Source organism: Bos mutus, chromosome 17 (genome assembly GCF_027580195.1).
Source record: "Bos mutus isolate GX-2022 chromosome 17, NWIPB_WYAK_1.1, whole genome shotgun sequence".
Lineage (NCBI taxonomy): Eukaryota > Metazoa > Chordata > Mammalia > Artiodactyla > Bovidae > Bos > Bos mutus.
Window position 1 is genome coordinate 19,649,783 of NC_091633.1, and position 134,790 is coordinate 19,784,572.

Below are 134,790 nucleotides of genomic sequence, written 5' to 3' on the forward strand. Positions count from 1 at the left end.
TCTGAAATGTCTATGACCATGCTTCAAGCAAGGCATGGGTCAAGGCCTCAAACCATTTCAGAACATTCTAGCAAGCATCGTAGGAAAGCACTGAGTCATCCTAGACCCAAGAATACTGAAAACTAGCAAAGGTCTAGTTTTGATAGTCAAAAAAAAAAAAAAAAAAAAATCACATGGTAAGTTTTCACCATAATCAACAGGGAAAACTCAGCTCCCTGATTTTGGTAGCGAAATGGTGGTAGCAGTGACTTTTATTAGCGGCTGTCTATTGGGCTATTGGGGCTTCCCTGGTGACTCAGTGGTAAAGAATCCACCTGCTAATGCAGGAGCTGCAGGAGAGGCAGGTTCAATCCCTGGGTAGGAAGATCCCCTGGAGAAGGAAATGGCCACCCACTCCAGTATTCTTGCCTGGGAAACCCCATGGACTGAGGAACGTAGTGGGCTATAGTCAATGGGGTTGCAGAGTCAGACACCATTTAGTAACTGAACAACAACAACACTGGGCTCTTACAGGTGCTCATTCAGTTCCCTAAAAGGTGGTTACTACTAGTGTCCTGTTTCCCAGTAAGGAAACTGATATGCAGAGAGGGTCAGTGACCTCTCCAGGTTCACATATGTAGAAAGCAGAGTTCAAATTCAGGTTTATACGACTGCAAAAATAAGAGCCAAAATCTGGCTCTTATCATGATTCCATAAATTTTAAGTAAAAGAATACAGATGGTATAAATACAGATGAAAACAGCATATTTATACAAATACTGTATCATAAACACATTAGCTCGTAATATTTAGGAAAGAAAAAATTACTTACTTTGAAATAACATTGTTCATAAATAGAATCTGTAATAAAGGTCCATCTAACTTAGTATTGTTCACCAATATTCCACTAAAACAAAAGTTAAAACATATTCTTAGAAGACATTAAAGTAAAACTTGCATATGTATATATAAACACTGAACCTTTATCATTTCTACGTACCAAAGATCATATAATATTTTATGAATAAGATCAAGAACCACCAGGAACTCCGGTTTTCACCAATTTTACATACTTGAACAATTTTATAAAGATTATCTTTTACTTTACATATGTATTTTAAATATTTCATAAAAAATTAAAAGCTGCAGTTCAGTTTTCAACCAAAAAGTTTCTTTACCTAATGGCTGTTTGTTTATAAACTGAGGAGAAGGAGGAACTGAGTAAACCAGCAGGTTACAAAGAATATAGTTCTGAAAGAATCAGAATAAATTTGGCTTGGAAATATATAGGAAATGGAAACACTTTATAAATAAATGGGTAGACTCTTTTTGGAGGGCAGAGCACACTGCACTAAACATCTCAGATCCAAATTTTAAAGTAATGATGTAAAATTACACTATTCCTGGATGTGACTTTCAAAAACTGGAAAAAATAGAACTAGACTGCAGCCTTGAAACCTGCTATATATTCCTTCAGTAACCTGGGAGCAGCTGTATCTGATTTCTCCACACCTTCTTCAAATCCTTGTACCTGTACAGCATGTGAAATCAATCAATCTGTATGTGGAACTGCTCACATCAAGTAGAGAAATAAAATTAAAATATGAAGACATCCAGACACTTGTTTCAATTTGCACAAACGTCAGTTTAAAAAAAAAAATACATTGTGGGCTTCCCTGGTGGCTCAGTGGTAAAGAATCCGCCTGCTAATGCAGGAGGCACGGGTTCGATCCCTGGTCCAGGAAGATCCTACATGCCATAGAGCAACTAATCCCATGCACCACAACTGTTGAGCCTGTGCTCTACAGCCCAGGAACTGCAACTACTGAGCCCCTGTGCCACAACTACTGAAGGCCAAGTGCCCTAGAACCCGTGCTCCACAAGAGAAGCTGTCGCAATGAGAAGCCTGCACAGCACAACTAGAGTAGCCCACACAGCAACAAAGACCCAGCACAGCCAAAAATAAAGAAAGAAATAAAACTATCCAGCAGAACAAAACACCATGTTTTTAAAAACCACATGCAATTGTGTGACTCTTGATTGGAGCTCAGTTTGAGCAATCAGCGATAAAGACATTCAGTTGGGGAAATCTGAATATGGTTGAGAATATTATTAAGGAAATCATGCCAGTTATTAAGTGTGATAATGGTGTTGTTGTAGTATATGAAAGTTTTTAGAAAAAAGAATACATGCTGAAATATTTGGGGTAAAATATGTATATGGAATTAGAAGAAGGTGATATGTCAAAATATTGTTAAATCTAAGTGATAAAAACATGAGTATTAATTATACTATTCTTTCTACTTTCTGTACATTTAAAATTTTCATCATATAAAGAAGAAACAACAACAAAAACCAACTCACAATGTTTACTGGCTAAAAGAAAGAGGCACTTTGATATGCAAGTTCCAAAAATAAGGGGTAAATCAAGACAAATGGGGTACAAATTTTATCTAAATTTTTTTCTTCCTTGGTTTTCTGTAGAAAGTTCTGTCAGTCTCACAATGTGGAGAACCCTAATTCTAAATAAATAAATAAATATATAGATTACTCCTTTTTCAGGATACTAATGCTTCCTTCTCATGAATTGGCAAAGCCTATAATGCTCTAATCGTTTGAACTCAGGTGATTGTAACCCACTTATAAATATTTAATGTTCAAATGATCGACTCTATTACAAAGCATGCACCTGTCTAAATAAAATATCTCTACATATATAAAAATTATGATTTTTTTTTTTAGGAATCCTGTTCACATCCAATACATTTACTACCTAACTACAAACAACTGTAGATCCACAGAGTGTGCTCACGTAGATAGGAAGGAAGGTAGGGCATAGAGAAATTATTCTTTAGACATATTCTGAAATATGTTTAATTCTAAAATTTTAGTCACCAATGTAGCAGGTTACTTCAGCTGGTACAGGGACAAAAAATTCCATGTTAAACTGCATCATGGCACCCCAAAGTCTGAAAGCCTTAATATACCACTCTGTGTAATAAATCTGTTTCAACAAATATTTTAGATTTAGTGACTACTAAATAAATGCACACTAAGAAATATTGGGGCCTTCCTGGTGGCACCATGGTAAAGAATCCACCTACCAATGCAGGAGACATGGTTCGCTCGCTCGTTCGGGAAGATCACACTTGCTGTGGAGCAACTAAGCCTGTGCGATACAACTATTCAGCCTGTACCCTAGAGTCCGAGAACTGTAACTACTGAGCCCAACTGCCACAGCTACTGCAGCCTGAGCCCTAGAGGCTATGCTCTGCAAGAGAAGCCACGGCAACGAGAAGCCTGCGCACTGCAACTAGAGAGTAGTCCCTTCTCACTGCAACTAGGGAGAAGGCAATGGCACCCCACTCCAGTACTCTTGCCTGGAAAATCCCATGGGCGGAGGAGCCTGGTGGGCTGCAGTCCATGGGGTCGCTAAGAGTTGGACATGACTGAGCGACTTCACTTTCGCTTTTCACTTTCATGCATTGGAGAAGGAAATGGCAACCCACTCCAGTGTTCTTGCCTGGAGAATCCCAGGGACCAGGGAGCCTGGTAGGCTGCGGTCTATGGGGTTGCACAGAGTGGGACATGACTGAAGTGACTTAGCAGCAGCAGCTGCTGCAACTACAGCAAAGCTTGTGCAGCAATGAAGATCCAGCATAGCCAACAAACAAAATTACATAAAAAAGGAAATATCAACATGTGATTATCTATTAAAATTAGATGCCTGAAAGCAAATTTACTCACTGTACTTTTTTCAAAAGCAACTCCTTTCTCTTCTTCTAAAATTTATCTTGCATTGTTTCTACTTACAGACACATTTTAATTGTGTAAATAAATCTTCAGCTATATCAATACCGTAATTTGAATTCTGCTGCTGCTGCGAAGTCGCTTCTGTAGTGTCCAACTCTTTGCGACCCCATAGATGGCCTCCCACCAGGCTCCCCCCGTCCCTGGGATTCTCCAGGCAAGAACACTGGGGTGGGTTGCCATTGCCTTCTCCAATGCATGAAAGTAAAGTCGCTCAGTCGTGTCCCAACTCTTAGCGACCCCATGGACTGCAGCCTACCAGGCTCCTCCGTCCATGGGATTTTCCAGACAAGAGTACTGGAATGGGGTGCCACTCCCTTCTCCAAATTTGAATTCTAACTTCCCAGAAATGTTCATTGAATAGAAACAACGTGAACAGGTTGATAACTTGCCTGAAGATAACTTGTTCTGAAGATTAAGTAAAAAATTTCTGGTTTGTGTTTCACACGTATTTTCACCCAGTCAGTTTCAAAGTTTAACGCAGTTATGAGAATTCAAATTTTACCCTCACAAATTAAAGGATCATTACTCTGATTTCTTCAGAGTACATGGAACAAATAGAAGCAATACAGAAATCCCAAATACTTTTTAAAACAAAAACAAAAACCTGTGATTAAATATTAATATCAGGACAAAATAAAAAGTACATTACAGTGCAATTTCAAGATCTCATACCTTGGTCGAGTCAAAATATTCAATTTTCTTTTAAGTTCTTGATGTTATTACTTGTTAAGGACTATAGCCCTCATTAAACAGAAATAAGATCATAAAATTCAACTACTAACCTCACTTTTGATGTCAATGTTATAAACGTATGTTACAAAAGTTAAAAGACAAATGTTTTGAGGATGACACACTTATTGACCTTTTCTGTTGCAGGACTAGTATCTGGATCTAAAAAACTAAAATACATACCCTTCCAACATGGTATTTCTAAGACGGGGGTCATGTAATTCAAAATAGACTAACAGACTGAAACCAAAAATGCTATTCGGTCAACGGTGCACCGTCAGAAGTTAAACAGCCACTTAAAAAGACGTTCCAGGTCAAAAGCATCATGATAACTCAACAAGGTAAATGCAGCATAACAAACTGTTAAGAACTGAAAAATCTAGGATGGAATCTACGAATGTTCACTGCCAAATCCTTTCAACTTTACTGTCTTCAGAAATTTTCCACAATAAAATGTCCAGGAAAAAGGCATTATGAAAAAAAATGGCTTCGAAAACCTTACACTAGAAAAAAGTTCCTGAACCAAAATTGTAAGCTAAGTAAAAATAAACAAAAAATTTTAAAATAAGTTAAACCCCACCCGCAAACACCTTCTAAGAATGTATTAACATATTAACACATTTTGCTAGAAAGGCTGTGGACATGTAACTAAAGTCAAACGGAAACTTAAATGCACATTCCACACGGAAGCTGTTTCAAAGTGGAAGAACTTTCAAATGAATCCCCAGTGGTCATCAGCAATGAACCATTTCTCTGTGCATGCCTCGACTCCTTAGGAACCCCAACTCCACAGAATAGGGCCACTAACTTTGGCCCCGCCTTAAAGACACAGGCGCCCAGGTCAAAGTAGCCGGTATCTCCTAATACACCACATAGCGTGACTGCATCAACTTTACATTGGTTCCAAAAAAGGAGACCGGATAATGACTCAAAAGACGGGAACAGACGTGGTAAACAGTCTGCAACTGAACAGTTGAAAGAGTCCGGAACAACGCTAAAATCCCGCCCCAGACTCGCGGACGGGAGAAACGAATGAGGTCCAGGAGACGAATCCCACAAGGGGAGAGGTCTGCGCCGAGGCCTCGAGGACAGCTTACGCAACCCGAACCCTAGATTCTCAGGCTGAATTCTGGCCCTTGTGGAATTTCCGCCCGCGCCCTCCGGGCACGGGCCCCACCACACGGCCTGATGACAGGGCCCAGCGAGCGGGAAGGATATTCTCGGCGCGGAGCTGCTCGATGGTTTCCTCACACTGCCGAAGCCGTTCCCGCAGCTCCACGTCGCCAATCCCATTCTCGTCCTCCTCGTCGCCGTCGTCGTCCTTGAAGCGGGTATGAACGGGCTTCGGAGTCGACTCCTCTGGGTGGTCAAACGCCTCGAACAGCTCTAAGTCGCCAAAATCCACCTCCGCCGCCATTTTGGGCTGTGGGAAAGATACGAGAAGAGGCGGAGCTGGCCACCAGGCCGGAGGCGAAGGTTTTGTTGGGCGGAACCGCTCTCTATGGCCCGCACCGCGCTAAGCCACTCGAGCAGCGTTTCCTCCAAACGTAGGCCGCCGAAGTTGCACAAGGGGCGGACCAGTCCTGTGAGACTACAACTCCCAGAATGCAGTGGCGTCTCTTCTACCCACTTCCGAGATTGCTTGAGACCATGGCATTCTGGGATATGTGGTTTCTAGGCGACTGTTAACTCATTGTTTGCATTGCATACTGGGATTGGTTGGCTTTAACGTGAAGAAAGCCGAACCAGTTCAGAAAGTGTTACAATGCGAGTTGTTCCCGTTTTGCCTCAAAAGCAGGAAAAAAAAAAAAATCAGAGCACGATGCATGGCTTGACACAGATTCTGGTGTTCGTGCCAAACAGCAATAAAGAACTCCAGTTTTGCCACAGACTACCTTTTTTGTTCTTGGAGAAGGTACTTCAGTTGATTGGACTTGTTTCACTTTTTCATAAAAAGCTAGCTTGATTTTAGATTATTTTAGATTTGTCGCTAGAAGCTTTTGGTGGTATCTCTCCTTCAATCAACCCACTCCAGTACGCTTGCCTGGAAAATCCCATGGACGGAGGAGCCTGGTAGACTGCAGTCCATGGGGTCGCTAAGAGTCGGACACAACTGAGCGGCTTCACTTTCGCTTTTCACTTTCATGCATTGGAGAAGGAAATGGCAACCCACTCCAGTGTTATTGCCTGGAGAATTCCAGGGACGGGGGCGCCTGGTGGGCTGCCGTCTATGGGGTCGCACAGAGTTGGACACGACAGAAGCGACTTTGCAGCAGCAGCAGCAGCACTCATTCATTCAACATTTATTTACCGAGTTCCGTGTGCCAGGCACTGTTCTAGGAGCTGAGGATGCAAGAGGGAGCGAAATAGAGACGGCCCTGCTTTCATAGAGGGTGCAGTCTAGCAAAAGAAACAAAAGTGAAAGTCGCCAAGTAGTGTCCAACTTTGGGACCCCACGGACTGTAGCCTGCCAGGCTCCTCTGTCCATGGAATTCTCCCGGCCAGAATACTGAAGTGGATAGCATTCTCTTCTCCAGGGGATCTCCCAACCCAGGGATTGAACCCAGGCCTCTCACATTTCGAGCCAAGTCTTTACCAACTCAGTCACCAGGGAATCCCAATACTGGAGTGGGTAGCCTATCCCTTCTCCAGGGGATTTTCTGGACCCAGGAATCGAACTGGGGTCTCCTGCATTGCAGGCAGATTCTTTACCAGCTGAGCTACCAGGGAAGCCCAAGTTCAGTTCAGTAGCTCAGCCGTGTCTGACTCTTTGCAACCCCATGGACTGCAGCACACCAGGCCTCCCTGTCCATCACCAACTTCTGGAGTTTACTCAAACTCATGTCCGTTGAGTCGGTGATGCCATCCAACCATCTCATCCTCTGTCATCCCCTTCTCCTCCCGCCTTCAATCTTTCCCAGCATCAGGGTCTTTTCCAGTGAGTCAGCTCTTTGCATCAGGTGGCCAGAGTATTGGAGTTTCAGCTTCAACATCAGTCCTTCCAATGATTATTCAGGACTGATTTCCTTTAGGATGGATTTGTTGGACTCCTTGTTGTCCAAGGGACTCTCAAGAGTCTTCTCCAACACCACAGTTCAAAAGCATCAATTCTTCATGGCTCAGCTTTCTTTATGGTCCAACTCTCACATCCATACATAACTACCGAAAAAACCAAAGCCTTGACTAGACGGACATTTGTTGACAAAGTAATGTCTCTGCTTTTTAATATGCTGTCTAGGTTGGTCATAACTTTTCTTCCAATAGGCGTCTTTTAATTTCATGGCTGCAGTCACCATCTACAGTGATTTTGGAGCCCCCAAAATAAAGTCTGTCACTGTTTCCATATCTATTTGCCATGAAGTGAAGGGACCAGATGCCATGATCTTCGTTTTCTGAATGTTGAGCTTTAAGCCAACTTTTTCACTCTCCACTTTCATCAAAAGGCTTTTTAGTTCCTCTTCACTTTCTGCCATAAGGGTGGTGTCATCTGCATATCTGAGGTGATTGATATTTCTCCTGGCAATCTTGATTCCAGCTTGTGTTTCTTCCAGTCCAGCATTTCTCATGATGTACTCTGCATAGAAGTTAAATAAACAGGGTGACTATATACAGCCTTGACGAACTCCTTTTCCTATTTGGAACCAGTCTGTTGTTCCATGTCCAGATGTACTCTGTATATAAGTTAAATAAGCAGGGTGACAATATTCAGCCTTAACGTACTCCTTTCCCCATTGGGAACAAGTCTGTTTCATGTCCAGTTCTAACTGTTGCTTCCTGACCTGCATACAGATTTCTCAAGAGGCAGGTCAGGTGGTCTGGTATTCCCATCTTTTCAAGGATTTTCCACAGTTTGTAGTGATGCACACAGTCAAAGGCTTTGGCATAGTCAATAAAGCAGAAATAGATGTTTTTCTGGAACTCTCTTGCTTTTTCGATGATCCAGCAGTTGTTGGCAATTTGATCTCTGGTTCCTTTTGGGAAGCCCAAAAGAAACAAAAAGTAAACGTAAATGTTCCGGATCTTGGGTCAAAATGGATGTTGATGGGAATTCATTGTATTAAGAAATAAATATGCGTAATAAAAACATAGGAAATTATTGATATATAACAAATTTAAGATTTCTGTAGGAGTCTAAATTGAGGAATTGAGGTTTGAACTGAATTATGAAATGTTAAGAGGGCAAAGTTGGTGGTGAGCATGGGCGATGGTATTAAGAGTCTTAGGCTGGGACTTCCCTGGTGGTACAGTGGAAAAGAATCTGCCTGCCAGTGTAGGGGACACAGGTTTGATCCCTGGTCTATAAAGATTTCATATGCCTCAGAGCAACTGAGCTCGCGTGCCACAACTACTGATTGGCTCTGGAGCCCTTACGCCACAACTACTGAAGCCTGCTCACCCTAGAGCTTGTCTCTGCAATGAGAAGCCACCACCTGAGAAACCAGTGCACCACAATGAAAAGTAGCCCCCACTCTCTGCAACTAGAGAAAGCTTGCACAGCAATGAAGGCCGAGTACAACCAAAAATAGGTAAATGAGTATTAGGCTGAAGAAGTGGAGTCTTAGGCAGAGTGGAGCCAAATGTGGCTGGAACATTAGGCAAATACTCACAGACCACAGTAGGGATATTCTTTCCACTCCTAGAATTGGGAAGTCATTTCAACATTTTAAACAAGTGGTGTATCCATGACCCACAAATTTTCATTGTGATAAGATGATCCTGATTCCATGATTGGAAGAGGATTGGCATGGAGCAGTAACAACATTCTGATTGTAGTAGACAGATTGCTATTTTGTAATAAAATCAACAAATGTTTGCTTGGATTAGGGTAGTGTCAACAGTAACGTAAAGTTGATATTCAAATAGAGGATATTTAAGCGGCTTCCCTAGTGGCTCAGTGGTAAAGAATCTGCCTGCAATGCAGGAGACTGCGTTCGATCCCTGGGTCAGGAAGATCCCCTGGAAGAGTATTCTTGCCTAGAGAATCCCATGGACAGAGGAGCCTGGCAGGCTGTAGTCTTTAGGGTCACACAGACTGGAATGACTAAGCAGCAGCAGAGGATATTTATAAGATAAAGTAACAGAGATAACTGAAGGGTTGTATAAGGAGAATGAGAGAAGAGTGAATTAATTGCCCAGATTCTGACTTAAGAAACCGGCTGAATGACTGCTTGAAATAGAGAAAAATTGAGGTTGACTATGTTTGGGAGTAAAGAGCGAGTTCCATTTTCACTACGTGGTACCTTGAGGTAATTTTATCCTTAGAGATAAGAAACTATTAATAAACTAGTGGAAGAAATTCTTGAAGCACTGGTGTATTAGTATATTGAAGGTAGAATTTTAGGCCCCAATGGAGGCATGTATTAATCAGGTATTTGGGACTAAACTCCAGAAAGAGGTCTGAACTAAAGATTAGCATTTGGTTCAAATTTTTATGCAAAGTCAATACAAGGATGATAGGAGAATGAGACTGCATAATGTAGAATGGGAAGTCTGGGACTGAGTCCTAGAGGGCTGGGATTGAGAAGGATGAGACAACTGCAGAAATTGATGAATGGCCAATGGGAGAACTTGGATAGGGCTCCAGGGAAATTACGTACTTATTCTTAAAATCATCTTTTGGCCTATGAAATGTAACTTGGAATGATAACACTATTTGTTTCTACCTCCTTCTACCAACCTACTACTTAAAATGGAATTTACATTAAAAAAGAAACTGGGAGTATTTACATTATTTCTAATTTAAATCACAATCATAACCCAAATTGGAACCCTCATCTTTAAATTTACTTACCCTCCAAGCCAACTGCATTTACATAGTTTATCAGACCTTGCTTCCAACAGTGTGGTCTTATCTTCCTGCCTGCCTAGCTACCATGTCTTTACAGAACCTACTGGACAACTTATGTTCCTGTTGCATACAAAAGTAAAGCCAATATCCATCAGAAAGTACCAGGCTTTGAAAAAGCAAGCAGAGTAGTAGCCAGGGAAAAGGGGAAACAAAGTTTAAGCACATAAAAACTATGGAGTGAAAAAAAAAACAAAAACTATGGAGTGTATCTTCCTATGAAGTCATTTCCAACTGAGCCAAGCAGTTAACTGTCCCTTGCCTCCAGGACTCCAGTAATTGTTTCCTAAAGTTTAATCATGCAAATTACAATAATCTATATGCCTCCCTCTAAATTTACTGTCCAGGACAGTTGCCCCTGGCTGTATGTGGCTATTAATAGTCCAAGTCACTCGGTCATGTCCTACTCCTTGTGACCCAGTGGACTATAGCCCACCAGGCTCCTCTGTCTATGGGATTTTCCGGGCAAGAATACTGGAGTGGGTTGCCATTTCCTCCTCCAAGGGATCTTCGGATCAAATCCAGGTCTCCCGCATTGTGGGCAGGCTCTTTACCATTTGAGCTACAAGGGAAGCCCAAAACGGGGTTTTCACCACTGGACCACCGGGGAAGCCCCTACTGTTTATAAATGTAGCTAGTCCCAACTGGGTTAAAATACAAAATAGCCACTGGATTTCAAAAATAAACATGAAAATAACAAATGAAACCTCAATTAAAAGTACGTATTACCTATTCAATTATTTAGACATTATACTAAATGAATCAAAATTAGCTCCCTGTTTAAAACTGGCTACAAAAATTCTTAGAATGGACTGTTATTCATAATTTATGGCCAGCACCTAAAATACCAGAGAAAAATACAGGAAGTTTAATGTGTGCTCTCCATAACCACACTGCATTACAAGCCCACAGACTTTAACAAAACAGATTTCAGAAGGTACAGCTCAACAGCAAATGTGAATCTGGGATGACTTCCAAAATGAAAAACCAGTGTTTCTTTCCCCAGAAACTTAACTTTGTCACTTAAGAGGCATCTCTCCCTAGAATTACTGTGCTCTGGGAAAACTAAACATTTATCAGAATGCATTAAGTAGTCTTCCCTTGTTCTACTGTGCTGCTACATTGTGGAGATGTTTTTCAAAGGACTTTTCCAGGGAAAGCTAAAAATTATGAATTTGTTTTAATAGAAGTAAATGAAGTACAAGTTCTGTAGTCCCCTCCTGCAAATCTATGCCCTAAATTTATTCAATTTAGTGACAAAGTAGACGGTTGTCTCTTTTAGCACTTTAGTCTATGATAGAAGAATTCTAAATGGATAATGAGGAAAGGGCATACAAAGAACTTGTTATAAGGCACTTTATTAAAATAAAAGTGCTTACATCCCTTTAATGTATTAATCTATTTCCTGAATAACATATGGAATATTAACAAATACTGTACACCAATTCTGTCCCTTATAATAGTAGGAAAACAGTATTACTTTAGTAAGTTTTTTCACTGCTCCCAACTTCCTTTTTACATTTTTGCTCACCATGGTATTGCCTATAGCGTAGTTGTTCTTAAAAAAAGAAAAAAAGAAATTTCCAGCCAGTGTCTTCTAACAGAAATTGCAAAATGCCATAGAAACCATAAAACAAATTCAAATAAGAATTCCAGGTAACTTAAATTAACACCAGTCTTGAGAAAAACCAATTTTATTATCATTACCACCCAGCTTTATTTGTGCTGGATTATGTACCAAATGGCCAGATCTTCTAAAGAACATCTACATAACATTTCTTTCATGTTTCAGGAGATGAAAATAACTGTACAAGGTTAAGTACAAAAAGTACACAAGACAGCGGACACCAAAAATTCATGTATGAGATATTTATCCCACCTGCAGCTTTTATATATTTGAAAAGTAGAATTCATGAACTAAAAAATATTGTCCTTCTATAGTCCTGTCAAGTTTAATGGAAGTGGGTTTAACCTGATTACAACACTAACACCAGTATCACTGATCTGATATTTACAAAAAAATCATATTTTTCAATAAATTAAAGTCAATGCAACGCCCATGCACGCTAGAATGCCAGCTGTTCGGTGATCAAGGACCTGGCATCAGAACCAGTCTGTAAGAGTCCCCAGTATAGTGTGGTCTTCAAACCGTGTCCATTCCTCGCATTGATGAGGTGAACCCCAAACCCATTCCTCTCTGTGTGTGGGTTTGTGATCTTGCCATTTCATACTGAGCATCTAGATTTCTAAATACTTCTTCCTGCTGTTTCAGTGTCTTGTAACTTTCTTCATCAACAGAGCTACATCCAGCTTCATCTTCACTCTAAGCAACAGATACAAAAATATACTATTAAGATGAATTCACCTAGACTAGCAAGTACTTCTCTCACTTAAAAGTCCTGGTAGATCATATTTTTGCAGTATATATTTGATCTCACTTAGCTTCAATTCGTCATTCAAGGCAATGTTCCTTCTTGGTACTGGGATAGAAGATGTTAACAAAAATCAACTTCATTCAGTGGGAATGAGAAAGAACATTTAGGACATGAAAAACTATGTAAATAAATGTCTAGAAGAAAATGGGGATCAAGTTTCATCTTTTCAATGAAAAACCAACTCCCTTAGTACTGACCAATATTTGAACATTTGTGGACATTATCAGGTTACTGTATAAAACCTAAGACTGTATTTGTTTATCTATACATTACTCAACAAAAAAACACAACCTTCTACATCTCCTTTAAAGGAGATGGTCCACTGGTTGGGAAGCTGCCTTCCAACAGTGGACGCAGGTTCCATTCCTTGTCAGGAAACTAAGATACCACATGCCATGGGGCAATTAAGTCCATAAAAAAGACCCTGCATGCTACAACTAAGACATGATGCAGCCAAAAATAATAATATTAAAAAAAACTTTCTTGAAAAAAATAAAAGAAGGTCTGATGACAGTTAAATCTTAACAAATACTCTATCAACAAATATCAAATTTAACAACCTCTATTGTCAGCTAGTGATAATTTATTGGTCTAGTGTGTTTCATTTATGTTCTATTCTCAAAATTAACCTAGAAAACATAAATAAAAATGCACTAGATGTATAGCAAAGGGAACTATGCTTAATGTTATGTGGCAGCCTAATGGAAAGGGAAGGGGAGAATGAATACATGTGTATGTATGGCTCAGTTCCTTTGGTGCTCATCTGAAATTATCACAACATTCTTAATCAACTATACTCCAATATAAAATTTAAAAAAAAAGGCATTAGAAAGTATCCAGAGATGGCATATCACTAAAATAACACTGAGAACCAATGTCACCCTAAAGATATAAATTTACATGAGTTTTAATACAAAGTGTGTAACTCACCTTAATACCCATTAATTTCCTAAATTTGACATTTTGGTCCTTGTTTCCAAAATTCAATTTCTCCCATATTTCAGCAGATTGGGATTTGTCCTGTTAAGAAACAATGCACTTTTAAGACATGTAAAATTTAAATATCTTTTATTAGGATACTCAAATTTTCCATAATACAGCCTAAGTAAAAAAACCATTAATGACATTCTATCAATGGAGTTGGTAATTGTCTTATATAAAACATAAAAACTAAGGAACTCTTTCCCTTTAATAAATATATGGGCATACTGGTTTTCTCTGAAAGTCTGACTTAGATCATGCATTTTTCCCCCCAGTATTAATAATAGTAGCAAGAAAGAGAAACCCAAACTAAATTATTCCAATCCAAATGAATTTTTCTAACTTAGAAATCAAGAACAAAACAGGGGAATAAGAAAACTTACTCCTTCTTTCTTGCCTTGCCATAGCATTTTCCTTTTTTTCTCTTGTTCAGCAAATTTCATTGGATTCACAGCTGCTGGGTTGTAATAGCTAGGTACAGCTATTCCGGTCTCTGCCAAAGCTTTCGCCTGCAAGGCTGCCATCTGAGCTGCCATAGCTATCTGAGGAGTTACTTGTGTTCCTGACGCCAAGAGGGCAGCAACATTGAGAACAGAACCTCCAGTAGCGGCAGCTGCTGATGAGGAAGCAAGTATGAATTTTAATGAAAACAAGCATCTTAATTTACAGTAACATATTATTTATATGCAAGAGCTACTAAGGTGCAAAAGGCAGAGTATTTTCACCAAATATAAAAAAATGACTTGAGTGTTAAGCTTATAAAGCAATAATATTCTAGCAAACACTTAATGTATTCATCAATAGACATTGCTGTATGTAATTCCTTGTATGAACTAAAACTTCATTTTCTTCTCTGAGGATAAAGAGAATTCTGTAAACATGAAAAAGGTGTACGATTTCAATGGAAATGAACTATGGTGACTGTAGCTAAACTTTTAATAACTTTCATTTGAATGGTTCTTGATAGGTCACAATATGATTTCACTATATCATTTGAAACTCATATGAAATATTTAAAACTATTAAACAGGTTGTTGTTGAGTTGTTAAATTGTGTTTGACCCTTTGTGACCCCGTGGACTATAGCCTGCCAAGCTCCTCTGTTTATGAGATTTTCCAGGCAAGAAGACTGGAGTGGGTTGCCATTTCCTTCTCCAGGGGATCTTCTCGATCCAAGGATCAAACCCACATTTCCTGCACTAGCAGGCAGATTCTTATCACTGCGCTACCTGGGAAACCCAAACAGGTTATTACACTCACTTAACAGATAGATACCTGGCCCAAAATAAAAAGTATCAGGTCTGGTACTTCTACCTTCCAAATAACATTTCATACAAGCTCTCTTTGATCACCCTTAAGACATCCACAGGCAGTGCATTTATGTCATATATAAAAGCTTGGATTCCTTAAGCAGTGATGGCTAACATGCTACGTGAACAATAGTAGTCACTATTCACTTGTCAAAATTATCTACACTGACCAAGTCAGAAATACAGCACAAAAAAAGTTTTATGAGGTAGAAAATTAAAATAACATGTTCAGGACTTCCTCGTGTTACAGAGAATAGAAACCTGCCTGCCAACGTAGGGCAAATGGGTTCAATTTCTGGTCAAAGGAGATTCCACATGCCGTGGAGCAACTAAAGCTCGTGAACCACAACTAGTGAGCCTGTGTGCTGCCACTAATAAAGACTGTGCACCTGGAGCATGTGCTCTGTAACAAGAGAAGCCACCACAACGGGAAGCCTGAGCACCGCATCCAGACAAAGCCTGTGCGCAGCAACGAAGACCCAGTGCAACCAAAAATGATTAAAAAAAAAAAAGCTAAACACACACACACAAACAAAAATAACATGTTCACAAGTCAGTAATGGTTTTTAAAATGCCGTACATCCATAATAAAGAAGAAAGATTTACCTGCAGCTATTTCCTGTTGTTTTTGTTTTTCAACCATTTCCTTTTCTCTCTGTTCTTGTAATTTCTTTGCCCTTTCCAACCTGTCAAAGACAATTTAATAAAAAATAACAACATACAGCCAACATTTATCTTTATATGTATACATGTGTAGGCACAAAACACTATATAGAATTTTAAATAAATTTAGTATTTTCCACAAACTGACATCTGCATGTGAGAAAAAAAGCAATCATTCTTAAGCTGGTATCACAGTCACAATCCAATGTTATTTCAATACTGGTTTTAAACATTTTTAAATTTACTGAATAGCCAACAACTCTAACAGCTTTTATGTATAGTTCCCAGAGAACAGTTAAAATGGTTAAGAGATAAAAATTATTCAGTCTTCATCAGTGCTGGTTACAGGAGAAGGATAAAATTTAACCTTGCAAATTTGAAACACTGAAAAAATATATCCGAGTAAATTTTAGGTTATGTTCAATAATTTACAGAATTACCTAAAAGCTTCTTAAGTGAGGCTGATTGGGAGTAAGGCCAATCAAAACATGCAGATGATATTTATATTTAAATAGACTTTATTGTCTCTAAATTAAAGGAAATTAAAAAGGCAAAAATAAAATTTCTAAAAGGGCAAGCAAACCCTTCCTATAATCTAATAAAACAGGGGAAAAAACTATTAGAAAATTATTTTTAGGAGATGAAGAAATTAGTAAAGGAATTGGAAACATGAAACACAAACTCATCCCCAAGCAAAATAAAAACAAATTCTGGTTCACACTAAATTCACTAATGAATACACATACTAAACAAAATGTGCTGTCAAGTCAGCACCTGCTATATTACAAATCTTAAGTAATGTTATCTTCATAATGAGTTCCTGAAAGAGAAACCCCTTTTCTTCTCTGAAGACTCCTTGATTTACCAATCATAAGTTACACACTGTCCCCTCCCTCCTTTTAACATGGTATAAAGAGGCAAGGATTGGGGAAAGTTTTTTGGGGGAGGGGAGCAGTGGGCACGATGGGTAAAATATAGTGGTAGAAAACTGGCATTCCCTTTTTAACAATTACTGAAATTTACATAAAAGGAATATAGCAATCTTGCACACATAAAGGAAAGGCATGTAGTAAAGCCTCGAACTTGTCCTTGGAAACAAAAGTTTCTGATTAGAATTAATGTTAAAATATAGATTTATAAATACTTAAAAATATTTCAAACGTAGTTTTAGAATTCTGTTATTCAAAAACAAAAAACAAAAAGTCTACGTACTGTAGTTTAACAACAAATAACCACCCTTCAAATTTCAAGGTAGCCAAAGAATAATTTGGTATTCTGAAATTAGAGCATTTCATGTATTGTCATCTGAAAATCACTCAGGAGACTAAGTCAGTTTTAGAGGCTAGTCACAAACTCAACTTTAATAAAATCAAAAAATAAAACACAAAAAAATTCATGATCAAAGTTAATGAACTATTCTTCATACATTAGTTCAGATATTGTGGAAAATTATTTCCTAACTCCGTTGATTTTAGTTTCAGGAAGAAAGTGTTTGACAACTTTTTGTTTGCATATTTTAAATGGCCATTGCAGGTTTGGAATCAACACCATTCACTAAGGTGAATGGAATGAGGAAGGGGTGAGCTCACACCTTTGCTGCTGCTGTTCAGCTGGAGTTTCTGCCAGGCTGGGTTCGCAGGGCAGCAGCCCATCAGGTTACATTGTGATAACTGTATTTTTGTAATGAAAAAAAAAAATACAAACTCAATTTCATAGAGAAAAAAAATCAAAATCGAAAGATTTAGTTTTCAGAATATGGGAAAACCTGCAAACAAGGGCTTGTATTTTACTTTACTTCTTGCCTCTATCAGGTAGTTCAGTCAATGGTTTCGCAGATTTAGTTAGATAGCCCTGTTGTTTGTTGTGTGGTCCCACAGTCACCCATCTTTGAAATATTATAAAACTTAAAAATACAGTGATCTTTCTACGGTATTAGCAGTAAAAATTTTAAGATCAAATAAAGTGGTTCATTATTTGGCACCTTCAAAATAAGAAAATTACTGACAGAATTCTACTTATTGTTTCTGAGACTGTGTTCTTAGGAACAAAGAAAGTAATGACAAAGCAGTTTTAGAGACAAAATGGACAGAGTTCTTAGATCAGATTTAGGATTTTTAAAAACGTTTCCAATTGCAAACTGAAAATATTTATAAGTCTAGATTGGAGAAAAATGAATGAATTAATCGTGGAAGAGAAAAAGAGCAACTGCTGCAAAGTACCTTTTCCAGAATTAACAAACCACTTACATAGCTCTGTATCACAAAGCACCAAGTAGTCATGGCTACATTTAGTTGTTTGAATTCTTCTGACTGAAAGCATTCATTTGCCCTACACAATTGAGTATCCATTTCAAGATGAAAAGGAGAAAAAAAATCCATCAAACAAAAATATACACACCTCCGAGCTAAAGCTTCTTGTGCATCCATTGCTGTGTTTCTGCCTCTAAAGGGAGGTGGACTAGGAGTTCGGCTTAAACTTCTGCTAAATCTTCTTGGTTTTTCAATTCTCTTCTTCCTATCTCTTTAATAAGTCATATTTTACATGTCAGTATGGCCAAGTAATACTTTACTTAGTCAAAATCACAGTTACATAGTTCAAACTGTGTAAGACTAGTTTTCCATAAATTCAATGTAAGCACTCCTTTTTCAGATAACATTTAGGTTGTTTCCAATTTCTTGCTATTATGCCCAATGTTGCAAAAGTTAAAAGATATGTACATTAGTAATTTTACACATGTGTAGGTCAATATATGTGCTTCCCTGGTGGCTCTGCAGTCGAGAATAGGCCTGCCAATGTAGGAAGACACAGGTTTGAGCCCTGGGTCAGGAAGATCCCCCGGAGAAGGAAACAGCAACCCACTCCAGTATTCTTGCTTGCAAAATCCCATGGACAGAAGATCTTGGCAGGCTATAGTCCATGAGGTAGCAAAACAGTGGGACACGACTTAGCCACTAAACAGCAAGGTCAGTATGTAGAATAAATTTCTAGTAGTGGAATCAATAGGTTAATCATACAAGTGACAAACCCAAGTTCTTATAATAAGTTTAAGTGCACTTATACCCATATTTCAGCCTTTTATAGGCTGTTTGACTTAAGGAGCAATAAATTAACAAAGAAGCTTCCCCACTAACTTTATACCAGTACCTGTGAATACAGATATAATATACTATTAGTCCATGGGATCGCAAAGAGTCGAATACGTGTGGCCTAACTGAACACTATTAATAACTGCTTTGTAGGGAATAAACCTATTCTTTGAATACTTGAAGTGATCTTTATTGAACTTCCAGTTTCAACAAATTGAAGCCTCCTTCCAATCAAGACAAGTTTGAACTAATAAGCTCATCTTTTGAATATCTGAGAAAATAAACCAGTATGGTGGACAGAGCCCATGTACTGACTTTGCTTTCAGATACATCTGGGACCAAGTCCTAGCTTTACCATTTAAGAAGAGTATGATACTGAACTTCTTGGGCAAGTTACTTAACCTCTCTAAGTCTGACCTATCAGACCCTGTTCCTATCTGAGTTTATTCAAGATGATAAGTACCTACCGACTTCTACTCCTTGTCCTACTCCTGCTTCTACTCCTATGCCTGTGTCTTGATCTTGAGCGGGAACGAGATCGGATCCGACGTTTTCTTTCCCTGCTTCTGGATCGTGATTTCTTCCTCTCTCTGCTTCTGGATCTTGACTTCTTCCTATCCCTACTCCTGGATCTTGACTTCTTCCGCTCTCTGCTTCTACTACGATGACGCCTAAAATTAAAGCACACAAATTTTCAGTTATTTAAGAGTTCTGTGTTCAATTATAAACATTATGAATTATCTGCAGCATATGCAGCCAATACTCCTGTGTTGTATAACTGAAGTTTTTTAATGAAAGGAGTTACACAAAAAATAGACCTTTGTTCTTATTTGATGATGCTTCCTAGAGAATAACGTGATGATGTCAAAAATGGAATGTTTCCTACCCCAATTTAAGATTTAGTTTAATAGTTAGCAGCAAACAAATCCTATACCAGCAATGTAAGAGGACTGTTATATGGGCAAACTATATATAGTTTTCAGCAATACTTTTTTTTTCCACTGTAAAAGACAGACAAATCAAAAAGTTAAAAATTCCAAATTTTCTAACCAAGATTTTGTTGCATTGCTCTGTTAATGTAAACTTTTTATGTAATTTAGAAGTTCTGTAGAAGGCATTAACTTAGGAAAAACTACTTACCTTTCACGAGACCTAGACCTTGAGTGACTTCTGCCTCTTGATGATTTTCTTTCTTTGCGTTTGTGTCTGTCCTCACCATTTTCAGATGAATTCAGCCGCTCTCTTCCTTTATCAGAAGAATGTTCTTTGTCATTATGTTCCTCAGACTTGTGTTTCTTAGACGACTTATCTTTGGATTCATGTCTTCTTGCCTGTTTTAAGAAGAAGTTGGTTCTTTCAGGAAAATAGTGCAACAAAGAGAGTTAGTATGGGTATCAGAAGCAAAAATGTTGTGATGCAACATTAGTAACCTTAGGAGTGTGTGGCAAATTTAAAAAAGATCTAGTTTCACATCACCCAAATGTTGCAAATATATACTAATTTTACTTTTTCCTTATACATCCCCCAAATGCAGTTTTTACCCCAGAATATTTTCAATATCACAATTAAAACAATGACTTTCAATGTTAAAATAATATAAACCATTATTTCAGAAAAACAGAAATCCCTCTTGTTTCTTTTATCTAAAAGGGAAGTACACATGTATCAAATTTTTTTCAAATTCCCAACAAACCTTTTAGAGAAACAGACCATATATATATATATAAACACAACAACTTCTAAATCCAGAGTACATAGTAAGTTAACAATAGTGAAGATAAGGACACAGAAATGCAGCAGAAAATGCATTTCCAATTAGGCAGTTAAGTAAAATTAATCTAAGTATTAATATTTTCTGCAATTTCAAATTACTTTACGCAGAGTTAAGTGTCCTTTTTATATAGCTATACTGCCACATCCTTTCTTAAAGACGGCTCTTGATTTTTCTCCCAATGTCTACACTGTGAAGCAATCACTTTTCATCTTGCAATATCCCAACAGGCTTGGAGTTCTATTACATTTCATGTACCTAGGGTAGAAAATGGCAACCATATCTTTTAATTTTTATGAAATCAAACTAGGTATAACACAATTAATCCCTATACCATTATATAATACATACTTCCCCCATATTCTGAAGAATTATAAAAACTGAGGCTTTTCCTTTCACAACATATGCATTCAGAGACTGAGCTAAATCAATTGTATGATCAAGTCTCCATCCTACACTCACTGAATTACAAAGTGCTAAATGTTAGATTCCCCCACATTAGGATTTGTTAGATCCATCCTATAGCTAAAGCTTACAATCCTGGACATTTCAGAATCACAATTTTAAAGCTAGAAGGAAACTCAGATCCTCAATTCCCCTTACTTTATATAAGACTAAGACCTCAAGTCACAAAGCTACGTATTAGGAGAGTTGAAACCAGACCCCATATTTGATGCCCAGACTACGAGAGGACAGTTAGCTCATAGGTTCCAAACTAGACCTTAGCATATTTCCGAGATTAACTTTTCTTAAAAACAAAAAACTCAGTCAAACATTTTGGAACATGCACGATGATACGTTTGAAAAGGGTCATAGTAGGTAATTCATTATTTTGCAGAAAAATGAGAGACCTGGAGACACAGCTAAAGTTTAGTTTCAATGCCAGTTCTCTGTATGAGCTTATAAAACACTATTTTCTTGATTTTGCCATATGGCGGCAAAGTGGAAAAGCTTTAAGTGGTTAAGCTTGCAAAAGTTTTAGAGTTTATTTTAAACCAGTTTTCCAAACATAACATTACTATTATTTTAAAAAGAAAAAAAACCATTTAAAACCCTTAACTGATTTAAGATATACTTAAGGGAAATAGGAGTTTGAATGACTAATAGTTACCTTATCATGAAGTAGGCTTATTATTTTGCTATCTGAGTCTGCAGCGTCTTCAGTTCAGTCTCTTCGCGCATTAGCACGCTGAGTATGATTTATTATAGAAATGTTATCATGTGAGCTAAACAAAATAGTCATTTTCACAAAAACTCTCCTAAATTAAAAATGTAACAGAGCTTCCATTAGGGGAAGAGGTGAAGTCCCTGCCCACATTTGTTTAAGGAGTCCCTTGCCCAGCCCCCAGGAGACTCTCCTCCCTTTTGGCTTCTACTTCTGCTCTTCCTCTGTTGGCTCATTCCTTGTCTTCTCAGGTGGGCAAGTTATCTCTTCTGCAATACAGCTGCTGTCTGTATCCTCAAGTTTTGCTGTCACTGCCACCTTTCCAGCTGTCCCTCACTGACGCTTTTATTTCAAAATTCAGTATTACTATTAGGGAACTAGTTTACTAATGAAAAGGACTCTTGTTACCTTCCACAAAGAAAAAGTAGCCCATAGATATCCAGAGTACTGCTACTTAAGAATGATTGCTATTTAAAAATCCTGAGCAGTCGTAAGGCATAAGGAGACTCGGGACCTCAGATTAATGGAAGCTCTGTGCAACAGGCCTAAAAAACCAATTATATTCTTCATATGAAATTTTTATGGTGAATATTTTCACAACATAACATATTAATAGTTTCTGAATGAACTTTTCATATAAACAACTATCTTCTTGAAAAAAACGATGAATCCAAATCATGCTTATTTTATAACTCAATTAAACCTTTTAAATTTCAAGTTTTGGTACTTACCTTGGCAATATCATATATTCACACAAACATTTCTACCAAATACTTTACAAGTATTTTAAAGTGCCTATTCACTACAAAGTGTTAATTACCTCTTTGCTTCTGCTCCGGCTCCTGTGTTTTCTTCCTTCATTATCTGTGAACACACAAAAATTCACTATAAATAAACATATAAAGACATCTCAAACATAAATTCCAAAACTCACACAAAGAACGTTTCTGTCCATTTGCCTAACTAAAGAATTTATTAAATATTTACTAGTCAAGTAAAGCCTCTAAAGCCTATTTTTTATGGCAGGGGTGGGATATTTGAAACAAATCAAGCAATCTGAGTAAACCAGAATATAATCAAGTAAGTAAGTAAAGGAAGTTCCACAAAAAGTCCACGTTCTATGACACATGACCAAACAGAAACTTTTAGGTGGCCACAGATTCTTAGTATTTTACAAAACATTCTGTCCAGTCCATCTTGTTTCCTATTACACAGCAAGTCAAAAGGACAGAAGACTTCCTTTAAAAAGTAGTTGTGATGATACTGCACAGTTTCCAATATATAGATAAAAAATCACACTTAAAACCATTTTGTAGATGATTATCTGTGGGTACAAAAGATATATAACTAAATCCCGGGTCTTAAAACTTTTATTAAACTCATTTCTATTCTACTTCTCATTTAAGTATTGATTCATTAGCAATACAGCATGCTTTCTATGCCACATCAGTCTAGTTTTTAAAAAAAGAAGTTAAAGACCATTTCAAAACACAACTCTTGCTTTCAGAAATAATCTAACATTAAGTTAAAAAGAAAATCAAGGTTAAAAATATTCTTGTAACTTATGTCAGAGATGTGAAATAAATTCAGAATACGCCACTGCCCAGACTGCATCTTTCAAAATATTGTTTTGCCTGTGTTAAAACGACAAAATTTAAACCTCTAGGGCTAATATTAATGTGACACAAGTTTAATCATACAGTTTGAAAAATTATGAAACTTCTGTATTAGGACATTTTTAGTCCTCATAATTGAAAATTTCTCCACCAAATTACCAACGCACTTTTCACTATTCATTTCTCAATTCGAAGAACACATATAAACTGTATCAGTAAACTAATATCTTTTACATTTTCACATGGATTATAAAAATGCTGGTAGTGGTATCTTTTCTAGCAATTCTTACCTGACTTTCGTTTTCTTTCTCTTGACCTTGACCGTGATCTTGAATAATGATGTTTTGAGGCTCTAGGAGAAACAGATACATCGGACTGCTCTTTTTTCTTATCTGTATCTGGGGATGTTTTTTCTGGGGCTAGTCCATCTCGTTCTGTGTCACTAGCCTACAAGTTCAAAGAAAAATCTTTGTAAATTCTTAACTGCTTTAAAAATGTTTTCAATTTCTTAAAAGAGAGAGGAGGAAAGAAAGACACTTATCCTTGGGTTTTACACAATTAAAAACAGAAAATCAAGTAACCAGAACAGCTGATTTCCAAGTGGCTAAATATGCTTTGTACTTAGTAAGTCTGAGTAAACTGAAACGACTAACCCAATACCAAACAGACGTATGTAACTGGATGGATTTTTTTTATTCATTGTTTTTACATCTTTTAAAACAACGAGGAAAGGAAAAATAAGGGTCCAAGGATTTCCAATAAATACTTAAGCAGAGAAAAGAGTCCATTTTAGATCTCTGAATTCATTTAGTTGCTTTTACTACATGGGCATAACAAAAAGGCATTTTAAATGAGCTGTGAAAGGTTAAAAAGACTGAGGACTGTGAAATCTTAAAAAGCAGAATGCTTCTAGAATATTACACATGAAAAAAAAAAACTAACTTACCTATCCGAGAACCCAGTATTAATTTCATTAACCCTCTTTAATGAAAGCCCCTTGGCACAGTGCTTCTCCAAGTCTGCCTCTCCTCACATACGGAAAAATTGTTTCTGCTTTAAAGCATTTATAAGTTACACAATACAAACTTTAAAAATGGAAAGAAACAGTCAAGTGTACACTCACTCTGAGAGACCTGATTTACCTGAGACAGTAGGGTCCTTCATTTAACTATCAGCTCTTTGTTTCCCAGTTTACAAAAGGGAACATCTTTTTTTTTAAAAAAGGAAACTTCCTGTGCCTTGATCATGACATAGTACTCAGCACAGAGATCAACCAAAAAATGAAGAAACTAATTCCAGTTATTAGTTTTCCATTAAAAAATGTATTTCTGTAAGAAATTGATTTAAGTAAGTCATAGGAGAAACTAGAACCTTAATGTTCTTGAGTCAGATTCTGATAAAAGGCAGGGAAAACAGTTTCAGTATATGTGGAAGGTGGTGACCCATCTGACCAAAGAGGGAATATGAAAGAGTCAATACGCTAATATGCCTGAGGAGCTAATTACTTAGGGCATGAATTGGCAAAGTATGGCCCCTAAAAATGACTTTTACATTTTTAAAAGGGTTGTTAAAACAAGCAAGCAAGAAATGTGACAAGAGACTATATGTTGTATGTGGTCCACAATGCCTAAATCATTTACCAACTTGCTCTTTACAGAAACAAATTTCAATGGTGAATTACTATACATTTTCAGCAGAAGGAATAATCACATGATAATGAACTTCTTCTCTTAGGAAAATTAGTCCAGAAAACAAACACCAAGTAAACTAAATGGACAGTAATTTAACAAGTGAAGTTTGAGAGGCTGCATTATTTCACCAACTTTTTTCTGAGGGTCAAAAATGAACCCAACTCACTCAAAGCTGGACATTTCAGGAATAAACTAATACATTTAAAGGGAGGGATGTATTTACAGACTGGGTTAGGATAAAAGACATTATGTGTTAAGCGTCTAACAATATTACCAAAAAACAAGAAACAAGTGGAAGCACATAACTACTGGGGAGGCTCATTCGAGCATATTTGCTTCTTTATGTATGGGTCGTATCTAGAGTCAGAAAAACTTTTGTGCAGAAAGGCTCTCATCCCTTAGAATCAGACTCAACTTTCATTCCACAGATGGGATTCAGCAATATGAGCTGACTCACCACAGAAGATACTCTATCTGCTGTCTATTAATATATGATACTCTTATCACACAACAAAAGAGGATTCTGATTTTCACACTAATACTGGTTATTTTCTTTTATTCTTGCCCTCATCACTATTCTTAAGGATTGTTTATAACAAGTTTATGATATGTTGGTCAAGTTACACTGAATATAAAATAAAGCAACAGCAAAAACTTCAAGCACTGCTATCTCTTCTCTCAGTGCATGCCACTTTTCTGTCCAACTGAGACAGCATACCTGAAACCACTGGCACATCTCATTCACTTCTAAGACATCATGACTAGTTAAAAATCTTTCCATGGAAATGCCAGCATCTAGCCCAGGTCGTAAGTTTTCAGTCAATGGTTTATTTAACTACATGCTTAACATTAAGGAAGTCCGGCAACAGGGAAGCCCAATGTCCTTGACTTAAAGGAAGGCACTCTGTAATACGGGGTAATAACACATCAAACAGCCATTTTCATCTGTAAAATATATACAACAAGACGCCAACAAAAACCATCGTATCACTAAACAGATGAATAATAGGCGGCCACTTAGACCACCCTAAGCTTTTATGTCCTTTAGGATATTTTACAGTAATTAAGATCTCAATTTAATAAGTTCAGTTCTGTAAATCTTATATGCTAACTGCAAAAATGCCCTTCACTCTAGCATTTGCTCTATTAGAAAAACACCATGGTTTCTTAAAATTTACATCTTTACTCAATGACGCTCAAGACACAATATACCTATGTTTTCGCAGTGCAAAGAGAAGTACATTGGACTTAATACTAGGCTACATCTCCAGGGGATCGTGTCTTTCTATCGAACAAGGCACTGAAGAAACAAATGTTTTCTTAATATCTGAGCTCAGGTAAAACAATATTCTTCCAAGTCACTATTTAAACAAAAGAAAACACCAAATCGATTATTTGCACAAATACCAAATAGCCTGCCGACTGTTTGAAACTGGTTCGATTGTTATCAAAAAACCCAGTTCTAAATCAAATCGATTAGGAATGGGGTGACAGGGAGGGGCAGATTAACGATTTCTAATGCCAGATGGAGTACTCTATATGTAATAATCCTATTTATTTTCGAAAGCGAGAAAACAACTTTTTAATCAGTAGAAAAGGATGCAAAATGTTTGCAATTTTCTTTTAACCGGATAAAGTAAAACGAAATATTCCCACAATAATGCGACCCATCTGGACTGGGTATCATATCCAAAGTAGGTTTATTTTACACAAGAGGTAATTGAAAAATTATAATTTTCATTTAAAATTAAACGGGCCAATGAAGGACTCAAATTTAAAATAACAACGCCAATGATAGGGCTTGATTGTTTCTCAAAGACTTCAAAACGGAGCATCATCAGTCCGAATTCGTAGTTTCAAAGTCTTCTCCTAATTAAATCGAATTTCTACCCCCTTCCAGAAACTCGTTCCCTAGATGCTTACTAAGGAATAAACTAAGGTTTACGCAGACGCAACACTAATCGAAATTTTGCGATTAGAATTGTCTCATTGAGCGTAGGCAAAATGATCGCTCCTAGACTGCTCTTTTCGCGTTCTATCCCTTACAGATACCGCCTTTCTGACCCAATACTTTTCAGAGACGACCCCTGATCCCTTTTCTCTTTTCCCCAGCCCTCTCCCACTGCGAACATAAATGCCCAAGCCTTAACGAAATTCAATATAACCCACTAACTAGTGAGTAAGCTAAACTGCAGTCAGTCCTGTGAACCAAAAGGAACCAAAAACTGGGAAAGAGACAGGAAAGTTCTGGAAAAAAAAAAAAAGACACTCCCTGCTGCTCCCCACCCCCAACAACAGCGCCTTATTTCCCCCTCCCTACAGCAGCCAGCCATGATGGCGGGCGCAGAAGAAGGCCAAGGCGCCATTTTGTCCACACACAAGTGCGGACAACAGCCCTGGAAGCCGCTCATCCCTTCTTTGGAGAGTAACAGGAAACTATCCATGATTTTAAACTCAAGTTTGGCACCCACCGCCATAGTCCAGAGTCCTGGCCGCAACGGCGGCGCCTCCACTTGCCACTTTCCACAGTACTGGCCGCTTCGACGCTTCGCCACGGACTGAATCGCTCGCGCAAGAGACCCGGATGGCACAAAGGGGGAAAAGGCCCGGCGCACAGCACAGCTTGCTGGGAGGAAAAGGGGTGGGGATAAGAGTTTCTGTAGCAACGCGGTTAGACGGTGATTGGTTGTTCTTTTGAAGGAGCCGGTAAGGCGGGGAGAGGGCGGGGCCAAGGACGTACCACAGAAAGATCTGCCTGGATTTCAGAACTGGTGGAATTTAGGGTGGGGCGACTTCCTATTTCGCTTCTAGAGCAATCTTGGCCTCCCCTAGTCGCCGTAGAAGGGGTTGGGCTTGGTTTTCTCCCGCCAATTTAAACCTGTGGCAAAGACCCTAAAGACTCTAGTAGCGGTTGTGGGAACGTGGATGCGGGGGAGGTAAATTTGAGTGTTCTTTAATTTCTTCAATTGCAGGTGAGGAGGGGGAACCACGCTACTATAGGAGCTGGGGGGTGGGGTGGTTTTAGGTCGAAATAGGAGAAACCTCAGCTCAGTTTGGGGTGTTATCCTGTTAAGACGCCGGCGGGAGATTGGTTGGAGTTGTTTCTTGCTGGCCCATGTCTAGCTGAGAGCACTTAAGCAAGGAGGCCTATTTGAAACTTTCATTTCGTTTAATTCGTTTAGGGTTCACTCAGCACCCAGAGTAATCTCAGACTTAATCACATCACTCACAGGCCTACTTAGTATTTTTTCCACCCTAGCACTGAGGATGAAAGCCAATCTTGTAATCAAGGATTCATTGGTTCCACCTGTTGGTTTAGCCCCCGCACTATCCCATTCTTCATATGGCCCTACAGCAGCCACAAACTCATTCCACCCTCTGCATCTTTGATATTTGGCCTGCATCTTTGTCCCCCCTGAGCCTTGCATAGTTGCCTTGTCTTGTTATTCGGATCTCAGCTCAGTTGTCATCTCTTTCCCCTTCCAGATTTTTCTTATGCGCCACCCCCTGTTCACCTGAGCATTATTTGTAGTTGTGCATTTACTTATTTTTTCATAGGGAAGCAGTATAACAGTTAATAACTGGCATGAATTTGAATCTTCTCTAGCGACATCGTTAACTCATTTTAGGTGACCATGGCCATTTACTTAGTTCCTGATTCATGCTTCTCACCTGTAAAATGGATTGTGCAGATTAAATGAATAATACATTCAAACTATTTTGCCTGCTAAATACCGCATTTATTTTTGTCTGTCTTTCCTATGGGATATGAATTTCATAATGACAAAGACCTTTTCTGTCTTCTTCACAGATGTATTCCCAGCTCCTAGAACAGTGCCTGACACATAGTAAACTTTTGTCAAACGAGTGTGACATACCTGGGAGGCTGATAATATTTCTCTGTTCTTACAGATGTGGGACTCCGAAACTCATAGAAGTATTTACTTCAGCCTGTCTTAATCTCCCAATTCCCGCCCAAACACAGACACTAAAATTATTGTCTATTCTAATGTGCCTTGTTTTCGTGCCCTTGCTTACATTCCTAGTAAGAGCTCTTCCAATATTTAAAAAGCTCCTGTAAGTACTAGCTCAAATGTTACCTTCTTCCACCAATACAGTAGTGGATTAGCTGCACTTAAAAGTGAGTGCTTGCCGTGAAACCAAGCATTGTTTTGTGAACGTTTGAAACTGGTAATGACCTTTCTGGCTATGTACAACTGTATTCCTATTTTACAGAAGAGAATTGAGGAACAGAAAGGTTAAATTACTTGCTTGACCACAACAGATTATTAAACGTAAAACAGCTCCAAGTCAAAAATCATTTCTTTCCTGTACTGTTACTGTCGAAGATTTAAAAAAATATCTGAGCAGTTATCAAAACAACTGTAACTATTTGGTTATTTTCCCCTCCAGTCTTGATCCAAGCATTGCTTTTCATTTTAGTATTCTATGCCCTGGAGACCCAGTGAAATGAGTTATTTAAGTCCTTGCTGATGAAATAGTTAAGTGACTCCTAAGGTTACAGACACACTCTTTGGTCCAGTCAGAAGCCTGATCCGTTTTTTTCCACCTCTTGTTAAGATTTATGGCGTAACAATTCTGGAAACATGAATGGACATGGTTTTTTAAGTTCGTCTGGAACCGTAACCAACCTAAGGTATCCCAGACAATATGCATTCAGAAAGTTCACTGTTTTTTGCTATTCTGGTTAAAGATGTTTTTCAAATGAAAGCTTGTTATAATTTCACCTAGGTATACAAAATACTAGAAACTCTAGGACACATTGGTAAGATCGAAATTGCCCGTGTCCCTAAACCAGTATGTTCTTCTCTAGTGATAATCATAGTTCTAGTTCCATTTATCTTATTGATCCAAAGTGTCTAGTGACCACAGAAATAACACAGAGAAGTCTCTGTTTATTGGTGTGTATGTGTATATTTGTATACATATATATATATGTATTTAATAAAGCCTTTTTATTTCCCAAGGAGCTGGAGTCTATGCAACGATGTAATTTGGTCTGATTTTACAGTTGTCATAGGGAAGGCAGTGATTCCTGATCAGGAAAACAATCTCAGAAACATGTGGAATGATATTGAGCTGCTAACAAATGATGATACAGGAAGTGGGTACCTAAGTGTTGGTTCAGGAAAAGAACACGGAACTGCTTTATATCAAGTAGATTTACTAGCAAAGATCTCCTCTGAAAAGGTAATGGTTATGTTGCTGTTTTCATTCACAAAATTTTTACTGTGTTTACTAAGACTGGTAGCCACAAGGTAGTTGTTTATAAATGAGTATAGTCCTTTCTCGGGGATTCAAAGTTTAGTGTCAGATTACTGGAAATTTCCATCTGAATTCCCCATACATCATTTTAAGGTCAATATTCCAAACCTAACTTTTCATACATCCTCTTGACATTTTAGAAACACAGATGTATGCAAAAATGATACAAAGAATATCTACCACCAGCTTAGGAAGTAAAACATTACCTAGAATTGAAGCAAGCCCCTGGGGTCTCTCCCTGATGGTCCAGTGGCTAAGACTCCACGTTCCCAATGCAGGATTCAATCCCTGGTCAGGGAACTAAATCTTATATGCTGCAACTCAGAGTTCGCATGCCACAGCTAAAGACCCTGCATGCCACAAAAAGATCTAGGATCCTGTGTGCCACAACTAAGACACGGTGCAGCCAAATAAGTAAACATTAAAAAAAAAAGAAACACTTGACTAAGTTATATGGGCTCAAGAAAAGAGGCCTGTCAAGTGAAGTTTTAAACTTGGGTGCTTGGGTGATGACATCATTGATGACTATTGTTAAACATGTATGAAAATGCTTTATTTTCGTCCTACTTTTCCCTCCCCCAGGCCTCATTAAATCCAAAAATACAAGCATGCAGCTTAAGTGATGGGTTTATTATTATAGCAGACCAATCGGTGATACTGTTGGACAGTATTTGTAGATCTCTTCAGTTACATCTTACATTTGGTAAGTCTAACGTAATGCAGTAAACAAATTGGAAGTCAACTATATCTTGCTACCAATTTCTACAGCATTGCCTTTTCTTTACTCCATTATTTATAAGACTTGAAATTAAACTGATTTTAAGAAATGAATCTTGAGTACCAGATGGAGAGGATACTGAGATGATCCTTTCTGTCAATAAGTCTAGGGAAAAGCATACTAGGAGAGCAACAGTTGATTTGCAGGGTTTTTGTATTAGTAGAAAACGGCTTCCCTGGTGGCTCAGTGGTTAAGAATCTGCCTGTAATGCAGGAGACACAGGTTTGATCCCTGGATCAGGAAGATCCCCTGGAAAAGAGCATGGTAACCCATTCCAGTATTGCCTGGAGAATCCCATGGACAGAGGAGCCTGGTGGGCCACAGTCCATGAGGTCGCAGAGTCAGACACGACTGAAGCTACTTAGCACACACGCATGTTCAAGTTCCTGGATCTTATGCATAATTTCAATACCATCAGGAAATATTTGAATACTTCTAGCACTATATATATTTAAAATGTGCTTATGAATGAATTCCTATTGGATTAAAGAGCTTTAAGTATGTATATGCAAATATGGATTTAAGAGTAAACTAAGGGACAAACAAGTCAGTGGTTTTGTTGGAAAATAGGTGAAAATATTGTGAAAGTTTTTCTGAAATTTTTGAATGGTTCTATGAAGACCTACAAGACCTTTTAGAACTAACACCCCAAAAAGATGTCCTTTTCATTATAGGGGACTGGAATGCAAAAGTAGGAAGTCAGGAAACACCTGGAGTAACAGGCAAATTTGGCCTTGGAGTACGGAATGAAGCAGGGCAAAGGCTAATAGAGTTTTGCCAAGAAAATGCACTGGTCATAGCAAACACCCTCTTCCAACAACACAAGAGAAGACTCTAAACATGGACATCACCAGATGGTCAACACCGAAATCAGATTGATTATATTCTTTGCAGCCAAAGATGGAGAAGCTCTATACAGTCAGCAAAAACAAGACCAGGAGCTGACTGTGGCTCAGATCATGAACTCCTTATTGCCAAATTCAGACTGAAATTGAAGAAAGTAGGGAAAACCACTAGACCATTCAGATATGACCTAAATCAAATCCCTTATGATTATACAGTGGAAGTGAGAAATAGATTTAAGGGCTTAGATCTGATAGTAGAGTGCCTGATGAACTATGGACTGAGGTTCGTGACATTGTACAGGAGACAGGGATCAAGACCATCCCCATGGAAAAGAAATGCAAAAAAGCAAAATGGCTGTCTGGGGAGGTCTTACAAATAGCTGTGAAAAGAAGAGAAGAGAAAAGCAAAGGAGAAAGTATCTGAATGCAGAGTTCCAAAGAATAGCAAGAAGAGATAAGAAAGCCTTCCTCAGCGATCAATGCAAAGAAATAGAGGAAAACAACAGAATGAGAAAGACTAGAGATCTCTTCAAGAAAATTAGAGATACCAAGGGAACATTTCATGCAAAGATGGGCTCGATAAAGGACAGAAATGGTATGGACCTAACAGAAGCAGAAGATATCAAGAAAAGGTGGCAAGAATACACAGAAGAACTGTACAAAAAAGATCTTCACGACCCAGATAATTACGATGATGTGATCACTGACCTAGAGCCAGACATCCTGAATGTGAAGTCAAGTGGGCCTTAGAAAGCATCACTAGGAACAAAGCTAGAGGAGGTGATGGAATTCCAGTTGAGCTATTTCAAATCCTGAAAGATGCTGCTGTGAAAGTACTGCACTCAAGATGCCAGCAATTTTGGAAAACTCAACAGTGGCCACAGGACTGGAAAAGGTCAGTTTTCATTCCAGTCTCAAAGAAAGGCAATGCCAAAGAATGCTCAAACTACTGCACAATTGCACTCATCTCACACGCTGGTAAAGTAATACTCAAAATTCTCCAAGCCAGGCTTCAGCAATATGTAAACCGTGAACTTCCTGATGTTCAAGCTGGTTTTAGAAAAGGCAGAGGAACCAGAGATCAAATTGCCAACATCTGCTGGATCATGGAAAAACCCAGAGAGTTCCAGAAAAACATCTATTTCTGCTTTATTGACTATGCCAAAGCCTTTGACTGTGTGGATCACCATAAACTGTGGAAAATTCTTCAAGAGATGGGAATACCAGACCACCTGACCTGCCTCTTGAGAAATCTGTATGCAGGTCAGGAAGCAACAGTTAGAACTGGACATGGAACAACAGACTGGTTCCAAATAGGAAAAGGAGTACGTTAAGGCTGTATATTGTCACCCTGCTTATTTAACTTAAATGCAGAGTACATCATGAGAAACGCTGGGCTGGAAGAAGCACAAGCTGGAATCAAGATTGCCAGGAGAAATATCAATAACCTCAAATATGCAGATGACACCACCCTTATGGCAGAAAGTGAAGAGGAACTAAAAAGCCTCTTGATGAAAGTGAAAGAGGAGAGTGAAAAAGTTGGCTTAAAGCTCAACATTCAGAAAACGAAGATCATGGCATCTGGTCCCATCACTTCATGGTAAATAGGTGGGGAAACAGTGTCAGACTTTATTTTTCTGGGCTCCAAAATCACTGCAGATGGTGACTGCAGCCATGAAATTAAAAGACGCTTACTCCTTGGAAGGAAAGTTATGACCAACCTAGATAGCATATTCAAAAGCAGAGGCATTACTTTGCCAACAAAGTTTCGTCTAGTCAAGGCTACGGTTTTTCCTGTGGTCATGTATGGATGTGAGAGTTGGACTGTGAAGAAGGGTGAGCGCCGAAGAATTGATGATTTTGAACTGTGGTGTTGGAGAAGACTCTTGAGAGTCCCTTGGACTGCAAGGAGATCCAGTCCATTCTGAAGGAGATCAGCCCTGGGATTTCTTTGAAAGGAATGCTAAAGCTGAAACTCCAGTACTTTGGCCACCTCATGCAAAGAGTTGACTCACTGGAAAAGACTCTGATGCTGGGAGGGATTGGGGGCAAGAGGAGAAGGGGACAACAGAGGATGAGATGGCTGGATGGCATCACTGACTTGATGGACGTGAGTCTGAGTGAACTCCGGGAGATGGTGATGGACAGGGAGGCCTGGCGTGCTGCGATTCATGGGGTCGCAAAGAGTCGGACACGACTGAGCGACTAAACTGAACTGAATTGAGAGAAATTGAAGTGTTTTTGTGAGAAGAGCTGAAAAATTAATGAATTATTTTAAAACAAAACTTAGCTGAAAAGGAATTAGAAGGTATGCACGTGAGAACAAAATCTTGATCTCAACATGTAGGAGGAAAACCCATATTTTGTGTAATCTTAGCATATCTACCCTGATGGGGCCACAAGATTCAGTTTCACCAATGGAAAGTGAAACTCTGTCTACATATAGTACTCTGTGTACAGATATTGCTAGTGAATAATTTTAGTTATAAACAATTTACGTTCTACTGCCTTTTGTCTTAGTCTTCCCCTTGCAGTCTTCACTTCCCCCTGGCCTTCTTGCTTTTGTGCAAACAATAACTTTCTCACCTCCTTCAAATTTTTGTTCAGATCTGACAAAGGGAGCTGTCCTGAGCACACCAATTAATACCACATGGCTCTTCAGAGCTCTCTTTCCCTCCTCTGCATCACCTTTGTTTGTGTCATATAATTAGATTGTTATGCTGACTGTTTATCATCTATTTCTGCCTTAGCATTTGAGTTCCATGAAGATGGGACTCTTGGTAATATTCTCAGATGTATACAAAAGGCCTTGAGCAATGCTTAGCCTATCAGTGCTCAGCAAATATTTATTGACTAAGAGTCAGTAGCATTCCTTTTGCCATTAATCACTACTTTCCTGAAATATTTAAAAGAAGCTTCTTAAATCGTTGACTTTTAATAACAAAATTTGCAATTCTTTGTATTGAAAATAAGCATTTTTGGAGGAAGCTTGGCATAACTTTGATTTGAAATTTTCAGATACTGAAGTGGATGTAGTTGGCCTGTGTCAAGAAGGAAAGTTTCTTTTGGTTGGGGAGAGAAGTGGCAACCTACATCTTATTCATGTAACGTCAAAGCTAACATTACTCACCAATGTAAGAGCTTGTTACCTTGTTATGTTTTTCATCTTCATTATCTAAATTCTGAACTATCTCTTAGCTAAAAACTCTAGCAAAGCTTTGCTTGATTTGTGTTTTAAATTACAAGAATAATGCTTCTTAACGTTGAATTTAAGAATCATAGCTTAGAAACTGAAAAAAATGCATAACCTGAAAGTTGAGAATTACGTTTTTTTGGGTGGACTTTCTGAGAACTTTAAGCCCAGGGGCAGTCTCTCAAGATAGCTCTGAGGGACTGCTCTGAAGAAGTAAGAGAGGAGCTAGGATATATAGGAGTTTTGCAAGACAGACCATATAGTTGGAACATCAAAAGAGTACTGTTAACTAAAGAAAATCAGGTATCTCAGGTTAATGAATTTAGTGTTTTCTATGTATGGGAAGATGCAAGAGTGGGCTCACTGAAATCATTCCTTGATATGTGCACCTTTACCACCCAGGGCCAGTATCAGGCACTTCCCCATCCAGAGTCCCTTCCGTGTACACGTGGGAGTAGCTGCCGTGGCTGAGGGCTGGCCAGTGGGCAGCCTGTTCATCTCCATCCTGAGTTCCCTCATGGCTGGATGTGGCTGCAGCATCCTTTGTTTGCTGAAATGGCAGGCAACATTTTTTAATCCACAAAACATGACATAAGTGCAAAATGGAAAAATTACAGTTTGAAGACTGTATACTTGTCCATAACAGTTTTCCATTTCAAGACTAAAATGTTTGGGATATAGGTAAAATTATTGCTAATGATAATTGATAACCCTCGAGTTTAAAGAAAATAATCTTTGATTGTATTTTTCTGGGTTTAATCTTATCATTTGATATTAATTTGTAATTAGGCATTTGTTCAGAAAGCTAACGATGAAAATCAGTGTACTTACCGGAATCTTGTTATTGAGAAAGATAGTTCAAGCGAAGGTAAGTTTTTAAATTTCTTTTTTAATATCTTCTTAATAATGTTCAGTCAAAAAATCAGATTTGTACTTAATATATTAGGTAAATTAATTTGCACTAGGTGGCTCAGTTGGTAAAGAATCCGCCTGCAATGCAGGAGACCTGGGTTCGATCCCCTGGAGCAGGAAATCAACCCACTCCAGTATACTTGCCTGGAGAATCCCTGTGGACAGAGGAGCCTGGCGGGCTATAGTCCATGGGGTCACAAAGAGTGGGACACAACTGAGTGACTAGCACTTACACAAAGTTAAACTTTTGGGGTGCAATTAATATTGTTTTAAAAAAAGTTTATTTTAGATCTTTTCAGAGGCTTAAATGTTAACTCTTCTTAAATAATATATCCTAAACTTTTTTATAGTTTTAAGAGTTCTATAGATAATTAAGGATACATAATATTCTTTTAAAATGTTGTTATGGATTTTAGTATATTTATTATACTTCTTTTTTTTTAATTTTTTAAAATTAATTTTATTTTATTTTTAAACTTTACATAATTGTATTAGTTTTGCCAAATATCAAAATGAATCCACCACAGGTATACATGTGTTCCCCATCCTGAACCCTCCTCCCTCCTCCCTCCCCGTACCATCCCTCTGGGTCGTCCCAGTGCACCAGCCCCAAGCATCCAGTATCGTGCATTGAACCTGGACTGGCATCTCGTTTCATACATGATATTTTACATGTTTCAATGCCATTCTCCCAAATCTTCCCACCCTCTCCCTCTCCCACAGAGTCCATAAGACTGTTCTATACATCAGTGTCTCTTTTGCTGTCTCATACACAGGGTTATTGTTACCATCTTTCTAAATTCCATATATATGCGTTAGTATACTGTATTTATGTTTTTCCTTCTGGCTTACTTCACTCTGTATAATAGGCTCCAGTTTCATCCACCTCATTAGAACTGATTCAAATGTATTCTTTTTAATGGCTGAGTAATACTCCATTGTGTATATGTACCATAGCTTTCTTATCCATTCATCTGCTGATGGACATCCAGGTTGCTTCCAAGTCCTGGCTATTATAAACAGTGCTGCGATGAACATTGGGGTACACGTGTCTCTTTCCCTTCTGGTTTCCTCAGTGTGTATGCCCAGCAGTGGGATTAACAAACGTTAACTGGCCTTTATTTTGATGTAGCTGAGATTATTTTTTTCTGGTGAATGAAGTTGGGTTTATAAAAGTTTCTAAGAAGTAATTTTGCTTTTACAGATAATTTACCAACTCTCTATAAATAACTTTTATCTGTGTTGCTACTATATTATTTGGTTATTAGACTTTAAATGAGCAAATGGACATATTTTTAAGCTAGGTCCAGACTCTGATTTAAATTTTTTATTGATGTGCCTTTTAAAGAAGCTGGCTTGATTTTATTTTAATAGATACCTATTATATGCTGCTGCTTACAAACAATGGACTTTTTTGTATTACGAACCTTCAGCTTGTAAAAATTCAACAAGGTAAGTAATGTATTATTTTCTTATTACTGATTTGCAGCGAATTTTTTTTTGAGCAAAGGGCTCTTTTTTTATCAATAATTTTATTAATTTTTTGTTTTCACTGGGTCTTTGTTGGTGAGCGTGTGCTTTCTCTATTTACAGAGATCAGGAATTCTGCTCTCCTGTCGCGATGTGCAGGCTTTTCATTGTTGTGGCTTCTTTTCCTGTGGAACACGGGCTCTAAGGGGGCATGGGCTTCAGTAGTTGCAGTTCCTCAGCTGTAGAGCACAGGCCCAATGTTGTGGTGCACAGGCTTAGTTGCTTCTCAGCATGTGGGATCTTCCCAAACCAGGAATTGAACCTGTGTCTCCTGCATTGGCAGGCATAGTCTTTACCGCTGAGTCACCAAGGAAGCCCCACAGCAATATTTCTTATGTGTTTTCCAAGTAATTTTAACATAGTCTCTTCGAGAATATTTTAGTGTAACTCCATTCTTTGATACTGGGCATACTTTGAGTATTCGTAACATACTTATTCTCCAAGTTAGGGCTGCAACAGAATCTGAAGAACTATTTATTTATAGCCTTCAAGGACTTTACAACTTAGTCGGAGAGACGGGCGATATGCTAACATAGTAATAAATGCTTTTTGTTGAAATGAATGAACCTGTAAACTGAAATGATTGCATTAATAATTAATAATACAGAGCAGTAATCTCGAGTGTGTTAGTGAATTGTGTGGATCTTATATCCCTCTGAGCTGGCAGAGATTGAGGAATTGATTCTAGGCATGTATTCAACAATTTTTTTTTTTTTAAAGATCTACTATGTGCTAAGAAGGCTTCTCAGGTGGCACTAGTGGTAAGGAACCCGCCTGCCAATGCAGGAGACATAGGAGATAAGAATTCAATCCCTGGGTGGGAAGATCCCTGGGGAGGGCATGGAAACCCACTCCAGTATGTATGCCTGGAGAATCCCATGAACAGAGGAGCCTGATGGGCTACAGTGCCAGGGTCACAAAGGTCACAAAGAGTCGGACCCAACTGAAGCGATTGAGCATGCTTGCACACATGTGCTAAGGATGTGCCAGATGCTGGGGCTATGAGGAGATTTAAGGTACACAGTTCTCTAAAGTTTGATGAAGGAGCTGGACAAGTGAAACTGCTCTTCCAAAAGGGAGTGCAAAGTGTTGAGGACATCACAGGTAGCACTTCAGAGCTTGACTAGGAGAGTTGGGACAGGGAGAAGACGCTGAGTAGGAAGAACCGTGGTGCGTGAACGTGTGGAGAGGCCCTATAAGGATATAAGACACGCTGGCAGGTGCCCTGAGTACAACATGCCATCACAGTTTATTTCTTTGGTCAAGGGCAAAACTGAAAAGTCACCAGCACTTTATTAATTTCTGACCAGTTGTTCTTCTCACTAGATTGTATATAATTTCATCTTGACACAAAAGGGGAGACTTGTATGTATTTTATGTCATACTATAAATTTAGCCTACTTTGTCTTTTTCATGCAGCGATTGAAAAGGCAGACTTCGATACAGCTAAGAAGGTAAGAAGACAAGACCACACTGTCTTCTTAAAACTTAAATGCCAGTTTAGGAAAGTGTTTCTGCATAATTGTCTAATGGTTGATTTGGGGGAATTAGCATAATAAAACATTTTAATGACATTCCCATTAAAAGATACATTTGTAACTGTTGATTTAACTGATTTTTATCAATCTTTCCAAGGAGTTTGGACTATGGAGCATATATATAACATTCTTATTTTTTTAAATCTTGCAGTTACAAGGACAAATCAAGTCCAGCTGTATTTCTACTGAGAATTATCATACTCTCGGTTGTCTCAATCTTGTGGCTGGTGATTTAGCAAGCGAAATCCCTGTGATAATTGGGGTAATTCTTTTTTTTATAAAATTTCAAATTTCTTTTTCTGAAACATTTCTTCATTAAAACATAGTTTTGGTAAAATTGTGAATTTGTAGTGTATAGCAGAAACAGGGAAATTAGAAAATTTCATGAAATTAACTCAATAGAGTTAACTAAGTTTCTACATGGGAAAAACTATTGCATCTTTATTTTCACTAATCTCTACTTGACATTTAGCATGTCTTTAAGTTAGGGCTTCCCAGGTGGCTCAGATGGTAAAGAATCTGCCTGTAATACAGGAGACCTGGATTCGATCCCTGGGTCCAGAAGATCCGCACAAGAAGGGAATGACTTCCAGTATTCTTGCCTGGAGAATTTCATGGAGAGGAGCCTGATGGGCTATATAGTCCATGGGGTGGCAAAGAGTTGAGCAACTAACACTTTCACTTTTCACTTCAGCTATGAGTGCAACAGCAGCAAACAAAACATCTAATATCATATTCGTGGAGTAGGCAAAAATTCTATATTGAATTATATTATTACAGCATTTACAACATGTTTGCTTGCCAAATTTATATATTAAGCAGGTATTTTTCCCTATCTAGTGAGTGTATCCTGTTCAGTATTTCATCGGGCGTCAAATAATTTGAAATGAATATTTATGAATTTTTTTCAAATAGTAATTATTTTAATGACAGTACTTCATCAAGCACTGTATTTATCTCATAATTCTAGAGGAAGTCTTAAAGCTTATCTGGTGTCTCTAAGTTGCCTGAACGTGCCTGCTCCTTGTTAAATGTTCATGTGGTAGGAGTTCACTTTTCTTTTCATTCTGTTCTCTTGAAAACTAAGAGAGGAACAGGATGATAACAGCTAGCTGAGCTTGAATATATATAAATATATTTTGAAATTAGTCACATGTACAACTTTGATGTTTCTACCTGGAAGAGAACTTGGGTCTGAAACCAAGTTTGTAATTGACATACTGTTTTCACTTCTGTAGGGAACTGGCAATTGTGCACTCTCAAAATGGGAGCCAGATTCTTCCAGGAAAGGGATGACAGTTAAGAGTGTTATTGATTCAGAGATTATCAAAGGTAAAAATAAGTTAATGAAACTACTTTTGGTAATTGAAAGTGAGTTGTTATTTTCATGTCAATATGCTAAGTCTAGCATGTGGCCCATTTTAGCAAATAACTCTTGCAAACAAGCCAGCTTATTAGTCTGTGATTGTCTGCATATTTGACTTCTTGGAGCATTGCTGTTGTTACTCTTCATTTTGGGAGGTTTTTTGTTTTAGTAGTCATCCAGAAAAGTAGAGGGGAGGAAATAAATGGGAATGGAAACTTCTTGTTTAAGTGCACTTCTGCCTCTTCATAAGTATGTTAGTTTACTGTCTTAAATATGGCGATACATAACCCAGAAACGTAGTCCTTACACACCTTGCTTTCTCTTTTGTAGGTGCAAAGAAGTTCCAGCTAATAGACAACCTACTTTTTGTTCTTGATACTGATGTATGTTTCTGATATTTCGCCTTAAGTATTTTCACTTGGTTTTATATTTAACAGTGGAAATGTTGTTAAACTTTACCAAGACAAGGACTTTAGCTGGGGTGAATTACTGTCTTGTGTAATGTACTTTATTTCAGTTACATATCAAAAGATAGATTCCCAAATGTAAATTTTTAGCCATTAAGAGATTGTATCAATGAAATGTCTCTTTTGCAGAACGTGTTGAGCTTATGGGATATTTACACCCTAACTCCCATATGGAACTGGCCTGTCCTTCATGTAGAAGAGTTTCTTCTCACCACAGAAGCAGAGTCACCTTCATCAGTCACCTGGTACATTATGACACTCAACATTGATTTCCCTTCTGTTAGAACCAGGTTTCTTGCCTGGTTCTGATCAGATCTTTGCTACCCCGTGGTCTGTACAATCCATGGAATTCTCCAGACCAGAATACTGGAGTGGGTAGCCTTCCCCTCTCCAGGGAATCTTCCCAACCCAGGGATCAAACCTAGGTCTCCCTCATTGCAGGCAGATTCTTTACCAGCTGAGCCACCAGGGAAGCCCCATTATGTGTTACATTACAAATAACACTGTGAACAGACTGACAGGGTAAAGACCATTTCATTATTAGCCATTAAGAACAAATGGGTTACGCAAAAAGCTCCAAATGAATGTGTTAGAAAGAGTGTCAGTCTAGGCCATAAACACTGAGAAGTCAAATTCATTATCTTCTGTGTGAATAAATTTTTATACAAGGATATCACTTTGACTTAGCTTATATCTAGCAACTGGCTTATGTGATTCACTTAAACCTTCTTTTCTCTTTCAGGCAAGGGATTACAAATCTCAAATTAGTGGCTCTAACAACTACTACTAATAAGGTTTGGGAGAATTTATTTCACATTTGTCCATATTATGTGTTAGAAATAGCATTAATACAAAACTAGTTGTTAAGTAGTGCTTGAAATATATTAGCTCTTAGTTCACACAGGTACTTGACAGATCAGAAATAACCCTGCAGAGCTCTTTTTTCTCATCTAAAAAACAAAGTATAAATCTCTGTTCCATACTTTAATTGGAGCATTTCCATAAGAAAATGCTTATTATAGTGATACTTCATACTTCTGACACTGAGGAATTACATTTGCCTTACGTTTACATTTGTCTTCCAAATTACATTCGCCTTAGGTTCAAATTGTAAAATGGACTCCAGGTAGCAGATTTAGAAGATGGGATAGGATATAATTTTATATGTAACCTTTAAATGATACAGTAACAGATTTACTTATTTTTTCAATTACCTTTGTATCAAATGTTTTCATCTATGTCCTGGATTGTAAGTGCTATCTTGTGCTTAGAGGTTTATACTGACCTAAGAAATTCATAGCTGTCTTGTTTTTCTTAGATGAAAAACCTTGTGGTCTGTTCATTACCTGCGATGGAAATACTGTATTCTTTGGAAGTATCTGGTATTTCTTCTCTGGTGCAAACAGGAATTAGCACGGTAAACTGACATGTATTTTGAACTACTTTATAGCAACAACAGCAAAAACAATTAAGAATAACTGAGTCAAGAATGAGTGGAACCTAGTGGAATACCTGGATAGATCTCAGGTTTATAACCATATTTATTGTTATCATAGGTCTTGAGCTACATTTATTTGTAGGAGGTCGGTTTTCATTTAAAAAGACAAGAAAATTAATTGACTAAGACATCAGTCAATTGCATATTCAATTTTCTTGTCTGTTCACAGGGAATATAAATAATTGTTAATTTGGGAGAGGTTATCACTTTTTACTTATTTTTTAACTGTTATCCTAAAAAAGTTTTTTCTTACTATGTTTCATCTCTTTTTTATACATATGCCCTGTATTTTTTCCAAACCATTTGGAAATTACTTTCAGACATCATAACCTCTCATCTCTAATTTCAGCAGGTATCTCCTAAAGAGTCAAGCCATTCTTCTAAAACATAGTCATCACACTCACAACATTTAACATTAATGCAATATTATTGTGAAATATGCCATCCAAATTCAAATTTTACCAATAGTGCCAATTACTTGAGAACTTTTTTTTTTCCTGACCTAGGATTCAGTCAAGATCACAAATTGAATTTTGTTGTTGTGGTCACGTGGTGGTTTACTTTAATCTCTAAAACTTCCCTAGTCTTATTTTGGTCTTTTCCGACACATTTTCTTGAGTACTAGTAGAATGGTTGAATGTTCCTCCATTTGGATCTGTCAGCCTCGTCATGATTAGATTTGTGCTAAGCTTTTCTGGCCAGGATCCTGCATAGGTGATGTTGTGTCCTGACTGGATCACATTAAGGGACTCAAGTTTACTCATCTTGTTATTGGTGCTGTTAAATTTGATCACTTGGTTAAAGCAGATCTACCAGATTTCTTCCTTGTAAAGGTATACGTTCCCCCTGATAATTAGTAAGTAATTTCTGTGGTACTATTTTGAGACTGTGGGAATATTCTTTTCTTCAACAGTTTTTCCTGGTAATTTTAGAATCCATTGATGGATAATTTCTGCCTAAACCAGTTGTTACTGTAGTAACTATAAAGTGAATTGATACCATTTCTCAATTTTAAACATGTTTTTGCTCTTGTAGGATACCATATACCTTCTGGAAGGAATTTTCAAAAATGATCCAAGGTAGGTCACATTTTGTTTATCAGATGCATCATTAAATAACAGCATAGTTAAAACTTATTTACTAATATTAAATGGCAAATGTCAATATTAAAATGTTTTTTTCAGTTTGTCTGAAGACTCAGTCTCCGTTTTAGCACTCAGATGTCTTACAGAGGCTTTACCAGAAAACAGGTAACTTCTTTTTTTCTAAGCCTTACCTTAATGAAAGACTTGACTTCTCTGATTAATAAAAATTTTACTGAAATTTCTTTTCAATTTTTCAGATTGAGTCGGTTACTTCACAAACACAGATTTGCTGAAGCTGAGAGCTTTGCCATTCAGTTTGGACTAGATGTTGAGGTAATTATTCATGTATTCATTCATGCATTGAAAGCATTTCTTCATGTACTAGCGGCTGAGGAGACAAACAGGTAAAACATGATTGAGATTTAGTGTGATCAGACCTGTAATTAAGATATGACCAAATAGAGTAAGGGATTCAAAGGAGATACTGAACTTTTAAGTAGGGTGGAAAGACTTCCTGGAGGAGGTAATTTTATGTCCTATCTTGAAGATATTCCTGATAGTCCTGGGAGAGGAAGGGAATTCTAAGTATTAGGACACATGAAGAAAGTGAGGGATGGGACTTTCCTGGCAAACCAGTGGCTGGGGCTTCACCAACCAAAACAGGTGGGGTTGCAGGTTTGATTCCTGGTCAGGGAGCTAGGATCCCTCATGCCTAGAGGCTGGAACACCAAAGCATGGAGCAGAAACAACATTGTAACAAGTTCCGTGAAAACTTAAAAAAGAAAAATTCATCCCTTATTAAGAATTCACACAGATATTAAAAAGAAAGAAAGTGAGGGAGTCTTATGGTTTCCAGAAACTCCTAGTAATTAGTCAGGACTAGCATATAGGTTCACTGTGCATAGAAAGAAAAGGAGATGATGGAGAAGAAGGTCAGAGCCTAGAGGGCTTTGTGTGCACTGCAGAGGATTTAGGTTTTGTTCTGCAGGTGATAGGGAGCTACTAAGAATTTCACTGTATAAAGAGGGGAAATTGATAATGGGATTGAACCCGTATCTCAGTTGGAAGACTGAGCCAGTGCAGCGAGGTAGAGACATACAGGAGGGAAGGCCAAGAGAGGTGTGTAGAAGGTAGAAGCAGTGGGGCTCAGTGATCAAACAGGGTGATAATGTTGGGAAGGGACTTGCAGGACTCTGCTCAGTACACTAGTTGGAATGTGATGATATGACTTAAAATGAAGAGTGTTGTGGAAGAGTTAGGGATAACATATAAAGGGTTCTGCCTATGAACATTGCATGTGTGACTTCCCTAGTGGCTCAGTGGTAAAGAATCTGACTGCCAATGCAGGAGATATGGGTTCAATCCCTGGTCCGGGAAGATCCCACATGCCGGCGGGCACCTAAGCCCGTGTGCCACAACTATGGAGCCTGTGCTCTGGAACCGGGGAGCCGCAACTACTGAAGCCTTGTGTGCCCTAAGGCCCACACTCCCCAACAAGAGAATCCACTGCAGTTCCATGCAGAGAGTAGCCCCCACTCACCGCAACTAGAGAAAAGCCCTCACAGCAACAAAGACCTAGCACAGCCAAAAAATATAAATAAATAAATAAAATTATATGTTTAAAAAAACATTGCATGTAAGGGATCTTATAAAATGAGGCTCTCTGATAGGAACCTGGAGAGTGATCTGAGCTGAATCTGGAGGTGGATAACACAGGGGAATGGCTCAGACCTCTCAAGGAGAATGTGGAGAGTCAGAAGAGATCTGAGTATGAGGTACAGGGCACCACCACATGGGACATAGAGGAAGAAGGGCGATGAACACATTTGGGAAGAAACCCACACAAATGTGCAATTGAAGAAGCCAAGGAAGAAGAAACTTTGAAGTTTAGGGAGGAGAATCCCTGGCAGTCCAGTGGTTAGGGCTTCTTGCTTTCACTGCTGAGGGCCTAGGTTCAATCCTTGGTTGGGGAACTACGGTCCCATAAGCCATGAGACGTGGCCAGAAGACAAACAAAAAGTTGAGTGGAGAGTGATCAGCAGTTGCAAATATTACCGATAAAATCAAGCATAAAAACTGAAAGTTGTTGAATTTGGTGATTAGGAATTCATTGATAGCCCCTGAAAAGTCGTGGTAAGTAATGAAGGAGGGAGCTTAGTGGTAGTGAAGAACTAATATTTCCTTTGTGGGTGGTGAGTATCCACCTGTTTGTTGTTTAAAAAATGTAGCATATTGGGGACTTCCCCACTGATCCAGTGGCTAGGACTCCAGTAATCCCAATGCAGGGGCCGGGGTTTGATTGTGGTTAGGGAACCAGATCCCCACGTGCTGCAACTGAGAGCTTGTGTGCTGTAGCTAAAGATCCCGTGTGCCACAAAGACCTGGCGTAATCAAATTTTAAAAAAGGGAATGGAAAAATGTAGCCTTTTATATTACATAACAACCTAAATGGGAAAAGAACTTGAAAAAGAGTAGATGCAGTGCATATGTATAACTGAATCATTTTGCTGTACACCTGAAATCATCACATTGTTAATCAACTATACTCCAATAATTAAAACGTTTTTAAATATAGCATTTTAAAACACACAAAAGAATTAATTCCATTTATTGTTTAAAAGTGTATATGAGTAAAGAAGTAAGTAAGTTAATGGGATAAAAAGCACCAAAATTAAGATAACAGATACTTCTAGTTCAGGGAAGGAGGATGACATGTTTGGAAGAAGAGAATGGGATCTTAAACTATATTAGTAATTGCTGCGGCCAGCACAGCAGGTAGGGAATCGAAAGTGGTCAATGCACAGTTTGGGAAAAAGAAACTAGAGACAGAATTGAAGTCTTAAAGATGGGACTGGGAGACTGAAGACCTCTTGGGTCAAGAGCCCCGTTCCTTGGAGCCACATCACTTTTATTTAGTGTTTTGGCAAGCAGAAAGTATCTTATGTTACCATAAAGTCCGCCTTCTGTGTCCCTGGTCATGTCTCCCATTTTATTGATTACTTTAAACTATCTTTGTTATTTTCTTGTGCAAGGGCTATCACCTAGCTGGAGGTCATAGACCTGAATATGCCTTGGGAAAACATCTTAGTGTGTGTACAAGCAGTGTTCTGAGCTTGCGCTGACCCGGCACTCCAAGGTCCACACTATGTTTTTCCTTAGCTTAGCAGGGTGTGACAACCCCAACTGATCAACCCGATGTACTTTTATTTGGGTGATGCTGTATTGCTATATTTTGCTTTTATTCTTTTCCCATGGCTATTTTCTCATGGCTTAGCCAGAGCAACAGGCGGCTGACTATTAACCCTGCAAGTAATGTGCTTTATTTTTTTTTATTTGAGTGATAGATATACAAATATTTGTTATATTATTATCTTGTTAAACATCTGAGAGTTTCTAATTTTTAAAAAGGTAAATAGAGCAAAAAATCAAAACCAGTGAAAGGTGTTTTCAGGTACTGGAGACACAGAACTAGAGAAACTACTCTTTTATATCTTTTTATTTTATTTTTCTCTTTTAATAAAAAAATGGGTGTACATGTGTTCATATGTACATCATGTATACATATCATTTTTAGTTTTCGGAACCAGAAAGCCCACGTTAAAATTGGTATTTTGTTTATAAGAAAGGAACCTGAAGTACTTCCCTGGCAGTCCAGTGATTAAGACTCCATGCTTTCAAAGCAGGAGGCTCTAGTTTGATCCCTGTCGGGAAACAGATACCACATGCCACATGGCTAAAAGATAATTAAATAAAATTAAAAGAAAAAAGAAACCTGAAAATTTGGCTTTGTCTATATTCAAGTTGTATCTAGCAGCTAAAGAACCTTTGATGGAAAACTAGACATGAAACATAATTGTGTGGTCATCTTCTAAAAACCAGCTCCATTTATTAAAAAAATTTTTTTTAATTAATTAATTTGGCTGTGCTGGATCGTAGTTGCAGCACACGGGGTCTTCAGTCTTTAGTTGCAGTATGTGGGATCTTTGGTTGCAGTGTGCGAAGTCTTAGTTGTGGCATCTGGGATCTAGATCTTTGATCAGGATCAAACCTCGGCCCCCTTCATTGTCAGCACCGAATCTTAGCCACTAGATCACCAGGGAAGTCCCTCAATTAACTTCTGGACAGCATAATTTCAGACCTTCTCTTGAGTTTCAGGCTTTTTGGAAGGGGTTTTGAAATTTTTGTTCTGTTTATTTATTTACTTTTGGGTGTGCTGGGTCTTCACTGCAGCATACTGGTTTTCTCTAGTTGCAGCACATGGGGGCTGCTTGTAGAGCACAGGCTCTGGAGTGTGCAGGCTCAGTAGCTGTGGCTCATGGGCTTCTCTAGTTGTGCCGTGAAGGCTTAGTTGCCTCATGGCATAGGGATCTTAGTTCCCTGACCAGGCATTGAACTTGAGTCCCCTGCATTGGAAGGTGAATTCTTAACCACCGGAGCACTTGGGAAGTCCCAAGTTAAGTTTTCTCAGCCATACAATAGGGATCTTAGTATTTACCCATAGGATTATGATGAGGTTCAAATGCTTACTTAGGTTTTTATGAGAATTCACTGAGATAATTCACATAAAGCTCTTAGTACACTACTGGTCACATCTAGTGAGGACTCAGTAGAAATGATTTATGTAACTTTGCAATCTGGATTACCTTTCAGTTATCTAAGTGTTACCTTCTTTAATGCTTTTTTTTTTTTTTTTAATATTTATTTTTATTTATTTACTTGGCTATACCAGGTCTTAGTTTTGGCATTTGGGATCTTTAGTTGCAGTATGTGGAATCTAGTTCCCTGACCAGGGATTGAACCCAGGCCCCCTGCATTAGGAGCACGGAGTCTTACCCGGTGGACCACCAGGAAAGTCGCAATGCTTATTCTTGAACTGCATGAATACTCACTTTTTTCTTTTTTTAGTATACAGCATAAGGTTTCATCAACAAGTGTTATTTTGCTTCAGACTTCTTGATGTGGCATGTTTATATTACAGCTTGTTTACAAAGTAAAATCAAATGATATATTGGAGAAACTAGCTTTGAGTTCTCTGGACACCAATGAGCAGACTAAATGGCAAAAACTTGTAAATGAAGCCAAGGAAAATCTACATAAAATCCAGGTATGTTTTCCCTGTTGTATACTGGAATATTCAGATTGATGGACTGATCTGCATTGTGTTGCCTTACCATGTCTGGCATTCATGCAACAGGATGATGAGTTTGTGATGAATTACTGCTTGGAGGCTCAGTGGATAACCTATGAAACCACCCATGAAATGCTAAATTATGCCAAAACCAGGGTAAGTTTTTCTAATGTTTGTTCATGTTAGTTTGTCTTATACAAAAGAAATAATTTCCAGAAAGCTGAATTGTTTTTATATCAGTTTTTAAAGTGCATTTTTAATATACATATTTTTTCCAAATGATGCCATTTTTTGCTATAGATTGTTCTTCTCACTGATCTTTGAATGAATACTGTTGCTAGTTAAATTCCTTAAAATCAAGGTGTAACATGGGCAAAATGTGAGCTGTTTTCATGCAATGCATTATTTTTAAGATATATAATTTCTTTATTCATCTCAGTTCAGTGCAATTTAATTTTTAAAAATGATTTTTTTACTTTAATTCACAGAATGGAGAACCTGACATAGCCAATATTCTAACTATGTTTCTTATTCATCTTAGCTTTTGAAGAAAGAAGATAAAACTGTTCTTGTCTATTCTGATGGCTTAAAAGAGGTAATTGCATTAGATTTATAGGTTAATTTGGGGATGAATGTACTAATAGAATATGCTTTTGAATTCAAGATAGGTCTGTACTTTTTCAAGAGCAAGTTACTTTAATACATTTTTCCATATTGCAAAATGGGATTAATAATAGTACTTAAGGGTTATTTTGAAATCAAATGAAATATTTCCTCTTAGGTATTTTTTTAGTGATTGCTACCTCAAATAATTATAAATTATGATAGTTATGATGGTGTCAAAAAATATATGTGTGTGTACATGTACATACAGATCTTCCTAGACTTATGATGGGGTTATGTCCTGACCAACCCATCATTAAGCTGAAAATATCATAAGTGAAAAATACATTTAAGGGACTTTCCTGGCAGTCCAGTGGTTAAGACTCCGTGCTCCCAATGCAGGGGGCACAGCTTCCATCCCTGCTCGGGGAACTAAGATCCTGCATGCCGCATGCAAATAAAGAAAAGTACGTATAATACACCCAACCAACTGAACATCGTAGTTTGGCTTCGCCTACGTTAAATGTGCTCAGAGACTTACATTAGCTAGAGTTGAGCAAAATCATCTGACTTAAGGCCTACTTTGTAATAAAGTGTCAAATAGCTCATGTAATTTATTGAATACTGTACTGAAAGTGAAAACACAAAATGGTTGAAAGGGTATCAGTTGTTTGGGATTATGAGGCTGAAGGGGAGCTACAGCTTCTTAATTCTTCCCAGCATAAGAAAGTATTGTCTTGTATATTGTCATTAACACAGGAAGAGATCCAAATTTGAAGTGTGGTTTCTATTGAATGCATATTGGTTTTCCACCATCATAAAGTCAAAAAATCTTAAGTTGAACCATTGCATGTCAGGGACCATCTATATAATTTTTAACTCTTATCTTAAAGTAAATGTTTAGTATAATCCAGCTAGGTTTTACCAGAAGGTCATATTTATAAATCAGTGGGAAAACTAATTGATTTTGAAAGACACTTTCCCTGCTAAGCTTTAGGCACTTCCTACATCATCCATTGGGATTGAAACATTTGGAAGGCAGATTTAAAGGCACAGTTCATATACAAATACTTTCCTCTTTGCAGTTTTATTGCAATGACTGTGACTGGAAATGTTTCCATCAGTCCAAGTTTTATGTTTTGTGTTAAATAAAGGCAGTCATATTTAGGGGTATTGACCTGTAATGCAGGATAAAAGGAAAATATGCGCAAGATTTCTAAAACAGAATGCCTAATTTTGGGTGTTATTTATTTTAATGTTACTGCACACAATATTCAGACTGTTGGGTTTATTTTTAGGTACTAAGGGCTCATGCAAAATTGACTACTTTTTATGGAGCATTTGGACCAGAAAAATTCAGGTGTGTACATTTGGACTGTCATAAAAGATACAGCAATGCTTTGTATGAATTTGTGTTTCTAGGGAGTGAATGATGGAAAATGTTATCCTCCCTGCTAAACTTTAGGCACTTCCTACCTCATCCAGGTAAGGCAGACCACCTTACCTGCCTCCTGAGAAATCCGTATGCAGGTCAAGAAGCAACAGTTAGAACCAGACATGGAACAACAGACTGGTTTCAAATTGGGAAAGGCGTCCTCAAGGCTGTATATTGTTACCCTGCTTATTTAACTTATGTGCAGAGTACATCATGTGAAATGCTGGGCTGGATGAAGCACAAGCTGGAATCAAGATTGCTGGGAGAAACATCAATAACCTCAGATGTGCAGATGACACCACTCTTATGGCAGAAAGTGAAGAAGAACTGAAGAGCCTCTTGATGAAAGTGAAAGAGTTGAGTGAAAAAATTGGCCTAAAACTCAACATTGAGAAAACTAAGATCATGGCATCCGGTCCCATCACTTCATGGAAAATAGATGGGGAAACAATGGTAACAGTTAGAGACTATTTTTTGGGAGCTCCAAAATCACTGTAGCCATGAAATTAAAAGACGCTTGCTCCTTGGAAGAAAAGCTATGACCAACCTAGACAGCATATTAAAAAGCAGAGACATTACTTTTCTGACAAAGGTCCGTCCAATTAAAGCTAAGGTTTTTCCAGTAGTCATGTATAGATGTGAGAGCTGGACTATAAAGAAAGCTGAGTGCCGAAGAATTGATGCTTTTGAATTGTGTTGTTGTTGAAGACTCTTGAGAGTCCCTTGGGCTGCAGGGAGATCAAACCAGTCAATCCTAAAGGAAATCAGTCCTGAGTATTCACTGGAAAGACTGATGCTGAAGCTGAAACTCCAGTACTTTGGCCATCTAATGTGAAGAACTGACTCATTGAAAAAGACCCTGTTGCTGGGAAAGACTGAAGGCAGGAGGAGAAGGAAGATGGCAGAAGATGAGACGGTTGGATGGCATCACTGACTCGACGGACATGAGTTTGAGCAAGCTATGGGAGTTGGTGATGGATAGGGAAGCCTGGCGTGCTACAGTCCATGGGGTTGCAAAGAGTCAGACGTGACTGAGCGACTGAACTGACATCATCCATTGGGTTTGAAACGTTTGGAAGGCAGATTTAAAGGCACGTACCTTTGGCCTTAGCAATTCATTTCTGGAAATTAATTCTATTAGATATACTAACGTGCACCAAGAAAGCATTTATAAATATGCAGTATAGCTACTTCAAACATAAGTTTATTTATCGTGATAAACTAACAATGAAGGAAGCTTTATTTTTTTCCTTGTGGCTCTTCAGTTATTCCAGTACTTATTAAACATTCCACCTTTTCAGTGCTAACTGAAAATGTTACCTTAATTACATATTAAAATTCTCATGTGTGTTTAAGTTTCTGGAATATAATTGTGTTCACTTGATCTCATCTCTATTCATTCACCAGTATCCAATAGTTTTAATTAATGTAGCTTTAAAGTGTCCTATTAACTGATAGACTAGTCTCACTATGCTTATTTTCCAGAATTTGGGGGATTACTCTTTTCTGTATGAAAGAGTCAGAATCAGCTTATTCAGTTTTTTAAAAATCTTATTTTTGTTGGATTTTTTATTATTTTTTAAATGGGAATGTGCTGAACCTAAGATCAATTTGGGGAGAACCACTATCTGCAATATCAAATCTTGATATTTAACGACAGTATGTGTCTTCCTTGGAGGAGGAAATGGCAACCCACTCCAGTATTCTTGCCTGGGTAATCCCATGGAGAGAGGAGCCTGGTGGGCTGCAGTCCATGGGATCACAAGAGTCGGACACAGCTTAGCAACTGAGCCCACACGCACATGTCTTCCTACTCATTCTATTCTTTTCTTATATTCCTGAGTGGTAGCTACTCAGTTGTCTTCATGTAGATTTTGTATACTTTATGTGAATTTTGTTCTTTCTTCCTACTATTATAAATGGAACTGTATCATATTCTCAAAAGAATATAGAAGCTATTGTTTTTTTAAAATTACTTTTAAATCAGTTACCTTATTGAACTCCTTTTTTTTTTTGCTTATAGTAATATTTCAGTTAATCTTGCTTTTTCCAAGTATATTATTATATATGCAAATAATGATAATTTTGCTTCATTTTTTCATTTCTTGCCCAGTTTCATTGACTGATACTTGTAGGACATTATTAAATAATGGTGGTAAACAGACATCCTTCTGTTAGTCCTGATGTTAGTGAAAATGCTTATTTTGTCTTATTTAATCATGACACAGGCTTGTAGAGTATTGTCTTTTTGTCATTTTAAGGAAGTATTCATCTTGTATTTCTGAGCTTTAATTAAGACTGGGTAGTCACTACAGCATTATTGATTATAGCAAAAGACTGGAAATAACCCTAAGGTTCACCTGTGGGGGGTCTAGTTAGATTATAGTAAATCCATGCCATGGAATCATATGTAGTCCTTAAAAAGAATAATAACTATATTTGCTCATTTGGTACAAGTGCCAAAATAATATTAAATGAATTTTTTCAAGTATAAACAGTATATATTAAAAATTCATTGAAATCATTCATTTAAAATTTAAAATGGTTGCTTGAATATGTAGTGATTATTTCAGAAAGGGTCTATAAGAAGAGCTGTGCCTTCTGGGGAGGGAAATACAGGAATTCTATAGGTCTGGATAAGAAGGAGACTAATTGTGTAATCTTTGGTATTTTTTTTTAACTCTGAGGAAAAAAACTAGTTAAAATGCATAATGATATCCACTTGTATAACCTTAATATATATTTTTAAACTATTAGCTTCTTTCCTCTTTTTGACTTTGCAGTGGTAGTTCTTGGATTGAATTTCTGAATAATGAAGATGACCTTAAGGATATTTTTTTACAGCTAAGAGAAGGAAACCTTGTTTGTGCACAGTACCTCTGGCTGAGACATCGGGTAATTTCTTTTGCATTTTTTTCTGAATGGCTTTATAGTTCCCTAGAGATGTTATTGAATCACTGTTGGAAACAAATGAGGTGGGAGGAATGACTGGGCAATGAGGCGTTTTCAGACTGTTTGATAAAATAGAGAAAACCGTCCTCTGATGATATTAACTCAGAGGAAATATGATGATAAAATAGGAACTTACGTTGTCTCATTACTCAGAGTCTAGTTGGGTCCTAAACTTAGCTCAAGAGGTAACATTCTATTAAACAGTTTATTGCCACAGTTTATTCACACCTTCTTTGTTAATGGTGGGGAAGGTAGTCATATTGCAGCTCAGATAGTGGTAAAGGGTTGCCTGTTACAGTTGCTGCTCTAAATCACCTGAATAATGATATAGGATATTAGGTCTGAAGAGCAGGATCTGGGTGTGAGGCTGTTAAAGACACATGCTTGTTAGGGCTTATGCTGTCACCTTCAGTTAAGTTTTCCTTAGAAAGGCATCTCTGCCAGTTCCTCTGCCTCGATTTATTAACTCGTACTCACTGCCGTGAGGTTTCATGGAATTTGGCTACCAACATGAATCATTTGCTTTAAGGGTCAATTAAATCAGTAAAATATTTCTTGAGATGACTTCCTAATAAGTCTTTCCCTCTTGGGAGGCTCTCAGTTTAAATTTATCAGATAAATCTTAGTTTCTCACTCTATGATTTAGGCAAACTTTGAAAGCAGATTTGATGTGAAAATGCTTGAGAACTTGCTCAACTCAATTTCTACACCAATCTCTCTGCAAAAGCTTTGTCCATGGCTTAAAAATGATGTGATCCCATTTGTGAGAAAGACTGTACCTGAAGGACAGGTAAGTTGCTGTCAGTGTTTCCACTCTGGATGATTCAATTTTATTTTTTACTTTATATGGTTAAAGATTAAGTCATGCTAACACCAGGTAGTTCATTTTAGTATCTCTTTTGAAAGATTATCATGGAGGTTTTAAATTATTTCAGTGATTATCTATTTGTACTTTATATGATGTATCTATTTCAGAAAATTCTTGCAAAATGGTTGGAGCAAGCAGCCAGGAACCTTGAATTAACTGATAAGGTAATACCAGTATACTTAGTAGTAAAGAGACATTTCAAGTACTCCCCATTTTGTTTTAAAAATAAAAACATTATTTTTAATGGTCTCTAATATTTTTTTAAAGGCAAACTGGCCAGAAAATGGGCTTCAACTGGCAGAGGTATTTTTTACAGCAGAAAATGAGTTGGGATTGGCATCCTCTTGGAGTTGGAGTTCCTTGGTATGATACAAAAAAGAAATTTTTAGTAATAAAACATTTGATTCTTTACCATCTGAGCCTCCAGAGAAGCCCAGTTAAAAAGTATTTAATTTATATTAAAAAGTTTGTCTCTGTAGTTAGACATATGTGCCTATTACATTTTCTTTCTGTGTGTTCTTTTGTTGTGTACATTTACAATCCACAAAAAGGAAAATCCTAATGTTTCTGTCACAACTTCAACCTGTTCTAATGCATTGTTTTTCTTTATTGAACCAAAGGGAAACAATATATAAACATACTCCTAAGTAGTCTAATTGGGATTTTATGCATTAGTAGCATTTCATAGTCCTTTAAAAGGGCAAAACTTAATACTGCATTAGGATTAGTTTTTTTGGAGAAGGAAATGGCAACCCACTCCAGTGTTCTTGCCTGGAGAATCCCAGGGACGGGGGAGCCTGGTGGGCTGCCGTCTATGGGGTTGCACAGTTGGGCACGACTGAAGCGACTTAGCATAGCATATACTATTAAGAATAAAATAAAAATTTTTTCTGTAGGTTGCAAGCAGTATATTGATATCATATAATCTTTATGTTATAATCTATAAAGTATATTGATCATTATATGTTTTTTCCACAAGAGAGCTTTTCCTCTTTTTCTTTTCCCTAATTGCCTTTTATCAATTGAAAATTCTGTTTCTTGTATATAGCTTTAGGAAATGTCATAGCTTTATATCTGGTTTTAATCTATAGCTTTACATCTATATGATCAGAACATTGAGGACCATCTAAATGATGTTTGTGTACCTAAGTATATTTGGGGTTCTGAAAAAATATTACACTGTATTAATAGTTTTTTCTATTTTTTTTTAAGAAAGAAAAATTTCAGATTTCTATTGGATTCTGATCTGTTAATTTGTACTAGTTAATTTTAGTTAGACTTATACAAAATTTAAAGGCATAAGTTACAGGTTTCCTCTTATTTGTCTTTCCCTCATACTTTTATTTCATATCCGTAACAACTTCAACATTTTTGTTTTACAAGGATAATCAAAACATGGAGGAAGTATGTCAGTTAAGGACTTTGGTAAATAACCTTCGAGAGTTAATCACACTGCATAGGAAATACAACTGCAAATTAGCCCTCTCTGATTTTGAGAAGGTAGGTAAAAGTCTAGATTTATCAGAATTATTTTACCACAGTCAACATGACTAGAGTTTGCATTTATGCCATCTTTATTTTGATATCCAGGAGGATACAACCACCATTGTATTCCGAATGTTTGATAAAGTGCTGGCCCCCGAGCTTATTCCTTCCATCTTCCAGAAATTCATAAGAGTTTACATGCATGAACATGACTTACAGGAGGAGGAACTTCTGCTTTTGTACATAGAGGTAGCTTCTTTTTTCCTGGATCCGTGCAGTGTGTCATTGTATTGAATGTTTAACTCTTTGAGGAATGTGGATACTTAACATTAGGATTTGTGCAGCATATTGTTGTTAAGAATGTGAGTTAACTCTGCTACTCATTGGCTGGTAACCTCGACACAATGGGATAATATTAGGACTTTCTGCAAATGGCTGTTGTGAAATAACAGAAGTGTGAACAAAGTTTTCTGCGCCATGTAAAAGTGAAGACCAAGGTTTTGGCAATTTTGCACTGTTGACCGTAGTTCATCATTCATGGCTAAGTACAAGTTTTTGGTTTTTTAAATATCCATAAAAGCTGTTTATCTGTATTTATTTATGTGTGTGTGGGTTGGTTTTGTTTCTTTGTTTTCTAGTGAGTTTTAAATTTAAACAAAATGTTTGTCTCATTTTAGGATTTACTGAAGAGATGTAGCTCAAAGTTCACCTCACTCTTTGATACAGCCTGGGAAGCAAAAGCCATGGCAGTAATAGGATGTTTATCTGACACAGATGTAAGTGAATAGTGATCATATAGGTTTTTTTTTGAGCATTGCATCCTTTCTTAAAAGTTTCTTTTTTCTGGTCACAAAAGCAGCAGATATTTTTCGCTGTTCACCTGAAACTGCCACAACATTGTTAGTTGGCTATATTCCCCAGTACAGAACAAAAGCTTAAAGTTTGAAAAAAATAAATATTAAAAAGCAAAACCAAGAAAAAGCAATACATATTTGTTAGAAAGAATTTATATAATATGAAAAAATAATAAAAAGAAAATAAAATCACAATCACCCATGATTCTTTTTTCTTGTGAAAATAAAAAGTGAAAAGTCTTCTCATTCCCACCTGCAGAAATACCACGTGGACATTTGAATGCATGTATTTCCAGCATTTCTATGGTCTTACAAACATACAGTTTTTAATATTTTTATCATATGCCTTTATTTTGACTTCACACTGTTTTTAGTCATTACTGTAAAATGTGAATAAAATCATAAAAAACCTTTTTAAACACAGAGACTGTAGAAAATAATGACTTAATATGTGTGAATTTTGGAAGAAATACATGGTTTTGCTGTCAGAAGATGACGTATTCTCAAGTTTCCATACAGCAGATGCAGGGCCCCTGCTGTAGATTGGGCAGCATCGTTAATTAGCATGAAACGTAAATCCGAGGGCTAGTCACTGTTGGTGCGTGTGTGTCTTTGTAGCTCATATTTGATGCTGTGCTCAAGATAATGTATGCCGCAGTGGTCCCCTGGAGTGCAGCTGTGGAGCAGCTGGTGAAACAGCACCTGGAGATGGACCATCCCAAGTAAGACTACAGTCTCCTGATCTACTTTTTTGGTGTGGGATAAACTATGTTTTGAGTTGAAATTAACATTTTTTTCTGTCCTTTACTGTGTCTCTTAGTATTTCATAACAGAGACAGTCCATGTTAATATCAATAAATTTACTTTTAGGGTCAAGCTGTTACAGGAAAGTTACAAACTAATGGAGATGAAAAAACTTTTACGAGGCTATGGAATAAGGGAGGTGAATCTCTTAAACAAGGAAATAATGGTAAGACCAATAATTGAAGAATCTTTTAACACCTTTGTTCCACTTCTAGAACACCACGGGAAATGTGACCGGGTTTTACATTCTTAAAGATTCATATACCTAGGTTCTTCACTACTTTCCTTTTCTTAGATAAGATGTTAACAGAGTGTTTGATTGGTTATTAAAACAGTAAAGACAACAGATAATTAAGGAGCTAAAGAAGCAGATTACATCATAATTTGTGTACTTTAAATATATATAATTTTTACTTATCAATTAAATCTCAAAGCTAAGGGGAACCAAAAAAAGTGAAAGGATTGTCATTAAATTCAGAATACAAATTGTGTTTTAATTCTTCATACAGTTTAGTTTTTGACTCATTGTTTTAATTACATAAACATGATTTCTGGGTTCTCTGTGAGATTTCATAACAAAGAAATATGAATTATATCTATTTCAGAGGGTGGTCAGATACATTCTCAAACAAGATGTCCCATCTTCTTTAGAAGATGCTTTGAAGGTGGCTGAAGCATATATGTTGCCTAAAGATGAAATCTACAGTCTAAGGATTATTGACCTGATTGATAGAGAACAGGTGTGAAAGTTTTATATTATTCTTACTTTTATCCATATATGGTTTCTTTGTTTTGAGTTTTTAAAGATTTAACTATCAAATTATACAAATAGACAAGCATTAAAGCAAAGTTATACCAACATTAGGCATTAGATTGGCCTCTATCTATAGTTTTTTTTTCTTTTAAAGTATTTTGTGAGTACCTAAAGAGCTTTCATGGGAGAAGGCAATGGCACCCCACTCCAGTACTCTTGCCTGGAACATCCCATGGATGGAGGAGCCTGGTAGGCTGCAGTCCATGGGGTCGTGAAGAGTCAGACATGACCCAGCGACTTCACTTTCACTTTTCACTTTCAAGCATTGGAGAAGGCAATGGCAACCCACTCCAGTGTTCTTGCCTGGAGAATCCCAAGATGGGGGAGCCTGGTGGGCTCCCGTCTATGGGGTCGCACAGAGTAGGACACAACTGAAGCGACTTAGCAGCAGCAGCAGCAGCAGCAGAAGCAAAGAGCTTTCATAGTCTTTGGTAGTTAACAAAATTTAGCTCATGTTTTATATATGCTATAGGACCCTTTGTTCCAAGAATAGGATGTGGGTTTATTTTTGTATTTTTAAGTGTCTTTATATAATTCTAAAACTATTCAGTTCAGTTCAGTTCAGTCGCTCAGTCGTGTCCGACTCTTTGCGACCCCATGAATCGCAGCACGCCAGGCCTCCCTGTCCATCACCAACTCCCGGAGTTCACTCAGACTCACGTCCATCGAGTCAGTGATGGCATCCAGCCATCTCATCCTCTGGCGTCCCCTTCTCCTCCTGCCCCCAATCCCTCCCAGCATCAGAGTCTTTTCCAATGAATCAACTCTTCCCATGAGGTGGCCAAAGTACTGGAGTTTCAGCTTTAGCATCATTCCTTCCAAAGAAATCCCAGGGCTGATCTCCTTCAGAATGGACTGCTTGGATCTCCTTGCAGTCCAAGGGACTCTCAAGAGTCTTCTCCAACACCACAGTTCAAAAGCATCAATTCTTTGGCGCTCAGCCTTCTTCACAGTTCAACTCTCACATCCATAATGACCACAGGAAAAACCATAGCCTTGACTAGACGGACCTTTGTTGGCAAAGTAATGTCTCTGCTTTTGAATATGCTATCTAGGTTGGTCATAACTTTCCTTCCAAGGAGTAAGCGTCTTTTAATTTCATGGCTGCAGTCACCATCTGCAGTGATTTTGGAGCCCAAAAAAATAAAGCCTGCCACTGTTTCCACTGTTTCCCCATCTATTTCCCATGAAGTAATGGGACCAGTTACCATGACCTTAGTTTTCTGAATGTTGAGCTTTAAGCCAACTTTTTCACTCTCCACTTTCATCAAGAGGCTTTTTAGTTCCTAAACTATTAGGCATACCCAAGAATTACAAAGGGTAGTATTTTAATTTTTTTGTTTTCTGTCATATGAAACAATTTTCAGATTTTTAAACCATGGAATCATAATCTGTTTTTCAAAATGATATCATTTCATCTTTAAGTAATAAAGTTAGGAGGTAAATCCAAATCATTCCTTGCCAGTACCAGCTGTTTTTTTCTTCCTTTCAAACTCTGACTGTAGGGTGAAGATTGTGTCCTTCTGTTGAGGTCTTTGCCTCTTGCTGAAGCTAAGAAAACTGCAGAAAGAGTAATCATATGGGCACGACTGGCTTTACAGGAAGAACCAGATACTTCTAATGAGGTGAGATTTTGACTAAATAAAATGAAGATAAATCCAGTTTTTATGGCTATTTATCAATAGGATAGAAAAGACAGACTCACAGATAAGAGTATTTGTCCTTCTCACTGCTACAGTGGCCTAATATGAAAATTCCTGTTTACTATGTCAAAAATTTATCATATAGAAATACAAACAAATATGACTGCCTTGGAGCAGTGCCTCTGGGCCCACACTGAGTAATCTAGGATCTGCAGATCAGAAGGAATAATTGAAGCACCTGTTGGACATAGAGTTTTCCCTAATGCCTTAAAGTGTAAACAATGTTTTACATTGCATGGGGCATAATCATTACTCTCAAGTAACATCAGCTGCAGAAACAATGTATATCTAATCTGAGAACAGAATCTTGAAACTTAGCAGTTACCAGAAAGCCAATTCAGGATAGACAGATAAGGAACCTAAAACCTAATTTATCCAGGGGAGTTGAGTTTTTTAAACCTTTGAAGATACTTACTTCCCAGTCATTCTCAGTGATTCACTTCCCTTCAATCTTTTTCTTTTTTTCCCATTGCAGCCTTTTTTTTTTTTTTAGAGGTGGAGGCTGCTCCTGGTCTTAGTTGCTGCATGTGGGATTTAGTTCCCCGACCAGGGGTCAAACCCAAGCCCCCTGCATTGGGAGCATAGACCACCAGAGAAGTCTCCACTGCAGTCATTCTTTTACCTTTAGGGAAATGATTTTTTAAAACACCTAAAATTTATTATCCTCTTACTGTTCACAGAAAAGCAGTGAACATCGTTGTGAAGGAGGCCCTGTTGTTAGCTCCTTACTGATTGAGTTTAGAAACTAAAATTTTAAAATTAGTGGCTTTCCCAAGAGTATTTGGAAAGTGGCAGCGCCTCACATAAAACTCTGTCTTCTCAATTACCAGCTTCAACTGCAACCCATGATCAAAATGTTTGAGTACTTCATATGAACCCGACCCTGACTAAGCCTTTTACATACATCATCTCTTTAAATTAAAGCTTTTCCCTTGTTGGTTTTTCTTATCTTAAAAAAAGAAAGTTTTTTTTTCTTTTTTGGTCTTGAGAATAATGATTATTTCTTAGACTTCTGATTTCTATACTAAACAAGTTCAATTCTTTTTAACTTTTCCAGAGAGCTTTATCCCAATGTTTTCTCAAATAAGTATAAGCTATTAAACAAAATCCAAATGCTTGTTAATTATAGTGTAACTGAAAGGTGATGTGGGAGATTTACATATTCTGTGATATCCCTAAATCATACATGAGAGAGTCCGTTTGGTATTTTTCATATTTAGCTTATATAGTATTCGTATATCATCCTTTCCTTGAGTGCCCAACTCCCTATAACACAGACCTCTCGATTGTTCAGCCATTTCTATGATTTATTCTGATTCTGTGCTTTTTATGTATTTGTTTATATATGCACTACCTCTACAATGGCAGATACAAGAAATGGACTTCATTTTGCATTTCTCTTTTTAGGACAAGGCCTGGAGACTGTCTGTAGCGAAAACATCAGTAGACATTCTTAAAATACTTTGCAACAGTCAGAAAGGTAGTTTCCATTTCTATTCCCTCACTTTGATATAGTTCTAAAACCGATCCTTTTCAGGAGCAGGTATCAGTGACATCTGCCATACTGGTGCACAGGCTCTGGTCATGTCTTTTTGTTTGTTTGGCTCAGACTGTATGTTTTCATGTTTGTAATATTTATTAATTTGACTGCGCCAGCTCTTTTTGCAGCATGTGGGATCTAGTTTCCTGACTAGGGACTGAACCCGTGCTTCCTGCATTGGGAGTGTGGAATCTTAGCCACTGGACCACCAATGAAATCCCCTGGTTGTCTTGTTTGATCCCACACATTTTTCTTCAGGAAAAGCCTTCCTTGCCTTATTCTTTTGATTAGCAGTGTAAGAGCAGAATTATCTAAGAGTAGCTCATCATTTGTGTATACTTCAGTGACTGTTTAACGCCAGGCTAGATTTCTCTGGTGCCTTGCACTGTTCACTCACATTGCTCACTTATCATTTGATTATGGCTGAGGAAAAAACCATTTAACCTTGAACTTAAAACAGTTAGCAAGGGACTTTCCCAGCAATCCAGTGGTTAAGACTCCACCTTCCGTGGAGAGAGGGCCCGAGTTTGATCCCCGGTCAGGGAACTAAGGTCCCATATGCCTTGAGGTGTGGCCAAAATTTTTGAAAAAATAAATGTACTATTTCCAACAAGAAAAGCTAGAACAGACAAATAATTACCAAAGTAACTTTCTTGGAGGGAAAAAATCTAGACTTTATTTCAGAAAAATTGCCATTTCTCATGTAACCAAAAAACTTCTTTTTTCTACTTTCAAAGAGAATACTTAGATTTCTTTTTTTTTAATTGGAGGACAATTGCTTTACAATGTTGTATGGTTTCTGCCATACGTCACCATGAATCAGCCATAGGTTTACTTATGTCCCCTCCCTCTTGAACCTCCCTCCCTAGATTTCTTTTTGTGCTTACTTAAATTGTCTTCTATCAGAATCTGAAAAGAACTACTGAAGATTTGAGAAAACCAAAGTGAATTAAAATTTTAGCTTTTAAAAATTCTGATAATATCAGAATTTGGATGTCTTCCATAACTTTTAAAAATTGAATTACAGATAATCTGCAGAAGAAAGATGAATGGGAAGAAACCTTGAAACAGTTTAAAACTGTTGCTAGCTTACAGGTAAGTTAAGCCATGTTGAACATTATTACCTGGCTAATCAGTGCATTTGGCATAAATGATCAGTTCCTCCTTAAGATTTTCTGCAGTAGCCTTCAGGAACTTTAGATATACTGGTTTTCCTTTTCTCTTTTTAAAAAAAGTAATTTTATTTATTCATTTACTTTTGGCTATGCTGAGTCTTCTTTGCTGTGCAGGATTTTTCTCTACTTTCCAGTTGCAGTGCTCAGGCTTCTCACTGTGGTGGCTTCTCTTGTTAGCAGCACATCAGATCAAATCAGTCGTTCAGTCGTATCCGACTCTTTGCAACCCCATGAATCCCAGCATGCCAGGCCTCCCTGTCCATCACCAACTCCCGGAGTTCAGTGAGACTCACGTCCATCAAGTCAGTGATGCCATCCAGCCATCTCATCCTCTGTCGTCCCCTTCTCCTCTTGCCCCCAATCCCTCCCAGCATCAGAGTCTTTTCCAATGAGTCAACCCTTCGCATGAGGTGGCCAAAGTACTGGAGTTTCAGCTTTAGCATCATTCCTTCCAAAGAAATCCCAGGGCTGATTTCCTTCAGAATGGACTGGTTGGATCTCCTTGCAGTCCAAGGGACTCTCAAGAGTCTTCTCCAACACCACAGTTCAAAAGCATCAGTTCTTCAGCGCTCAGCCTTCTTCACAGCCCAACTCTCGCTTCAGTAATTGTGGTGCAAAGGTTCAATAGTTGTGGTTCCTGGACTATAAATCATAGGCTCAATAGTTGTGGTGCCCAGGATTAGTTGCTCTGCCACTTCAATCCCGAACCAGGGATTGAACCTGTGTCTCCTGCATTGGGCAGGTAGATTCTTTACCACTGTCTGTTTTTTTTGGAAGCAGCTTTAATGCGATATAATTCACATACCATACATCTCATCCATTTGAAGTGTATGTATAATTCAGTAACTTCTTCGATGTACTGCATTACTGATTGTTTAAATCGTGGTAAAGTACATACAATGTAAAATTGGCCATTTTAACCATTTTTCAATACACAATTCAGTGGTGTTGACTCCACTCACAATGTTGTACAACCATCACCGGTGTCTGCTTTTTATCACCTCAAGCAGAAACTTTGCATCTGTTCAGCAATACAACTCCCCATTCCTCTCTTCCTGCAGCGCCCGGTAACCTCTAATCAACTTTTTATCTCTATGAATTTGCCTGTTCTAGAAATTTCATAAAAGTGGAATCATACAATATTTGTCCTTTTGTGTCTGACATTTTTTGCTTAGCATAATGTTTTCAAGGTTCATTCATGTTGTAGGATGTATAGCACTTCCTTCCTTCCTCTGAATAATATTCCACTGTACAGCTCTATCACATTTTTATTTATTTCTTGATGGCCATTCAGTTTGTTTTCACATTGAGGCTGTTGTGAATAATGCTGCATTGCACATGGATGTTCAAATATCTGTTAAGTTCCTGCCTTCAGTTCCTTTGGGTATATACCCGGGAGAGGAATTGCTGAGTCATATGGCAATTCTGTCTTGTTTTAACTTTTTAAGAAATGTTCTCTCTTTTTTGAACTAGTCAGTTGTTCCATGTAAGATTCTAACTGTTGATTCTTGACCCGAATACCCGTGTATAAGCGAAGAGGAACTAAAGAGTCTCTTGATGAAGGTGAAAGAGGAGAGTGAAAAAGCTGGCTTAAAATTCCGCATTAAAAAACTAAGGTCATGGCATCCGGTCCCATCACTTCATGTCAGATAGAAAGGGAAAAAGCAGAAGCAGTGACAGATTTTCTTTTCTTGGGCTCCAAAATCACTGCAGATGGTGACTGCGGCCATGAAATTAGAAGACAGTTGCTCCTTGGAAACCTAGGCAACGTATTAAGAAGCAGAGACATCACTTTTCTGACAAAGCTCTGTGTGGTCAAAGCTATGGTTTTTCCAGTAGTTGTGTAGAGATGTGAGAGCTGGACCATAAAGAAGGCTGAGTGACAAAGAATCGATGCTTTTGAATTGTGATGCTAGAGAAGACTCTTGATAGTCCCTTGGACTGCAAGGAGATCAGACCAGTCAATCCTAAAGAAAATTAACCCTGAATATTCAATGGAAGGACTGATGCTGAGGCTGAAGCTCCATTACTTTGGCCACCTGATACAAAGAGCTGACTCATTGGAAAAGACCCTGATGCTGGGAAAAATTGAAGGCAAGAGGAGAAGAGAGCAGAGGATGAGATAACATCACTGACTTAATGGACATGAACTTGAGTAAACTCCAGGAGACATTGGAGGAGAGAGAGGCCTGGCGTGCTGCAGTCCATGGCGTTGCAAAGAGTTGGACACGACTTTGTGACTAAATAACAACTCTCTTTTTAAACTATATTCTAGCAATCGTTTATGCCTTTTTAAAAAACCATTTTGATCTAAGGTATCTGTATAGATTATTTAATTCCAATGACCCTGAATGATGGCTAACAGTAGCCATCACTTACTCAGTTCTTACCATGTACTATACATGATTCCAGGGGCTTCTCATGTGCTATTTAATTGTCACAGTAGCTCCCCACGGAGGTTACTATTACCATTCTCCTTTATAGAGGAGGAAACTGAGAAACCACAGCGTTTCAAAATATTGTGAAAGAGAGCAAATTTTATGTAGAAACCAGTCCAAAAGATGACTATCTACTTCATGATCTCTACTTTTTTTCTATATAGTTTCATTCTAGGCAGTTTGCTTTTTCTTGAAAATTAATTTCTGTTTACTTTGAACGGATTAACTGTCTTCAGATGTGAAATTTGAAATTAACTTTATTTTGGCTCCAGGTCTTTCCTAATGTGAAAAGACTTTGTAAATAGAAAGGCTATCAGGGCTCACGGAAAAGTAGGAAATGGAGTACATACAAGGATCTCTTTGTGAAAGGTTGAAGTAAATACACTGGCAAATGTAACTCTCAACTGTTTTATCTCGAAGTATGGGAAGAAGAAATAACTTATCACAATTTATTGTACCACAGTTTCTCAAAGAATAGCCCATGGAATCCCAAGGGTCTCTGAGACCCTCTCAGGGAGTCCATGAGGTTAAAACTATATTTATAGCAAAAATAAGAAGTGATTTTTTCTTTCCAGCCATATTCTCTCATGAGGGTAGTGGGGTTTTCAGAAGCTTCATGCTGTGATAACATTGTCACTCTAAAGACTGATAGAATGTGCATTTTTATATGCCCATGTATTTAAAATTTTTCTGTTTAATTTCCAATACAGTAAATATTGATAGATATCTCATTAAAATTTGGGGGAGGGCCCTGTTTTGTTTTTGGTTATGCCGGGTCTTGGTTGCTGTGCAGACTTTCCTCTAGTTTCAGAGAGGAGGGATGCGCTCTAGTGGTGCTCAGGCTGCTCATGGTGCTGGCTTCTATTGTTGGGCTCTTGGGCATGCAGACATCAGTAGTTGCAGCTCCCGGGCCTAGTTGCTCCTCGGCCTGTGGGTTCTTCCCGAACCAGGGATCGAACCTGTCTCCTGCACTGGCAGGCAAATTCTTGAGCACTGAGCCACCAGGGAAGCCCCCCTCAATAGTTTTTAAGAGTATAAAGAGGTGCTGCACCCCTAAAGTTTGAGACCTTCCGTTTTAAACAATAGATGTCTTCATGTAAAGCACCCAGGAGTCAGGATAAGTTAACTTCTCCACATTCTTCTTACATTTGAGAATTGCAGATCTTTTAAAGCAACAGTTTTGATCTAAGCAAAGTCGTGTTTAGTTATGCTACTATTTGTGGAGCATTCCTTGTGCCAGGTGTAGTGGGGAGAGGCCAAGGATGCTGCTAAACAACCTTTTGTACCCAGACAGCCTCTGCAGGAAACAATTATCTGGCAGATAGAGAAACCCTGCTCCAAAGTGTGGTGTCAAATAAAAAAGTCCCCCTCACTGCCACTGCCTCTTGGTGCCCTTCCTTGGGCTTCAAGAGGACTTTTTCTATTGGGTTGGAAAAATAAATCCTAGTTCTGGAGTTAGAAGCCAACCAGGAGTTATTACAGAAAACAGCAAAGCTGGCTTCTTCACGCCGCCAGGGTGGAATTGCACAAACCTAATACTTAACCCCTTTCTCCTTCTGCTCAGGGTTAGGTTTAGAATTACTGAGAATTACTGTAGGTTTAGAATTACAACAGAATTGCTGAGCCAAATACACTCAGCAGTGCTGAAGTTAGGAAACCCTCCGTTAAAGTGATATTTTCCCCTGTCCCAACCTTTATATAAGTTACTTTTGAAATATAGAGACTTAAATTCTTAATTTACAAGGGAGAAAAGAGATTCATGACACACCAGTGATGTTCAGCCATGGATGAACTGAACCGACATGGGGCTTTGTCTCGCTTGCCTTATTGCAGGAGAACTTTGAGGTCTTTCTTTCATTTGAAGATTACAGCAAGAGTTCCCTGGTAGCAGAGCTCCGGGAGCAGCACATTAAAGCTCACCAAGTTGCACAGGCCAAACACAAACCCTGGAGGCCAGCAGAGCCCCGGGCCACTGAGGAGCAGAGGCTGAGCGCTGAGTCCAAGCTGCACCGACAGGCGCTGACCCTGCAGGTGTCCAGGCAACAGCTGGAAGCCGAGCTGACCTTGAGGGCCTTGAGCGATGGGAACGTGGAAGCTGCACTGAGAAAATGCAGGTGAGTTCTTAGTCCCCAGATCACACAGCTCATCAGAAAGGAACACCCACTTCATTTATTTCTTTGATGATAAGGATAGGGCTGGTGGTAAGTCAGAAAGAGAAATACAAATACCGTATATTAACACATATATGTGGAATCTGAAAAAAATTGGTATAGATGATCTTATTTACAAAGCAAAACTAGAGATACAGACGTAGAGAACAAACATATGGACCCCAAGGGGAATGGGGGAGGGGGCTGAATTGGGAGATTGAGATGACACATATATACTATTGATGCTATGTGTGAAATAGATAGCTAATGGGAACCTACTGTATAGCCCAGAGAACTCTGCTTTGTGGTGACCTAAACAGGAGGGAAATCAGAAAAAAGAAAAAAGTATATGTATGTATATATACTCTTATATATATACAAGAGTATATGTATGTATATATAAAGAGGATATATGTATGTATACATATAGTTGATTGACTTTGCTGCACAACAGAAACTAATACGACATTGTAAAGCAACTATAATCAACAATTTTTTTTAAGCTATAAGCCTAATTTTCAATAAGCAATAAAAAATTTAAAAAGATACGTAGGGCTGGTGACCCTTTCACTTCCATAGAAATGATTCTTGGTTTCTCACCCTAAGAGCCTGTCTTGGTTGCCTGAGTCAGAAAGAGGGAGCGTAGAAGTCTAGTAACTGACCCCCCAAGTATCTGAACGGTTCAGATAACTGAACCATTGAGTATAGGTCATCTTGCACTACAACAGTACCCCAAGCAAGTTTTCACTGTGTACTGTGAAAGCATTTAAAGACATTGTACATGTTGGTAGTGATTATATATTAGTCTGAGTAAGGCAAACACATCTGTTTCCCACGTGAGTGTTCTAACTTCTGACGCTTGCTTTCTTCTAAAGGGACTTGTTTAAATATCACTGCAACACCGACACTGGGCAGTTCCTGTTCCTGATGTGTCAGAAGCTGTGTCACATGTTGGCCAGTGGCGTTCCAATGACAGTACCTGTGGGTCTAAATCTTCCCTCCGAGATACACGACCTTGCATGCCAGGCTGCCACCATCTGCAGTCCAGGTGACAAGATTTATAATCTACATAGTTTTATGTTCTCTGCTTCATTCCATTTTTGTCTAGCTAATGCTGTCCCCTTACAATTGGACATGTGAAGGTATGGAGTGATCGTTACCCCCTTTCACAAAGGGACACTTATAATTGAATCTCTGTGGGGATTACTATTTTAAAATATTTCCAAAGTTAGCAATGTCATTTTTTTTTTAATATTTATTTCTCTATTTGGCTGTGCCAGGTCTTAGTTGTAACAAGCGGAGTCTTTAGTTGCAGCGTGTGAGATCTAGTTCTCTGACCAGGGATCGAACCCAGGCCCCCTGCATTGGGAGTGCAGAGGCTGAGCCTCTGGACCACCAGAGAAGTCCCAACAATGTCATTTCTGACTGTTGACAATACTCACTTTCAGGGGATGGTGAAATTCCTTGCCTCCCCATATCTGATCTTACTTTCCAGTCAAGCTTAAGAAAAATATTGACCTGTATTATTTAGGGTAGTCAAAGCTATGTGAAAACCTTTCTCTCTACTTTGTGGCCTGTCTTAGAATTTTGAATGGTAATTATTAAAAAGATTTGTTGTTGTTGTTGTTATTCTAAACACATGAAATAATAGTTTAATGATTTTTCTCCACTTTCAGATTTTGTGCTGGATGCCTTAGAACTCTGTAAATATACTTTGATGGCAGTAGAGCTTTCCAGACAGTGCCAAATGGATGATTGTGGAATTCTCACGAAAGTAAATTGCTTTGAATTTCTTTCCCTTAAACAAAACCCCAGCCCAATCCATTATATACCACTTTTAAATTATTTGCATAGTTTATAAAAATACTGAATCAACCTCTTATATTTTCTTACTCTATACCAGAGAACTACTTAAGGACATGAGACCACTTCTCTTTTCTAGTCACATTTATTGGCTTTAATTTGCATTCTTTTGAAACAGTGGGCCTCAAACAAGGCATCTCTGGACATTGTCCAGAGTAACTATTTAATTTTTTTTTCTTTGGCCTCACAGTTTGTGGGATCATCCCTGACCACGAATGGTACCCAGACCCCCACAGTGAACACACCAAATCGTGACCACTGGACTGCCAGGAAATTCCCTGAGCAATAATTTAACTTAAAGCAGCATTATTTTAAGCCCTTGACCAGAAGAAACAGACTTTATAGTCTGGCTAAAATTACATTTGGCTCTAATAGATCTGATTCTGGATTCTACTCAGTGAAGAGGGTATCTGTGTCCCACAGTGTCCTTATCTATGTGTTTTCTGTACACTTTGATATTTAGACTTCTTTCGGAACTCATAAAGATCCATATGAGGAATGGTCTTACTGTGACTTCTTCAGTGAAGATGGAATAGTTCTTGAGTCACAGATGGTGCTCCCTGTCATCTATGAATTGATTTCGTCACTTGTACCTCTGGCTGGTAATTCTCATCTGTGTAATATCTTTTTCCTGTGTATTTCTGGGTTTGGAACTGGAACTACTCACAGTAGCATGGATGAATCAATTGTAGGCATGAGTGTGTGTGTGCTAAGTTGCTTCAGTCATATCCAACTCTATGTGACCCTGTGGACAGTAGCCTGCCAGGCTCCTCTGTCCATGGGATTCTCCAGGCAAGAATGTTAGAGTGGGTCGCTGTGCTCTTCTCCATATTACAGGCATAATGCTGAACAAATGAAGCAAGGAATAAAAGAATACATATTGTATTATTTCATTTATGTAAAAAACAGGCTATAAGGCGGCCATGCTGTTGGAAATGAGGATAGTGGTTACTCTTGGGGGGTTGACCAGAAGGAGACAAGGGGGCGGTTTCTGGGAGCTCTTAGTGTTCTGTTTCTTGGTCTGGATGTACACTTTTCTGTGTATTTTTCTGTATGTATACTTGGGTTTTTTATTTTTTAAGTAGCAGATTGCTTTAGAATGTTATTTGATAAGAGCACAATATTAAAGTATCCCTGGGACTATGTGTTCTATGAAAGAGTTATTGAATTTATTCTGTTTTGTAGAAAGCAAGAGATATCCCTTGGATTCTGTGAGTTTACCATACTGCTTCACCAGTGAAGGTATATGGCATCAAACATGTATAACCACTGTTTCCCTTTTGTAAATTTGCCAGTACAGAAAGTTCTTTAAATCCTGGATATGAACCTGATACAATGTCCTCATTTCTTAGTTACTACTGTTACATTGTTACTCTTCCAAACAGTCAGGAGAGTGGGTCATTTGGCTTATCTATTGTTAACTTTTGTGAATCTGTTCTACATTTTGGTCTTCCAAGTGGAGAAGTGGTTTTCTTCAGCTCATGACTTAAAGCATCTCAGAATAAGCAAGTTAAAATCAAAGTACCTCCATACCCATGTACTTAACTATGTTCCGGTTTCAATCAGACCTCTTGTTAACTCTCATTTACTAACTTTGAGAACCAATTCTATGACTATTCTGTGCATTGAAGAAGTAGACCGTCCCAGAAGACAGTTTCCAAATATGGTCTTTGTTTAAAAAAAAAAATCTAAAGATTAAAATACTTTTATTCAAGTAAAATTCTTTTTTATCATTTCACAGGAGACAGCCTAATGTTACCTGTTATCAATTCCATCTCTGCCTTGCTTCAGAACCTTCAGGAATCTAGCCAGTGGGAACTGGCCCTAAAATTTGTGATTGGTTCCTTTGGTGCCTGCCTTCAGCACTCTGTGTCAAGCTTCATGAATGCCAGTTTGAGCGAAAAGGTATTATTTCGAGAACAAATATGTTCAGTTAGCAAGAATATAAATACAAAAGCACTGTTAAACAAAGAAATTGGGAGCCCACATTTTCCCATTTGGCTTTGTAGTGAGGAAATGGATTATTTGCCAGGTTTAGGAAACATCTGTTGAACATCTACAAAAATGTATACTTGATTTTATCGGAAATTGTCCATCTGCTCTTTGTTTTTACTGTGGCCCAAACTATTGTAATTATTACAACATTATGAAAAGACTGTAGAAGACAAGCTATCTATTGATAACTTGCTTATGAAGCTGGTCTCAGAAGGAATTGCATTCATTTCTACTACGCTATTGATATTTACTAAATGTGAGTTTTTCTTTTTTTAAAAAAAAACAGCTTTATTGAAATATAGCTTTCAAAATTAAAATGCACGTATTTTAAGTATGTCAACCAATGTATTTTCACCTTGTTGCCAACACTATAATCAAGGTACAGAGTATTTTAAAAGGTTCTATTTTTGTCCTTTCCCAGTTAATTCCCCTTCACGTCCCAGCTTTCTGTCATTATAGATTAAATGACAGTGCTGTTTGCATATGATGGTGAATTTTCAAAGTTCCTTAATATTTAAGAAAAGTTTTCAAAATGCTCATAGAAATGGACCTGAGGATTCTTTTTTTTTTTTTTTTTTTAAGTTGTTTGAAGAGGCCCCTTTAGTTAAATCCAGGCACGTTGTTATGGAATTGAAAGAGAAAGCTGTTATGTTTATCAGGGGAAATGCCACCACACTCTTGTACAAAGTGAGTATTTGTTTGTGCTAAGTTCCTCTCCCTCCCCACTGCCCCACCCTGATTGCTTCTGCAGGTAAGTGTGCTCTGTCACATAGAACTTGCTAGAGTTGCTTTCCTTAAATTTGTAATAGTGATAAAAGACATGAAATCTAAGCAGCAAGTCGGAACTATTTTACTATAAATAACTTTTTGTGCAACGCTTGTTCTTTCTTAGTCTGAAATTAAATTTAGTGGCAAATCAGCTGTTAGAGACCGAGTTCTGTTTTAATTGTGAGGAACTTGCTTCTCCAGGTGCTTTCTCCCTACAGGTATTTAATTGTCGCCTGGTGGATCTCGACTTGGCACTGGGGTACTGCACTCTCTTACCGCAAAAAGAAGTCTTTGAGAATCTCTGGAAGCTCACAGATAAAGCATGGCAGAATTACGACAAAATATTGGTATGACTTAAGGAGGCACACCTTCGGTTCCTGAAGAATTAAAGATTTAGCGAAAGAAATAAAACTGGTTTGCCACCAGATTTTCAAGATTTAGCAGAAGAAGCATCAAGCTAACTCACATGGTTTCTATTAGCTTTTCCCTAACTAGTGACACACCAGAGATTGCATATGCAGGTCCTAAGCATTGCTCAACCCAGGGAATTGTATTTTTTTTTCTTAAATCTGTATGCAGCCACAGAACCTCACTGCATATTCTTACTCTAGTGTATTTGAAACCTTAAATTCACGGGCCAGTTCTTTTTCAAAGGACAAGTTTAATGGATGCGAAACTTGTCTTTAATATTTGTTTTAAAATTTGCCCTTTGTGGCAATTTTACTTGTAGGATAGCTCAAATTGGGCCTTTTCTTATGAAAGAAATCCAGACTAAATTTATGGCATCACACTAAAAGCCAAATCACTGAAGTAATTATTACCTAAGTGTAAGTAATGATGGTTTACAAAGCAACATGTAACATTCCAACTGTTACCATAAAGAAAGACTGAAGATTATGGTTTTTATTGTTGAGTTCTGCATAAAAAAGCATTAAAACATTGTCTATTTGCAACTGAATTTTAGTTCTATTTTAACTTTTTAGGCAATATCTCTGGTGGGCTCTCAGTTGGCCAGTCTCTGTCAGGAAACAGAAACGAAGTTTAAGTTCTGTGAACTCAGTACTGATGCCCGGTGGGGTATTCGTCTTAGTAAACTTGGTGTGAGTATTCTTCAAGTGCTGTGAAGTTTCATCCATTCTGATAATTACCCAGTTGAAAAATGTGAAACAAAGGACTCGTTGTCCTTTCCTTTTGGAGAGGTTGCTCATACTCGTGCTCAGTGACTTTAGTTGTGTCCAAGTCTTTCGCAACCCCATGGACCATAGCCCACCAGGCTCCTCTCCTCTGTCCATGGGATTTTTCCAGCAAGAATACTGGAGTGGGTTGCCGTGCCCTTCTCCAGGGGATCTTCCCCACCCAGGGACTGAGCCCATGTCTCCTGCTTTGCAGTCCGATTCTTTACCAGTGAGCCACCAGGGAAGCCCGTTGGAGAGGTTATATGTAAATATAAACTGTGGCACATAAGTTTTAGGTAAATAAAGTACCCTCATTTTCAATCTCAAAGCAATAAGGACCTTTTGCCTCATTTTCGTTTTGCTCTATTTTTAAGTAAATTAGAAGCTTGATATTTCATCTACTAAGCCTTCTCATTAGGAATGTATCTAGTATTAATTGACATTTAAAGCTATTCCAGGCCTGCCCTTTAACCTCATACTTTATTGTGTGTTGGTAGGTTAAAGATAATATAGGTAAATGTAAATACAGGTATACTAAGCTTCAGCAACTCCTCCCAGGGAGTAGTAAGTGGCCCTTGTTTTTCAATTTGCAAAAACAAAATCCTGTTTTCTTTACTATGAATGTAAAGCATTTTATTTTATTTGCAGATAGTTGGCTTCTCAGGAATGAAACCACTGTAGAATGTATTTTGAATATGTATTTTGAAGCCTCATTCCTATTCCAGAATGGGACTGTTTGTTGCCAACTGCCATACTTTAGTGATGAATTGCCAGGGGTTAGTATGACTGAGATTTTGCACCTGAAATTTCAGAGTGATGCTCAACTTGAACACAGCTAAAGTCACTGAGCACGAGCATGAGCAGCCTCTCCGAAAGGAAAGGACAATGAGTCCTTTGTTTCCAATGTAAAAGTTGAAGGAGCTATAGAAAAATGTTTCTCTATAAAAGTGGACAGTGAAAGGGCACGGCACGATGGTACCCTTGTTCTGATACATTTCAGTTTAGCAGGTTTTTTCTTTTGCTCTTTTTATTTCCAGATTTCTTTCCAGCCAGTTTTCAGGCAACATTTTCTCACCAAGAACGACCTCATCAAAGCTCTCGTAAAGAATATAGATATGGACACAAGCATCATTCTGGAATATTGCAGGTAATTCTTTAAATCTCAATGGTATTTTTGCTATTAGCGTAACAAACTGGTAATCCTAATGAAAGAACACAGTGATTAACAATGATTATGACACATGACCCATGACTTATGATGTTTTCTTTTGCTCAACCCCACACTGAGTAAATCCAAACCAGATTAAATTCTCTTATATATCACCTTTTAAATTCACTGTTTAGTGTTTTCGCAGCTTGCCTCATGATAAGCATCACCTAGGGCCCTTAGTTAAAAATATAGATTCCTGGGTCCCTCTGTTGGTTCTGATTCAGCTGATCTGAGGCCCAGGAATCTGGTCTTAATATGTGTTCCAGAATCCAGACCATTTACATGATCAGAGAAGCTTGGGATATTCTTCCAAGCGAGTAAACTTCTGTATCAGATCAACTTAGGGGCTCAAAGTAATCTTAAAATTGGTGGAAAGTATGATTTAGGGAGAATTTTTTTTAAAAATAACTTAAAAAATCTAAGACTAAATGTTATTTATAGATACAGTTTAGTGTAATGAGAACAGTCAAACGATTTGTAATTTACATTTGAGTTTTATCTGTCTGATAAATTTAGGTACTAAATCTGTTGGCTTATTATTAGTTTCAAAGTGGTTTTCCACACATCATCTCATTTCATTTTTATTGTATATTATCACCAATTTATGTATGAGTGAACATACCCCTCTCAGGTGCCCTGCGCAGGGTTAGATAATAAGTGATCATTTCTAAAATACCACGGATGCCGTAACCCTCACCCAGTTTGTGACAGGTGAGTGGAATCTTGAGTTCTTGATAGTGAGACTGCTGAGCGCCCTTCCTCACCAGACAGGGATCTAGTTCTTTGTCCTTGTGGATGGTGGGGAGTATTGTCCCCGGCTGTCACCATCCTGGACTTGCAAGTCAGGAACTGGAGGCTACTCATAGCTCTGAGGAGCTCTGATTTACCTGTACTCCGATGTAACGAAACTCGGCCATTCTTGTTTGGACTGCTGCAAAGCCAGAACGAGGTACACACACTCCCTCTTCTTTTTAAACTGAAACTGGGAGATTTTTGCCTGTTGTTTTCTGGTATTGACCTCTTTTGTGAAATTTAAAGAGCTCTAATTTTGTCAGGCTCATTTCACCATCTTTATGCTCACATGGTGTTGGTGATTTTTCTTTGGTTGACAGTGACTCTTTTGCCTCAGGCAGCCCCACTGAATAAATTTAGATGACCTTTAGAATTTCAGGGAATGACTTTAAAATTGTTGTATGTAAACCTGAGTTTTCTGCGAGAAGCTCTGTCTAGAAAGATGTGCATTCTGGGAGATTCATGTGTAACTGAATACTATTTCAGCACGTTTCAGCTGGATGCTGATGCGGCCCTTCAGCTGTTCATTGAAACACTCCTCCACAACACGAATGCCAGCCAGAGCCAGGGAGACGTGAGCACAGGATCCACAAAGCAGCAGCGTTCCAAACTCCTGGCCAAAGCCCTCGAAATGGTTCCTTTACTGACGAGCACAAAAGATTTGGTCATCAGTCTTAGTGGAATACTGCATAAGGTAGATGAATGGTGAAATGAATGCATCGGGTCATTTCAAACAGCCCTCCTACTCTTAACTAATCAGATATATATGGTAACCAATTGGAAAAGTAAGTCCTATATTTTTTTGTAAAGTATTTTCAGAAAATTTTAGATTTCTGTATTCTTATTATAATTTAATATAGCACTTTTCCTTTTTCCCCCCCCAAAATAAAAATAGCCATTTTTTCCAGACTTTTAAAAATAGCACACATTCTTTGAAAAAAATCAAACTACAGAGAAGGGTATAAATCAAAAAGTAAATTTCCCTATAATCCCACTCCTATAGATAAAAAGTTAATAGTTCAGTAGATATCTTAGATCTTAGACTAAATATACTATCCTTTTACTCTCTTTTTCTCATTTAACATATTTTACATGTCAATAAATAGACATCTCTCCCATTTTTGGTAGATAATGTATTTATTATTCCACTATGTGGATGAAACATCCTGTGTTTAACCAGGCTTTTATGAATGGACTTTTACATTGTTTGCAAATTTTAATTACTCTAAGTTGTTACAAGGAATATCTTCATACACACATATTTGTGCTCTTGTCTTTTTTTTTTTTTTTTTTAGGGGCTCTTCTGAGAATTGGAACTTTGAGGTCAGGGGGTAGTTTGATGGGGGAATGAAGGTGGATGGATGGGGAAATAAAATCATGCCTACAAGAAATACTTCAGTTAAAGTTTTGTCTGTAATTCAGCCAAAAATAATATAGGCTAGCTCAAAATTTATAGGTACTATAGAAATCATCTTCTCACTTTGTTCAGTGTTATTATTCATGTGAATTTAGTTGCCATTTAAATTGTTTTTTTTAAGTAATGGTATGTGGGCAGAAACGGAACAAAGGAAATATTTCCTTTCTTTTTATAAGCATATATAGATACCACCCAGCTAGTTTTTGTAGCTTGTATGTGATTATAGCTGGAATGAAGTCCTTTGAAAAGGTTTTACTTGGAGGCCCACACTTTTAATTATGTCATTTCCAAAAAAAAGGTCGGTTTTATTCTGTTCTAATTTTCTCATCGTAAAAGACAGAAATAGAATTTTAATTTAAAAATCTTATAAAATTGTAAAATTTTGATATGTTTATTTTTCTAGGTTTTTAGTCCCTTAAGAACATTTTTCTTTATTCAACCAACTTTGCCTCATTTCCAGATGTTTTAAAGCACATGTGTTTATTCTAAGAGTTGATTTTAGAGATAAGAAAATGTTAGTTCATTTTTTAAAAGAATAATCTAATACGGTAATGCACTGAGGTGTTATATTTGTAATCTGTGCCAATGAACATAACTAGCAACATCAACCAGCCTGGCAACATCTTCAGTTTTGATGTATTTTTGTTTTTATGCAGTTGGATCCCTATGACTATGAGATGATTGAAGTCGTCTTGAAAGTCATAGAAAGAGCTGATGAGAAGATAACCAACATTAATATTAATCAGGTATAACAAATATATCATAGATTTTAAAGTTATGTTTTTAATTTAGATCATTTTTAAAAATTAATGTTATTTAGTGTCTTTCTGAACTGTTCTCTGAGCTCCCTTGAAACTGTACATTTTTTTTTTTTACTCTATTTCCTTTTCTTTAAAGGGATACAGAGTAAAAAGAGTTTTTTATTCTCCATGTTTTATCTTATTTTATTTTTTGGCCACGCCTCTGGCATGTAGGATCTTAGTTCCCCAACCTGGAATTGACTCTGCACCCCTTGCATTGGAAGTCCAGAGTCTAGTACAAAGTCTTAACCACCAGAGAAGTCCCCTCTCCATGTTCTATCTTAATCCAGTTTTTGTCCTACTGAGGCAATTTAAAACTCGCCAAAAGTACAAAGCCACTAAAAGACTGATATAGAAGAATTAAGGCAAAAATATTTGTCATCTGGCAAAAAAATCCCAAAGCGTGTAAGACCCAGAATCAGATTTAGCTTTCTATATTAGGTAGGTCCTGGACTCAATTCTATTTGAGTTCTTGCAGTAGCTTACTGGGCTTCCTCCCTGGTGACTCAGATGGTAAAGAATCTGCCTGCAGTGCAGGAGACCCAGGTTCAGTCCCTGAGTTGGGAAGATTCTCTGGAGAAGGGAATGGCTACGCACTCTAGCATTCTTGCCTGGAGAGACCCATGGACAGAGGAGCCCGAGAGCTACAGTTCCCGGGGTCTCAGAGTGGGACACGACTGAGCAACTAACACTTTTTAGTAACTTCCTATTCTTTTACATATTTTGGTCATGGGAGCTTATATATTTTCTTAAATTAGCTTTTAAAAATCAAAAGAAAATGGGTTGATTTAAAAAGTAGTACAAGCCCCAAGGATTTCCCAGGCATTCCAGTGGTTAGGATGCAGCACTTTCACTGCCAGGGTTCAATTCCTGGTTGGGGAGCTAAGATCCTACAAGCCTTTGCTGCTGCTGCTGCTGCGTTGCTTCAGTCGTGTCCGACTCTGTGCGACCCCATAGACGGCAGCCCACCAGGCTCCCCCGTCCCTGGGATTCTCCAGGCAAGAACACTGGAGTGGGTTGCCATTTCCTTCTCCAATGCATGAGAGTGAAAAGTGAAAGTGAAGTCGCTCAGTCGTGTCCGACTCTTCACGACCCCATGGACTGCAGCCCACCAGGCTCCTCTGTCCATGGGATTTTCCAGGCAAGGGTACTGGAGTGGGGTGCCATTGCCTTCTCTGTACAAGCCTTTAGGTATAGCCAAAAAAAAAAAGTTATATGAGCCCCAAAAATATAAGATATAAATTTAAAAGAAGATGCATGTGTGCACAGTTGCTCAGTCGTGTCCAACTTTTTGTGACCCCATGTAGTATAACCCACCAGGCTCCTCTGTCCTTGGGATTTTTCAGGCAAGAATACTAGAGTGGTTTACCATTTCCTTCTCCAGCAGATTTTCCTGACCCAGGGATCAAACCCGTGTCTCCTGCATTATCAGGCACATTCCTTATCACTGAGCCACCTGGGAAGCTACAGAAGCCCTAAGAGAGGACATAGAGGATTCATTTTAGATCTACTGCCTATGTACTTAAAGTGAAATCGAGTATTTTTTTTTTTTTTTTGAAATCGAGTATTTTTAAGATACATCTAAAACTATTTGAAGAGAGTATAGAGAACTTCGAACTCTAGAGTATAAGACATCCCACCAGCAACAGTGTTGCTGTGGTTTAATTTCCAGTGGAAATTAGTGTAATTTCTTTAATAATCACAAAATTTATGGTTTAGAAGACTAGTATAATAGTTTTAAAGGTAAAACTACAAAAGGTTTTGATCATCTTTATGAGGAGAGACTGTCCCAGGAATCCTGTGATGGTATAGAATTAGACATAAAATGCTTAACGATTAGTTTAATCTCACAGGGAAAAACCTTTTTATTTTAATACAGGCACTAAGTCTTCTGAAACACTTGAAGTCATACAGAAGAATTTCTCCCCCAGTGGACCTAGAACATCAGTATATGTTGGAGCACGTCATAACTTTGCCATCAGCTGCCCAAACCAGACTGCCTTTTCACCTAATATTCTTTGGCACAGCACAGAGCTTCTGGAAAATTCTCTGTATGTTCATTAACCTCTTTTGAATTGTCCTGAATAGCCAAAACCTTTTCCATAGGTAAATCATACAATCTTTGTTTCCTTTCCAGCTACAGAACTCAGTGAAGAATCCTTCCCAACCTTGCTCTTAGTTTCCAAATTAATGAAGGTAATGGGTTACAACCGTGAAAGTCGTATCTTTGTTCTGTGATTCTTTCAGCCCCTCTGCAGAAAAATTTATGTAAAGCCCATAAAAGTGAGCATATAAGTCAGTCATATAACTTTTCCCTTCTTTGAAGTTCTCTTTGGACACTCTGTATGTGTCTACAGCCAAACACGTTTTTGAAAAAAAGCTGAAGCCCAAGCTCCTGCAGTTAACACAGGGTAAATCCTCAACACTGATTAACAAGGAGATAGCCAAGATCACGCAAACCATCGAATCCTACCTGTTGTCCATAGTTAACCCAGAGTGGGCCGTAGCCATCGCCATCAGTCTTGCCCAGGATGTCCCAGAAGGTATGGATTCTTCTTTTAATTGAGCTTCAAATGGTTGGCTGTGTTGTTTTCGTAACTTGTTAAAAAAAAAAAAAAAATGATGCTCCTTTCATTTCCTTCTGTTTCTTTTAAGGAGAAGAAGTATGATAGCTTAGAAATGTATGGGACTCCACTGGCAGTCCAATGGTTAAGATTCCATGCTTCCAGTGCAGTGGGAGGAGTTCGGTCCCTGGTCAGGGAGTTAAGATCCCACATACATGTTGCATGGCATGGCTAAAAAACTTTTTTTTATAAAAGTAAAGAAATATATTTGCCCCCCTGTCCTCACTTGTAGCACTGTCATATGTTAAAGAGGCACCAGTGAGGGGACTTCCCTGGTGGTCCAGTGGCTCGGACTGTGCTCCCAGTGGCAGGGGGTCTGGGTTCAATCCCTGGTCAAGGAACTAAGAGCCCACATGCTGCAACTAAGAGTTCAAACGCCACAACTAAAGATTCTGCCTGCCACAAGTAAGACTTGGAGCAGCTAAATAAATACATTAAAAAAGAAGAGGCACCAGTGAACTAAGTAAGATGCAGTGTTGCTTGCTTGGCGCTCAGTGCCAGAGGCACTGCCTAACTTGAGTATAAACTCATACTCTCTCATGTCTAATCATACGTACTTTCTGTAACGAAACCTTAGACACTGTCTCATGGTCAAACAGGTATACAAACACTTAAATAACTTATGAGTTATATAACACTTATATAAACTTGCCGTGTTTTCAGTTGTAACAAAAGTTGAAAATAAGTAATTTTTCTAAATGCTCATTTGTCAAAAACTGGTTAAAAAAAATAAAGGGTATTCATAGAATAGAGTACTGTGTAGGTGATTTGGAAAGATATCCGAGATATATATTCAGTGAGAACAACAGATTATGCTCCATATATGATCTTATCCCATTTGGGATAAAACACTTGTACACACGTGTGCACACTTGCACACAGAGAACTTCTGGAGGAATGTAGAGGTCTAGGGAATGGGAATAGAAGCTGCAGAGATGGCCCTCTGTGGACTGTGCTTCCTGCTTTGTCTCCTGTCCTGCTTAAATTGTTTTTTTACAGTGAGTATGCCTTCCTGTTGTTTTAAAACTGGCTAATTTGACTAAAATACATTGTCTTGAAAGGATTATGATTTCTTTTAAGTCTTTTCTTTATCTCTTTAGGTTCCTTCAAGATGTCCAGTTTGAAATTCTGCCTATATTTAGCTGAGAGGTGGCTTCAGAATATTCCATCTCAGGTGAGTCTGAACTGTAAGATGGGAGGCTCCTCTTTCTTTCTTTCTTAAATTGAAGTATAGCTGATTTACAATATTAGTTTCAGGTGTACAACATACCGATTCAAAATTTTCATAGGTTATACTCCGTTCATAGTTATTATAAAATATTGGTCTGTATTCCCTGTGCTGTACAGTGTATTCTTGCAGCTTATTTACTTTATTCATGGTAGTTCATGCCTCTTATTCTTGTACCCCTCCCAGCTTTCCTCTCCCTACTGGTAAGCACTAGTTGGTTTTCTCTATCTGTGAGTCTATTCCTGTTTTGCATATATACTCATGTGTATTTTTTAGATTCCACAGATAAGTGATGACATCATACAATATTTGTCTTTCTCTGTCTGACTTATTTACTAAGCATAGTACCCTACAGGTCTGTCCATGTTGCTGCAAATGGCAAAACTTCATTCTTTCTATGGCTAAGTATATTCCTTTATATATATATATGTATACCTCCAGTACTCTTGCCTGGAAAATACACACACACACATCACACACTGTATCTTCTATAGCTGTTTATCTCTCAGTGGACACTTAGGTTGCTTGTATATCTTTGCTATTATAAATAATGCTGTTATGAGCATTAGGGTGCAGGCTCTTTTTTTTTTTAAGGTTCACATTTCTATTTCTTTTTTAAAACTTATTTTTAATTGGACGATACTTGCTTTACAACACGGTGTTGGTTCCTGCTGTACCACAGTGAGAATCAGCCATAAGCATACATATATCCCCTCCTTCTTGAACCTCCCTCCCCTGCCCTCATCTCACCTCTCTGGGTTGTCAGAGTCCACTTTCTTTTTAATTTAAGTTGTGCTCTCTAGCATCCCTTTTCAGCCCACCCTGGTGATAGATATTTTCAAGGGTTGGGGACCTAAACTGGAGAAAGAAAATGAGGCTTGGTGTAGATTACTAAGGTTGTAACTAAGGCAGGAAGGGACCTTGATTGATAAAGATAGATTCTTAGTCTCACTGAAGATTTAGAAAACAAGTTTCTGTTTGCTTGGAATTTTTTAAAAGGATGAGACACGTGAAAAAGCTGAAGCTCTGCTGAAGAAGCTTCATGTTCAGTACCGGCGATCAGGCACGGAAGCTGTGCTCATAGCCCACAAGCTGAACACTGCTGAGTATTTAAGAGTGATCGGAAAACCAGTCCATCTCATTGTCAGTCTGTACGAACATCCCAGCATAAACCAAAGAATTCAGAATTCATGTGGGAAAGATTATCCTGGTGAGGGCAAAACTCTTTTTGTATCTTTCCATCCAAGGAGAATTATCCTTTTGATTCCCTGGTATCTTGCATTGAAAACTTGGGGTTCTTTTTTTTAATTCTTTTTTTTTTCTTTTTTTAATTCTTTATCTTAAATATCTTAGATATTCACACAGCTGCTAAAGAAATAGCTGAAGTCAATGAAATTAATTTGGAAAAAGTCTGGGACATGTTGTTGGAAAAATGGCTGTGCCCGTCCGCCAAACCTGATGAAGTAAGTGCTTGCTTTGATGGTGTCTGTTGTTGAGTATGAGCCAGTGGCGTCTTCTCAAAGAAGAGGGTGATTATTTGTCTCGCCATGATATGACTTCTCATTAGAAGCACAGGCTCTTAGAAGAAGGAACATTTGAGCATTTTAATACCTCTGTTATCTGATGAGTTTTAATGAAGTTGTTTACTTTTTCTTTTCCTTTAAATATTATTTTGCAGCTAGTCTGTCTTTTCTTTTTTCACTTGCCAGTACTTTTTAATTGAAATATAGTTGATACATTCTTCCTTTTAATTGATGGTTTCAGATGAACTGTTATATAATAGAAGTGGCCTATGCTTAGACTTTATGGTCATATGATTATTTTTTATTTAGAAACAAGTTTAAAGGTACAGAAAAGTTGGAAGAATAGTACAAAAGAATTAGCTGTGTATCCTCCACCCAGATCTGTCAGTTTTTAAACATTTTGCCACATCTGCTTCGTCATTCTCCCTATAATATGTTTACCCATAACATTTTTCCGAACCCTCTGAGAGTAAATTCCATGTGTCATGCCCCTTTACCCTTAATAATTAGGTGTGTAATTCAAAGAGCAAAGATTTTTCTCTCATTGAACCACAGTATAATTATAAAAATCAGACACGATTTTGATAGAGTATTGATAAAATACATATATGTATATGTTTGTATACTTGAATTTATGGTCCATGTTACAGTTTAACCAGTTGTGCCAATGATGTTCTTTATAGTAATTTTCTCCCCTGAGACCAGGATCTAATCCTGGGTTATGTGTTGTATTTGTCATGTCTGTAATTTCTTTTACTCTAGAACAGTTCCACAACTTTTCTGTCTTTCATGACACTGACATTTTTGAACAGTTCAGGCTTGTTATTTTGTCAGCGGCCCCTCCCCTTGGGCTTTTCTGTGTTCTCATGATAAGACTGGAGTTTTGCATTTGGGGCAGTATGTTACCTGGGTGATAGGGTGTCCTTCCCAGGGTATGAGGTTTAGAGGCACATGATGCCTCTTTGCCCAAATAGAGGATGTGAATTTAGATAACTTGGTTACACTGTTGTTTATTTCTCTCAGACACAGTTACTATATTTCCTTTTGTAATTACTAAGGGAGCTGTTTTGAAACAGTGTAATATCCTGCTCTTCTCCACATTCCTCCCTGCACCACCCATAGCCCTTACTTCTTTTGTATTGATGATTCTTACTTGACTCTTACCTGTGCTGAGACTTTGTCTTTTTTGGAGGGTGCAGACTTTCTGGTTTGCAAAATGTCTCATTCTGGATTTATGTTTCTGATGTTTCTCATGATTAGATTCAAGTTATGGATTTTTAGCAATAATATTCTGTAGGTGATATGTTCTCTTCAGTGTATCACGTAAGGAGACACATAATGTCAGTTTTTTAGAAATAATATTAGCATCTAAATTTGTGATGGGATTCAGCATTCCAAATGCAAAATTCTCTGCACCGTTTCTTCTCAGTTTTCAGGGAGAACTTACTTAAGGAGATTCTGTAATTCTTCTGTTCACCTAGGCAGGTATCCTTAGAAAAAAATGTATTTGTAAACAAATAGTATAACTGATGTGACATTAGCTTTTCAACTCATGGTTTTTATATCACTTGTAATTCAATTTAATAAGTATTTTTTAAGTGTTTACCAAGAGCAAGGACCATGTATCAGTGGAAACAGAAGAATCTATGGTTGACACTCAAACCCCCATGTTTTAACTTAATGCATAAATCTGGAACACTAAACTGAAATCCCTGTGAGACTAGAAACTGTATTTATACACGTAATGCACCTAATGCATTTCTGTGTAAGTCCCCATAAATATATACTGAATTAATGGACAACTCATACAATTCACAGTCCTTTCCTTTTAAAAGTTACCCAATGAATGTAAACTCCAGGAGGACAGGAATATTTCTTTTGTTCACTCAGGGAACCCATGTTCCCAGAATTATGCCTGGTGCATGGTAAGCACTCAGTATGTATTTGTTGACCGAATGAATTTGAGTAAACCCATTTTTAAAGCAAGAATCTTCTCATAAAGTGATGAATTACACTAATTTCTTATCTGTAAATGTAATTGTTTTATAAGTCTTTTTTTTTTCTTTGTTGTCACCAAACATGGAGGTGCTGGGAGTTGAACCCCAGGCCTTGTGCACACTAAGCATGCACTCTGCCACTGTACCACCCCTCCTGTAAATACAGTTTTGCATGTTGGACTTTTTCATTTAATAGACTTTCATAATCTTATGTAATCAATCAATTTTCTTCTGTTTTTAACTTGTTTATCCACTTTTTCAAAGACACCATCAGAATTGTTTGAACTTCAAGAAGATGAAACACTACGAAGGTATTCTTCCTTTACTTATATTTGTCTACACCCTGTTGCCCAATAGGAATCTTACCAATGATTTTAAAACCAGTGGTTTTAAAAAAGGCTTTCTTAGTATAACTTGGATCAGAACCTCTGAGAAGAATCAGTTCACTGACACAGGACTATGAGTGTGTTTAAATATCTCCAGTCAAATAAATAAGAAACAACCAAGATCCAGGGTTTCTGAATCCTCTGTGAGTTCGTACATTTAGCAGAGAATGTACTGTGAGCAAAGGAAAACTCTTGTGTAGCCAGGACTCTGACCCCAGACTTGGACGTGTTCTCTGTCCCTGTCAAGCTAGGCTGGTTCAGATATGGGCCACCAGGATTCCTTTTTCACATCTAACCTAAGACAGACCCAGAAAGGCACACTGGTGTCACGTACTATAAGTCTGGTTGGTAATGGCTTGCTCTCTTGAGCAGACTTATCGGTGCTCAAATCAGAAAACATGGTAATCCGTTAATGACGCTTGGCTTAGGCATGGGAGAGGGAGTGGTGGCATGCATGCCAGCTTCTTGCCGTTTTGGTGTAGGCCAGAAGTGTCAATGGTCGGGTCGCTCATGAAGCTCTACACCCCACATCAGCCGTGGAGATCCTATAGTAAGAGAGGGTATAGGAAGATAAACCCCAGAAAAGGATTTCTCCTGATCTGGGCAGAACTGGTCTAGTACCCCCTCCAGGCTCTCCTTCCCTCTGGGCACTCCCTCGTCTTTGCTTAGTCCTTCAAGAGCAAGAACACCTTTGAGCAAGAGGAAGCTCCTGGAGCATCTGACCAAAGCAGCCAACACGGAAAGGCTTAGGGGGAATAGTTCATAGAGAAAACTTCCAAGATGGAGATCCCAGAGAGTAATTCATGGCAATTTCATAACTTCCTGTCTTTTCCCACTAGAATCTCTATCCCTTTTTCCTCCAATTTGCCTGATCCATCTTGCCCTTCTCTTGGGGGCTGGGGGGAAGGCAGGCAGTCTGCCCTGCGTCCCGAGGTTAAAACGTGCCACTAACAAGGTCCTGTGAATTAAAACACAAGTTTCCATGTATAGTGGTGTTCAGTGTACTTTGCAGCTATGGTTTGTATTAATTTCTTAACCAGAGAGATTTAAACTATCAGAGGTTGCTTAGCCATTTCCTAGATGAGAAGAGTGAGGCCTATCTTTTGTGTCTTTATTATCTTCTTTAGCTGTGAAGGAACCCAAGAACAGATTAAGCATCCTTTAAAGAGGAAAGTAAACAGTGGCCTTGACCCATAGCCCTTCAGGCCTTTGTTTGGGCTGTCTGATGCTGTTTTTTTATGGATAATAAAGCAAGTCTCTAATCAGTCACTAAATTAAAATCTAAATGTAATAAAATATTTTTTCAGAGTCCTGTATCTCCTTCTGTCTCGTCCAGTTGATTATAGTTCAAGAATGCTGTTCATCTTTGCAACATCAGCCACAACCGTAAGCTCTAAAAATTTGGTCAGAACTCATTTTTGTATCTCATATTTCAGCTTAACATTTTTTCCCTGCATATTTACTATTGACAGATGACTAAGATAATGCTTTCTCTGTACTTTCTCGAACTATGTCTTACTCTGTAGATGAGGTTTGTAGTGTCTGCTGAGCTCCATTTAGTGCTGGCTGCAGAAACATCCTATTTTGCAAACTGAGTGGTGCAAGCGTTGGCAGTTCCCACGGGTTATCCATGTTCACTGTCCTAACACCCTGGTCCAGTGTTAGTCATTCAGTAGTGTCCAATTCTTTGCAATTCCATGGACTGCAGCCCACCAGGCTCCTCTGTCCATGAGATTTCCCAGGGAAGAATACTGGAGTGGGTTGCCATTTCCTTCTCCAGGGGATCTTCCTGACCCAGGGATCGAACCCAGGTCTCCCGCATTGCAGACACTTTACTGTCAGAGCCACCAAGGAAGCCCCCAGTCACATTCCTAATACCAGGGACCCCCAGCCAGCAGGCGTGAGAGAAGTCTCCACTCTGGTCCCCAGGCCCTGCCTGACCTGTCGCACCCCCTCCCACTAAACTCTTAACTAGTCAGAACTTCCCCTTATCCCTAAAAGCATGTGACTTCTTTGACCTTCAGGCCTGTCTGTATGGGAATGCTGTCTGGGGAACTTTCCTTAGCACTTCATGCTCTCATTGCTGAAGGCTCAGGTTTGCTCTCTGGTCGGGGAGCTGAGATCCCACAAGCCACAGGACGTGGGCAAAAAAAAAAAAGTGCACTCTGAGGCAGTTGGAGCTGAGGGAAAGGAAAGATGTAGGTCAAAGGATAGAAGGAAGAAAGAGGGAAAGGCTAAGATGCTGATCGTTTGTTCTTGATGACAAGCAGCGTGAAGGACCTCCCTCTTTCTCTTGCATCTTAGTTTATCTGATAGTTATCCTGGCAAGTAAGTAAAAATGATATTCCTTGAAAAAGTACCAGGTTCAGCTCCCAGCTCAGTCATACAAGTGCTTTTCCCTGAGAAAATCCTCACACCGCGTTGTGTTTATGTGTACTTCCTGTCATGTCACGTAGACATTAATGAAAGCATTTTGATTAATAATGTGTATGCAAATGTGAACTCAGTTATATATTAATTTTTACTACTTCATCAAGAACCCTCTTATGTGGACATCTCCCTTATTTTCAATACTGAAAATGTGAAGAATGCAGTGGCTTTCACAGCAGTCGGGTGTTCCTAGCATTTACCCACCAGTGCTTTTGCACCATGAGTGCAAATATTGGGTTGGTCAAAAAGTTTGTTCGAGTTTTCCCATAAGATGTTAAATAACATCTTATGGGAAAAACCTAACCTGAACTTTTTGGCCAACCGGTATTAACAAAGTGTAAATGGTAGAGCCCATCATGGTATTATTATGAAAGTGGTTCTCACCCTGTTCTTTCTGAAAGACTGTGAGGAACCCTTCAGCCCTCAGGCAGGGGACCATGGAACACAATTTGAGAACCACTGAACCCCCTCCCCCAAGGGCAAACATAGACTTGAATCTTCCTTTTTTTTTTTCCCCCTAATTTGGCCATGCAAATGGCTTGAGGGATCTTAGTTCCCCCACAAGGGATTGAACCTGAGCCCTGGGCAGTGAAAGTGCAGAGTTGTAACCACTAGACTGCCAGAGAATTCCTGGCTTTAATCTTTTAAAAACCAACATGGCTCAGGTCACCTAAATTGAAGCTCAGTTACCCAACTAAAACCCACGGGTGCAGCTCTGAAACTTCTTTGGTCTTACAGATGCTCAGGATGCACCAGCTCACTTTCGCCCACAGAACTCGAGCCCTGCAGTGTCTCCTCTACTTGGCTGACAAGGAAACTATAGAATCTCTCTTCAAAAAATCCATCGAAGAAGTGAAGTAAGTGGAATTTTTAAAATTGTATTAATAGAAAACGGGTCACTCTTTGGAACCATAACTTTTAAGCCTCTTAGTTCAGAAGATTACATTAGAGGGGCTGTGTCAACAAGGTGCTCTTGCCTCGAGTGTCCTGTTCTGGCAGAGAGGAGACAGGCCCTGAAGGACATCTTGTTTCTCTCGAATCTTTGAGACTTTCAGAAACTGAGTGTTTTCTTCATTTTCCTCCAGTTGATTTCTTTCTAATATTTCTTGACTATATCTTAGAAGCCTAAAACAGACATGTAATAGAGCAGTCCAATATTTCTAAGTGTTGGCTTTTATTTTAAACGTAAATGTGGCTAGTGAGGAGATTCCCATTTCCTGCCTCTGTTTTTCAGATCTTACTTGAAATGTATAACTTTTCTGGCATCGTTTGAGGCGCTGAATATCCCCATCACCTATGAATTATTTTGCAACAGCCCTAAAGAAGGCATGATTAAGGGTCTTTGGAAAAACCACAGCCACGAACCCATGGTATGTACACCAAGATACCTGCAGTGGCGGCCTCCATCGTCTCAGATGCTGCCTGCCACCACTCAGATCCCTGAAAGACAGATCCAAAGAAACCCTTGATTCCTGAACAGGTCTGCTGTTCTGAGAGCTTTCCTGTTTTCCTCTCCTGGCTGGTGACACGGCAACTTGGAAGTTGCCTTACCTCTCTCCCAAAAGCCTAAGGCCTGAAGCCATCCCTTCCTACCAGGGCAGGGTGGTGGGGGTAACGCTTTTTTAATCTGCCCCAAGCCTGTCTGTCCTCATCTAGACAGACTGTCCTTGTGCAGGAAGTTTTGTTCCTCTTCCTTCTAGTTACCAGTGGGAGTTCAGTCTCTGAGGCAGCTGGAACCCAGGGCAGGAAGGATATGGGGCCAATAGGCAAACTGTTCTAGGACACAAGAAACAAAGCGGGGAGGAGGAGGAGCCTGAGATGCTGTTTGTGAGTCCATAACATCAAGAAAGAAAAATAATTTTTTTCTTTCCCTAGACAGATGAGGGTCTTCATTGAAATTAGGCAGTAGACACAGGTTGGCTGTAAGCATATTTTGTCTTCAGCTATCCTACCTTTTCCAAAGATGGTTGAATTTACTGGTGTCTTGATACAGTATTTTTTTTTCCCCTGCTTCAGGCAGTAAAGTTGGTGACTGAGCTTTGTTTAGAATACAAAATCTATGACCTGCAGCTTTGGAATGGACTCTTGCAAAAGCTTCTTGGCTTCAATATGGTAAGTAAAACTCAGTGCCTTAGACTGCGGTATATTTTAAAGATTTTGCACAGCATCTCCTAAACATTTTGCACTGATACTTGTTACTGAACAGAAGTATGTGGAAAATGTTCACTCTCATTTGGTTCATGCCCAACTTAAAGAATGTGGCATGAGGCCAGAGAAAGTGCAGTCTCAAAACTGACATAAATTTCACTTGAAACATACAGAAGATTCCCTGATGTCTTTTGATGTTTGTGGATTTATAGGTGACCTTCTCTGCTGACCCTCAGAGAAGATACATTTTCCTGATATTCTTTGTGAAAGTTTCAGACTCCTAGATTGGACTTTGGAATTTTTCATTTGGTAATCTTCAGAACTTTTGTTTCATTTTTTCAGATTCCTTATCTAAGGAAGGTTTTAACAGCCATTTCTAGCATCTATCCTCTGTGGCAGGTATGTAGTTTTCTAAAATAAATTTTATAGAATTTAATCTTTAGACTCACTGACTTTGTGACTCACAGGTACCCTGGATTAAGTAGTCAGTTCCTCAGTGAAGCTGCAGGGTGCTGTTCTATTAAAATGGTGCCTGGACCAAGAATACTCAGCTCAGACTTTGCCTTCCCCAAGACATCACTTCCCCAAGTCCCCTAGGCCTCATGAATCACATCTCCATTCATGCCCTTAAAATACATGGGCTCAACTATAACTCTGGTCGTGGTATAATTTATTTATTTTTAAAACATTTATTTACTGATTTATTTGGCTGCATCAGGTCTTCGTTGTGGCATTTGGGCTTAGTTACCCTGCAGCATGTGGGATCTTAGTTCCCTGATCAGAGATTGAACCCCTGTCCCTTGCATTGCAAAGCAGATTTATAACCACCAGACACCAGGGAAGTTCTGGTATAAATTATTTAAATCACACATGTGACTGCCCATCTTGGATTTTGAAGATTCCTAAAGTCAGAAACCCTGTCTTATTCATCTTTTCTGCATTTCACGTGTTGTTCACATACACAATCACTGTACATATATGTAATACATGTAATATATAATATGTGAGTGCTGAGTCACTTCAATCCAGTCATGTCTGACTCTTTGTGACCCTACGGACCGTAGCCCACCCGAAATATATATTTTATTCTTAGTTTGATAACTTAGAACATATGCTAAGTAAAACGTGAAAATTTTCCCTTACCACTTCCCTTCATAATCTCCCCAGGAGTGACTCCTGTTGACAGTTTCCTTTGTTCTCTTCTAGAGTTTCCTAGTATCATCTAAGCAGGTGTATGTGTACGTGCGTGTGTATATTGTGTGTGTGTGTGTTCATTTTTGTACATATAAATTAAATCACATTCCAGATGAAGTGTTTTTTTCCATGTAACGATGGTATCTTGGAGATTGTTTCCTATTAGCATGTACAGATCTCCTTTTTTATTGAGATATAATTCACACGTAAAATTTACCCTTTTAAAGTATACAATTAAGTGGCTTTTAGTATATTCACAGACTCGCAGATAGAGAATACAAAGAAGTGATTACCAGAGAGAAATGGGGAGTGGCAAATTAAGGCTATAGGACTAAGAGATAGAACTACCATGTATAAAACAGATAAGCAGGACTTTCTTGGTGATCTAGTGGCTAAGGCTGCACTTCCAAGGCAAGGGGCCCCGGTTCAATCCCTGGTCAGGGAACTAAATGCCACCACTAAGAGTTCATGTGCACAGTGAAGATCTTCGATCTTTCATGCTGCATCTAAGACCCAGTACAGCCAAAATAAATAAACAAAAACAGATAAACAGCATGGACGTATTACATAGCATAGGGAGTTATAACCATTATCTTATAATAATCTTTAGTGGAGGATAATCTGTAAAAATACTGAGTCACGATGTTGCATACCTAAAATTAATATTATAAATCAACTATAATATAGTTTTTTTAAATATAAGAGAGTATTTTGCAGAGCAAAAAACAATAATAAATCAGCCAGGATTATGTGTTAATATCCTAAAATATATAGTATGAGGAATATTCTAGAATCTTGATGCTCTAGAACAGGGAAATAGCAACTTAAGATTTTGGTCTTAAGGTCAAGAATATAAGCCCTTAAATGTATATAGTTCTGTGACTGCAAAGCAGAGTTCATAAGACCCCAGACATAAGTTCTCTGATACACGTGTCTCCACAGGTCCCCTACTTCGGCAGAGCTTGGCAGTGTGTGGTTCAGATACCACTGCTTTCAGGTATTTTTCTGTCCCCTGAAATGTTGACAGTAGCCTTTTATAGTTTTGTATATAGACACATTATTGGGTTTGTTTTGGTTTCTTTGTGTGTGTGTTTTTTTTTTTAGTGTGGACCATTTTTAAAGTCTTTCTTGAATTTGTTACAATATTGCTTCTGTTTTTTATGTTTTGGGTTTTTGGCCACAAGGCCTGCCAGGATCTTAGCTCCCCAACCAGGGTTCAAACCTGTGTCGCCTGCATTGGAAGGCAAAGTCTTAACCAGTGGACCACCAGGGAGGTTCCTAAACACATGATTGTTGCTTTTTATTTTCAGCCTCTTGTCCTTTAAGCCCCAGTCAGCTGTCAGATTGTTGTGAGAGTCTCATTGCTGTTCTAGAGTAAGTAAAATATTTTTCCTACCCCCCAAATCAAATTTGTTGCTTATAAAATTCCTTTCTAATAAACGTACCTTATGAGTAATGCCTTTTTCCTAGGAAGTTAAGCACACCACTTGATTGAAAATAAAATATCTCTATTATTTTTACAGTGTCTACTTTCTTTGTGCAGTGCAGCTAATGAACTTATATTCAGTACGCATTCTCTAAAATTTGTACCTAGTTTTAATGTAAATATAGAGTACCTTTTGTGATTACTGTAAGTCATATAGTTAGATCATAGATTTTTAGTCTTCTAAGTATTTGTTGCTCAACATGTATAGACTTGAATCCGACAGGTTATTAACTAATTAACATGCTCTCTTGAAGATGTCCAGTTTCAGATGACCTCGACATGATCAGAGTGGCCAGACAGTATGTCCAGTTAGAGCTTCCGGCTTTTGCATTAGCGTGTCTAATGCTCATGCCCCACTCAGAAAAAAGGCACCAGGAAATAAAGGTATCTGACAAATTACTCATCTGGGGCTGCCAAAGAGGTGGAAGGTCTCACATTGCATGTCCCCTGCCAAAGATAGCACTTCGTTTTCATCAAACCTGTAAAGCATGAGTAGGGTAGAAGGTTTGTGTTGGGGTCTAGTGGGAGGTATGACTGAAAGATAGATGAAGGCTTATCTTAGAAAGCCTTAAGAGGAGTTTGGACCTTATTCTCTATCAGTGGAAAACAGTGAATTTTCCTGCAAATGCAAAGTGAAATGCTCAGGCGGTATTTAGAGGGAAGTAATCCACTTGGGCTTGATCAGAAGAGAGAGGGAGCAAGAAGTAAAACTCCTAAGAAGCTCTTGCATTTGGATAGAAATTCATCTCACCTGATGCACATACACCAGCCTTGTGACTAGGCCAGGGAAGCTTGAGGAGGTGAGTGCCCAAAGGAGGGTGGTGGCAACTAAAACAAACCAGAGGAAGATGGCTTGAGTGCAGCTTGACTTGGTGATTAGTTGCGGAAAATAGAAAAGTCAGGTTGTGTGTGGGTGTCTGACAAAGGCACATGAGCATTCTGAGGACAGAACTTTTAAAAATAGCTCCCATCCCCTTTATACTATAGAATAAATAGAACAAAGCATTTTGAACTGTTTTACAATGATTTCCCCATGGGTAGATAAGCCAGTTCATAAAGATCTATATAAATGAACACACATATTTTTTGTCACATGCTCTATTTGTTTCATTTTTTTCCCAAAGCCATCTGTGCCTGTCCTTGACTTTGTTCTCTTTTGACTAGTCTTAAACTCATCTGTTGATGCTTTTCAGAGTTTTAGTATTTAAATAGATTCCTTCTGGCACTTAGGATGACAAAATGTTTATTAAACAGCTCTTTGCCGTTGAAATAGTTATTTGTAAAATGCTTTTTCCTTACTTCAGTAATTTTGTTCTTGTTGTTGTTATAGAGGCGGTCTTTTTTCTGTACTAGATACGCTTTAAGATATTTCAAATGTAAATACGAAAACCTTCCAGGTTTGACAGAAATTAGTAGTGATTATACTTTTCTATTAATTATATTTTGACTTTTTTTTTCCTCCAGAATTTTCTGAGCTCGTGTGACCCTCAGATCATTTTACAGCAATTAGAGGAGCATATGAATACTGGCCAGTTGGCAGGGTTTTCACATCAAGTAAGTGGCAGTTTCCTCTCCCTTTTGTTATGAAAAATTTGTTATTAGGAGGTAATCAATTTTCCCCAAACCAAGATTAAGCTGAAAACTCACCATCTCCATCTGTTTGTTAATGTATACAATTACGTCACTCTCATTAAAGCCTCAGTAAATTTTTAAAAGTCAGACACCCTGGGTGTCCTGTTTACTTCTGTGCACAGTGGAAAATCTGTAGCCTTCAATGCTTGTCACTGTGAACAGATTTTCCTCAAAAAAAATCCTGAAATGCTTAACAACAACAACTTTTAATTTATTCACTGTATGCTAAAATGGGCCAAAGCAGTCCCCCCCACCCCCCAGCCCACTGCCTCAAAAGGAAGGCTTAGTCACAATGCAGTGATTATTTAACATCTAATTATCACAAATGCTTTGATGTTGAAGGAGACAGTGTGGCATTTAACACATTTTGAATATGATGATACCTGTTATTCTATAGATTAGAAGTCTGGTGCTGAAAAATATCATAGATAAGAAGGAGTTTGGGATTTTGGCAAAGACAAAATACTTCCCAGTGTTGAAATCACACATGATGAATACCAACAACATCACTGAACTCGTAAACTATTTGGCAGATGAGTTAAGGTAAGTTGATAAAATTTTTTTAAAAACAACTTAATGTAAAAAAAACAATTTAATGTAGAATATCCTAAAATTTATCTTTACTTTGGAGGAAGATATCAGATAATTATAAAGCTATTTGGTTGTAATTAAAGCTCTGAATATTAAACTGTAGCATCACTACATTATGTATACCATACTGCTAACACATACTCAGAAGTAGCTGTTTTGTAACCCAGTCTCTTGGAACATGAACTTAGAATCAGACAATTATTCAAGCTGCCTGAAATCCCAAAATAGGCATCTCACAGTCCTGCTCTAAAACCCAACATTACAACTTTACTCCTTAGACACTTGACTAGAGGCATCGACAACTGGATATAACATCATTTTTGCTAAGCTTATCTAATTTTCCAGTACCCACAAGTTTAGAAATAGTATCCCTTGGGATGGTGTTGGGAGCAGATTTGGAAATTAAAAAGAAGGGCAAAATGAGTTGGCACTGAAAAAAGAGAAAGCTCAGTCAGGACTGAAATGTTTCCAGATCCATCCCTACGTTTGTTTGGTCTAACTGTGCTGATCCCTGGAAAGTGTCTCTTTCTTAGTAGCATGCCATGGATTTCTTTTTCTTTTCTTTTTTAAATTTTTATTTCTTTTTTTATTTGGCTGCACCGGGTCTTAGTTGCAGCATACAGGATCTTTAGCTGTGGCATGCGGAGTCAGCATGTGGGATCTTAGTTCCCTTTCCAGGGATCAAACCCTGGTCCCCTGCATTGGGAGCATGGAGTCTAAGCCACTGGATCACCAGGGAAGTCCCATACCGTGGATCTCTTTCTGCTTGTTTACCGCTTGTGATCCAGCCGTAATTACAGGTTGTCATTTATGAACAAGTAGTATTTTTTGCGGTGCGTTGATATACTACGCCGCACATACTTTAGGTGTGTCATGTGATAGATCTTGCTGTACACCTGTGAAGCCACTGCCATAGTCGAGATGGCAGACCTACATATCACCCTCACATTTTCCTTATGCCCTTCTTCTTCTCTTTGGTTTCATAGTTTAGATGACGCTTCAGTCTTTATAACTGAATATTACAAGCATTGTGGGAAGCCCATACCACCAGGCACCACTCCCTGTGAAACTCTGAAGGTAAATCTGGCCCAAGTTACTGGGTTTTAACCTGACACCATTTCTGTTTCTAGGGTCTTGATATTGAACCAGCCTGTTGTGAAGATAAATGTGTTTTTATGTGCAAACTGCCTGTATTTTCACATTTCACTTTTTGTATGACAGAGTCCCAGACTCAGAATCAGGAGGTCTTGGTTCCACTCATTTGTGCCAGGAAGCAGCCGTGTGGCCTCAGGCCAGTTGCTGTACCTGAGTGGCCTGCAGTTTTCAGATCTGGCCCTCCCAGCCTCTCAGGTGCTCTCAAGAATCAGGACTCCTTGTGGAGTCTTGTTTTTAATACAGGAGCAGGTGACAAACCAAGTTTTATTGTATTTACTTATTTGGCTGCACCTCAAAGCTTGTGGGATCTTAGTTCCCCACCGAGGGACTGAACCCCGGGCTCACAGCAGTGCAAGTGCAAAGTCCTAACCACTGGACCACCAAACTAAATTTCAAAGCACATTGATTAATGTTGTGCTGGAGTTTCCATTGCTTTTATTTCTTTTTCTTTAATTAGCTAAGACATACATGTCCAGTATAGAAAAACAAAAATCTGGAGGAGAAAAAAATAATAATAACAAAAAAACTGAACACTTGAAATCTCAGTAACCAGAGATAAGATCACTGTTTACATGTTCGTGTGCATTCTTCCAAATGCTTTTGTGTATAAAAACCACACATAAATCATTTTTACTCTTGTTCTGAACTTAAGTATAAGGTAAAATTTTTCATTTTGATTGTGTTTTGGTAGTTTTAGTAAACATTATTAGGTTATTATGGTTTTTTCTTCCCTCGGTCCAGATCAAGCATATTAAAATATTTAGCCTACATTTTGTTAACATCCATTAGTAACTTCTTTCGTTCATTTCCAGTCTATTGTGATCAATGACATAAGATTACCTTTTTCAAAACGGGAGAGTATTGATTCAGGAGACAAGTTTGTGGCCCTTAAAATGTATCTGTTTTTCTCTGATCATAATTGTCTAAAATGCAAAATAACCTCATACATAGATTTTTAGCAATATAGTTGTCTTTTCTGTAGTTTGTCAAACAATTTTCTATTTAAAACACTGACACTCATAAAAATGCTTGTGTTTCTTCCCATTTAGATGTTTAATGGATCCTAATAGATCAAAGTTTTTTCAAGAAGAAGAAGAAGTTTGGAATCTGTTAATAACTGACACTATTTATTACAGTTTTTAAATTGTGCAATCTGTGTGCAATAGCTATTGTCAAATATTCCCCGAGAAGTAATAACTAAGATGCTTAGTAATAGCAGAACTGCCTCATAAACAACTCATGTCCCAAATTAATAAATCTTTTCCTTGCCAGTTACGTGCATAACTGGTAGAGACTCTCTCAGTGTTTTTGTACTGTATATGAAGAAAAGTATTTTGCTCTCCCAATAAGTAAAGCAACTGCTTACATCCTTTTCTTCTACCTATGTAAATAAGAATATCAGTCCCTTTTTTTTTTTTTTAAGTCTTTATTGAATTTGTCACAATATCGTTTCTGTTTTATCTTTTGGTTTCTTGGCCACAAGGCATGTGGGATCTTAGCTCCCCGACCAGGGATCAAACCTGTGTCACCTGCATTGGGAGGTGAAGTCTTAACCACTGGACCATCAGAGAAGTCCCAGAATATCAGTCTTTTTAACTGATAGTCATTCGAGTAAATATGTCTATAATCTTTGCTGCCGTGCATATCCATCAGTGGCCAGCTACATGTACAGAAACCACTCTGGATAGTTGAAGCGGAGAAGGATTGAGTGTCAGGAACTGATTACAAAGGTGTCAAGAGGACTGAAAGGCAAAAGGGAGATGAAGAAGGGGCACTGGAGAAGCCGAAGGAAAGGAGCTATTAGCCTAACATCAGAACCTACCTTTGGGGACTTCCCTGGCGGTCCAGTGGTGAAGACTCAGTGCTTCCCATGCAGGGGGCTCAGCTTCCATCCTTGGTCCAGGAGCTAAGATCCCGCAGCAGCACATAAAGTGGGGAAAAAAAGAGAAGAAGCTGCTTTGGCTCCGAGCCAGGGGTGCCGCTGTTCCAGAGACTGAGCCTCCTCCCCCGGCACTGCTGCCCCTGCAGCCCTTGGTTATCCTCCGCTCGTGTTGCACTGCCAAGCCCCCTCCAGTAGGGGAAAAAACAGCAGCATTTTGCTTTCAGCAACCTTCTAATTCCCGTGCCTGTGCCAAGAAATGACAGAGCTAAACAGAAGCCATCTGGCAAGGAGCCTGAGAGATGAAGGCTGCAGGCTGTAAGCCCCTGGCAGGACAGGAAGGAAGCTGGCTGGAAGGGCTGCGTGAAGCTGCAAACCTTCAGCAGTACCCAGCACACAGAAATGTTAATCATACCTCTTTTGGTTCTACTTGTGAATAAACTGAAGCTGATAATACTAGAATTCATTTGCCTTTGTTTGGCTTGTTGAGAAAAATATTTCTGTATAGGAAAGTCAATGTAATATGATTAAAAACCTGGGTTTTGGATAAATAACAAGTCTGGGTTTGACCCCCCTGGTTCCATCACCTACTGTGATTTCCAAAGGTCTTTACGAAACCCTATTCCTACCAGAAATAGATGTCTCCTTTACTGCATCCTCCCAAAAAGTGGGCAGTTTTTCTTTTTAAACTTTTTGCTAATTTGATCAGTGAAAATAGTGTCTCGGTATTTACGTTTGTATTTCTTTAGCATCTATGTGATTAATCCTTAAGAAAACTGTAATTATAAGGCTGAGCTCACAAGTAGAGCCTGTGATTGTTACTCTTGGGCATAAATGTGCAAGGAACAAAAGGGTCATGTGGTGGCACCAGAACTTAACAAATGGAAATGACCGTTCCCACTTCAGCAGTCCCCAACCTTTTTGGCACCAGGGACCGGTTTTGTGGAAGATAGTTTTTCCACAAATGGGGGTCGGGGGGGCGGGGGTGGTTTCGGGATGATTCAAGCACGTTACATTAATTGTGTGCTTTATTATTATGACATTGTGATGTATAATGAAATAATTACATAGTTTACTATAGTGCAGAGTAAGTGAGAGCCCTGAGCTTGTTTTCTTGCGCTCAAGCAGTAATGCAAGCAATACGGAGTGGAGGTAAATACAGATGAAGCTCCACTTGCTCGCCCGCTGCTCGCCTCCTGCTCTGTGGCCCAGTTCTTAACAGGGCACCTACCGGTACCGGTCCATGGCCCAGGGGGTTGGGGACGCCTGCACTTCCTGGACTCAAGCTGGGCTAAAAAGGATTTCTTTCTCCGTCTTAACACTGGTTTCATCGTTCAGAGTAAATTTCTGGATGTCAACTAGATTTATTGTAGTGATCACTTCATCAAATATACAAATGTTGAGTTATGTACACCTGAAACTATTATTACATGTCAGTTATTCCTCAATACAATAAAATAATTTTAGATTAGGAATCGTATCAAATAAATTGGTGGAAGATGAATAGACATGCACATAAGTTCTGATAGGTAGCAGGTTAGCTTTTTTTTTTATTATTATTATTCTATTTTTCAGCTGTAGCAGGTCTGCTTTGCTGCCTTCGGGCTTTCTCTAGTTGAGGCGAGCAGGGTCTACTCTTCATTGCAGTGTTTAGGCGTCTCATTGCAGTGGCTTCTCCTGTTGAGGAGCACAGGCTCTAGGCACACAGGCTCAGTAGTTGTCATGCAGGGGCTTAGTTACTCCTCAGCATGTGGAATCTTCCAAGACCAGGGATCAAACCCCCGTGGCCCTTGCATCTTCAGGCGGTTTCTCAACCACTAGACCACCAGGTGAGCCCACAGGTTAGCTTTTAATATGCCAATGAAGTGGTTTTTTGCTATATAAATATACTTGAATTTAAGTTCAAATATATAATTAGAATCTTTCTTGTTATGATATTTATTGTATTTTTATTAGCCATGACCATTATTTTTATTTTCCACTCGTCTCCATACAGCCATTCTCCCTCCCTTCCCTAAGCATATTCTAAAAACTCAGGCTCAGTAGTTGTGGCTCATGGGCCTGAGAGCTCATGGGCTCAGTAGTTGTAGTGCGAGGGCTTAATTGCTCCGAAGCACGTGGAATTCTCCCAGACCAAGAATCGAACCCGTATCCCCCATACTGGCAGGCGGATTTATCCACTACCACCAGGCATGTCAATAGACAAAGATCTTGATGAAATTTAAAAATTTTATATTCTGGGACTTCCTGGTGGTTCAGTGATTAAGACTCCATGCTTCCACTGCAGGGGGTGCTGGTTTCGTCCCTAGTCGGGGACTTAAGATCCCCACATGCCCATGTAGCACTGCCCAAAAAATTATATTTTAAGACAAGAAAAATTGAAACAAAACTTTATCTGCTTGTGTTGGCCTCCTCCCTCCCCTCCTTTATGCATCGTGTGTCTGCATTATGGGTTAACCAGACCTACCCTGTGGCAGAAATACCCACTCAGCCATAAAACCCAATTTTTCTTCTTCTGGCACTAGCCGTATAACTAGAAGATACCATTCCTTTCTCAGTCCTATAAAGTGTCATGATGACCCACCACTGACATTGTATGTGCAGATATCTTCAGTGAGTGCTATGTAAAATGCCAATATATTGGTTTCCTTATAACGATTGGTTCTGTACAGACTGGTCAGACGATCTGGAAAGATACTGGGCCGCACCTAATGGAAGTTTTTAGCTTAAATACTTATGACCTTATTGATGTTACTAGCTATATTACATGTATTCTGCCTAATTCACAAGATTATTGTTTCTTGCATGGCCAAATGCATGACTGATCCTCAGATAAAATGAATGACTTTAAGGTGATGGATAATATTGTTCTATAAGATCAATGATTGTAATAGTGTAGCTCTAGATATGGAAAGAAACAACAGGAAAGAACCATTTTCTAGACCATAGAAGACCAGTAAGACAGGTAGTCCAGAGGCCTTTGGTTATAGCTAATAGGGCCTAGTCCAGTAATGTGTGTGTGTGTGTGCTCAGTCATGTCTGTTTGTGACCCCATGGACTGTAGCCCACCAGACTCCTCTGTCTATGGAATTCTCCAGGCAAGAATATTGGAGTAGGTTGTCATTTCCTTCTCCAAGTCCAGTAATAACACAGCCCCCCACCCCCTGAAAAAGAAAGGCCCATCAATGAAATCCACCCCTGACCTGGAAATGAACATTCCTAGCATCGTGGGCAATGGCAACCCACTCCAGTCCTCTTGCCTGGAAAATCCCATGGGCGGAGGAGCCTGGTAGGCTGCAGTCCATGGGGTCTCGAAGAGTCGGACACGACTGAGCGACTTCACTTTCACTTTTCACTTTCATGCATTGGAGAAGGCAATGGCAACCCACTCCAGTGTTCTTGCCTGGAGAATCCCAGGGACGGGGGAGCCTGGTGGGCTGCCGTCTTTGGGGCTGCACAGAGTCGGACAAGACTGAAGCGACTTAGCAGCAGCAGCATCGTGGGACAAATTGGTCACAAAATACCTCCCAAACCTTGATTGCAATTAAGACTGAAAGAAAGGAGTTACAAAATGAATGATGCCCACCGTCCAGTTCTACAAAAATCAAGTCATTAACTGCTGTAGTCACTGACCTACAACACACCCTGAAAGGAATTCAGGGTGAAGATCAAGCTGAGGCACTTTGTGCTCTGGGAAAAGCAGAACTGGCCCTCAGATTGTTAGATATTTTCAGGAGAGAATTTTGTAAACCCAGTTTCTTGCATCTTCCTGTACTTGGAAAGGCACCAAACCCACTATGGTGTCTGTTCCTGTAACTAACCTCAACCTTCTACCAATATGTCTGATAGATTTCATGTCCCCCTTCACTGAAATCACATTGGAATAGCCCTCAGAGCTGTCTGAGTCACCGTCTCCCAGCCTATAATCCTTAGATTGGTTGGAGTAAAAGTTTTCATTTCTTTCTTATAATTGATTTTTTTCATCAATACTCTCTAGGAAGATTTTCTATTTAAAAAAAGGTTCTTTAAGACTTCCCTGGCAGTTCAATGGTTAAGACTGTCCTTCCACTGCAGGAGGTATGGGTCTGATCCCTGGTCAGGAAATTAAGATCCTGCAGGCTGCTTGATACAGCCAAAAATTTAAAAAAACAGTTCTCTCAGTAGATCTACCAGGAAAAGGCACCCTTCTTTGGAGGGTCGAATTCTTTTTTCTTAATTTGGCTGCACCAGGTCTTCGCTATGGCATGCAGGATCTTTAGTTGCAGCATGTGAACCCTTAGCGATGTAGTTCCCTGACGAGGGGTGGAACCCAGGCCCCCTGCCTTGGGAGCACAGAGTCCCACCAGGGACTCCAGGTGGACTCTGTACCACCAGGGAAGTCCAGGGTCACATTTTTTAAAGCACAGTGTTTAAAAACTAAATCTCAGTTGCAGCCCAGTATTTCCTGCCCATATACACCAGGACTTACAAGTGGATCCAGTCTACCTGCCTTTCTAGCCTCAATGTTCCCACTCTTCCCTTTTCTCTGGCCAGCCTCTCCCCTTCCCCAGTCACTTACTAGGCCATAACCATATTTACTTCCTTCCCAAAACTATTAAAAGTTACCTTTGTCGCCTTCTCTATTGATCATCTCATTATTCATTAATTTGTCTCCAAACCTTAGAACTGTGCCTCATGTAGGAGACTTTTAATATGTTTGTATGAGATAAGTAAATTTTGGCTACCCATTTTTCAGGGTAAAATTCCTTCCTTGAATGTTTCATGGTCACATGCACACATGAAGGCACCTCATTACACATAACAAAAAGAGAAATTTAGCAACAACTAAATAAGTAAAGACACTATATTTAATTTTCGTGACTCATGCACAGTCTTTCATCATCTCTAGCTTTGCATGAAGTGGCTCATTGCCAATCCTTTGACTAGTTGGAGTAAAGAATCTAATTAGTGGGGCACTCTGCTTGCCCTTTTTAAGGATGGAAAAGCTGGTCTGACAAGATGGAAGATATTCAGTCTTTGTACTGTTTCTTCTGGGGCCCAGAGATTTGGAATCTACTTGCTGTGCTTATGTAAGCACATTGGCTCCCTCCCCTGGGTAGTTTTTGACAGAGCTTTAAGAAAGAGAATAAGACCAAAGAGTTTGGGTGAACACGTCCATCCAGATGGGAGTAGCCAAGTAAGCACACAAATGTGCTTAAGATAACCAACGGGTTCTTTTTAGTTGTTGAATGCTGGTGCCCTAGATATAATAGGCTAGTGATCCCCCAACTTTTCTATGGCATGCCCTTCAGTTAAAAATGTTTGAATATGTACTCCCAATGTATATTCCTTTAGTAGAGATTTTGAAAAGAGGAAATATGAACACATTTAGTATCTTCTAATAACCTATCATGGGAAAAAACCTAAAGCTATATACCTGAAACTAACACAATATTGTAAGTCAACTATAGTTAAATTTTAAAAAAGAAGACAAAGAGGGACTTCCCTACTGATCCAGTGGCTAAGACTCCTCACTCCCAGTGCAGGGGGCCTAGGTTTGATTCCTGCTCAGGGAACTAGATCTTGTGTGTGACAACTCAGGCCCAACACAGCCAAAAAAATAAATATTTTTTAAAAGAAAAAATTGAGATTTTAATACTTTCTGCCTATATCCAATGGATTGTCCTGCACACTTCATGTTGGAAACCTCTGGCATAGACAACTTTACTTTGCAATACTCTTAATATTGAGGTGTAATTTACATATGATAAAGCACACAAATCAAAGTTGGGTTACCTTTTCCCTATGTCTACAGCTGTACAATGATAATCCTTATCAAAATGTAGAACATTCTAACACCCCAGAAGACTACCTGGTGCCCCCTCCTAGATAGAGCATATTTCCCCCATTAATAACCATTGTTCTGACCTCTACCATCATAGATTATTAGTTTGACCTGGTTTTGAACCTTCTTCAAGTGGACTGTTACAGCATCTACTCTAGAGTCTGACTATATTCCTCAACATTTTAAGAGTCACCTATATTATTTTGTATAGCAATATCAGTAGTTCATTCTTTTCCATCCTTGTGAGTATCGTATTGTATTAATGTACCTTAATTTATCTATTCTCTCTCTCTTTTTTTTTTTTTTTTTTTTGGCCAGACAGCATGTGGGATCTTAGTTCCCCAACCAGGGATCAAACCCGGTCCCCCTTCATTGGAAGCTTGGCGTCTTAGCCACTGGACTGCCAAGGACATCCCTACCCATTCTACTTGCTTTTTTCTTGTTTGTGCTGGGTCTTCATAGCTGTGCGTGGGCTGTCTCTGGTTGTGGTGAGCAGGGGCTACTCTTCACTGAAGTGCACGGGCTTCTCATTTCATGGCTTCTAAGGAAACAGCAGCCCACTCCAGTATTCTTGCCTGGAGAATCCCATGGACAGAGGACCTGGCAGGCTATAGTCCATGGGGTCGCAAGAGTCAGACATGACTTAGCAACTAAACCTTGTTGTAAAACACAGGCTCTAGGCTCACAGGCTTCAGTAGTTGCAACGTGTAGGCTCCAGGGTGCGTAGGCTTCCATAGTTGCAGCATGCAGGCTCAGCAGCTGCAGCTCTTGGACTCCAGAGCACAGGCTTGGTAGTTGTGGCACACAGGCTTGGTTGCTCCATGGCATGTGGGATCTTCCCGGACCAGGGATCAAACCAGTATCTCCTGAACTGGCAGGTGGATTGTTATCCAGTGTACCACTAGGAAAGTTCCCCATTCTACTCCTGACAGATATCTGGGTTATTACCAGTTTTTGACAATGATGAATGAAGCTGCTCGGAGCACTCCTGTACATGTCTTTGATGGACAGAAGCCCTCATTGAGAGTTTCCCTAATGGCTAGAGAGTAACCCCCACTTGCCACAACTAGAGAAAAGCCCAAGAAGCAATGAAGACCCAGCACAGCCAAAAAATAAATAACATTAAAAAAAGAAGAAGAAGAACACTCACTGATTGTGGGTGTTTTTCCGGGAGTGGAAGTGCTTTAGTAAACATTGCCAAACAGTCTTGCCAAAGTAGTTATACCATCTACACTCCCTCCAGCCATGTGTGAGAGATTACCCCACATCCGTGACAAGACTTTGAATCATCAGTCCTTTTAATTTTATTATTTTTAGTATTTTTAAAATGTGTATTGGAGTTTAGTTGATTTACATTGTTGAGTTAGTTTCAGGTGTACAGCAAAGTGTTTCAGTTATACATATGTGCATATTCATTTTTTTTAGATTCTTTTCTCATATACGGTATCAAAGATATTGAATAGAGTTCCCTGAGGTATACAGTAGGTCCTTGTTGGTTATCTATCTTACATATATATAGTAATGTGTATAGGTTAATCTCAAGCTCCTGATTTATCCCTCTCCTCCCCATTTCCCCTTTGGTAACCAGAAGTTTGGTTTTGATATCTGCTAAGTCTGTTTCTGTTTTGTAAATAAGCTCATTTGTATCATTTTTAAAAATTAGATTCCACATATGGTATCATATATTGTTATTTCTCTGTCTGACTTCACTCTGTATGATAATCTCTAAGTCATCCATCTTGCTACAAATGGCATTATTTTGATCTTTTTTATGGTTGAGTAGTATTCCATTGTGTATCTGTACCATATCTTCTTTATCCATTCATTTGTTGATTGGCATTTAGGTTGCTTCTATGTCTTGGCTGTTGTAAATAGTACTGCAATGAACACTGGGGAGCATGTATATCAGTCCTTTTAATTTTAGCCATCCTGGTGGGAGACCTTACAATACTCTTGATGAAGTGGGAGAAAATGCCAGGACAAACATCTTGTCTTCCAATCTGGTTTATCTCCTCTCACTTTTCCACTTGAGATTTATGGATGAGTTAAATCCACAGTGTATCTGTACATCTCAGAGTCCAGTGGCCATCGTTCTATATGATCTCAACTGGGAAGCATGACAAGATTCTAAATCTGAATTCACGACAGCTAAGTCTTACCATAAACTTTAGCAAAGATTAAAGAGCTACTCAGTGGGTTTTTATTTCTGGCACTCTTTAAACATCCCAAAGCAACCAGAAAACAAGGGTTTGTGCTTTTCGAACAACCAAGGCTTAGTGTTTTTCAGAGGGAATAAAGACATTCCTAGAGCAATTTCTCATTTTGAATTCTCCTTCCGACATCCATAGGACCAAAGAATACAACCTCTAAACTGACTTTCTCTTGGTAAGTAGTCCTACAGCTTGAGAAAAAAAAGGCTTTTTTGAGATATGGTTCACATACCATACAATTCACCTATTTAAAGTGTACAATCCAACACTTTTGAGTACATCACAAATATATACAACTATCACTACAGTCTTCCCTGGTGGCTCAGATGGTAAAGAATCTGCCTGCAATGTGGGAGACCTGGCTTCAACCCCTGGGTTGGGAAGATTCCCTGAAAGAGGACATGGCAACCAACTCTAGTATTATTGCCTGGAGAATCCCCATAGACAGAGGAGCCTGGTGGGCTACAATCCATGGGGTTGCAGAGTTGGACATGGCTGAGCAACTAAGCACACATATCACCAACCAATTGTTGAACATTTTCATCACCTCTAAAAGAAACTGCATACCCTTTAGCTATCATCTCTCTATCCCCCTTCCCAATCCACACCTCCCAACCAACTGCTAATCTACCCTATGGGTTTGCCTCTTCTGGACATGTGAATATGTAAATAGAATCATATGATATGTGGCCTTTGCAACCACAAGCTTCAGTCATGTTGTAGCAGATGTATCAATACTTTATTCCTTTTTATGGTGGAATAATATTCCATTGCATAGATAGGTCATGCATGCCTGCTAAGTCGCTTCAGTTGTGAGTCTGACTCTTTGTGACCCTATGGACAGTAGCCTGCCAGGCTCCTCTGTCCATGGAATTCTCTAGGCAAGAATACTGGTGTGGATTGCCATGCAATCTCCTCCAGGGGATCTTCCTGACCCAGAGATCAAACCTGCCTCTCTTACATCTCCTGCATTGGCAGGCGGATTCTTTACCACTAGTGCCACCCGGGAAGCCCTGTAGATAGACCACACTTAGTTTATCCATTGATGGAAATTTGGGTTGTTCCACCTTTTGGCTATTATAAAACTACTGCTATATTCTGTAGCTTTTTAGTCACCTTGATACTTTTAGGAGCTTTCGTTGTTGTTATTTTCAATATGTACACATATTGACTTACTCATCCTTAAGATATCAGTTAAGACTCTGTGATCAAGAAAAAATCAAAATATGCATAGAAATGAATGAAAATGAAAACACAACAACCCAAAACCTCTGGGATTCAGTAAAAGCTGTGCTAAGGGGAAGGTTCATAGCAATACAAGCTTACCTCAAGAAACAGTAGAAAAATCAAATAAATAACCTAACTTTATACCTAAAGCAACTAGAAAAAGAAGAAATGAAGAATCCCAGGGTTAGTAGAAGGACAGAAATCATAAAAATTAGGGCAGAAATAAATGAAAAAGAAACAAAGGAGACTGTGGCAAAAATCAACAAAACTAAAAGCTGGTTCTTTTAGGAGATAAATAAAATAGACAAACCATTAGCCAAACTCATCAAGAAAAAAAGGGAGAAGAATCAAATCAACAAAATTAGAAATGAAAATGGAGAAATCACAACAGACAAAACAGAAATACAAAGGATCATAAGAGACTACTATCAGCAACTATATGCCAATAAAATGGACAACTTGGAAGAAATGGACGAATTCTTAGAAAAGTATAACCTTCCAAAACTGAACCAGGAAGAAATAGAAAATCTTAACAGACCCATCACAAACATGGAAATTGAAACTGTAATAAAAAATCTTCCAACAAAAAAAAGCCCAGGACCAGATGGCTTCACGGGTGAATTCTACCAAAAATTTAGAGAAAAGCTAATACCTATCCTACTCAAACTCTTCCAGAAAATTGCAGAGAAAGGTAAACTGCCAAATTCATTCTATGAGGCTACCATCACCCTAATACCAAAACCAGACAAAGATGCCATAAAAAAGGAAATCAGGCCAGTATCACTGATGAACATAGATGCAAAAATCCTTAACAAAATTCTAGCAAACAGAATCCAACAACATATTAAAAAAGATCATACATCATGACCAAGTGGCTTTGTCGCAGGGATGCAAGGATTCTTTAGTATTTGCAAATCAGTTAATGTGGTGTGATACACCACATTAACAAATTGAAAGATAAAAAGCATGACTATCTCAATAGATGCAGAGAAAGCCTTTGACAAAATTGAACATCCATTTATGATAAAAAGCCCTCCAGAAAGCAGGCATAGAAGGAACATACCTCAACATAATAAAAGCCATATATGATAAACCCACAGCAAACATTATCCTCAATAGTGAAAATTGAAAGCATGTCCCCTAAAGTCAGGAAAAAGACAAGGGTGCCCACTCTCACCACTACCATTCAACATAGTTTTGGCCACAGCAATCAGAAAAGAAAAAGAAATAAAAGGAATCCAGATTGGAAAAGAAGTAAAACTCACTGTTTGCAGATGACATGATCCTTTACATAGAAAACCCTAAAGACACCACCAGAAAATTACTAGAGCTAACCAATGACTATAGTAAATTTGCAGGATATAAAATTAACACACAGAAATTCCTTGCATTCCTATACACTAATAATGAGAAAACAGAGAAATTAAGGAAACAATTCCATTCACCATTGCAACAAAAAGAATAAAATACTTAGGAATAAATCCACCTAAAGAAACAAAAGACCTATATATAGGAAACTATGAAACACTGCTGAAAGAAATCAAAGGTGACACAAATAGATGGAGAAATATACCATGTTCATGGATTGGAAGAATCAATATAGTGAAAATGAGAATACTACCCAAAGCAATCTATAGATTCAATGCAATCCCTATCAAGCTGCCAACATTATTTTTCAGAGAACTAGAACAAATAATTTCAAAATTTGTATGGAAATACAAAAAAACCTCAAACAGCCAAAGCAATCTTGAGAAAGAAGAATGGAACTGGAGGAATCAACCTACTTGACTTCAGAGTATACTACAAAGCTACAGTCATTAAGACAGTATGGTACTGGCACAAAGACAGAAATATAGATCAATGGAACAAAATAGAAAGCCCAGAGATAAATCTATACACCTATGGACACCTTATCTTTGACAAAGGACACAAGATATACAATAGAGAAATGACAGTCTCTAACAAGTGGTGCTTGGAAAACTGGTCAACCACTTGTAAAAGAATGAAACTAGAACACTTTCTAACACCATACACAAAAATAAAATGGATTAAAGATCTAAATGTAAGACCAGAAACTATAAAACTCCTAGAGGAAAACATAGGCAAAACACTCTCTGACATAAATCACAGCAGGATCCTCTATGACCCACCTCCCAGAGTAATGGAAATAAAAGCAAAAATAAACAAATGGGACCTAATTAAAAGCTTTTGCACAATGAAGGAAACTATAAGCAAGGTGAAAAGACAGCCTTCAGAATAGGAGAAAATAATGGCAAATGAAGCAACTGACAAATAATTAATCTCAAAAATATACAAGCAGTTCATGCAGCTCAATTCCAGAAAAATAAACGACCCAATCAAAAAATGGGCCAAAGACCTAAACAGACATTTCTCCAAAGAAGACATACAAATGGCTAACAAACACATGAAAAGATGCTCAACATCACTCATTATCAGAGAAATGCAAATTAAAACCATGAGATACCATCTCACGCTGATCAGAATGGCTGCTATCAAAAAGTCTACAAACAATAAATGCTGGAGAGGGTGTGGAAAAAAGGGAACCCTCTTAAACTGTTGGTGGGAATGCAAACTAGTACAGGCACTATGGAGAACAGTGTGGAGATTCCTTAAAAAACTGGAAACAGAACTCCCATACGACCCAGCAATCCCACTGCTGGGCATACACACCAAGGAAACCAGAATTGAAAGAGACACGTGTACCCCAATGTTCATCACAGCACTGTTTGCAGTAGCTAGAACATGGAAGCAACCTAGATGTCCATCAGCAGACAAATGGATAAGAAAGTTGTGGTACATATACACAATGCAATACTACTCAGCTAGTAAAAAGAATGCATTTGGATCAGTTCTGAAGAGGTGGATGAAACTGGAGCCTATTATACAGAGTGAAGTAAGTCAGAAAGAAAAACACCAATACAGTATATTAATGCATACATGTGGAATTTAGAAAGATGGTAATGATGACCCTATGTACAAGACAGCAAAAGAGACACAGATGTAAAGAACAGACTTTTGGACTCTGTGGGAGAAGGCTAGGTGGGATGATTTGAGAGAATAGCACTGAAACATGTATATTACCTTATGTGAAACAGATAGTCTAGGTTTGATGCATGAGACAGGGTGCTCAGGGCCAGTGCACTGGGATGACCCTGAGGGATGGGATGGGGAGGGAGGTGGGAGGGGGGTTCAGGATGGGGGACACATGTACACCCATGGCTGATTCATGTCAATATATGGCAAAAACCACTACAATATTGTAATTAGCCTCCAATTAAAATAATTAATTAAAAAAAAAATAAGACTCTGTGATGAGGGAACTTCCCTGGTGGTCCAGTGACTGGGACTTGAGTTCCCAGTGCAGGGGGTCAGGGTGTGATCCCTGGTCAAAGAACTAGATCCCACATGCCACAACTAAGACCTGGTGCAGCCAAATAAATAAATATTTTTTAAAATATATGAACAGATTTTTTTCCACTCCCACTCTTATCTCTGGCAGCAATTCTCTACACATACCATGGTATTTCAAGCCATTGCTCTCATCCCCTCTTTGCCTAGCTAGTTCCCACTCATTTTTATTTTATTATTATTGTTTTTACTTTCTGGTCACACCTTGAGACATGTGGGATCTTTTGTTCTCCAACCAAGGATTGAACCTGCACCCCTGCAATGGAAGTGTGGAGTCTTAACCACTGGACCGCCAGGGAAGTCCCCTTACTCATTCTTTATTCTGTGATGTTTACTCAGTATCCAAGTTCACTGGAACTTCTTCAGAGAATATCTTGTTTATATGACTATGCATCTATGTATGAAGCGTTAGGATATTCCTTGCATTCAAATAAATAATACAATGAACCAGGAGAAATGGCATGTCACCAGGACTATTGCCGACTTATTTTTTTCCAACGTTCTTTATATAGACTTGATTTTTTAAGTCTACAGAGGATGTTACTCATAACCCATTCTCTGTTTCATACCTCAGAAGAAGAAGTGGTAATTTACAAAATTTCTTCCTCTTCTTTCCACCTTGTAATACATGCCCTGTGGTTGGTGATTTTTTTGGTCATATGGAGCCAGAATATCTAGGAAAACTTTTGTCATCAAATGATATGAATGCATATGCTGGTGCTTCGATCTCTCTTTCTAAGATGACTCTTAACCAGCCACAGTATACAACATTGATTGTAATAGTTCAATCATACATAGGTTTGCCATGTAAAGATAAGAACTCTGGGGACTTCCCTGATGGTCCTGTGGTTAGGACCCCACACTCTCACTGACAAGGGCCCAGGTCCAATCCTTGGTCAGGGAATTAAGATCCCACAATCTTTAGTGGGATCTTAGTTCCCATGATCTTTTACAGTGTTGTCCCCCCCTAAAAAAAGAAAAAAAAAGAGAATTCTACCTGCTAGTATTTTAATGGGTGGCCTTTTCTCGGCAAGTTCCACGCTTTTGGTTCAACCTAGATTACTGGTGGGATTTTTCTATATTTTCATTTTTATTTCTGGGCTTAGCAAGAATAAAAAGAAAATGTGAGTGGTGAGGGTTGAATGGAAGAGGGAAAGGAAGAAAGAACCAGAAGGATGAAAGCCAGTGGCTAAGCTATACCATCACATCATCTTCATCGAGCCTGCTTAGTTAGGTCTCTCGAAAGGCATCGAGAGAATACTCAAGTTTCTCTCCAATTTGCCCCAAATATCTCTATATTCATTTTCTAGGGCTGCCATACCCAATGATCACTAACTGGGTGCATCAGAAACCTATTCTCTCACAGTCCTGGAGGCCAGAGGTCCAAAATAATAGTGTCAGCAGGACCACTCCCTCCAAAGTCTCTAATGGAAAATCCCTCCTTATCTCTTGAAGCTTTTGGTGGTGCTAGGTGTTCTTTGGCTTTGTCAGCATCACTCCAATGTCTGTCTCCATTGTTGCATGGCCCTCACTACGTGTCTCTCTGTCCTTTTATTTTACTTGTTTTATTTGGCCTAACTGTGGCTTGTGAGACCTCAGTTTCATGACCAGGGCCCCTGGCAGTGAATATCGAGTCCTAACCACTGCACTGCCAGGGAATTCCCCTTTTCTGTCTTTCATATGGACACTTGTCATTGGATTTAGGGCCTATCCTATTCTGTAGGATCTTATCTTAGTTCTGACCTTAATTACAAATGCAAAGACACCATTTCCAAGGAAGGTCATGTTCTGAGGTTCCTGGTAGACATGAATATTGTGGTGGGGAGACTATTCAACCCACTCCAAACTCCTTCTTCAAATTCTACTGCTTCTGCCTTTGGATATAGTATATACACCTTGAAGTGACAGTGAGCTGTCTACTTCGCTACTAATAAGAAACAGTTGTCTTACAAATTTAGCAGAAGTAAACTAATGTACTGGGAGCCTTCCTGGTGGCTCAGACGGTAGAGAATCTGCCTGCAATGCAGGAGACGTGGGATTGATCCCTGGGTCAGGAAGATGGCCTGAAGAAGGGAATGGATATCCACTCCAGTATTCTTGCCTGGAGAATCCTATGGTCAGAGGAGCCTGGTGGGCTACAGTCCATGGGGTTGCAAAACACTGGACATGACTGACCAACTAACACACACACAAACTAACATACAGAAGAGTATGGAAATTGCAATGGATTTTTCACAAAGACAACATGCCCATGTAGTGAAACACTCAAATCAAGACATAGAACATTCCCAGTATAGATTAGGAACAATATTCTTTCTTTTTTTTCCATTAAAGAAAAAATTTTAATTGTGGTAAAACACAACAAAATATACCATCTTAACCACTCTAAAGTACAGTTCAGGGACTTCCCTGGTAGTCCAGCAGTTGAGAATTCACCTTGCAATGTAGGAGACTCAGGTTTGATCCCTGGTGGGGGAACTAAGATCCCACATACATTGGAGCTACTAAGTCTGCAAGCCACAACTAGAGAGTCTGAGCGTTGCAATGAAATATTCCCACATGACGCAACAAAGATACCATGTGCTGTAACTAAGACTGGAGGCAGCCAAATAAATAAACATTAAAAATAAACTATACAATTCAGCGGCCTTAAATACATTCACATTGTTGGGCAACCATCCCCACCATCCAGTTTCAGAATTTTCTCTCATGTGAACTAAAGCTCTGTCCCCATTACTCAATAATTCCCCATTTCCGCAGCCCCGGGTAACCACAATTCTACTTCTGTCTCTCTGAATTTGACTACTCTAGGGACCTCATGGAAGTGGAATCATACAGTATTTGTTGCTTTGTGACTGGCTTATTTCACTCAACATAATGTCCTCTGGGTTCATCCATGTTGTAACAAGTCAGAATTTCCTTCCTTTTAGGGCTGAGTACTATAGGAACCATATTCTTCTGAAAGGTGATGAAAACCTCTGGATTTTAATGGCTAAGTCTTTACTTATTTTCATCCCTGATTCTAATTGGTAAATGATGTATGTTTCATTTATGTTTTCCTCTTTGGTGATCATAGGTTTTCAGGGGTTTCAACCAGAACCTAGAGCCCTTTGCTCTGGATCCTGTGGCTTTGACCAAGTTACCCAATCTCATGTGCATTTTAAGGATCTCACTGAATTTATAGAAAAGCTAGAAGAATCAATGGCATCACCGACTCTATGGACAGGAGTTTGAGTAAGCTCCGGGACTTGGTGATGGACAGGGAAGCCTGGTGAGCTGCAGTCCATGGGGTCACAAAGAGTCAGACACAACTGAGCAACTAAACTGAACTGAAAAGAATCAACAGCTTTCAAAAGTGGATGCATGGGTGCTGAGTTGCTTCAGTCATGTCCAACTCTTTGTGACCCTATAGACCGTAGCCTCTGTCCATGGCTCCATCCCGTGGCTCCTCTGTCTGTGGGATTCTCTAGGCAAAAATAGTGGAGTGGATTGCCATGCCCTCCTCCAGGGGATCTTCCCAACTCGGATCAAACCCATGTCTCTTATGTCTCTTGCATTGGCAGGTGGGTTCTTTACCACTAGCGCCACCTGGGAAGCCCTCAAAAGTAGAGACAAGTAACCCAAAGGGCAAGTCTCAAAACAATTTTTCATTCCTCTTTCCTTTCCCTTTCTTTGCAGTTGGCTCCTAGGCATAGCCCAAAGGACCTTGGCAGTGGTTTAGTCCTCATCCTTCCGCCCATCTGAAAGTCAGTGGGAGTCTGTGTTTTGTTTCCTTTTATTTAAGCACACTCACTCATTGTTTTGGAAATACCTCACATTCCAGGCAATTCAAGACTTTTGGAATAAACAAGTCACCTCTTAAGAGATTAAGACCCATTGAACATACGAATCCCTAGCTGAATGGGAAAAATGAAACAACCAAGATGTGGAGACTGAGGGGAAGGTCATTCTGTATCTTTGTTAGAGATTCTCAGAGGGATAGTTTAAATTCACTTCCGTCATGGCTAAGGCCCTGCTGCATTCACAGACAAATGCAGCACCTTAATTAGCATGGGCCAGGACCTAGCTCTTTCAATCCATCAACTGTGAAACAGGTTTTTTCTGTAGGCGATGTAAGTCATTTATTTTCATAGTTTACACTTTACACAATGACTTAGGACTAAGTGCCGAGAAGTATATAGTAAGAGCAAGATCAAATCCAAACACACTTCAAGTATTAATCTCTAAGGGGGATGTGTGTGTGTCTTAGTTGTTCAGTCATGTCCAGTTCTTTTGCATCCCTGCAGACTGTAGCTCTCCAGGCTCCTCTGTCCATGGAATTCTCCAGACAAGAATACTGGAGTGGGTTTCCATTCCCTTCTCCAGGGGCTCTTCCCAACCCGGGGATCAAACCTGGGTCTCCTGCATTGCAGGAAGATTCTTCACTCTCTGAGCCATCGGGGAAGCCCTTTTAATCTCTAATACTAGCCTTTATATGCCCTTATAAAAGCCCACCCAGTTGCATTATCCTTTTCCTGAAAGCTTTCTATCTGTGGAGTAAAGCGGGAAACATATAGGGTTGTGTATGGTCGGGCCACTCAAGATGGCTGACCTCTTGCTCTTTGTCCATCTCTTGCCTGATGAGCACCTGCTTCACTTAAACTCTACACACAGGACTGACCTTCCTACATACCTGCCCCAGCTGTTGATTGTTCTCATCAAAATGCTGCAGGAAGGAGGACCCCTTCCAGGGTTCTAAAGTGGGCTCTTGTCTAACTCTCAGAAATGAATTGTCTGGGGAGACTCATGTGCTGACAAAGCAGGAGATTTTATTGAGAAGGGGGCACCCAGGTGGAGAGCAGGAGGGCAAGGGAACCCAGGAGGACTGCTCTGCCACCTGGCTCACAGTCTCAGGTTTTATGGTGATGTGAATAATTTCTGGGTTGTCCCTGGCCAATCCCTCTGACTCAGGTTTCTTCCTGGTGGTGCAGGCATGGCTCAGCCAAGATGGATTCCAGCGAGAAGGATTCTGGGAGGGGTGGGACGCACGGCGTCTCTTTTTGACTTTTCCCGAATTCTTCCAGTTTGTGGTAACTTGTTAGTTCCGTGTTCCTTACCGTATTCCTCCTGTCATAAAATGACTCATGAAAATGGTTAGTATTGGTGCCTGGCAAGAGTGGGCAGTTTCAGTCACAGTTTCTTTTAACAAAAGGGGCGGTGAGGGGCGTGTCTCTCTGCTGGTTTCCCTGGTAACTAGTGAACTCTTCTGACCTCAATTCCCCTACAACTGGCAGTCTCCCCTCCCTCTCAGGAGCAAAGACTGTCACCATGTCCCGCCCGCCGTCTACTGCACATGGTGGGATGTTGCTCCAGGACCGTGCTTCAGACATGTAAGTTCCCTCATCCATTAAACCGTGGATGTCTCTGCTGCTGACTCTGGGCTCTTGAAACTGGGGAAGCACGGGCCTTGTTGACCTGTGGAGAGCAGTCCAACAGGTGGCCATTCCAGAACTTCCCAGAACCACAGAGAAGTGAGGGAAAGGGCATGGAGAGGGATCCACTTATCTTCCTCTGCTTTCCCCCAGTCACAGCCTAGTGATGCAAAAGGTCAACTTGACTTTGAAGCGAAAAGTGCTCACCTTTACCATGTAGAATTGACATTTCACACATCCGCAGTGTTCGGGCATGTTTCAGGGTTCAATGCTAATCTGTCAAATCTCAAGAGAAGCCGCACAAACTCAGTGGTGTGCCTAGCAATTCCATATCGCCAGCAGTACTCAGAGCTGACAACTCTATAATTATTTAAATATTGTACCTAAAGCTAGTCCATCTGGTTTTTGAAATATTCAGTGCTAAGACTGGCTAGAGACAGGGAATATGAGACTGGGGTTCGTCTTTGGGGATCACACACTGACCTGCCTCTTGAGAAATTTGTATGCAGGTCAGGAAGCAACAGTTAGAACTGGACATGGAACAACAGACTGGTTCCAAATAGGAAAAGGAGTACGTCAAGGCTGTATATTGTCACCCTGCTTATTTAACTTCTATGCAGAGTACATCATGAGAAACGCTGGGCTGGATGAAGCACAAGCTGGAATCAAGATTGCCGGGAGAAATATCAATCACCTCAGATATGCAGATGACACCACCCTTATGGCAGAAAGTGAAGAGGAACTCAAAAGCCTCTTGATGAAAGTGAAAGTGGAGAGTGAAAAAGTTGGCTTAAAGCTCAACATTCAGAAAACGAAGATCATGGCATCCGGTCCCATCACTTCATGGGAAATAGATGGGGAAAGAGTGGAAACAGTGTCAGACTTTATTTTTCTGGGCTCCAAAATCACTGCAGATGGTGACTGCAGCCATGAAATTAAAAGACGCTTACTCCTTGGAAGGAAAGTTATGACCAACCTAGATAGCATATTCAAAAGCAGAGACATTACTTTGCCAACAAAGGTTCGTCTAGTCAAGGCTATGGTTTTTCCTGTGGTCATGTATGGGTGAGAGTTGGACTGTGAAGAAGGCTGAGCACCAAAGAAATGATGCTTTTGAACTGTGGTGTTGAAGAAGACTCTTGAGAGTCCCTTGGACTGCAAGGAGATCCAAGCAGTCCATTCTGAAGGAGATCAGCCCTGGGATTTCTTTGGAAGGAATGATGCTAAAGCTGAAACTCCAGTACTTTAGCCACCTCATGCGAAGAGTTGACTCACTGGAAAAGACTGTGATGCTGGGAGGGATTGGGGACAGGAGGAGAAGGGGACGACAGAGGATGAGATGGCTGGATGACATCACTGACTCGATGGACGTGAGTCTGAGTGAACTTTGGGAGTTGGTGATGGACAGGGAGGCCTGGTGTGCTGCGATTCATGGGGTTGCAAAGAGTCGGATATGACTGAACGACTGAACTGAACTGAACTGATACACACACACACTCCTTGCCCAGCTGTGAACTGACTGCGTTTGAAAATTCTTTTGCTTTTAAGATTTTTTTGATGGGAAAGTGAGTCACTCAGTCGTGTCATCTTTGTGACCCCATGGATTGTAGCCCACCAGGCTCCTCTCTCCATGGGATTCTCCAGGAAAGAATACTGGAGTGGATTGCCATTTCCTTCTCCAGGGGATCTTCCCAATCCAAGGATCGAACCCAGGTTTCCCACATTGCAGGCAGACTCTTTACTGACTGAACCACCAGGGAAATCATTTTTTGATGTGGACCATTTTAAAAGTCTTTATTGAATTTGTTAAAACTCTGCTTATGTTTTCTGAGTTTCGGGCCACGAGGCATGTGGGGTCTTAGTTCCATGACCAGGGATCAAAATTGCACCTCCTGCATTGGAAGGTGAAGCCTTAACCACTGGACAACCAGGGAAGTCCCGAAAATTCTTTGTCATTAGCTATCTACCTACAAGCTGAAAGGGTTTCTTTCTTTCCTTTTAGCTGAGCCACTCATGAGGGTATGTTTTTGCTCCGGGGAGAGACACATGAACATGGTTACCATTAGTCTTGCAATTCTTGCTCCCGGTTGGATAAAATCAATACCTTTGCCTTGTTTTTTCAGAACCTTCCTTGGGGGTTTTGGGGTAGCAAATAATAAAAACCTTGCTGCCAAAACTAGAAATGGCTTTAAGAGGGCATTTACTATCTTGCGTAACCTGAAGTTCAGACACTGAGTTCCCAGAACTTGCCGACGATGTAATCGAACCCACGTTCTTTCCATCTTTCCACTCGGCCATCCTTTACTGTGCTGGTTTGGCCTTCGCTTGTCATCTCACAAAAGGGCTCAGCTGCTCCAAACATTACATCCTTAGGCAAGAATTTCCAAAGTTCCTTTTTTTTTTTTTAAATTGAGGTAAAATTCGCATGACATAAAATCAACATGTTAAAAGTGAGCAACTCAAAGCAACTCATATACTAAAGCGTATATATGGAATCTAGAAAGATGGTACTAAAGAGTTTATTTGCAGGGCAGCAATGGAGAAACAGACATAGAGAACAGACTTACGGACATGGGAGAGGGGAGGAGAGGGTGAGATGTATGGAGAGAGTAACAGGGAAACTTACATTACCGTATGTAAAATAGATAGCCAACGGGAATTTGCTGTATGTTTCAGGGAAGTCAAACAGGGGTTCTCTATCAGCCGAGAGGGGTGGGGGGGGAGGGAGGGGGGAAATATGTATACATATGGCTGATTCATGCTGAGGTTTGACAGAAAGCAACAAAATTCTGTAAAGCAATTATCCTTCAATTAAAAAGATAATAAATAAATAATAAATAAAATATAATAAATAAATAAATAAAATATAAAAAATAATAAATAAATTTTTAAAAGAAAAAAAAGTGAGCAACTCAGTGGCATCTAATCCCTTCACAATGTTGGCAAGCTATCACCTCTATTGAGTTCTAAAATATTTGCATAACCCACAAAATACTCACTAAACAGGGGCTAACTGCTTATTCCCTCCTCTCCAATTCCTGGGAAACTACTAATATTTCTGCCTCTAAGGATTTGCCTATTCTGGACATTTCATATAGTTGGAATCATGTAATACAGGCTTTTCCACTCAGTCTGGTGTGTTTGAGATCCATCCACATTGGAGCGTGCAGTAGCCCTTCATTCCTTTTTCTGATAGTCCGTTGCCCGAATATGCCACCTTTTGTTTGTCCATGCGGCTGCTGATGGATATTGGGGTTGTTTCTGTCTTTTGGCTGTTGTGAATAGTGCTGCTGTGAACACGCCTGTGTGTGTATTTATTTGGGTAGCGGATCTTCAGTTCTTTGGGGAATATACCTAGGAATGGAAGTACTAGGAGATTTTCTTTTTTTAATTTTCTTTTTTTTTTTTTTTGGTGGGGGCACGGGGTGGAGCACTGTGCGTAGCGTGTGGGATCTTAGTTCCCTGACCAGGGATCAAACCCATGTCCCCTGCAGTGGAAGTGCATGGACCACCAGGGAAGTCCCTACCAGGAAATTTTCTGAAAAACATCCCCAGACTTCCCCTCACATCCTATAGATCAGAACTGTGTTATATCTCCATGCCTACAGCAATGTCTTGGCAAGGAGAGTGAGACCACCACTATTGTCCAAAACTAATTGAGACTGACACCATGTAGCTGGGTTGGAACCCAGTCACCTCTGAAGGACACGGTCACTTGGAAGAGGGCCATTTTCAGAAGGTGGTGACCTTGAGCATGAACGCTGCGACACAGGTATGCAAATCCTCTGTCAACCATCCCTCCCCATATTGTTAGAGCAATTTGCTTTGTGTTCAAGGGTGTAAACTTGACTATTCTACCTGGCAAGCAGCCTTTCCTTTGGGGATTATTCATCCTGCAAACATCTGTCTTAAGGAAGAAGTGTGGGGACTAGGGTCTTGACAAACAGCATGTCAGACAATGAAACCTACGTGAAATGGAAACTCTTAAAAAATACTAGAGGAAGGACCCTGGTGGATGCAGGGTGTGCCTGCTTTGTAGAGACACTGGGAATGTGTTTCAAAGAACTTCCATTAATTATTTATTTTTTAAATTGGAGTGTAATTGCTTTACAATGTTGTATTAGTTACTGCTGTACAACAATGGGAATCACCATAGGTAGATATATATCTCCTCCTTCTTGTGCCTCCCTCTCACCACCCCAACCCACCCCTCTTCAAAGAACTCCCATGAATTTAATATCATCTAGACTCTTCTTTACGTATCCAGATTTGCCTTTCCCTCCACCACCAAGCCATATGGAGTTCATTTTTCGTCTATTTCACAAACATTCCTTGTGCATCTACTATGTGCCAGGCACTGGGAAAGACAGTGGAGAGAGTGTGGTAAGGCAGAGAGCTTAGCTCCTATCCTCATGGAGCTATTACTAACAGTGCGGTAGAGGAGGCTGAGGTTAAATAAATAATTCTGGAGAACATTTTTAAAAGCATTTGCCTGTCAGTAATTACTTTTTTCTTTAATTGAAGTATGTTTGCTGTAAGTTACATGTGTACAATATAGTGATTCACAATTTTTAAAGGTTATACTCCTGTTATAGTTATTATCAGATATTGGCAATATTCCCTGTGATGTACAGTATATCCTTGTAGCTTATTTTATACCTAATGTGTGTGTGCTCAGTTGCTTCAGTCAAGTCTGACTCTTTGCAACCCTACAGACTGTAGCCTGCCAGGCTCCTCTGTCCATGGGATTCTCCAGGCAAGGATACTGGAGTGAGTTGCCATGCCATCCTCCAGGAGATCTTCCCAACCCAAGAACTGAGCCGATGTTTCTGCGGCTCCTGCACTGCAGGCAGATTCTTTACTGCTGAGCCACCGGGGAAGCCCTTATACCTAATAGCTTGTACCTTTTGCTACCCTACCCCATATTTCCCCTCCCCTAGGTAACCTCTACTTTGTTCTCTGTATCTGTGGGCCTGCATTATTTTTGTTATATTCACTACTTTGTTGTATTTCTTAGATTTCACATTTAAGTGATATACAGTATTTTTCCCCATCTGACTTATTTCACCTAGAATAGTGCCGTTTAAGTCCATCCATGTGGCTGCAAATAGCAAAATATTGTTCTCTTTATGGCTGAGTAGTATTATGCTGTATCTATATATGCATATAAATAGATATGCATATATAAATATGCAGTGGACAGACCATATCTTCTTTATCTGTTCATCTGTTGATGGTCACTTATGTTGCTTCCCTTTCTTTACATTTGTAAGTAATGCTGCTATGAACATTGAGATTATGCAAATTGTTTAAAAACTAATATTGTGATAGATGTGACAAAGAAATGAAAAACCCAGGGCACAGTGAAAGTGTGGAAGAGAGGAAGTATTCTGATTAGACCCTCCCTGACAACAGACACAAGGAAAGATTGCAGACTTCCTGTACTGAGTGGTTAAGGGAAAGCAGTGACTCCAGCCAATGTCACCGAGGTCCCTCAATTAGCCAGCAAGGCCAAGTCCAGGCTCCAGGGACACTACTTAGAGTATAATGGGGACCCATTTGTTTCCAACAGGATGTTTATGGGAAAAATAATACTAGGTTTGAAAATGAAGGATTGTTTAGACCCATAAAGGCCAGAGTGGGGATGTTTCGAAAAATTGAAATGCAATGCCCGTGTCCCTCTGTGCTGTGCTGTAAGAGAAGCCCACGGCCCAGGTGCCATGTCATGTCACCATTTGGGCTTCAGTTGACTAGACCAGCCCAGGGGAGTCATCCATTGGTTGACTGACAGCTGTAATCTGGCCGGGCTCATAAGCTTTGCTCAAAAAGGCACTCTGTATTGTATGTCAGTTTCTTGGGGCTGCTGTAACAAATTACCACCACACTTGGTGCTTTAAAACCATAGAAATTTATTCTCTGACAGTTCTGGGGACCAGACATCTAAAGTCAAGGTGTTGACAGGGCCACATTCCCTGTGAAGGCTCAAGGGGGGACCCTTTCCTGTGGCTTGCAACTCTGGGGGCCCCCAGTGTTCCTTGACCTGTGGCCACCTCACTCCATTCTCTTCTGTCTCCACATGGTTTTCTCCTCTCTGTGTGTCTCTTATAAGGAGACACTCTTGTCACTGGATTTAGAGCTTATCCAGATAATCCAGGATGATCTTATCTTGGGATCCTAAATTTAATTATATCTGTGAAGAGCCTTTTTCCATATAAGGTAACATTCACCAGTTAAGGTTCTGGGATTAAGCCATGGACATTGAATGGGTTGAGGATCATCATTCAACTCACTCCATAGGATAGTGACTATTTAGACACGATCATATAGGGGAAGACGCTGAACAGTGACGATCCAGATAGGTCCTCTCTTTAGGGAAGTCTGAACATAAGACTCCAGTACTTTTGCCAGGAAAATCCCATGGACAGAGGAGCCTGCTAGGCTACAGTCCATGGGGCTGCTAAGAGTCGGACACGACTGAGCAACTTCACTTTCACTTTTCACTTTCATGCATTGGAGAAGGAAATGGCAACCTACTCCAGTGTTCTTGCCTGGAGAATCCCAGGGACAGGGGAGCCTGGTGGGCTTCCGTCTATGGGGTCGCACAGAGTCAGACACGACTGACTCGACTTAGCAGCAGCAGAACATAAGATATGCAAGAAACAGACACTTTTGTTGGAGTTGGGCACAAGCCAAGAGACCCCGAAAAAAGACAATCAGAAGTCAGAACAATGACCTACTGAGGCCGCATCCTAAGAATGGAGATAATTCTAGAGCTTCTTTCTCCTGTCATACCATTTTCATTGATGTAAACTAAAATGTAGGGCTTCCCTGGTGGCTCAGTGGTAATGAACCCACCTGCCAATGCAGGAGACGTGGGTGTGTTCGATTTCTGGGTCAGGAAGATCCCCTGGAGTAGGAAGTGGCAACCCACTCCAGTATTCTTGTCTGGGAAATCCTATGGACAGAGAAACCTGGAGGGCTTAGTCCATGGGGTCGCAAAAGAGTTGGACACGACTTAGCAACTAAATAACAACAAGCTAAAGTGTATCTTTTGTTTTTCATCACATTTTAACATCTTGGGATGTGCCTAACAATAGCTGGCATTTTTTCTTTTGGCTGCACCTGGTGGCAGTTCCCTGATCAGTGATTGAACCTGAGCCCCCTGCATTGGAAGGTTGAACACCACACCTTCCAATTAAGACACTTAACCACTGGTGTCTTAATTGCTGTGTTTGTGGAGGCAGCAGTCCTGAAGTGATGGACATTGTCTGCCTGCAGGTGAGCACCAAGAGCATGGGGATCGAAAGGCCCACGATAGGTGTCAGTGCCTCAGGGACAGACTCTTCTCGCTCCTGAGAGCCCAGGTGTTGGAGGAGGGGTGAGGCAGGAAGAGGATCAGACACATTTAGCAACATTCCCATTGGAAGATTCAGAAGGAGGCTCCCTGCATGATCCCTGAATTGGCAGAAGAGCCCAGTGCCAACTGTGGTTCAGTCTGTTAAGAAATGCCGCATCATCAGCATTCTTGAGTCACGGAGGACGATGCTCAGTGAAAAACACAGACCTCAGTGTGACTGTGTTGAAGACTGATCAGAAGAGTCAGATGCTAAAGGAAGGCATTGTATGTGTACCATCACCAGTTTATTTTCATTTTCCTTTTTAATATATGCTCAAGAGTGACATAGGAAATTAAAAAACCGCGCACTAAAATAATATAAAAAATCCAATACAAAATACCAGTCGAACATTTTCAAAATGATGTTTTCAAAATTATTTTGCCACAGTGGGTGTACATTCATTTCCTGTCTTCATGGCACATAAAGTAATGATGTGTCTTCTATCAGATGGTATTCAGATGTAACCTGAGACAGTATTATCCAGGGACCTCTCTGGTGGTCCAGAGGTTAAGACCTCACTTTCCAGTGCAGGGGGTGCAAGTCTGATCCATGGTCAGGGAGCTAAGATCCCGCACGTCTCGTGGCCAAAAACCCAAAGCATGAAACAAGAAACATCGTAACACATTCCATAAAGATTTTAAAAATGGTCCACATCGAAAAAATAATCTTAAAAAAAAAAAAAGACAGTGTGGTCCCAGAGCTCCACAAGGCTTGACAGTTTCCCTAGCAAGCTCATTTCAGGTGCTTAAGTAACATTCATTACCTCAGGTAACCCAGAAGTTCCCAAGTAACACAGTCGGACAAAAGTTGAACAAGGAACAATGCTTAAACTCAAAGCCTTGTGGGCTGTTAAAGAACACACCCCAAATCCTGGATTAGAAAGAGAAAAGGAAAAAAAAAAAAAGAAAGAGAAAAGGAGGCTGGCTTACTGCAAGGACTTACAAGATCCCTCACTGTTTTATTTATTTATTTGGTTGTGCTGAGCGTCTTGTGGGATCTTAACTCCCTGTCAGGGACTGAACCTAGGCTACAGCGTGAAAGTTTGGAGTCCTAACCACTGGACTGCAAGGGAAGCCCCTCTAACTGTTTTGTTTTGGTTTTTTTTTAAGGTGAACTGTTTAGGTTTTCCTTGAGGCTGATGATCTTTACTATGGTGAAGCACAGCTGCTGCTGCTAAGTCGCTTCAGTCGTGTCCGACTCTGCGACCCCATGGACTGCAGCCTACCAGGCTTCTCCGTCCCTGGGATTCTCCAGGCAAGAACACTGGAGTGGGTTGCCATTTCCTTCTCCAATGCATGAAAGTGGAAAGTGAAAGTGAAGTTGCTCAGTCGTGTCTGACTCTTAGCGACCCCATGGACTGCAGCCCACCAGGCTCCTCCATCCATGGGATTTTCCGGCAACAGTACTGCAGTGGGGTGCCATTGCCTTCTCCCTGCTGAAGCACAGACTAGTCTCTATTTATTTATTTGGCTGTGCTGGGTCTTAGTTGTGGCCCATGGGATCTTCAGTCTTTGTTGTGGCATGCCAGCAACTCTCAGTTGTGGCTGTGGGATCTAGTTCCCTGACCAGGAATCAAACCCAATTGCCCACATTGGGAGCGCAGTCTTAGCCACTGAACCACCAGGGAAGTCCCCGTAGACTAGTCTTTATTCCAGTATTTCTCAACCCCTTTTCCTTTATTGCCCCTTCCCCGGTTACCTTTTCAGACTTTAAAAAATGTTTTTATTAATTGTCCTGCTCTGTGAATTTTTTCTTATTGTGATAAAATATATGTATTTTATTGTGCGCTTGCTCAATTGCTTCAGTTGTCCTATTCTTTGTGATCCTATGAACTGTAGCCCACTAGGCTCCTTTGGCCATGGAATTCTCCAGGCAGGAATACTGGAGTGGGTGGCCATGCCCTTCTCCAGGAGATCTTCTCGACCCAGGGATTGAACCCATGTCTCTTATGTCTCCTGCATGGACAGGCAGGTTCTTTACCGCTAGCACCACCTGGGAAACCCACTTTAACTATTTTAAAACTGCATTAACTGCATTCACAATGTTGTGCAACCAATACCACGATCTCATTCCAGAATTTTTTCATCACCCCAAACAAAAACCCCAAACCCATTTATTAAGCAGGCCTATTGATTGGAAAAGACCCTGATGCTGGGAAAGATTGAAGGCAGGAGGAGAAGGGGACAACAGAGGATGAGATGGCTGGATGGCATCACTGACTCAATGGACATGAGTTTGGGTGAACTCTGGGAGTTGGTGATGGACAGGGAGGCCTGGCGTGCTGCGATTCATGGGGTCTCAAAGAGTTGAACACGACTGAGTGACTGAACTGAACTGAACTGAGTGGTCTTTTATGTTTGGCCTCTACCACTCATCATAACCTTTTAAGAAATATTTTACCCATTTATTTTTGGCTGCACTGGGTCTTAGTTGCTGGGTGCAGACTTTCTCTAGTTGTGGGGAGAAGAGGCTACTCTCTGGTTGTGGTGCATGGGCTTCTCTTGTTTCAGAGCACAGGCTCTAGGGTGTGAGAGCCTCAGTAGTTGTGGTATACCAGCTGCCCCACGGAATGTACGATCTTCCCAGACCAGGGATAGAACACATGTCCTCTGCTGTGGAAACATGGAACCTTAACAACAGGACTGCCAGGGAAGTCCCACTTTATTCCTTTTTTATGGCTGAATAATATTCTATTGTATGTTCAGATAGATGGACCACATTTGTTTATCCATTCATCTGCTGATGGACTTTTGAGTTGTTTCCACATTTTGAATACTGTGAATAGTGTTGCTATGACCATTTGTGTTCAAGTGCTTGTTTGAACGTCCATTCAGTTCGTTTGGATATAGTCATAGGAGTGGAATTGCTGGGTTCCTATAGTAACTCTACGTTTAACTTATCAAAGACCCATGAAACTGCTCTCCACAGTGGTAGCACATTTTACATTCATACCAGCAATATATGAGGGCTCCAGTTTCTCCACATCCTCACCAATACCTGCCCCCCGGCTTCGCCCCTTAAAAGGGTAATACCTCACATATACCACGCATTTGTTTGTGTACTGTGGCCCTTTTAAGGACAGACTTTGTGTCTAGTGAAAACATTTGCAGGGGGTCCTAGACTCAGAAGCCTGCAGGAATTTATAAAAACATTGCTGGCTCACCAAAAACACATCTGCCAGGCCTCGGGCCTTGCAGGCTGCCAGGTTGCAGACACTGATCAATTTTATTACAATATATATAGGGTGGGTAGAGCATCATTTATTCCATCATTTCCCTTTTCCTTTTGTGGCCAGTTTCCTACCACACACACAAAAAAACCCCACAATGCTCTAATAAACATCCTTGTCCCTAAGTTTTGGTATTTTTATTTCTTTGGGATGGATTCCCATGAGTGGGATTAATGGGTCAAAGGGTTTAGTTTCCATCTTAACAGATGTTGCCAGATTGCTTTCCCAAATGGTCACGAAACTCTACATGTACCCTTTTCTCCATATTCCTGCCAGCACTTGACAGCATTGCTTGTTTTAGTTACATCAATCCGTCTGATGGATGCACTGTTTCATTGCTTCTTTAATTTCCACTCTTCTGACCACTGTGCAATTTAAAGAGCTTCATATTCATTTGTTGACCGTTTGGTTTTGCTCCTCTATAAGTAATCTGTTCATAATCTAAAGTCCATTTCCGTCTTTGTTGTTTGTCTTGTTCAGGTCAATTTGTAAAAGCTCTTTTTTAAAAAAACATTAATCAATTTAATTTGTACAGAATTGGCTTGCTTTCTTTTTGTAAGATGATGTATCTAGGGACTTCCCTGGCAGTCCAGTGGTTAAGACTTCACCTTCCAATGCAGGGGGTGTGGATTTGGTCCCTGGTCAGGGAACTAAGATCCCACATGCCTTTCCATCAAAAAAAAACAAAACATAACACAGAAGTAGTACTGTAACAAATTCAATAAAGACTTAAAAAATGGCCCACATTAAAAAAATATATATATCTCTGAAAAAAAAAAAAGACGGTGTGTCTAACAGGAGAAAGCAATGGGTATTTATTTATTTGGCTACCCCAGGTCTTAGATGAAGCACACGGGATCCTCTGTCTTTGTTGCAGCAAGTGGGATGTTTCGTTGTATCATGTGGGATCTAGTTTCCTGACCAGGGATCCAACCTGGGCCCCCTGCAGTGGAAGCCCAGATTTTAACCACTGGACCACCAAGGAAGTCTCCATGAAAGCTTTTTAGATAGTATCCATTTGATCTTTGGCTTAATTGCAGAGAAGTGATTAAGACCATCCTTCTCTGGGGCAGGCTGCCAAAGGTCACATCAGAACTTAGCCCCTGACTGGCTGTGTGACCTCTACAAGTCATTCAACTTTGTTATGCCCCAGTTTTCTCATCTATAAAGTAGCAATCATCATCAATATCATAATTCCTACCTCCCACTGTTGTTCTAGACACAAAGGGTCAATACAGGTCAATAAGATGGTGCGTGGCACCCAGTAAGTTAGGCAACCATGGTTGGTGACTATTATTTGTATTACAAATATTTTTCCAGCTCCATCATTTGCACTGGCTTTATTTTTGGTGTCCCTTGTCACATAAAACATTTTAATGTTTACATAATCAAATACCCTTCTTTTCTTTCTTCTGTTCTGAGTTCCCAGGCTTGGTTAAGGAGAGCTCCCCATTTCCTTCATGTGAATTTCCTTGATGTGATCATCAGAGACATATAATTCACCATGTCCCACACTGAGGGGCATGGTCCTCCCAGCTCCTAATCTGTCTCCTCTTCTTCTCCCTCAGCCCTCCCAGATGAGACCTGTAGACCACTTCACTTCCTGTCTTTCCTCCTCTCCTTCTCCATGTTCCCCACTGAGACCTGTGAAACACTTCCCCGCCCACCCCCCCACCCCCACCCTCCCCCCCCACTACTCGCCAATCTCTGAAATTTGGTTGAAATAATTTAGTATTTCTTAGAGTTCCCTTGGGCTTCCCTGGTGGCTCAGTGGTAAAGAATCTGCCTGCCAACGTAGGAGCCACAGGAGACATGAGTTCAAACCTTGGATCAGGAAGATCCCCTGGAGAAGGAAATGGCAATCCACTCCAGGATTTTTGCCTGGAAAATCCATGGACAGAGGAGCCTGGCAGGCTACAGTCCATGAGGTTGCAAAGAGTCGGACACAACTTAGCAACTAAACAACAGAACCCATAGGGGATGTCCATTTGGTTTCAAGAGTCCTTTTCTGTTACACAAATCCCTCTCTGGATCCCCTTAATCTTTTAAGTTTTTTTCTTTTTTTAACATGAACCATTTTTTAAAAATCTATTGAATTTGTTATAATATTGCTTCTGTTTTATGTTTATTTGGCTTTTCGGCCATGAAGCATATTGGATCTTAGCTCCCTGACCAGGGATCAGTCCTTCACCCTCTGCGTTAGAAGGTGAATCTTTACCACTGGACCACCAGGGAAGTCCCAGGATCCACTTAGATGTAAGATATCCCATGCCTACGTTCTTAACATTGTTTTCTCTCTTTTTTTTTTCAATTTTCCTTTCAGGTTCAGTTGTAGTTTGGTTAGTCTTTTCTCAAGTTGTTTCCACAGACAGAATCCTGGGAGTTAAAGTCTCTGAATCCTTGACTATTCTCCTTTTGCCACAATAGATGGAAAGTATTTTGGAAACTAGATAGAGGATTCTTGGGTTGACGTCCTTTCTCTCTCTTCTCTGTCATTTTTCCATAGCTTAGATAAAAATCCAATTCCAGTCTGATTTCTTTCTTTCATGAATATCTTCTGCTTTTCACTTGACACTTATCTTTAAGATTTGGGAATTTTACCAGAATGTGACCACATTAGATTTTATCTCATTAGACCAGTCTGGAACTCAGTGAACCTTTTTATAATTACTTTATTTATTATTTACTTATTTTTGGCCATGCCACACAGCATACAGGATCTTAGTTCCCGCACCAGAGATCGAACCCAAGCCCCCTGAAATGGATGGGTGGAGTGGTGGTGTTTGTACAAGTTTGTGGATATTCCAAAAAATAGTTGAACTGTACTTTAACAGAATGAATTTATCATTTTGTGGCCTCTTGGCTAAGATCGAGCATCAGTATCTGTTTTTAGTCAATGTCCCTGGTTGAACTGTGGTTGAGGGCTGGAGGGCAGAGACCTCAGGGAGTTGCATGTGTCTTGGTTGGGTGGCTGGGAATCCAGTCTGTGTCAGGAGCCAGCCTATGACCCAGGACACCACGGTCACCACTGCCAGCATGCAGCCACTGACCATGCAGCCAGGGGACCTGCTGCGGCTGCCAGAATCAGCTGCAGACAGTCTCTCTTGGAAGTTTCTCAGGGCTTCCCTCTGCCAGCTGGTTCTTTCTCCTAGATTCCATTTTATTTCACTCTATCAGGACTGATCACTACGCTGTTGAGATAGAGGGAAAGTGCTGGCTTTTTCCTCAATGGGAAAGACAGGTGAAGGGTCTGGACAGGAGCTTGAATCATGTGTTCTTGCTGTCCTGTCATTCTCGGGCCTTTTAGGAATGTATCTGAAGGAAAGTCTCTTGACTGTAAGAATATAAGAAAGTACACGAGCTAGTCCACAAAATGTTGGTGGTGGTTTAGTCACTCAATCATGTCTCACTCTTGCGACCCTAAAAACTAACCTTCCAGACTCTTCTGTCCATGAGATTTCCCAGGCAAGAATAGTGGAGTGAGTTGCCATTTCCTTAAATGACCTAAAAAAAGAAAAGACTAATTTTATAGCATGAGAAGTATATCTCAGTATAAAATGTATCCATATCTGTAAGGGTTCTAGGCCCAGGACTTCTTTCATGCTCTGCATCCCTAGCACCTAGCCGATGAGTGGGAAAGCTGGAGTGTCAATCCAGGAGCATCTGATTCCAAAGGCTGTTCTCTTTCACCTCCACCTCCAACCTTGTTGGTACCAGGTTGCCTGGCAGCAAAGACTGTGCTGAGTTGAAACTTCATTCTTTTTTTTTGGCTGTGCCGGGTCTTAGTTGTGGCACACAGGATCTTCATTGCAGCGTGGGGGGATCTAGTTCCTTAACCAAGGATGGAACCCAGCCCCCCTGAATTGGGAGTCTTAGCCACTGGATCACCAGAGAAGCTCCAAACCCTCTTCTTTTGATAATTGAAGACTTTTAAGGTAGGAAAAGAAGGACAATTCAGTTTTTGTTTTAGAAGGATAATTTTTAGGAGTTTTATGTGAATACTCTGTTAGAAATAATAGCAGTAGATAAGACTATTCAGCAGTTTTTTTTCTGGGTGGACTATAGTTATTTTAGTAGCTTTTAAAAAAAATTTTGTGTTTGAAATCATGAATTAAATGTCAGCTTTTATGGGAACCCTAGAGGACAGTGTGATTTTTTTATCTCATTCATTTTTTTAAAAAACATGCATTTTAATGAATTTTGAGATTGGTTTCCATCATTAAACAAAAGATATGTATTAAGACAAAGCAGTTGGATCATGTTTGCCTATGAAAAGTCAACCTGTCTTTAATGCTATTGTTCTGTTTTCTCTATAGTTGAATTTGTCTGCTTTGTAGCACAGCAGGTCTTATGTGAAATCCTATTCAAATTAATAGGAGATAAGCGGTTTTAAATAAACACCTAAGGCATTCCAGCCAAGTTCCAAAACCACTGGCCAACTGAGGCATAGGACAAAGATAATCAGATGCTATGAGCTTGTTTGGGCCACTATAAAACAAAGTTTGTTTGTTTTTTTTAACATTTAAAAAGGGTTTTTAAAAAATGTTTCTCACAGTTCTGATGGCCGGAAGTCCAAGGCATTGACAGGGTTATTTGTTCTGAGGCCTCTCCCTAGCTTTGCAGATGGCCATCTTCCCCCAGGTGCTCACATGGTCTTCCCTCTATGCATGTCTGTGTCATAATCTCTTTTTATTTTTTTTTTAATTTTTAAATTTTTTCGCCTACTGGTTATTTATTTTAAATATAGCAATGTGTGCATGTTAATCCCAAACTCTTTATCCCTTCCCCCCATCTTTCCCAGCTGGTAACCATATGTTCATTCTCTAAGTCTGTGAGTATGTTTCTGTTTTATAAATAAGTTCACTTGTGTCTTTTTAGATCCTACAGAAGTTGTGGTGCTACGTATATACAGTGGAATGTTACTCAGCCATTAGGAAGAACGAAATAATGCCATTTGCAGCAACACGGATGGACCTGGAGATGATCACACTATGTGAAGTCAGACAGAGAAAGACATATGTGGCATCTCTTAGATGTGGGATCTAAAAACCAAAAGCCTCCCCTTTTTATAAAGACACCAGTCCTATCTGATTAGGGCCCCACCCCTAAAGACCTCACTTTAATTACCACTTTGAAGACCCCTTGTTCAAATGCAGTCACATTATGAGGTACTGGAGGCTAGGACTTCAACATGGGAATTTGAAGGGGACACAAATCAGCTCATAACAGACACCAGGGTTTGTGTGCTGTCTTGTTTCCTCTTAAGCTTGCTTTGACTCCAGTGTGGTTCACTGAAGGGCCTGAAACAAAACTGGCTTGGCTCTGGAAAGAGGTTGGGATAAGAACAGACTGGAGACAGGAGCTCCCCAGCCAGAGGGACCAGGATTCCCCAGAGATATCACCAGCAAGTTAGAAGCTGCTTGGGAGGCAGTGGGACCACTGGGTTGTTTCTAGGGTGTGAGGACGTCAGCTCCCATCAGTGACAAGGAAAGATGAGGAAATAAAACATGTCCCCTCCAAGCTCTCCGGAAGCCAGAGTCAGAAATTACTCAGTTTTCATTTCAAACACAAAAATGACTCAGAATTTTTCAAATATTCTTTTATGGCATCTCTGAGATCTTGTAAGCAATAACTTCAATGTACAACCATTTTCAGTTTGTGGAAGAGACTTCATTTCAACCTGACAACCACCCTCAAACGTGCTTCAAACAGCAGCTGGTGATCTTTCTCCACGGGGTTTTAAGAGTGAGGAAAATGTTTATATGAGAACTACCCAGGCTACAAATGATAAGAAATCACAAAGGATGCTGGCTCAGACCTTGTGTGTGTGTGTGTATGTGTGTGTGTGTGTTAGCCACTCAGTCGTGTCCAATTCTTTGCAACCCCATGGACTGCGGTTCACCAGGCTTCTCTGTCCGTGGGCTTCTCCAGGCAAGAATACTGGAGTGGGTTGACATACCCTTCTCTGGGGGATCTTCCTGAGCCAGGGATCGAACCTGGGCCTCCCGCATTGCAGGCAGACTCTTTACCATCTGAGTCACCAGGGATGCCCCTCAGACATAGTATCCCACCCTAATTCCATTCTCAGATCACTGCCTCTGGGGTAGGGATCTTGCCTGACCCAAGAGAGGACTGGGGACAGAGAATGACGGATAGGAGACAGGGTGAGCTACAGAAGAGGGACAGTTACTCTATAGATTTGCAGCAGTTCTTCTTTTTTTTAATCACATGAAACTCATATAACATGAAATGAACCATTTTAAAGTGAAAAGTTTAGTGGCATTTAGTACATTTTCAGTGTTGTACAACCAACACCTCTCTCTAATTCCCAAACATTTTCATCGCCCAAAAAAGAAACTACAGGCTGTTTAGCCATTCCGCCTTTGAAGGACATTTGCAGATTGTTCTTCTAAAAAAAATGTAAAACATTACAGAAACAATTGAGGCCTCCCCTCCATCAAATCTCCCTCCTTCCTTCTACAGAGGTCATCTGTATCCTGCAGTTGCTATGCATCCTCATCCATGATTTTTGTTTTATTACATATCAATGCTTCCAAAATCCATGTTATTTTGTTCAGCATGTTTTAAACATTTACAACAATGTTATCACACTGTACAAATCTTTTGGCAGCTTGCTTTAGGCTCTAGATGTTCTGCTCTAGGTTTAGCTCTGTTGATGAAAGTAACTCTTGTCCACTTTTTTCCTTCCCTGCTATGTAGTATTCTGATGGGTGCCTGTATTGGTGTTTATCTGTTCCCCTCCTAATGGACACTTGGGTTGTCTCCTGCTTTCCACTATTCCAAACGCTGTTGCACTGAACATCCTTGACCTGCCTCCTTGTGAGATGGTACCTTTATTAGAAAGACAAGAAGAATCTTCAACAAGGAAGAAAGAACGCAATGACCCGTTAGCTTTGGAAGAAGGGAAACTAATTTATTGATCCCTTTAGTGCCAGGTACTGTGCCTGAAAGCTTAAGTACATGAGCTCAGTCTGGACCTGGGAGATCCCTCTTGGTAGGACAACTTGAAAAATTCCAGAAATATTGAGCCCTAATGGGCCAAAGCATTCACCCTACTTTTTACAGTTTATATTGCTCATCTCTCACTTTGTGTTTTTCTAGAACTTTTAAAGGCAAAGACTCTGAAGTCAGATTGCCTACATTTGTTCCCTCAAACATTGTGCCCTCACACATGCCTACGTTTGGCTCATCTCTTACAGGTTGTATGACCATGGGCAAATTATTCAGACTCCCTGGGCCTCAGTTCCCTTATCTGTGAAATGAAATAGCACCTACCCTATGAAGTTATTGAAAGAATGAAATGAGATCATCCATGGAAAATAGAGTAGTGTCTGGCAGACGGCATGGAGCAAATCTTAGATATAATAATTTATGGCGATCAAATGATGATGAATGGGGGACTTACCTGGTGGTCCAGTGGTAAAGGCTTCATGCTGCCAATGCAAGAGGTGTGGGTTCGATCCCTGGTCAGGGAACTAAAACCCCTCTCTGACTGAGTCTCTTTGCCTTGTGTTCTTTGACTGAAATAAAAAATTGAATCAATACCATTTTCCTGACCGAAGCGTTGTATTCCAAAGAAGGGATGTTCTGTAAGCTTGCTGAAAAGAAACCCTCTGTTTTTCAATCTGTTAACATCAGTCCAGTTCAGTTCAGTTCAGTCGCTCAGTCGTGTCCGACTTTTTGCGACCCCATGGACTGCAGCATGCCAGGCCTCCCTGTCCATCACCAACTCCCAGAGAGTTTACCCAAACTCATGTCCATTGAGTTGGTGATGCCATCCAACCATCTCATCTTCTGTCATCCCCTTCTCCTCCCGCCTTCAATCTTTCCCAGCATCAGGGTCTTTTCCAGTGAGTCAGTTCTTCACACAGGTGGCCAAAGTGTTGGAGTTTCAGCTTCAGCATCAGTCCTCCCAATGATTTCCTCCCTGATTTCCTTCAGGATGGACTGGTTGGATCTCTTTGCAGTCCAAGGGACTCTCAAGAGTCTTATTCAACACCACAGCTCAAAAACATCAATTCTTTGGCACTCAGCTTTCTTTATAGTCCAACTCTCACATCCATACATGACTACTAGAAAAACCTTAGCTTTGACTAGATGGACCTTTGTTGGCAAAGTAATGTCTCTGCTTTTTAATATGCTATCTAGATTGGTCATAACTTTTCTTCCAAGGAGCAAGCATCTTTTAATTTCATGGCTGCACTCACCATCTGCAGTGA

At 39.3% G+C, this 134,790-nt stretch overlaps 3 protein-coding genes and 1 long non-coding RNA gene across 13 annotated transcripts in view; 1 reads left to right on the forward strand and 3 right to left on the reverse strand.

Annotated features, from left to right (window-relative positions):
• The window catches only part of ZCCHC8 (zinc finger CCHC-type containing 8), a 22,256-nt gene extending 16,037 nt beyond the window's left edge, over positions 1–6,219 (reverse strand). The window contains exons 1-3 of one of the 5 annotated variants that reach the window (XM_070386249.1): positions 5,738–6,219; positions 4,465–4,505; positions 812–886 (exon numbers count right to left, since the gene is read on the reverse strand). In XM_070386249.1, coding sequence (XP_070242350.1) covers positions 812–886; positions 4,465–4,505; positions 5,738–5,938 — 317 coding nt within the window. In that variant the 5' untranslated portion in view covers positions 5,939–6,219. Of the gene's footprint in view, positions 1–811; positions 887–4,464; positions 4,509–5,737 lie in introns of those variants that run through there. The other 4 variants (XM_070386251.1, XM_070386250.1, XM_070386254.1 and 1 more) reach the window with 4 other exon arrangements.
• A 5,825-nt stretch (positions 6,220–12,044) lies between these two features.
• RSRC2 (arginine and serine rich coiled-coil 2) lies at positions 12,045–27,792 on the reverse strand. 4 transcript variants are annotated; one of them, XM_005904687.2, is made up of 10 exons: positions 27,555–27,792; positions 23,683–23,839; positions 22,597–22,640; positions 19,981–20,171; positions 19,308–19,511; positions 18,152–18,274; positions 15,698–15,777; positions 14,166–14,395; positions 13,732–13,821; positions 12,045–12,689 (listed from the first exon to the last, which is right to left on the reverse strand). In XM_005904687.2, exons 1-10 carry the CDS (start codon positions 27,558–27,560, stop codon positions 12,510–12,512), a joined length of 1,305 nt encoding a protein of 434 aa, XP_005904749.2. In that variant the 5' UTR covers positions 27,561–27,792; the 3' UTR covers positions 12,045–12,509. The 4 variants fall into 4 exon arrangements, with proteins under 4 accessions (XP_005904749.2, XP_005904748.2, XP_070242357.1 ...); XM_005904686.3 differs by having other exon boundaries at positions 14,166–14,398; XM_070386256.1 differs by having other exon boundaries at positions 14,166–14,398; positions 19,981–20,193; positions 27,555–27,712.
• A 124-nt stretch (positions 27,793–27,916) lies between these two features.
• KNTC1 (kinetochore associated 1) lies at positions 27,917–98,285 on the forward strand. 3 transcript variants are annotated; one of them, XM_005904685.3, is made up of 64 exons: positions 27,917–28,055; positions 30,116–30,294; positions 30,952–31,072; positions 35,011–35,126; positions 35,975–36,053; positions 37,472–37,549; positions 39,047–39,081; positions 39,317–39,427; positions 40,404–40,497; positions 40,862–40,914; positions 41,128–41,243; positions 41,741–41,792; positions 42,317–42,415; positions 43,532–43,575; positions 43,681–43,746; positions 43,839–43,914; positions 48,560–48,685; positions 48,776–48,865; positions 49,251–49,304; positions 50,611–50,672; positions 53,531–53,642; positions 54,346–54,489; positions 54,675–54,731; positions 54,835–54,930; positions 55,951–56,067; positions 56,158–56,301; positions 56,730–56,828; positions 57,525–57,628; positions 57,777–57,876; positions 58,316–58,450; positions 60,030–60,149; positions 61,635–61,707; positions 62,795–62,862; positions 67,214–67,494; positions 68,406–68,578; positions 69,207–69,304; positions 69,857–69,995; positions 70,579–70,635; positions 71,135–71,298; positions 71,971–72,075; positions 72,375–72,503; positions 73,140–73,256; positions 74,369–74,478; positions 75,820–76,027; positions 77,407–77,496; positions 79,430–79,601; positions 79,688–79,746; positions 79,877–80,093; positions 81,275–81,348; positions 82,402–82,612; positions 82,756–82,865; positions 85,187–85,233; positions 86,616–86,694; positions 88,477–88,595; positions 88,973–89,108; positions 89,755–89,850; positions 90,229–90,285; positions 92,023–92,077; positions 92,391–92,454; positions 92,821–92,950; positions 94,031–94,120; positions 94,596–94,741; positions 95,776–95,866; positions 96,994–98,285. In XM_005904685.3, the coding sequence occupies exons 2-64, from the start codon at positions 30,166–30,168 to the stop codon at positions 97,009–97,011; spliced, it is 6,612 nt and encodes a 2,203-aa protein (XP_005904747.2). In that variant the 5' UTR covers positions 27,917–28,055; positions 30,116–30,165; the 3' UTR covers positions 97,012–98,285. The 3 variants fall into 3 exon arrangements, with proteins under 3 accessions (XP_005904747.2, XP_070242358.1, XP_070242359.1); XM_070386257.1 differs by having other exon boundaries at positions 27,936–28,019; XM_070386258.1 differs by lacking the exon at positions 27,917–28,055 and adding an exon at positions 28,111–29,740.
• On the reverse strand, positions 33,029–97,903 carry LOC138991488 (uncharacterized). The gene is made up of 4 exons (XR_011467455.1): positions 97,767–97,903; positions 80,024–80,148; positions 43,773–43,969; positions 33,029–35,735 (listed from the first exon to the last, which is right to left on the reverse strand). It is a non-coding gene; the product is annotated as an uncharacterized lncRNA (long non-coding RNA).
• Positions 98,286–134,790: the final 36,505 nt, after the last annotated feature.

Excerpts from the sequence above, each read along its gene's own strand:
- KNTC1 (XM_005904685.3), top strand. The coding sequence starts at position 30,166 with ATGTGGAATGATATTGAGCTGCTAACAAATGATGATACAGGAAGTGGG. Across the intron at positions 61,708-62,794 it reads ACTTTGCAACAGTCAGAAAG|ATAATCTGCAGAAGAAAGAT; the intron begins GTAGTTTCCATT and ends ATTGAATTACAG. Across the intron at positions 94,121-94,595 it reads TGGCAGGGTTTTCACATCAA|ATTAGAAGTCTGGTGCTGAA; the intron begins GTAAGTGGCAGT and ends GTTATTCTATAG.
- RSRC2 (XM_005904686.3), bottom strand. Across the intron at positions 22,641-23,682 it reads AGAAAGAAAACGAAAGTCAG|ATAATGAAGGAAGAAAACAC; the intron begins GTAAGAATTGCT and ends GTGTGTTCACAG. Across the intron at positions 15,778-18,151 it reads CAAGAAGCTTTAGCTCGGAG|GTTGGAAAGGGCAAAGAAAT; the intron begins GTGTGTATATTT and ends TGTCTTTGACAG.